Genomic DNA, 144179 nt, shown 5'->3' on the forward strand with positions numbered 1-144179 from the left:
TCACACATGCATGAACCTTAGCACATTTTTTCATCCAGATTGCGCAATTTTGGGCCTCCCTGGTGGTGCAGGTGGTTGAGTGCCCCTCTGTGAAGCTGTCCACAGCCTCTGCAGCACAAGTTCAATCCCAGCCAGCAGGGGAGAAATCCACATGGCGCAGAAGACCTCTCCTGTGTCTCCTGCTGCTCCCCTCAACAGTGTATTTCGTCAGTCTGCCTATTCTGTTCCCCACTCTCTCTCTGGTGAATCCTCACAGTCCTGTGCCCTGATTCTTGAATAAATAAATAAATGTTAAAAAAAAAAAAAAAAGATTGTGCAATTGTGGACAGCACATGTGGTGCAGACACCATAACAGCTAAGTTGAGTTCATTGTTCCCTGAGTAGTACCATATCCTCAAACATGTTATTTTTATAAGGCTTGTAGGATTTAGGCTTTTACAGTTTCCTTCAAGGTTGCTGTACCTAGATAAGTATTAATGGATGGAAACATCAAGCAATTTCATATGAGATTTTTCTAATGATATGCTACAAATCATCCTTTAAAAGAAAAGCATTTAGCTTTATGAGAAACCATCCCATTTCAAGTCTCTGCCCTTTATGTTCTGGTTTTCAAAATTAATGATTCAGAATAAAATGTATGACTTAAAATAGCTGAAATATATGTGGTTGGCATTATTCATATCAGTTAACAATGATTCTTTCACTGTGTCTATTTAAATACAAATTGCTTTTTAATTAACCATCTAAATGGAGTCACACAACAATTCTCTGGAATAGGGAGATTAGTCCTTACTATTCCCATTATGCACTTAATACAATTTGAGCAAATGTCCAATGATCATCTGGTCATTAAATGGTGGAATTAAGCCTTCAAATTGGATGTCACTTTCAAAGCCATTATCTAAAGATTTAATTTCAATTTCATAGTTCACTGTATAAGGGAATATTGCTGCTTTGGGGTTTTCTTATTCAATGCAACAATAGCAAATAAATAAAACAGAGAATAATAAAAGTAGGGAGAGTGAGAGATAACAACGGTAGGAAAAGAAATCCCATTTTTTAATAAAAATTACAAACTTGAATAATATTTTAATTCCCAAATAGAGTTAGCAAATAATGTTAGAGGATCTGAAATGATGACAGTTAAAGTAGATAAAGTTAACTACAAAAATGCCTTCTTTTTTTGGATGTATTAATTAATGTTTTGACTATTCTAGGAGGCAAAAATTGGAGACATTTTAAAATGAGAACTAATTCTGGAGAAGCAAAAACATAAGAAATAAAAAATAATGAAATAATAATCACCTCTATTCCATGGGGAAAATTAGTTGTACATAAAAGTTTACATAACTTTATTGGTAAAAGATAAGAAAATTGGATTCCAAAAAATCCACATGATATGAATTTTAGTAATGCAAGCTGAGGAGACTGATTTCAGAATTTTTGAATATAAAGTATCTCTTAAGCATTTCTAAGCATGGACTAGAAGATCTGATAACTGAGCAGAGGCTGGGGCAAGCTGAGCAGGGCAGATTAAGTTGGTATACGAAGTGCTGAGCTGCCCAGAGCTGATAACAAAAACCAAATACAACAGCCGTCCAAACTCCACCCACCCTTGTAAACTTGAATGCAAGACTTTTCTGCAGGAAGCTGCCTGTGAGAAATACTGGCTTCCTTTGTAGCCTCTCGGTGATCATGCCTAGAGAATACAGCACACAATTTCACAGATCGTACATGATGTACACCTCCACCATATCCATCAGGCTTCCTTTACCTGATTCTCCTGTATCAGGGTCTCTGTGTGATCAGGTTTGGAAAACTACAGAAGTATTTAGAAGGTCAGAGGTCTGAAGTCACTAAAATGTTCTCTCATACCCTTTCTTCATCCTAATACAGGTAAACAATTTGAGTGACTATGGAAACAATGTCAACCAAAAGAGACAAAAATGAGAGTGTGGGGCTGACTTTAAATTCAGCAGCTGCAGAGTAAAGACCAGAGAGCTGGCAGAGAAACTGCTTCAGGAATCTTACCTGGCTTCATGGTTGGAAATGCCATGAACCTCTTCCTTGCCCGTGTCCCGCACACTTCACCTTACTGTCTGCTCTAGGGACTGCTGATCTTACCTGCTTTTACTTTACTTCATAACAACAGTCTTCTTTGACTCTCTCTAAACATTTACAAATGCAGTAATCTCGGGATGACATTACTTCTCAGAAACTTTATTCATATAAAAATGGTGATGATAATACCTGTTTTACCAAATGTCCTGAAGAATAGAAATTAATGTAAATTGTTCATTTCAAAACATAAATTAAGACATAGCGGATTCTAATATATGGTGGGTCTTATCTTGTGGACAAAGACTTTAAAATATGCCCTCCCACTCCAACTCCAGACAGGCTCTTTGTTGGCTTTGATATAAGGCATTCCTAGGGTGTATGTTCCTGACTTTACAACCCAAATTTGTTTTAAATGTAAGAAGTCTATATGGAAAGGCAATACTAGACTTTCGAACACATAATTTAAAGGTCTCTCTGCGACTTTGGATTAAAAGATCCAAGAACAAGAGAAATCAGAAATGCAGAAACTTGACCTATTCTAATAGAGCATGAAAGCTAGATTATTCAAATTGAATTTACTGAATGAAGTTTAGCCTAGATGTCCTTCGCACTATTTTCTTTTTATTTGTTTCATTTTTGGAAAGTTGCCTAAAAGAATTATGCCTTTAGGGCCTCCCTGGTGGCACAGGCAGTTGAGCACCACACTGTGAAGCTGTCCACAGCCTCTGCAGCACGGCTTTGATCCCGGCTGGCCAGCAAGAATCCCACATAGTGAAGCAGACCTCTCCTATCTTGCCCACTGCTCCCCTCAGCAGTGTATTTCATCAGTCTGCCTGTTCTGCTCCCTACTCTGTCTATGGTGAATCCTCTCACCCTCCTGCGCATCTGGCCTGTACCCCGGTTTTTGTATAAATAAATTAATCTTAAAAAAAAAAGAATTATGCCTTTAAAAAGAATTTGTTTCTTTTCTCTCCATTACAAAGAATACATAAAATAAGATCACATCTATTCCACATTTTAGAAGTCTGTCCTATTTTCATGTTTTCTGGAGGTTGTTAAAAATATGCAGTTGAATTTTGAAGAAACTGTTGAGTTGTCTTTTCTAGACATAGTTTGTATTCTGTAGTCAGAAGGTTGGATAACCCACAATTCCTTCTTGATGTATGATTCTCAGAATAAAATCTAAAACTTATCAAAGAAACAGATCAAAGAGACAGAACAGAACCTTTACAGAATGTCTTTATCATTCATCTGTGACTGTTTTTTTCCTAACTTTTCATTTAAAAAAAAAAAACTTGCTTTCATTTTTTTGTGTGAAGGCCTATTGACAAAACTTTGAGAGCCATGTTCTCCCAATCCGCTGAGTCATCAGGCAGCTGTGAGTTAGTAGCTGCCTCAGCGAAATCTGTCTCCTAAAGATAATGTAGTTTGTAGTTGGCGGGATTCTGGGTCCAAAGAGGAGGCAATTTTGTGTAGGTTTTTTTTTTTTTTTTTTTGGTCTTGTCTCTGCAACACATGTAACACTTCTCTTCTCTCTGAATTAGAGGAGACAATTCATGTGAATGTTCCCTCTCTTTGTCTCTGATACATTTTACCTTGCAGGTTAAATTCTAGAAGGAGAACTCTTTTCAAAGGAAACCGTGAGTACAGAATTCTTTGCTGTACAATTTGTCATCAATACAATCAGGAAAACTGTGTCCTTTGAATTCTCTGTATTATCTTGACAGAACCATTGAGAATGATTTCTTGGCTTTTGAGAAGTTGAGAAGTTTTTTTTTTTTAAAGTAGAGAAATTTAACTATTTTTGTGACTATTTCTCCTTTTTTACATTTTAAAAGGATGGGTTTATTAGGAAAAGGAAAAAGAAAAGGGAGTACCTGCATATTCACAGGTGGGCAGGAGCGCTGCCATGACTATCTCCCTTCAAAAAAGACCTTGAACTTGTGGCTATATAGTGACCCATCTATGTGGGTTCACACAGGGAACAACCAGACAACTTGGAGCAAACAAATGCACAATAAAGACTTGAGTCTCTGTGGAATGATTTAAGCCTAAAGTCAAATTAGTAATAGCCATCCACTATGTTGCAAAAATATTCAGGAGGGAGGAGGAAGAATATTGAATGTTCTTGCTAAAATTAACGGGGAAAACTATGTCCTCATGCACATGAGTGAAGGTGGGTCTAATGGAGACTGTGGAAATTGTCACAAATAGGTTGGATTCCTCTAGCGAGAAGGAGTATCTTAGATGGTTTGACAGTGGTTTACATTTGAAAGTCAGTTACTGACATGGTAATAATTTGAAAATTATGATAATTGGGTAGAAGATTTTTTTTATTTGTAACATTTGTGAATGACACAGATAAAAAAAAATGTAAGCAATATATGAGCTACATTTTTTGACCAAGTAGTTTTTTTACTTAATTTCAAGAGCTTTAGAAAATACTTTTCCCAAGTGAAAAAAAAAATTTGTCCTACATTTTCAAACAAGAAGAAACATTTCCAAACTTTTGTGTGTATTATTCATGATGTAAATAGCAAGCCATTTAAAATTATTCATTATATAAAGTTCAGAGTAATCAGTACTTGCCAATACCTTTTTAGCCATTGAAAACAATAAAATCAGGTTTCTTTTTTATTTGTCTGAAAATCTGAGATTTAGCTCATTTAAACTTGTCCTCCATCATTAGTGCACATTAGTTCTATTTATAAGAATTAATAAATGTTGGTACAGGCTTATGTGAAAAGTGTTTTGAATGGTCAGCCTAATAACTGTATGTGGTCAAATTATATGAACGCACTACAGCCCTTATAACAACAGGCTTTCAAAGACTTAAAGATGTCTTGCCTTAGGGCCAACATGAACAAATGCCCAGGATATATGAAATAGTCAGAATTTTAGAGATTTCAGAACTAGCAATATAGAGAGAAGCTTCTTATTTGCAGGTTATGGAGAGTGGTGGCTCAAAGGTGCTGGAGACAGCAGAAGAAATCCAGGAGAGGCGTCAGGAGGTGTTGGCTCGGTATCAGAGGTTCAAGGAGCTGGTTGCTGAGAGGGGGCAGAAGCTAGAAGAGTCCTATCACTACCAGGTGTTTAGACGGGATGCAGATGACCTGGAGAAATGGATCTTGGAGAAACTCAAGATTGCAGGCGACAAGAGCTATGAAGATCCAACAAACATACAGGTCTCTCAGCTCCACTGATGTCCCCACTTGCCCAGAGATCTGTAGGGAGGGGAGCAGTGTTGTAAGAGTATGACTGTTAACTCTATGGGGATGATGTAATTAAAAGATTAGACTATCTTTAAAGGACAGTAATTCTACCTCTAAACAGCCCATGTCTTTAACATTTTAAGCCTCAGTATCTTGGTTACAAAGGAAACTCACTCTGGAGAGCATTCTTTTTTTTTTTTTTTTTTTACAATTTATTTATTTATACAAGAGCTGGGATACAGGCCAGAGGTGCGGGAGGGTGAGAGAATTCACCAGAGACACAGCAGAGAGCAGAACAGGCAGACAGACTGAAGACACAGCAGAGGGGAGCAGCGGGAGAGTCAGGAGAGGTCTGCGCACCATGTGGGTATCTCCCTGGCAGGCCAGGAATTGAACCAGTGCTGCAGAGGCTGCAGACAGCTTCACAGTGTGGCTCTTAACCTGCTGTGCCACCAGGGAGGCCCTGGAGAGCATTCTGTGAAAGTAACATTCTCAGGAAGTTAATCTTAACTTGATGTTGATCTATTGTGACATTTAGGGTCTAAAGAGACATCCATACTCTAAACAACACTCTCCATAGAAAGACATGAGTTAAACCTGGGATTTTCCTGTTTTGTTTTGTTTTGTTTTGTTTTGTTTTGTTTTGTTTTGTTTTGTTTCCCAAATGGCTATTAATTTTCCTGGTTAAATCCAAATGAGAGGTTCCAAGAGGAGAGGTTTGGAGGACACTCCCTCCTGGAGCTATAGGATAGTATGTTGTCAGGATCAGAAGAAAGGGCTGCATGCCCAGACGGGCTCATGGATGTTGGAAAGGGAGGTCTGGAACCAGACCAAACTGACATCTGTTAAATGGATAAATTTATATAGGACAAGAGGAACATAGTCTGGCATGAAACAACCTCAATTAAAATAAACTTAATGATCATCTTCCTCATTCTGTTCTACGTTCAATAGCACTTAGTTACTTCTCTTTTTAAAACAGAGAACTCTATGTGTTTTACTCCTTCATTCTTACAGAAGATAATTGAACTTCAAAATAACAAAGGACTAACTGGAAATTCCCCCAAAGTGGCAGGAACATTGAAAAAAAAAAAAAAAAGCTACCTCTTTGCTCCCTGACTTTAAACCTGGGACTGTTTCAAACTCTAAGTAGTCACTTGACCCAGAGGGACCATTTATTTCAGCATGTCATAGCTTATCACTTAATCTAAGTTGGAAATGAGTCATTCTGCCTAAAAGTAGGAAGAGAAACAAATGGGCCTCTTTAAGCTCCAGAGCACTTAAAACCTTAAACTTCGATTTCCAATCTGCAGGGAAAATATCAGAAGCATGAATCCTTTGAAGCAGAGGTGCAAGCAAAATCAAGGGTCATTCCTGAGCTGGAAGAAATCAGGGAAGTTCGATTTGCTGAGGGTCATTTTGCCCATGAGGATACCAAGGTAAATGTATGGTCAGGGTCTCCAAGAGAAGCTTCTAGTTATTGATTATGCTTTCATTGATTTTGCCATGTATAAATTTCAATGTCTCTGGCTTGAAACTAGGGCTCCTGCCACTAAATTTTTACTGCACTGTGCTTCTTGTGGGAGAAGAGCTGGTATTTCATTCCACCTTGTCCATAGCAGGATAATTTGGCATAAGACCAAGCCCATGCCAACTCGGCTCCACATTTCCTGACCAATAAATTTTCCCAAATGTCATTTCTCATCATTTCTTCTAATCTCAAGATTCGTTGTCCTTTAACTTCTTCAAACAGGGCTGTTGTCCCACCCAGTTCTTCTCTGAAGTGTCTCTTCCTTTGTCTACACTGCTCCTTTCTCTTCACCATCCATTGCTGGGACCACTCTTGCTGTTCTCCAAATGCTGCTGTTTATATTTCTCCTACAACCCACGACTTCGGAAAAATCTTCCCTGAGCACTGAGAGTCACTACAACTTTGGAACCCCTTATTAATGCATCAGCTCTATTCTGACTCAGTCCGTGTGCTCTGCCAACATGTTTGGGCTGATATAGTTGATTCAGGATCTCTTTTGCATAAGGGATTTTTTACCTTTATGTTTGTAATGGTGAAAAAACAAATCTGTATTACAGATTTAAAAATCAGGATCTTTTCATGTTAACCTAGATAAAATCTACCCCATTTTATTGTCAGCAAGTGGGACTGATCAGAGAACACAGATTTGAACCAGAGTAGAACCTTATTAGAAAGAAGAAAAGTCTCAAAACTTATTCATTGATATAAAGTAGAAATCATTTTTGAATTATTCACAGGGGTTGTGTGTGTGTGTGTGTGTGTGTGTGTGTGCCAACAATGTCCTTCCTTCATTCAAATATTTGAGCAATGCCTGAAACAACAGAGTCCCTGGGGTTATCACAGGCAGGTGCTCTGTGTGCTATGTGCAGTGGGGTGACCAAAAAATGCAAAATTCTTGAAGACATGACATAGATGATACCCTCAATTTTTCAAGATATATAAGACATGGTCTTCTAAGCTAAACTGAGTATCCATACTCTCAACTATATACCCTAAAATCCTTTTGCTGTTGTCTGATTTCCTTTGTAGGTGAGCAAAACTGTAGCTTTATCCTTTCCAGCAAACAGTTCATGTTATTTCTGCCATGTCTTTGCCAGGCCTTGGAACACTCTCTTGCCATCATCTAAAATTCTTTCTGCTTCTCAAGGTGCAGTGCAAACAAGTACTCTTCTTTGAATCCTTATTCCACCCTGTCATATTTTTTGTAACCACTTCATCTTTTAAAACCCCAAAGCATTTTTAAAGCATTTCTGTAATGGAAGATCATGTTTGGTTTGGTTTAATGGTCATTCCCTACATAGCCCATTTCCTCTTTTAGATTTGTGTTGAACTAGTGCTAGTGCAGAGGAGGCATTTTTATCCAGGTCTTTTTCTGTACAAGTCTCCACCTACCCCACAGCATCTGTGCCTGAATGGCTTTGCTCCCTTCCCAAAGGTCCACCTGGAAGAGTTGCGACGCCTATGGGACCTGCTGCTGGAGCTGACTCAGGAGAAGGGCACCCTGCTACTGCGTGCCCTGAGGCTCCAGCAGTACCTGCAGGAGTGTGCAGACATCCTGGAGTGGATCGCAGACAAGGTACAGCACTTCTCATCCTGCTGCCCTATATCCCATAGCAACCTAGCGAAGGCTATTCATTAAGAAATCAAAATGTCTGTACCTGGACTTGCTCCCTTGTAAGGATGAATTTTGGTAAATATTTGGGATGTCTTGGAGGTTATTACTACTGTAGGAGAGTAGGTCTGAAGGGATGGAATTGAACATGGAAAACACAGGACTATACAAAAATCATTGGCGGATGGTCTGTGCATTGAAAATGAGTGAAACCTGTCTCCTCCCAACTTCTGTGATGCCTGACTCCTTCTAGATGTTTGCTTTTTTCTGGGTGTAGGCTGAGAGTCTTGGCAGCTCATTCCCTGACCCCTGTCTCTCAGTCCCAGTCATTATGGAAGTTTCTATTTTTCTAAATACTTAAAAAAATAATACTGTAATTAGGACTGAAAATTTGCATAAGTAAGTGCTTGACACAATGCTTTTATCGATACCAAGTATGTCAAATTAAGTAGAACCAGGATGAATTTATTATGTTTCAAATATACATTTTAACTTTTAACACATAAAAGGGTGCTTCCCCCATTTGAGAAACAGGAGGGAGGGGCTTAGGGCATTTTACTTGCAGGAATTCCTCAATGATTTCTGGTGACTTGTCTGTCTGCAGGAGGCAATAGTGACATCGGTGGAGCTGGGTGATGACTGGGAGCGCACAGAGGTTCTGCACAAGAAGTTTGAAGAGTTCCAGGTGGACCTGGCAGCTCGAAAGGGCAGAGTGGATGGAGTAAACCAATATGCCAATGAGTGTGCTGAGGTGAGAGCCCACCTAGGGAAAGAATCTGGCCCTCAGGGAGAACTTCTAAGCATTAGTAAGTGGACCAGGGAGATATAGAACATCGAGGGGGAGCAGAAGGGCTCTGCAGTGACACTCCCAGATCAGTTTCCTCTCCAGACCCATCACTTTCCGGACCATGGAATCGGAGGTGTGAGTGTATGAGTGTGTGTGTGAGTGTGAGTGTATGAGATGTGGCTGGGTGTGTGTGCAGTGTAAATGTGACTATGAGTGTGTGCGTGTGAGTGTAAGTTTGTACAAAAGTATAGGGATGTGAGTGTGTGAGTGTGTGCATGTAAGACTGTGTATGTAAAGTGTGTGTGCAGTGTGTGGATGACTCTGTGAGTGTGTGTGTAAGCATGTGTGTGTAAAACTGTGTGCATGTATGTGTCCTCAAAGAGGCAACTCCTGCCTTGTGCTGCACTGATTACTACTGTTTGTGCCACACTCTGTCTTCATGAAGAACCATCATAAAGTAGCAAAGAATATAAAATAGAGGGGGGCTGGCATAGCATACATGACATCATTCCCATGATTCTTTTGTGGGGGAAGGATTGAGGGGCAGGTTGTCTTTCTACTTAAGGAAATATCTGAGAAGATACATGCAGGGTGTGGGAATAAATAACCCCCTTGTGTGTACGACAGCTGGCAAATCAATCTGATTTTACATGTTCATAAAAGAATAGAAATGGCAATAGCTGGCTATTGTGCTTTTCCATTGGTGTTTCATCCTTCCTGCAGCACTGTCATGGGAAGATCTTTCTGTATTAATTGAACCAGATTTCAGGGTGAATTGGAGTAGGGAAAATAGTCATTTTTTTTTTTTTTGCTGGATACATTTCAACATCCTTAAATTTTCTGCCTCTACTACCTCTCTCGTGGTGATTTTTCAGCTACCTATGACTGCCTTGCATTGGCCACAAAACTTAACATAGCAAACATCTTATTTCTTCATGAGTCATCAGTTCAGCTTGCAGTCCTGTGGCCACTTGGTGCTCTCGTGGCTGCAATGCTCTGGTGGGAGGAAGATCCAGAATAACTTTGCTTTTATGTCAGGGTCTCAGTGAGGACAATGAAGTTCTTCTCCACATGGTCTCTTGTGTTCCATGCCTTTTTATGTGTCAGTGCTCCACGAAGGTGCAGACAGACTGAGAGTCCTCTTGAGCCCAGTACTGGAGCTCAGAATGTCATTCCTGGCCTATTGGGAAGCAAGTCACAGGCCAACCCAGATCCAAAGGAGGAAACAGACTCCACCTCCTGCTAGGAGGGCCTTGCAGTACAGCATGCAGCCGGCTCTCTAGTCTACATGGGAAGGGTTTATTCCACCCGGTACAGTGTGTCCTTTGCTGCCTAGGGAGGGTCTACACAGCTGCAGAAAAGTCATACACTCTCGAAGGAGGATGGAAAAATTCTGCCAGGACAGATTTCAGAATGGGAATAGAAATGGGGAGACACAGGGACAGGTACAGTAGTGAGACTGGGGCACGTGGCAACTACTCAAAATTACCAAGCATCAAAACAGGATGATGCCACTTACTTAATCTGGTATTTGTAAATCTCATGCTCCAGATGTCATTTGCAAAATTTTTGGAAATTTTTTGCAAAGTTGGATGTGTATGCATGTAATTCTGGGAAATGGAAATAACTTTTACAGCATTCTCAAAGTTACCAGGAACCCCAAGGAGTTAAGAGCCACCACATTAAAGTTTAGAAAACGAAGTCATATTTATTATACAAAGGGAATTTTCTGTTTTTTGGGGGTTTTTTTTGTTTTTGTTTTTGTTTTTTTTTTTTCAGAATTTTCAGAGATTTGGCAAGACATCAATGAGATGGAGTTCTAAAAATTTTAACACCATGAATAACACCCTGTGTAGTAGTCAGTCCAGTGTTGTGGGCAAAAGATACAGTGTTTGATAAGTTGGTTTTGTAGATTCTGATGATGTGGATCAGTTCAGAGCTAGGGAGCACAGCTAGGTGAAGTTCAGTGTCTGGTTACGCAGTCACGGTCTACTGCTGCAAGGCATGAACCAGTGTGCAATGAGGGGTTTACATGGAGAACAGAATAATCTCACTTTGCTGACTCCAGCTTTGGTTTCCTCCCACAGGAGAACCACCCTGAGCTGCCCCTGATCAAGTCAAAGCAGGACGAGGTGAATGCTGCCTGGGGGCGTCTCCACGGCCTGGCCCTCCAGCGTCGGAAAACCCTATCCAATGCTGCAGACCTCCAGAGATTCAAAAGGCATGGACCTGGGCACCACATTATGGGAGTTCTGTCACAGCCCCAAGTTTGTCCTCTGTGTCTGCCTCTGTCTTCTATTAATAATTAGTGACCAATCCCTCAAACCATACAAAATCATGTGCCTGTCTTGAAGACAGCAAAGGAGAAGGTACTTAAGAAAACCATGACCCATGCCATGGCCAAGTGTGTGGAAACTGAAGCCCAACGCACTAAGATTAGCTCAGGAGAATTAGTGATGGAGCTCTGCAGAGGTGAGGAAAGCAGATTAAGATTTGGGTGAGGGTGGAGGTGGATTTAAGAAGTAAAAAGACATCCCTGAGGAGGTAACTCAGGCAGGGGAAGGGTCTCTGGAGGCTCAGTGGGCAGGATGTCCAGGTCCCTAACATCCAAATGGAAACCGCTAAAAGCCAGAGCTCTTCATGGGGCTGTTTGCAGTGGGGGTGAGAGGTGGGTAAGCTAGGCTTTGTAGTGTGCTCCGTTTGCCCTGGAATGTCTGCCACTCTATGGTTGGCACTCACCTGGCTGTCTGGCAGGGATGTGATGGAAGCCATCCAGTGGATCAAGGAGAAGGAGCCTGTACTCATGTCTGAGGACTATGGCAAGGACCTCGTGAGCTCCGAGGCTCTGTTCCACAGTCACAAGGGACTCGAGAGGAACCTTGCTGTCATGCACGACAAGGTAAGCCAGCTGGCTGAGTCTGGCTCTGAGCTGGAAGAGGCATCGGTGCTGCCCTGCCTCCAGAGCCAATTCATGATTTCCGTGAAGGAGCAAATCAGTGCTCCCTAAAGAGAACTCCTCACTCTAGTGAGGGCTTGTACAGGAATACTGGAAATCCTTTGTTTAAATTTGTTTTTATTTAAATACACATTAATGTTTTGTATACTCTCGTAGGTTTTTGGTAACATATTTTGTGACTAAAAAACAAGCCCCCTGCCCCCCCAAAAGCAACCCCAAGAATGGTCCCCTCATTTCGGTATTCTGTGGCCAGTCTTCCTTCCCATCTAGACACAGTGTCCTCTACTGCACCTGGGGATTCTTGTTCTTTTGTCCTTCGCTCAGTAGATCAGGGAAGCATTTTTCTCTTCCCCTTTTAAAATAAACTTGAGACTCTCACAGCCTCTTCCTAAATCTGTGTTTGGATTTTCTTCTGAAAGCTGGGAAGCCTGCTCTTGTACCGGGGGGCAGATTCAGACACTAGAACTCAGAGCTACCCCATGTTCTAAATGCTTCCATCTACGCTTCTTACCCATCCAACTCTCACCAAGACCTAAACTAGGGACTCCTCACAACACCAGCTGAGTCTGCAAGGGAAAGATAGCCCCTGCTGTGCAGCTCCAACCCCTGTCCAGTTTCTAAGGCTGCCTCACTATCCACCTCTCATTTTTCTTTAACCTTTGGCCTTTTTCCTAATAATGAATAAGAAAATACTATGGTCTGATGAATAATGACAAATTGAAACCCTAGGCAACACCTGATAATATTTAGTCTAAAGAGGAAAATAAAATGTGGGAGGTCACCTGAGTCTGAGCTCTTAGGAATTGTGGTCAAAATGCTTTGGCATGACTGAATTTTCTCAACAGAAATTTCCCTGGGTGGAAATGTCTTTCTGATTCCCACAATAATATCTGGGGAACAATATAGAAGGTATGAGGAATGGACTTGGGCCCAAATCTTCCTTTTGACTCTTACTAATGGAAAGATCTTGAACAAATAAAATATTTTACATCTTAGTTTTCACATAGGGGAAGAACAGCAATAACTTCACCTGTTATATTAGTAAGTGGTGAATATAAATTGAGAAAATGCATGTGAAGTACTTAGCACAATGCCACAGTGCTCAGTAAATGATTAATGTATTATTAATATACTACCTTCAGATGTTAATATAAATATTTGTATAAAGATGTATTTCTAAATTGTTATTTATATGATGGGTTTGTTGCATACCTTCCATAAATCTTTGCCAAGAGGAGTCAGAATGCTGGCATTTCCCATGAGATTTCTTCTTCATCCCAAAGGTAAAAGAGTTATGCGCCAAAGCAGACAAGCTGAAGATTTCCCATCCTTCAGATGCCCCTCAGATCCAGCAGATGAAAGAGGATCTCACCTCCAACTGGGAGCATGTTAGAGCCTTGGCCACCAGCAGATATGCAAAGCTGCAGGCCTCTTACTGGTGGGGAACCCCTCCTCTCTGTTGCTTTAGCTATCTCTCCTGTATCAAGTGGCCCATCAAAGGCAGAAATAAAAGAGTAAACATGATAAAATAACAGGGAATTCAGACCTCAGTGGAGGAAATAGAAGCTTTAATTTTCTGATCAAAGTGACATGCAGTCCAGCAAAATACTCAGCATGACCTCCCCCCGCCTACACGCCTTTTCTTTCTCTGATAGCTGCAGGATGTCACTGCACCCCTCTGTTTCCTCAGAATAGTGGTAGGCTGCTGTGATGTCACCCAGAAGCTGGAAAGCTTTGGAGGAACATCAAAACTGACCCTGGCTAAGAAACGGAATTTCCAAGCTGAAAAGAATAAAAAGAAATCCAGTTTTATCTCCTTAAAGTGGATTACAAAATACTGGACATTGTTTTCAGTAGTTAATTTTTATGATTAGTCTTTAAATCACCAAAAGAGAGCATTTATCTTATTGTTATGATTTCAAACCAAACAATGACATTTAAATGGGTAACTTTTTGTGGTTTCTCTTTTTGTGGTTAATAGGGTTAAGCTGAGTTGAGATATAGGAGGCGGGGATATTCGGGGGTCCCTAAGCGTAGCTCTACTTCCCTTTCCAGACAAGTTTCCTCTTGGCTATATCTTAGTGCTTATGTATTGGCCACTTCAAGTCCTCTGAGTGGGTACGACCTTGTGACCAGGAAGTGTAATATACAGATGTGCCTTGCACACAAGGACCCAGCTACCTAGAAATATACACCTGGAGCAAAGGAACTCCCTGTGCCCAAAGGAACAGACAGTACACCAAGGAACCCAGGGGTGCCATCAGGGCCTTGAGTGTGCTGCACATCTCAATTCAGCCCAGCTTCGCTCTTCCTCCAGTCCACTTGGTTGCTTCTCCTCCCTGCCCTTCCTTTCCCCACAGGTACCAGCGGTTCTTGTCTGACTATGAGGAGCTCTCAGGCTGGATGAAGGAGAAGACCGCACTGATCAACGCTGATGAGCTGCCCACGGACGTGGCTGGTGGGGAAGCCTTGCTGGACAGACATCAGCAGCACAAGGTGGGGGCCCAGCAGCAGGGTGAGGGAGGAGACTAGCTCATGTCAAAGATGCAGAAGGTTTTGGCTGTGTCCTAAGACATTTTGTCCTGTGGCCACAGCATGAGATTGACTCTTACGATGACCGTTTCCAATCTGCGGACGAGACTGGACAAGACCTGCTGGATGCCAATCACGAGGCCTCCGAGGAAGTTCGGGAAAAGGTACTGTAGTCTCACAGTCTGTGAAATTTTGATACATCTTTAGCCCTCACTTAATCTCATAATAATATGAGGCCCTCTGAGGGGTATGAGGGGGGACGTCACATAGACAAGTCAGCAACAGAACCTTCCGCTCACACCACTACCTTCACAAGTTGCTTTAGGGAAATGAAATTGAAGTCCTGAGGATAGGATGCTACCTCACCACCAAGACTTTGTTTCATCACCTTAGCTCATTTCTTCAGCTCACCTTCTAACTGATATAATAGCTCCATGCTATCACACCTTGTCACACCTGTCCTGTTCTATCACTTTTCCTTGCTCGCCTCTAGGTAAAAATACAGAAAAAATATTCATCTTTGGTTTCCTAAGATGCCAGGAGAATGCGTGGCTCCTGGCTGGAGTCTGTACCTTCCTTCTCTCCTCTACATAACCGCAAATCCAACTGATTTTCCTATATCATGTTTTTCAGGTTTACATTAAATAACAGGAACATTTGAAACTCTCAAAACTCCACTGAGTGGAGAACCAGGTTTGCATCATCCTAGCCTGGGTCATGAGGGCTGACCTCAGCCCTGACCCAGGAGATGCTAGGAAGGTGGTGGCAATCACCAAACTCTGTGGGACCACAGTTAAAATAAGATTGGTCAGTTTCTTTGCATCTCATTACCTTCCAAGCACAAGCTCCAGCACTGTGTGATAGATGAGGTTGGGGTAACCACATTTGGAACTCCCCCAAAACTCTATGGGAGCAATATAATGTGTATTTTACTATTAACAATTTTCTGCCACGGGATCAGCAGGACCCTAAGTTCTTGGACATTTACCTTTCATCCAGGGATTCTGAGAGTTTGTGCTGCCTTTTTTATGGACTTAATGCAGCAGCTAGATTAGTAGCTGGACTTTCTTTGATAGATGCTTGGGCAGAGGCAAAGGCTTTCATGGGTTTGAGAATGTACCTCCCTTTTCTCTTTCCTTACTAGTTCTTATTTGCCTTCAGAATAGAATGCAAAATTCTCTGTCTGATCATTGAAGTGTTCTATGAACTTGGACATCACTAAATATCTAGCCTGTTTAGTCTCTGCCCTTTTCTCTGGAGCACCTGCATGTTCTAACAATGACTTAAGTAACTACCTGCTCGTGGTATTCTGCCCTACAATACTGACTATCCCCTCTTCAAGACTTTAAATTTCTGTTTCATGCCTTATCTCCTATACTTCTATTCCCTAGTTCTTCTAATCAAAATGAATCTTCTCTTGTTTATTTGTACATATTAAATGTGGTGTACCTCTTTTATGGCAGGCATCCAATTTTTCCTATACCATGATTATTAAGAGAAAAGTCCACTTTCTGTTCATTTTTATGTTTTTCAAAATGCCTTGCCCTTAATATATGCTCAGTAAATATATGCTACTATAAATTAATCATGTTCCCGGCACATTATCACTTCCTTTCCAAAGATGGCCATACTTGCCAACAACTGGGCGGCTCTGCTGGGACTGTGGGACGAGCGCCAGCGTCAGTATGAACATTGCTTGGACTTGCACCTCTTCTACCGTGACAGCGAGCAAGTGGACAGCTGGATGAGCAGACAAGAGGTACTCGGGGGCTCAGCTTGTGTCTTGAAGCCATTTCTCCCATTCCTTGTTAACCACCTTGATGACTGCCAGCATCCTAACAACCACTTCTAGAGCCAGAGCTTGTTCTGGGAACTGAAATGTGACCCAAGAGGAGAACACACTGGTTCTGTATATAAGGCTCTTACAATATCCTTATGGCAGATGCATAGACAAGTACTAACTATGGCTCCTGATTAGTCCATACACTGCTCTACTGGTTCTCTCCATAGCAGAGAGGCTTTAACCTCCACTGAACATAAGGCAGAATGAATATCAAATTGCTAAGGGGTCAGGAAGAAAGAATTGTGGTAAGTCAGAGTTTACTAGAGATTTCTTGAAGGAGGTGCGTGGTCTTCTTGAGTCAGCTTTTTTTTTTTTTTTTTGATATATACACTTTTTTATTTTTGAGAATGATCTTTCGGATGATACAGCTGTAATTAGGCCTGTTAAGAATATTTTATATGCACTTTCTATCGGTACGTGGTTGAGTCCACATACCAATTTAAAATATGAATTCAATGTATTTAGAGAAAATTATTCTTGTGAAGGAATACTTCTAACAAGAAGTGATTTTTCATGCATACCAGTTTCATGTCAACCTGAATATAATTTTTATAAAGTAGCATTTTATTTTTTTATTTTTACTTTTTTTAATTTTATTTTTATATTCCCCATGCAATTGCAACCCCCTTATTTTGACCCTACTCCCTACTTACCCTGCCCCCCATAGTGTGTTTCTTTTTTTTTTTTTTTTTTTATAGAGGCATGCTTTTATTTATTTGTTTACTGGTTTGTTTGTTTGTTTTGTTTATACATGCACTGGGTACAGTCAGAAGTGCTGGAGGGAGGGTGAGAGAATTCACCAGAGCCAGAGCGGGGAGCAGAGCAGGCAGAAGGACCGAAGTACACTGCTGAGGGGAGCAGCGGGCGGCAGGAGAGGTCTGCACGCCATGTGGGACCCTCCTCCGGTGGCCGGGGAGCAGCCGGGGATCGAACCGGCGCCGCAGAGGCCGCGCGCAGTTTCGCAACCCAGCGCTCAACCGCTGCGCCACCGGGGAGGCCCATATAGTGTGTTTCTTGAGTCAGCTTTGAGGATTCAAACTAGTGCTTGGATTGGCGGGGGAGAGAATTCTAGATGGACAGATCTAGACAAATAAGTAATAAAGTTGTAAAAAGATGTGGGAAGGAAAACTGAAGCTCCTGCTGTTGGAGGTATGTTTACCTGCTATTCTGCTTTGTGCTGCTTCCCATCTTGCTTTCCAACTACCTTGTCATCTTCCCTAGTCCTTGTCTCAGAGATATTCCAAAGGGAATGTGTCTCACCAACAAAACATTGCTGCAGTACATCATTCTGTCTTCCACAGGCCTTCCTGGACAATGAGGACCTGGGAAACTCTCTGGGCAGTGTGGAAGCCCTTCTCCAGAAGCATGATGACTTTGAGGAAGCCTTCACTGCCCAGGAGGAGAAGATCACAGTAAGAAATGGGCCCGTGGACCTCCCTGGTGGCCTAGGGTTTAAGTCTCAGTGCTATCACTGCTATGGACTGTGTTCCATCCTCTGCCAGGGAGCTACCCCACATGGTGCAGCAGACCTCTCCCATCTCACCCGCTGCTCCCCTCAGCAGTGTATTTCAGTAGATCCTCCTGTTCTGCTCCTCACTTTGTCTCTGATCAATGCTATTCCCAAATATCTGGCCTACACTTTAGATCGTCTGTGAAAAAAGAAAAAGAAATGGGCACTGGTTGGGCCTCAGCTTTATGTTTGTTCATATCATCCTCTATAATATGTGTCCTTAGATGAATCACTCCCGTAACTGGCAGTTGTAATTCAGGATTATTCTTAAAATAGAAAACATCTAGAAATACATTCATACCTATTTTTACTAACATAGTTCTTATGCCACAAAGCATGTTTAGAAAGTTTTTTAAAGATTTCAGACTATTTATACTTTCTGATAAGGTGCATTATTGTTGGTTTTTTTCCTTAATATAAATAGAAACTGTTGGATCCATATCTATAGAATCATCACTTCAAAATTTGAAATGTATTAGTTATTTTTCAGTTGTTTACTCTTCAGAATATCTACATTTATTTTTCTTTAGCAATATCTAGATATCTAAGTAACCCATTCTTTAATAGTAGATCCTCCTCTATGTGTTTCCTATCTAATTCTATTACAATTTTCCAGTGAACCTTAAATTGCAATGTCTCAGACAACAGGTCATTATATAAACAGGATGGTGCTGGCTTAGAGTCACATCACACACACACTCACACATACACACACACCCCACCACCACCACCTTCACTGCCAGCAGCAGTAACAACAAAAATAATCAAATTCCAAGTCTTCCCTGCTAATCTTCAACCAATTAAGGGTTTAATATAATTCCTGATTAGTTCATATACTTGCTCTGCTGATTTTCCCTAGTAAGACTGCACAGTGGGTAAAATAATTCTATTGTTTCTAAAGTGCTATCCTTTATTTTAGATGATTTTTATATTCTTAATCAATTAATCCATTAATTAATCCATTCTGAGCTTTAGCAAGTGAAGGGGTTCATAATGAATGTGAGTAAAAATTCACCTCTACAGTTTCTGAGTCCTTTCTTCATGTGACTGGAGGATATATACATAAATGTGGATATAAATGTGATGCTAGGTACATGAATACATTGATAGCTGGACATGCTAAGTGCTTCCTCTTAAAGATTTAAGGATAGATCAAATATTAATCTTTCAGTGACATCAGAACTTATTTCCTACAATCTAGCTTAAAAAGTACTGTGGCATGGAAAGGATAGTGAATTTGTCCAAGGTAAACATTTTAAAAACAATTTATAACAAAATCAGAACTGGGACTTAGATCCTAAGGCCCTCAAACTTGTCCATTTCCCATGTTACCATGGTTCCTCCTTAATAGCTACCCAAACTGCAACCACATTCTAGGTGATCACTGAGGGAAAACCACTTGATTTTTTTTCTAGACCTTGGACAAGACAGCAACAAAACTGATTGACAATGACCATTATGATTCCGAGAACATCGCTGCTATCCGGGACGGGGTATGTCCAAAGGGCCATATGTCCACCTGCCCTCCTGCACACTGGGGTCAGGGAAGGTACTGGGGTCATGGTAGCCAAGATGGGCAGTGACTCCAGTGTGTCCATAATTGGTTCTGCTAAGTGAGTATGCTTGTGTTTTGCAGCTGTTGGCCCGGCGGGATGCCCTGCGGGAAAGGGCCGCCATTCGACGTAGAATGCTGGAGGATTCATTGCTTCTGCAGCAACTGTATCAAGACTCAGATGACCTGAAGAACTGGATCAATAAGAAGAAAAAGTTGGCAGATGATGAAGATTACAAGGTAGGTGGAGTTTTCCAGCCCTGGACATATTCATCCCAACTGTGCTTTATGGAATTAGTCTTGGAGTTGGCAGGACCATAGCATTCAGCCATGAACGTCATTTTTTTTTAATTTTTTAAATATTTACTTAGTTATGCATACAGAGCTGGGGCACAGGCCAGAGATGCGGGGGGTGAGAGGATTCACCAGAGACAGAGTGGGGAGCAGAACAGGCAGATCGACTGAAATACACTGCGGAGGGGAGCAGCGGGAGAGAAAGGAGAGGTCTGCCAAGCCATTTGGGAATCTCCCTGGCCGGCCAGGAATCGAACCCACACTGCAGAGGCTGCGGACAGCTTCACAGCGCTGCACTCAACCTGCTGCACCACAGGGAGGCCAACAGTATTTACTTTTTCAGATATAATTTACTCTTAAATGTGTACTTATGATCCTTTTATATTTTTATAGAAATATGAACAAGGACTGTACCTGCCTTTCTATAAAACTCAGGAATGTGTATTTGTGTTCTCTAGAATAGTCATAGGTCCAGTATATGAAGGATAAACATATCTTCTCTACATGGGGAAAATGGGTGGGTGTTTCATGTACTAGGGCAGGAATGATGCAAATTTCATCTTTCAAGACAGTTCTGACCAATTGTTAAGCTTGCATGGAGTGTTATATTTTGAATGATCTTCAGAGCATAACCAGTTTCAGTAGAAATATAGGCACACATGTATTAACCATGCCTGCCATGTGTACAGAGCAAGTTGTCACAGAGATTCCTAAGTGCTGTCTGGCTCAGTGCTTGGACAAGGACAGTTGTCCCAGGGATGCTGTTTAAATCTAATCAGTCAGATTTAGAGTGAGAAGTAATCCCAGGCCTCAAAACAACTGCCCCTCATTTCTTTTTTTTTTTTTTTTTTACGATTTATTTATTTATTCATTTATACAAGCACTGGGTACAGTCAGAAGCGCAGGAGGGTGAGAGAATTCACCAGAGCCAGAGCGGGGAACAGAACAGGCAGACTTGATGAAATACACCGCTGAGGGGTGCAGCGGGCACGGCAGGAGAGGTCTGTGCGCCACGTGGGACCCTCACCAGTGGTCAGGGATCAAACTGGCACTGCAGAGGCTTCGGGCAGCTCCGCAGCCCAGCACTCAACCGCTGCGCCACCAGGGGAGGCCCCACCTGCCCCTCATTTCTCAAATGATGATTCCCCTTTATCTTCTTTTGTCATCTCAGGATACACAGAACTTGAAGAGCCGGGTTCAAAAGCAGCAAGTCTTTGAAGAAGAATTGGCAGCGAATGAGAACCTGCTTAATAACTTAGAGAAAACTGGCCAGGAGATGATTGAAAGAGACCACTATGCCTCTGAAAATGTGGCAGCTCGTGTGAATGAGGTTGCCAGCCTCTGGAAGGAACTGCTGGAGACAACAGCTCAGAAAGGTCAGAAGCAGAGATTTGGTGAAAGGCTAATTTCTAAATCTAGAACCTCCCATTCTCGTCTTTGCCTGGTGACCTCTGTGAGAAGGTCACTTGCTTTGCTGTGTCATCCTGTACTGGCTAAGAAATTTTTAAATCCAACCTAAAATTACTATATTTCATGTTTTCTTCATATATCTGTAGGGTTTATTTGCACTGAAATGACTTCTGTTTTCTAAACTTTTTTCTTTTTCTAAAATTAATGACTTAAATCAAACCTACATATTTTAGTTCAATAGACAAGCCGTTATGAGACCCAAGTTATTAAATCAGACATTATAAGATTGTCAGGGTCACATGTGATGTTCCTACAATATTATTCATATAAATGGAATTTGTTGCTTTTTTTCTCCTATCTGAAAGCTCCTTAAAAATCCCCCATGACTGTCTGAATAGTCTGCGTTTAACTTCACCTTTCACTTTGGAAAACTAATTCATTGTTATAATTAAAGCAAATCATGAGATTCCTTTGCCAGTGTTCTTGTTATGAACATCATCAGTAGACATGGATGCCCAGTTTATAAAAGAGATATACTACACCGCTTGTCTTGGATGTCAACTTGATTTTGTTTTAGGAAAATGAAAACAACTTGCACATAGTAATAAGAAGTGCCCTTAAGGAAACACAGTAAATGCTTCACAGAAATAATGCAAATAATAATTATAAGGTCATAGAATTGAGAATTTAACAGAAAACAGTATGGGTAATCGAGGCATTTTCTGGAAAAGAAAATTGTGGAGGGTGGTTTGTATTGAAGGACAGGAACTAACAGGGGCTAGCTCTATTCTGGGAAAGACATTTGTAAACAGACACTTCAAGATTTGAAACTGAGAAAGCACCAAGTTTTGTACTTCTCTTGAAAAATATAGTGCTTGGGTTCACTTTCATTTGAAAAAGACATCTGAAGAGCAAGCAACAAATGACATGAAAATACCCAAGATGGTTCAGGTCAAGCATGATACCTCACTTGAGACTATAACTTATTATCTTTGTTTTAAGAATACAAACATATTCAAAAAACAAATAGCATCTAAATTCTACAACTTAAAGTGTTTTCTTATATAATCTCATTAGACAGTCATATTTTCCCCATTGCAATATCAAAATAACATATTGCTCCTTAAGTGGGTGGAGGGTACATTTTCATGCAATGAGGAACAGTCATTGCACAATGAGGAATATGTCTTATACCAATGTCTGCTCCTAGGGACCCAGCTGCACGAAGCGAACAAGCAACTGCAATTTGAAAATAATGCAGAAGACCTGAGGCGCTGGCTGGAGGAGGTGGAGGGGCAGGTCACCTCCGAGGATTATGGAAAAGGTCTGGCCGATGTGCAGAATTTACTCCGGAAACATGGCCTCCTGGAGTCAGCTGTAACAGCTCGCCAGGTTTGTTGCTAGCTCTCTAGCTAACTGGTAAATATGCTCTGAGTACACACATAATGAGAAATTATTGTCAAGAGAGAAAGAGAACAGAAAACCAAAGGTAACATTTGGAGAGTTTCAGTTGGTCTACTGCCTATCCCTATGTCCCCTCTACTCCACCGTCTCCCAGCTCATGTCTTCTGTCAGTCCCGAAACTGATAGGAGACTGTGCCCAGACAGTAGAACACTGTGCTGGGTTTTATTTGTAGCCTTGCCATTTACTAATTGTATGATCTTCAGTTTATCTGTTCACCTTTTTACACCTCTATCTCCATACCTGTAAAATAAGGTTGAATAAAATTCCCTCTCCTGTTCTGGCATTCTGTGAATCAAACCTTGGAAATACCTTTGATCCTGTCATTTTTATTGCTGTTAAGAGAGGTGAAGCCAATAGAAGTAAAGCAATTTCCCTGACACCACAGGACATATTAACAGGGTTAGGGCCATAATGCCGCTGTCTAGGATTTCAGTTCCAGAATGATCTTCCTAATATTTCACCAGACTCATTTTTCCAATAAGTTTCCAGAGTAAAATATGAAATATGAGTTTTAGAGCACTCAGTAGAAACTTACTTCCAGTTGACTCATCTTAAGAGACTACTATAAACATTTTACGACGACAAATTGGGCAACCTAGAAAAAATGCACAAATTCTTAGAAACACACAAAATACCAAGATTGAATCAGGAAGAAATAGAAAGTCTGATCAGCTTGAGCATAAGTAAGGAAGTTGAAACAGTAATCAAAAGTTTCTAAAAAAAAAACAAAAGCCCAGGATCAGATAGCTTCACCAGTAAAGTCAATCAAATGTTCAAAAAAGAACTATTACCTATCCTTCTCAAAATGCTCCCAAAAATCAAGGAAGGAAAGTTTCCAAAGTTTCCATTTTAAGATGCTAAAGTTACCCTGGTAAAGATGTGGCATATATGTGTGTGTGTGTTGTGTGTGTGTGTGTGTGTGTGTATATATATATATATATATATATATATATATATAGAGAGAGAGAGAGAGAGAGAGAGAGAGAGAGAGTGTGGAATACTACTCAGATTTTTTTTTTTTTAAAAAAGATGAAATCCTGGCATTTGCAACAATATAAATGAATCTTGAGGGGATGATGCTAAGGGAATTTCTTTTCCCATGGAGAAAGGCAATTTGTAATCTCACACATTTGTGAAAGATAAAACAAAGCAAAAAAACAAACCCTAGATTATAAGAACCACTACTTAGTGATTACGAGAAGGGAAGTGTGGGTAAATTGGGTTAAAAGGATCAATCATAAAGTGATGGATGGAAACTAGACTTTTGGATGTGGCTACAATGTACTAGATAGATGATAGCAAGTAGATGGATAGATAGATGCCAAATTATAATGCCATGTACCTAAAATGCTTTTAATTTAATAAATTATTTTTATACCTTTACTAATTTTATAAATAAATCTTACTATATTTACACTTTAAAAATTATCCCCAAATTTTCAGTTTTCCTTAGTCATTCTACAAAAATGTTATCCTTTGAGATGTGGTTTGAGAACTACTTTTCTTTAAATAGCTCATAGTTGATGAAGTTTTTCTAGATGTAGTCATTTCTCCTGATCAAGTTCACTGATTTGCTCAGAGATCCTAACAGTGCTATAGAAATTGATTGTCCCCATGGGCCCCTCACCCCAAACCCCAGCCCCTCCTAGTAATGATGGGATTTCCTGAACCCACTTTGTTTCTCTCTCAGGATCAGGTGGATACCCTCACAGACTTGGCTGCTTATTTTGAAGAAATAGGCCATCCAGATGCTGGGGACATACGGGCAAGGCAGGAATCCCTGGTTTCCCAGTTCAATGCTCTGAAAGAGCCACTGGCTGTCCGGAAAAAGAAGCTCATTGACCTCCTCCGCCTGCAACAGATCTGTAGAGACACAGAGGATGAGGAGGCCTGGATCCAGGAGACTGAGCCCTCAGCAACTTCCACCTACCTCGGTCAGTGCCATCTGGACAGACTGAGCTGCAAAGAGAAACCAAAATTTCAGCTCCTTTGAGAGAACTGCAATTGCAGCAGAGCTGGGGAGAAAAGTTTGCTCTCAGCTCCCTCCCCTCAGAGTCAGGGAAATTTGTCCAGTTCTTCATACAATTTGTTATAAATTCATATCAAAAAATTCCCCTCCTAAGTTCATATGTAGGTAGTACCATGAGTACAGGGCCCCTGGGAAGAGCTAGAGTCTTTTGTGCTACTTGCTTTTATACCTAAGCTATTACAAAGGTCTTGTACTGAGAGGCTTTGATTTGTGTTTGAGACACCAAGTGTTTTTGTATAGTTTGCTGGTTACTCCCTTTTATAATTAAGTAAGCATTATAAGGATGAAAAGGGTCAAGAGGCCAACAAAATCCAGATATTCCTGTCCTGTAGAAGTTGTCTGTTCACCAGAGTTGGTGCCGATAGACTTGCACCAAAGTACAGAAAAATGTGAACATAAACATAACACAGCATCGCATGCATGAAGTGAGAGCATTTCTGAGAGAAGGACAATGGTGGCAGGAGAGAGATTAGTCTGGAAAACTTGCTAGAAGAGTAAAGGCTGAGGATCACTGGAAGGATATAGAGCAGTCTATGGTATTTGGAATTGGAAGTACAGGGAAGGAAAGTTTGGGGGGAGAAGTGGAGCACAGAGAGAGACAGGGAGGATGAAACAGATAAGTGGAACTGTGTGATCTTAGAGATGGAGGCATTCATCATAGATGGCACTTGAGTGCCTGTTCACGTTAGGCCTCAGGGAGTAACTCTTTAAGTTATATCTATTTTTTATAGTGTATTCAGGAACCTTCTGAAGATCATGCTATTTCGCAAGTGGCAGTTCTTGCTTTTTCCATATTGCATGCTGAGAGAAAATCAGTTATATTATCCTATTGGAAATTTGAGCTACGATGTTAACATGCCCTTCTATCCACCTTCCAAAGAAAAATCGGGATTTCTCTGTTATTTTTTTATAAAGTAATGAATTGAATTTTCTCATTACAAAGAGCCAAGAGGCAGAACAACATTGAGTACAGTTAATTCAGACAGGCAGCACCAGTTTAAAAAATCCCACTCAATGATTAGAACTTCGAAGAGAAGAACATGTAGGCCCAAGAGTTCAAAAAAAGTGAAGTGCGTTACTTCTTTGAACCAAGATAATCCTAAAGCTCACATTTTTTTTCTGTAGGTAAGGACCTGGTTGCCTCCAAGAATCTTCTAAATAGGCACCAAGTCATCCTTGCTGACATTGCCAGTCATGAGCCACGCATCCGGGTGATAACCGAGAGAGGGAACAAAATGGTAGAGGAAGGTACGTACGATTCAGCTTAGGCTACTTGGTTGTCACCTCTGGGAAGACGTTTGCACCATCTTATGGCTTCACAGGAATATAAGGCTATCGGATCTATTTCCCACCCATTGTAGAAATTTCCTATCAGCATTCTGACACAGGTATACAGATTTTATTTGTATATTCTAGAAATAGGGGCCTCCCCACCTTGTGATGATCATCAATATGCTTCTCTGTAGACCTGACATAATTCAGAATCTAAGTTCCAAAGTTTTATAAAATAAACAAGGCTCCTTTGCTTATGGAAGTTTCCAGATCTGTGAAGACAGGTCTTGGGTTCCTAGTGCCTTATTATCGTCATGGTAAATAGTCCCATTTCTTTAAATTTCTCACTTTGTATAGTTTCAGTGCCTCGCCTCATTCTGATCTCTCATCTTTAGAAACTTCTTTTGCTTACATATGATGTTCAGAACATTTACTTTGAAAACCAGTTGACTTTGAAAGAGACTATGGAATGAGGAAAAAAAGCCTTTTATATTTAGTCCCATATTGATTGCTTCTAGTGTATTTCTTTTTTTTTAAATACTTTATTTTAAATAATTCTTACATCATTTTTCATTTTTGCACAATGTATGCATTTTCACTTTGGTTATATTCCCCATACAATTGCACCCCCCACCCCTGTATTTCATTCCTTTGTCTAGATTGATATTTCACCTACCTATATGAAACACTTCCTGTAACATTTCTGAGAGTACAGGTCTGTCGGCCTTAAATTCTCTAGACTTTCATTGATCTAGAAGACTTCATTTTGCTTTCATTTTGAAACATATCTCCACAGAGATAAATTCTGGGTTGAGTTTCTTTCCCTTAGTATTTTAAAGATACTACTGCATCATTATCTTCTAACTTGCAGAGCATCTACCCAGAACTTAGCTCTCATTATAATCTTTGCTCCTTTGTATGCAGTATCTTCTTTTTTTTTTTTTTTTTTTTTGGTCTCTGATTTATTTAAACCCTTTTTTCAGCAATTTGTGATGTAGTACTGTGTGGTTTATCCAGTTTCTTCAGCTTGACAGGCACTGAGCTTCTTACGTCTACTTTCTTATGTACATCCAGGGAAGCCTTTATTCTGGAACAGATTTAAAAATTAACTCACTACTAAGATCGACCCACCTAAGGACTCTACTTTGTGTGTTATAATGTGTTTTACTTTGGTGCTAATTTTAATTATTTGCAGCCCTCTGGGAGCCTGAGGAATTGTTTGGTTTGGTGCTCTCCAGTCATTCTCTCTTCACCCCCAGGGTTTCCTTTGTGCGCAAAGGAGCAAGCCATCCAGGGGCTTCTCCTGGGGCCTCTGAGGCTCCCTGTCTGTCAGGGGCTTCTCTTCAGTGCCCAGAAGCCCCAGCTGCCCTGTCTTCCCCAGCCCGGACCTGTCTGCCCCCTTAGACTGCTGGTTCTGTTTGGGCTAGCCTCCCCCAAGGCAGTCTAGAACCTACCCCAGGCATAAACGTAACAATCTCATTTCACTCCCTTCTCTCAGGGAATTCTCTGCCCAGTGTCTGAAAATCATTGTTTCTTAGTTTATGCTGTTTTCTAGTCATTTATTATATTCCTATAAATGTGATCCTTTATGAGCAGATAAGGAAATCTGCTGAATTTTCTGTTTGGTGTAGAGGGTACATGTTTTTGGAACCGGGAGTTGTATCCACACACAGGTGTTCTGTTTTCAGCTGTATGTATCATGGACAATACCAGCCACTCACACCTCACACACACTTGCCCCCATTAGTACCTGGTGCTGCTTGACATCACTTATGACATTCCAATTCCCTGGAACTTCAGTGTGATATTAACTACATGCGGTAGTATCCTCACACCCCCTTTTCCTCTCCCAGGTCATCCAAAGACTAAAGTATGGTCACACTAGGTAAGGTCACACCACCTTTTCTGTTTCTGCCCCATAGGACACTTTGCTGCAGAAGATGTAGCCTCTAGGGTCAAGAGTTTGAACAAGAACATGGAGTCTCTTCAGGCTCGGGCTGCAAGACGGCAGAAGGACCTTGAGGCCAATGTCCAGTTCCAGCAGTACCTGGCTGACCTACATGAGGCAGACGCGTGGATCAGAGAGAAGGAACCTATTGTAGACAACACTAACTATGGGGCTAATGAAGAAGCAGCTGGGGTAAGGGCGGCCTGAAGCTGGCGTTGTCCAGTCTCCATCAAACGGTACCAATTTATCAATTTAGGATTTGCTTAGATTATGGAACAGGCATAAGGGCTGTTAGAATATTTGGGGTCTCAAGAGGGATAACCTTTGGCCTTCATCCACTAGGATACCCTCAGAGTTGCTAGAGGTCCCAAAAGTTTCATGTGTTTCTCTAATCCCACAGAGATCATACCTTCCTTAGAGGTTATCTCAATCCAGAATGGCATGACTAGGGACCCACGCCTGTCTTGGTTCCTTCCTAAACTTCCCAGAGTAACCTTGGGATTTCACAAACTAACCATGGCTTTAAGGTTAAAGAACCTTGATCACTTTATTGAAATACAATCAGACAGATCTGTTAGGGCAAGACGAATATCAGAGGGTACAATTACTATGACATCTATTTCTTTGATTTGTGTATTTTCTTAGGGCAAGTCAGTATAGTATTTCACAAACCTTTGACACTAGAAGTAATTGAAATGACCATATAAAGTCAGGCTGATGTTTAATCTTACAAAATAACATTATCAGCAGCATCTACTTTCAGCTCTGACATGTATTAATAAATAATTGTGCGATTTTCACTTCATTTTGTTTGAAATAGATACTTGCAATTTTAGGGTTTAAAGCAAACTAGCAGATGGAAAGTGTCTCTTACCAGGAATTAGGATAATGGCATAATCCATGATAAAAGTTGAAACACCCCCAAGGAATTTAGTCCTCCTGGATGGCTTCTGATGACCTCCCACCCTCAATCTAGGCTCTTCTGAAGAAGCATGAGGCCTTCCTAGTGGACCTCAACGCATTCGGAAACAGCATGCAGGCGCTACGGGATCAGGCAGAGGCCTGCCAGGTATGGACCTTAGGGATGCCAAGAAGCACATCCCACCTCAGAGGAAAAGGAATTCTCTATGGAATTTACTTCCGTAACCCAGGAAACAATGGCAAAAAATATATATCAAGGTCTATGACCATTATGGGCAAGGAGGGTAGCATCTCTGTAGAAGCTACAGATATTTAGTTTATAAGAACTTCTCATGTGTTATCATGTGTTTAGGAGAATATTTTTTGCTTTCCTCTATTTTTCCTTTTACATCTCTCTCCTTTCTCACTTCCTTTGTTTCTATCTCTCCTTCTTATATCCTCCCTTAACTTCATTATGCACACACATTACATATGCATTTTGTATGTATGCATGTTATGAGGAAATAGTACCTGAATGATATAAAGTCAGAGGATCTGCTTGGGGGAGGTATATCTTCAATTCCATTCTGAAGATGGGACAAGTATTTGTTATGAAGACAGCTTCTATTTTGTTTGTCTGTCTCAAGACATGATATTTATAGAAAGTCAAAATCAGAGGGGAATGTACCTTGGAAAGCAGGTTGCTTAATAAAGAGAAATACAAGGTCCTCCCTGGTGGCACAAGGGGTTAAGCACAGAGCACTATGACGCTATCTGCAGCCTCTGCAGCACGAGTTTGATCCCTGGCCCTCCAAGGAGCTACCCTCATGGTGCAGCAGAATTCTCCTGTCCCCCCTTAGCCCGCTGCTCCACTTAGCAGTGTATTTCAGTCAGTCTGCCTGTTCTGTTCTCCACTCCCTCTGGTGAACCCTCTCACCCCTCACACCTCTGGCCTGTACCCCAGTTCTTGTATACACAAATAAATAAATCTTTTAAAAAAGAGAGAGAGAGATACAAAATGTTTGTTCTCAGTTTATGCTCCAGTTTTTTGGTTTTTTTTTTTTTCAATCAGCAGCCTTTCCAGAGCTGTAGGTCAGCCATGCCTAAAAAAAGACAGAGAAAGCTGATTTTCTAGACGTAATAATGTAAAAACCTAGGTGCTGGAAGAATTGTCAGTGGAGGCCCGGGGAACGGAGACTATGGGAGACAGTGGGCCTTTCATGATCTCGAATGATTTTCTGGAACTTTGATATGTATAATGTTTACACCTGATTTAAGAACTTGAGAACATTTGTAAGTTCCCAGCAAACTCAACAATCACTTTGCTCAGTCTGTGCTCATACTGCCCCACCTGCCTGCCCCCTGAGAAGTGCTGGGGGTGGGGGTTGGGGGTGCAAAATGATAATGCAAAATCTAATCAGGGCTGCCCTCACCGGTCCCACCCAGACACCCACTAGTTGTAGAGGGAGGTGTTTCCTGCAGTAACTGACATGCTCTCCTCCAACTTGTTCAGCAACAACAGGCAGCGCCAGTGGAGGGAGCAGCTCGAGAGGAGAGGGTGGTGGCTTTATATGACTTCCAGGCTCGGAGCCCCCGAGAAGTCACCATGAAGAAAGATGACGTCTTAACTCTGCTCAGCTCCATCAACAAGGTGACCTCCCCTGTGGCTCCTCCATAGTCTCTGTCCAACCCTGCCAGATACCCATCTTTTGGCTCATCAACATTCATGATTGGCTGTCTCTCTTATACAAACTGCTCCATCTAGCCAGGAGCCTGTACTTGTGGGGTGATAATTGCAAATGAAAACTCAGAGAACTGAAGTAATTGCCCAAGGGCACATGTAAGTGGAGTGGCAGCGCTATAAACCCTTCCTGCCTGCGTCTTTGCTTGTTCCTCTTCCTGCAGGAACAGGCAGCAATGATTGGGGTCAGGTGGAGCCTGCTCAGAAGTCTTTTGTCGACTTGATTTTTTTTAGACCTCATGCCTGTGAGAACAGTGACAAAATATTGGCTTTAGTCATTTTTTTATATTCAAAATTATTGGGAAGAGAGGTGCAATATTGTCATTCTGAGAGCTAGTGGAATTTTTAGAGAAGCAAGATGTTTCATTCGTGAAGAAGCTGTACCAATGCCCTTCCCTTTGCCCAGGCTTCTCCTTTTCACCACATTATTCTTTAAGGACATTAACTCCAGAGTGGTTCATCCAGGAATACCCCAAAATACTCAGAGGGGATCAGGGTGACAGTTAAGTATAAAGCACACACTTGAGTGAAATTCAGAGCAACACACAATTTTTAGGAGCTCTGGGAAACTAGGGTAGATTATGTAATCCTTTGTGAAACTGTTTACACAGATGCTCTGCCTGCAGGGAACCCAGTTCAATTCTGGTTCCATTGTTTCTTGAGAATTCTAGCGGACAAGTATCCCACCATCAGAACTGTCTTTGGTTTTTGAAAACCTCATCAAAGTTAAGGCTCTAACATCAAATGGTGGGTTCCTTGATTCCAGAGGCTTATCACTGCAGTTCCTTACTTACCCTCTTTGCAATGGTGAATATTACATGCCACCCACAAGCTGTGGTTTGTTTCTCTCAGCCACCAGCTGTGTCTGTGCTGTTATGCTAGAAACTTGTTACGAAAGCTGGAGCTTCTTGCATGTGTGGCTTCCCCAGAACTGAGGAAGGACAGGCCTCTGCTCTCCCTCCAGGACTGGTGGAAGGTGGAAGCAGACGATCACCAGGGCTTCGTGCCAGCTGTTTATGTCAGGAAACTGGCCCATGATGAGTTCCCTACACTCCCCCAGCGGCGACGAGAAGAGTCAGGCACTATCACCCAGTGCCAGGAACAGATCGAGAACCAGTGAGTTCTAGCAGCTGGAGAACTAGACGGTGTTTGACCGAACACATTCTCTTGGCCAAAGACACTTCTCCCCTGACTACATCTATTAGCTCTTTTTAAGGTGGCCAAAGGTCTGGTTTTCATATGAGTTTTGTTTACTCTGCCAGGCTTTTTTAGTCGCCCTATCCTGTTCTATAGAAAATTCCACTTTTTTATTCTATAAAAAATGTCACTGCTGTAGAATGGTGAAGGTTGCCATTCATGCTATGAGGACATCGGCTTGTTTTCTATTTTTTTTTTTTAAATGGAAAACTGCCTCTGGGTCTCTGCTCTCAAAGCCATTTTCCTTCCATCTGTCTTCTTTCCTGCTCCTTATTTTAGCTCTCTCACCCTTTTTATTCTCTCCCTTCCTCACTCTGTCAATGCTTTTCTTTGTTTTCTCCAGCATCTGTTCCTTCTTTCCATTCTCTTCATCAGGTACCACTCCCTCCTCGACCGGGCAGAGGCACGTAGGCGGCGTCTACTGCAACGTTACAATGAGTTCTTGCTGGCTTATGAGGCGGGAGACATGCTGGACTGGATCCGAGAGAAAAAGGCAGAAAACACTGGGGTGGAACTCGACGATGTTTGGGAACTGCAGAAAAAGTTTGATGAGTTCCAGACGGTGAGAAGCACAGAATGTCTCTTCTCCTCCAGTTTTTTTAGGGTGTCATTGATTCCTTTGATCTCCTGTCTCCTGCCCTGATTCATTCTCCTCCTGATTCATTCATTCCACATTGGTTAAATATCCTCCGGAGAGCTACCGAGATGTCCACATGTCAGAGCTTCCTCTAGGGTGTGTAGGTGAAAGGAAAATGGAGAGGAAACCAATCACCCCAATTTGGAGCCTGCAATCCCTTCACCCCCAAATTCTCCTGGGTGTGCTATGATAAAGATGACATGTATGATAAAGATATAGATGGATGTGGACACAGGCAGAGATATATGGATATGGATATAACTTAGGAGAGGTAGAAAAGGAAGGTATGAAACAAGATAAAATTATATAAGAATGCCAAAAAGAAACTTCCATAAGAAAACTCACTGAAAGGTCATTGTATAATGTCATGAACAAAATCCCTAAAAAAGAGCTCCGTAGAGTTGTCTCTTAATATAAAGAGACATTGCTTAATATAAAGAGATTGCAACTTAGCCAATGAAATCCTATAGAAGGTAGGGGAATTCCTACTGGTAAAAAAGAATATGATATGATCAGATGAAAATCCTTTTGATGGTGTAATCTAATCCAGGGAGAGATGCCTAAGAAATCTAAGAAAATGGGCTTGTGCCGTAGTCCAGACAAAAAACAGCTGTTTTGGCAGTTTTTGATAGTCATTGGGTATCAGGGAGTTTAAAGGTGATCTTCTTAGATGCAGAGTGGAGGGGGATAGTCTGGTGTGTATTGCAAATGAAGTTAGCAATATTTTTTAATATTTAGGCCAGTGGGGGCATAGTGAACAGGAAATATGACACATGCTTGGACAAATTTTCCCACCCAGGATTTGAAGACCAACGAGCCTCGATTGAGGGATATCAACAAGGTAGCTGATGATCTTCTATTTGAAGGGCTTCTAACACCAGAAGGAACTCAGATCCAGCAGGTAACTAAGGCCCTTCCATTTCCCCTCACGACCAGGTTTGGGAGTCTTCACTTACACGTCCTCAGCTTCACAATCTCAGATCAACTACAACATGCAGGAGGTAATGGATGCATGGAGCTGATTGTGTATACCAGAAATGTCAAAAATGATAGTTCAAATCATCCAGCCATGTGTGCATTTGAACTGATCTGAAATTCTTAACTTATAGCACATACTCACCTCACCCCATCACAGACAGGAAAATGGCAACTACATGAAAACAAAGGAAATGAAGCAAAAGGAACTGTGATAAGGAGGATGAGTTCATCAAGAAAATGTAGCAGAAGAGACAGGTTCCCATTTATTTGATGAAAGGAGGTGTCAGTAGAGTTAGGGAGGGATTTTCTAGACCTGCTTCAGATTTGGGTCTGTGGTCTTGTAAAAAATCTAGTGAGCATTGATGGATGTGTGTCCAGCTCTTTGGGGTTTTCTAAACCAGGGAGGCTGAGTTCTCTGTCACTTTCTGAGATGGTGCTTGTTGTGGGGTGAGTGGGGGAATGAACTTGCACAGGAGCATCCACTAACTGTCTACACACAAAATAGGGCTCTAAGAGGCAAATGGGTTACTCAGTTCAGAGGCAGAACTGTATTATAATTCTAGAGAAACATAATAATATCTAACCACCACGGCAACATTTTCTACCCATTTTTTGGAAGCTATAAAGTAGTCTCTGTGCCAGCAAACATGGACTGCTGCTCCAGGGTGTTCAGGTCTGTCCTTGAGCATCAATTTTGAAAGAAAGTGATACCTTTCATAACTGTGCTGGCATAAATGAGGCCCAAGGTCCAGTTATGCAAGAAAGGAAGAAACCAATATAATTCCGAAGGAAATAATGTGAAAGCAACCTTGATTAAACCTTCTAGCCTCCAGACACACTGAGCTATTTGTAGTAGCGTCCTAGCTGAAGTCTGTTCTGTCTGCCTCTTTAGGAATTGAATTCCCGCTGGGGCTCGCTGCAGAGGCTCGCAGAGGAACAGCGCCAGCTGCTGGGCAGTGCCCACGCTGTCCAGATGTTTCACAGGTGATAACCTTAACTCTGAAAATAGCACAGCTCCAGCACCAGCTCATAACTCCCAGGTCTAAGTACTCTAGTTGAACCTCACTATTACTGTAGCCCTTCTTCCTGGGATAGAGACCAATAGATGGTGTTTAGTAGTTGGTTCCTTATGCAGCACATTCGGCCCTGGGAACAATCAGGAGTCTAGACAGTGACTTAAACACGAAGCAGAGACAAGAGGTGTAAGTAATTATGTTTCTGAACTAGAAGCACCAATGGGGAGAATAACAGACATCACATTCACTCTTAGCTGTTGACTCAACAAATGATAGATAGGTCTGATTTCCAAAACCTGAATCTACACTCAGAAACACATACACAGGTAAGTAAGTGAGCAGATAAACACAATAGAAATCAAACACCTTTGCTCTCTATAAATATACTTTTGAATATTCAGAGAATAGAAAACTGGGGTGCAGATAAATTGGGTGGTTTAGGATGGAAAGCCATGAAGGATAGTAGGTAAGCTCGTGGCTTGGCAGCCAGGCTGCCTGGTTCCAATGAAGCCCCACCACTTAGCAGTGCTACAGCCTTGTGAGAATACTTATTCTCCATGAGCTTCCGTTTTCTTTTATGAAAAATGGAAATGGCACTGGGTCTCCCTGGTGGCACAAGGGGTTAAGACGCAGCACTATGAAGTGATCTGCAGCCACTGCAGCATGAGTTCAATCCCCGGCCAGGGAGATACCCACATGGTGCAGCAGACCTCTCCTGTCTCACCTGCTGCACCCCTCAGCAGTGTATTTCAGTCACTCTGCCTGTTCGGCTCCCCACTGTGTCTCTGGTGAATCCTCTCACCCCCCCCCCCACATCTTTGGCCTGCACCCCAGCTCTTATATGCATAAATAAATAAATCTTTTAAAAAATGGGAATGGGAATAGTAACGATGCCTCAAGTAGTGGCTGTGGGGAGTAAATGAGCTTAAGGTCTTACACATTAAAAAGAATGAGGATGGTGATGGTAATGATGAAGGTGATGGTGTGATGATGATGGTGGGTGTGAGGACATCTTCGTGAGCCTGCTAGTCTGCATCTGCTACACGTTATTCCCCTAAACTCTTTACTTTTGTGTACAGAGAAGCAGACGACACGAAGGAGCAGATTGAGAAGAAGTGCCAGGCCCTCAGTGTTGCTGACCCCGGCTCAGACCTGTTCAGTGTCCAGGCCCTTCAGCGCCAGCATGAAAGCTTTGAGAGAGACCTCATACCCTTGGGGGAAAAAGTGAGACATGAGCGTCCACATATTTCTAATACTTTGCTCTTTGTACTGGTGCCTATCCATACTTTCTCCTTTGGTTTTATTTCCCAGTCCCTTACTCTCACATTTGTCTTTATCTTACTCCATACTTGCTCTTGCACCCTGTGCTAAGGCAAGGCTGCTAAAAGGACAGGTCCCGGGACCTGCTGCCTAATTAGCACAGAGGAAAAGCATGTTGGAAATGATCCTGCTATGGCCCAAGTGCTTCTGCAGTGGGTTCCATGGGAGCAGAATTTACAAAAGCTGGTTGGGAGTAACCAGTCTAAAGCAAATGGGAAAAGGTCACCTCCAGCAGGGCCAGGGCTGTGTGGGCACATGCTTGGAAAATGAAGCATCTTAATCCTACTCTGACTGAAAATGAAGTCTGGAGCTTTCCAGATAAGTCAGGGCATCATACAGCTTGGAATTATCGTGCAGAGGAAAAAGAAGCATAAAATTATCTGTATTGGATAGCTCTTCCCATTTAAAATGAGAACTATTGGATTCCTAATTGATATAGCTACTAAGCAGAGCGACTTAACCACCCTGCCTGACAACCTCACCTCAAACAAGTATGGTGTTTAATGCCAACTTTCATTACTTCAGGGGTTGCCATGTGTACCACGAGGGTTGACATTATTTTGTAAAGTGACAAGAGTTCTCATCCCTCACTGATGTCAATTTGAGGGATGAGCACCCCAGAGCTCTTCTTTTACTCAGAACCACACGGGACCCTAGGATGATTGTCAGAGCTTTTGCACCTCCTCAGGTGACTGTATTGGGGGAGACAGCAGTGCGGCTCATGGAGTCCCACCCAGATGCCACAGCAGACCTGCAGAGACAGCGTGTGGAGCTGAATGAGGCCTGGGATGACCTGCTGGGGCGTACAGAAGACCGCAAGGAGAGCTTAAGTGAGGCCCAGAAGTTCTACCTCTTCCTCAGCAAGGCCAGGTAAAGCTCAACCGACCAGCTGCTGCCACCTGGTGGGGTGGGTGATATCCACGTGTGGCTTCTGGGAGCAGTGTGAGCACAGGTAATTTCATTGTTGGGTTTGGAGGGCACCTTTTTTCCATCTGGTAAGAAAAAAAAATATCAGGTTCAGAACATATTTCAAGTCATAAAATGCTGAAGTGTGCAGGAGAGTGAGGGCATTCAGGCCAACCAGAAAAGCCTCGCTACAGTGCTGACCATATGTATAAGGTGACTTGTGAGGGGCTAGAAGATACAGGCCTTTTCATACTATGGGAAGGCAGAGAAGAGAACAGATGGCCCTGGGAGAACATCAACACTGACACCCTACATGGCCCTAGCACATCATGAACTAGAGATATAAATGCTCAGGGAAGGAGGTACAACTTGCTCACGTAGCAGAGCAACTAAGCACAGGTTCTGTATGTCATAGGGGTAAAGAGAACCAGAAAGAGATCAACTGAGAAATGTCGAGATCAAATCCCAGAGGATTTTCAATATTTTGCTAAAGAGTCTGACTGTGTCCCAGTTTAGCAAATAGGCACTTTCTCTGTGGACCAGTTTCCCCACTTTGCCCCATGAGATCAGTAGGGTGGTAAAATTGAGGGTCCAGCAAGTAGACACTCACACTGTAATCCTCTCATGGAAAAAGGAGACAAGTTTTGGCAAATGATTATATTTGCTCTTGGCAAACAACCCCCTCACACACACTCCCACCCCCAAGTCAACATCTGTGGCGAGCTACAGTTTTTTTAGGTAGTACAAACACATTGCACCCAGACCTCTTCTTGTATGTGTGCATGGATCTCTGTACAGAGAGCTTCAACCTGGACTTCAGATTCCAAGTCAGTGGCTGCCTCCTTCCCTTTATGAACTTTCACTTATCAATATTACAGAAGTCACCTTTCTAGCCTCTGAGTAACTCTATACCTTATTTTACCTCTTTATGACTTTTGATTTACAGTTTTTTCTAGTAAATTATTAGGGGCCATGTTTTCTTTGTCTTTTTTTTCTTTCAATTTAAAGTGATCTCCTGGAAAGCATGTATATATCTTCTTCACTATAGTAGTAAACATCTGATAAACTCAATTGTTGAATAACAACTTAGTTGTCTGAGTTTACAGAAGAGAATTTTCTTCCTAGAGCTAGTGATTCCTATTTAGCAAAGAAGGCACCCTTTATGAGATGCTGCATTTGACTATTATATGCAATTTTAGGTTAATGCATAGTTATTTGGCATTTCCCTCTAAGGAAAATGGCCCTTAGCCTGCCTTGTTTAATGTCTTTAGTGCACAAAAAAAAAAAAAAAAAAAAAAAAAGTGGGAAATAGGTCCTGATTCCATCAACAGCATGGTGATTGGAGGCACATATGAGATTCTTCTGGGAATAAAAGTAAGAAAGCCAGCTCTGAGTCTGCATAATAAGATAGAGCTTCCAACCCAAGAATCCACTTTAATGGAACAGGAATCATAACAAATAATAGAACATGTATGAATCCAGGCTTTCAGTGTCTGGATTCTAGTCCCATGTCTATTTTTAGTTATGTCACATGGATAAATCACCTACATACTCTAGGCTGGCTTTCTCATCAACACAGAAAGAAAAGAATTTCCAGAATTCTATTCAGGATTGTTGCAAGAATTGGAAGAGATTACATGTGTGAAGAGATTTTCAAATGCAAGGGATGGCTATTAAGTGACAGAATGAAAACAGCAAACCTAACACCTATGAAGCCTATAGAGCAGATAGAAGGTGTTAATCTGGAATCATTCTCTAGAAGGAAAATACATACACAAAGACAGATATCCCCCTAGTAAGTTGCAAGGTTTCCTTGTCATGCCAATGGGTCTATTTCTCTAGGGACCTAGAAAATTGGATCAGTGGCATTGGTGCCATGGTGTCATCACCGGAGATGGCTGAGGACCTAATTGGCACAGAGATCTTGATGGAGCGTCACCAGGTACATCTACCTTCAAAAGCTAAGACTGCTGATCATATGACCTCACCATGCACCCTCATTTCACAACTGTGGCAAAATGTCACCGGCCTCACTGGTCTCTCTTTCTCCCACAGGAACATCGTGCTAACATGGAGGCAGAGGATCCCACCTTCCAGGCCTTAGAAGACTTCGGGACAGAGCTTATAGGCAGTGGGCACCGAGCCAGTCCTGAAATTGAGGAAAAGCTTCAAGCTGTCAGACTAGAGAGAGACGGTTTGGAAAAGGCTTGGGAACAACGCAAGAAGATGCTAGATCAGTGTCTGGAGCTACAGGTACACCGGGTTCCCAACCACTCAGCAGGGATGGCCTCAGTCTGCTTCGTCTGTGCAAGTGCGCATGGTTAGTGCAGACCCCCTACTATCAGGAGGCCCCTGATTCTCTGAAACCACATTCTCTGCATTGTACACTGATCATTGTGCTCTTTTCTGCCTTTTTTCCTGTTGGACCAAATGAGATGGGGGTTAGTCCTGGACATAAAATGACTATGATTGATTGGATGAGGGTTTGATGGATTGATTTTTATTAAGAACCTACTGCGTGCAGGGCCCAGGAGATACACAGACTGGTAAGATTGTGTCCCTTTTCTTAAGCAGTGAAATTGGCAAGTAACCAGATCATTCTAATATAGTAAGATGACTTTCATAGAAAAAAATGGACTGTAACTTACATAATAGCACATGGTCTAGGGAAGAGGCAAAAATGAAGCATTGCTGAGTCCGTAATATGAATGCTCCTTGGAAGATTGCTAGCAATGCTTGAGGGCCCCTTAGATCAGCATCATAGGGGAAAATCATGTCCTCTGTCCCCTGCAATGCCTCTAAAGACACATGCCTCTAACGACATTCCCCATAGCTGTTCCACGGGAACTGCGATCAGGCTGAGAGCTGGATGGTGGCCCGGGAGAACATCCTGCGGTCAGATGATAAGGGCTCCCTGGACAGTCTGGAGGCATTGATGAAGAAGCGGGATGACTTGGACAAAGCCCTTGCTGCCCAGGTAAGAGAGACTGCATGAGAGTTCCAACAATATCTATTAACAATAAAGCAGTACCTGCAGAAACACAACATGGGTATGGTTTTATGAGTTCTACATATTTAAATTCCCATGTGCTTCTCACAGAAAACTTGAGGTAGGCAAGGCTTGCCACTCTGACTTAGTCACCCCCAAATCACAGGTGTCATTGTTCTTTAGTAATTTAAGTCCAACTTTTAGAATTGGATGCGACTTTACATACTGCCTTCCAGTTCCACCCACGGCAGGAACAACCCTTTACAATGGCCATGGAAAACCTCTGATCTTTAGAGAATTTAGCACCACACAAGTAGCCCATTGCAGTATTACGGTTAATGTTTCTCCTCTTGTTGATTGAAATCCGCCTCCCTGTTGGGCTTTCCCCATTCGGTTCTGGTTTTCTACCCTTTGTGAAGTCAAAAGGGCATCTCTGTGCTTTTCTAGGAGGGAGTCTGGGGTTGCAGTCAGGACCTAACCTCTGGGCATCTGGGCTCTTTCTTTCCCTTATCCAGGAAAAGAAGATCTCTGAGCTAGAGCTGTGCGCTGAGCGGCTCATCGCAGACGACCACTATGCCAAGGGGGAGATCGCTGCTCGGCTCCAGCGGGTGCTGGACAGGTCAGGCCTGAGAGGTGGTTTGTGAGCTACAAGAAGAGAGAGCACAGTGACTTCTGTGCCAGAGCTTAGGATGGGGGACTCTGCATGCTGCTCATTTTTAGATGCCTAATACCATCTTGGCACTCTGGGAAACTCTGATCATATGAAAAATACGGAAGTCACCTTAGAAATTACCTGGCTAACCACAGTACTTTATATCTCAAAATGATGAGACTAAGTTATATAGGATAAGTAAACCTCTAAGTGATGTATAATATACATAATAATTTATCATAAGATGACATACCAATAGTAAGAAGAGAAAAGATGGGTTGGCAAAGGGAAGATTCTGGGTGCAGCATCCTGCTCAGGGCAGGTGGAGGGCAAAGAGTGATCTGGCCCCTCCCACAGATGGAAGGCTCTCAAAGCCCAGCTGCTTGCTGAGAGGACAAAACTAGGAGACTACGCTGACCTGAAACAATTCTACCATGACCTTGAGGAGCTAGAAGAGTGGATCAGTGAGATGCTGCCCACAGCCTGTGAGGAATCCTACAAAGACCCCACCAACATTCAGGCAAGTCCACGACAGGAGTCCCAGCCACTCAGCACAGGAAGTTGCCGCATGGAAGTCGGCCCCTGGGCTCAGCTCCCTTGAGACCGCTGTCCTGAATTGACATCATCTTCCTTCCCTGAGTATGAGGCTAATTCTATTTCTGCGTCCCCCTCAGAGGAAATACCTGAAGCACCAGACCTTTGAAAATGAGGTCTATGGCCGAGCTGAGCAGGTGGAAGGCGTCCTCAACCTGGGGAACTCCCTGATCGAGCGGAGGGCATGTGATGGCAACGAAGAGACTGTGAAGGTAGGTTCCGCTCAAGGTGGGCTTGGGGCTACAAAGGCACACAAAGAGTGTTGACTCCTGCACATGTCCATGTACAGGGATGTGGGGTATGCTAATCCCCTCTTATAGAAGGATAGAGGAAAACACTGATGCTGACACCTCCTCACTCTTGCTTCATGTAGACTGAATTCCTACAAAATCATGCTTGTTTTACATTTACTATCCCTGCTGCCATTTGCACACTTCACTAGCCCCTACCCCCAGAGCCTCCCTATATTATCCTTTTAGATTGTCATAAAACCCAGCATCTTAAAGACCATAGTGACTCCCCAGTTTCTTTGGTTTAGGTTCAACTGGAAGAGCTGGAGAAACACTGGGATTACCTGCTTGAAAGAACAATTGACAAAGGGCAGAAGCTCAACGAGGCTAGTCGTCAACAGAGATTCAACACAGGCATCCGGGACTTTGAGTTCTGGCTCTCAGAGGTAATCACACCTGGAAGTGGGGGGGAGAGGGGTGTGAGAGCTTCATACAGGCATACATGGCACTGCAACGGGGATACATTCCAAGAAATAGTCTTTAGCTGATTTTGTCGCGGTACAAGCATTACAGTGTCATTATTCAAGCCCAGATGGCACATGTGGTCTGCCATCAACAGAGACATCGTGATGCATGACTGTAAATATTTATCAGATAATTAGATTATGCATAAACATTTTTCTTGGCTATTCTTCAGAAAATTTGGGGGACATAGTTGCTAATCATGTTCTTCTTAAAACAGCCTTCATCTGGCAACTTTATTGCTCATTCCTCTTTTCACAGGCAGAGACTCTGCTGGCCATGAAAGATCAGGCCAGGGACTTGGCTTCAGCAGGAAACCTGCTCAAGAAGCACCAGCTGTTGGAGACAGAGATGTCAGCCCGAGAGGTAAGTAGCAATAGAATCTCACTCCCCTGGACAGAGTGGAAATGTTCCTGATTTTCTTCTCTTCAGTCTTAGGAGATCATTTAAAAATACAGCCTTGCAAAACTGACCTTTGTGTTCTCACCCAACAGTCACTATAACCAGGCTTAATCTATGGGCTACAGAGATATTTTAACAGTTATTAATCAATCATCATTAAATTACAGATTCTGAGACTTGAGGGAAGTAGGTACTAAAAGCTCTCTTGTTTAGTTTTGTACTGATGCATGCAGACAAATGCACTCTATTCCAAAACTGCATATTATTTATTCTGGTCTTTGAAAGAAAATGGTAGTTTATTTTGCAGAATTAGAGCAAAAATCAGATGAGGACACATACAGTGAAGATGAACTACATACACACTTGGAGAAATTCTGCATCCCCTGATCTCAAGAACTATGTCTTGAGAGCAGTAAAAATGTGATGGAAGGTGTTTATTTCATGTTGAGGAATTTTATATTGTCAGTTTATTTGGTGACACAGATACCCACAGAAAAGACAAGCAGTAAGATTTTCTAAGTTCAGTGTCAGGACTTGATGATTTTCCTGTGAGATCACTAGAGGGCAGGGTTAGAATGAGAAGAGACCCAGAGAGGATTGATGTGTTCTGGATGTGGCAATTTAAAAATGTCCAAAATAGTTCAATCAATCAATATGTGTCAAACTCAGACAAGTGAAGAAGGCAGTCCTGTTTGGAGACACAGATCTTGCTCACCAAGGTCTTACTTTCTACTTGGAGAGAAGAAGAACTTTTAAGGGAAAACATCAGATGACATAGAAAGACTCTTAAGGCCAGTGTACATTCCATCAGGATAGCCATGGGACAACATTGCCCTCTGTTCTTGCCCTTATCCAGTCTGAGTGAAAAGGCCATGACATCAAATTCATTATCTTTTTTTAAAAGAAAGATTTATTTATTTATGCATACAAGAGCAAGGGTACAGGTCAGAGATGTGGGGGGTAAGAGAGAGGATTCACCAGAGACAGAGTGGGGAGCAGAACAGGCAGATCCACTGAAATACACTGCTGAGGGGAGTAGCGGTCGAGACAGGAGAGGTCTTCTATGCCATGTGGGTCACCTCCCTGGCTGGGGATCGAACTCATATTACAGTGGCTCTAGATAGCTTCATAGTGCTGTGTCTTAACCCCTTGCGCCACCAGGGAGGCCCACCAAATTCATTATCTTTGAGAACAGTCTGACTCAGCCTTAGACTGAAGCAGTAGTGGCTAAAGTCAGGTCTAATTATTTTGCACTGCCCCGCTCACTGAGCACACTGGGTTTTCTAGGATGCTCTCAAGGACCTGAATGAGCTGGCCACTGAACTGCTGTCCAGTGGAACTTTCAATGCTGAGCAGATTGTGGAGAAAAGGGATAACGTCAACGAGCGCTTCCTCCAAGTCCAGCATTTGGCAGCCACACACCATGAGAAACTGAAGGAGGCCCACGCCTTGTTCCAGTTCTTCCAGGACCTGGATGACGAGGAGTCGTGGATGGAGTGCGTACCACCCACTGTGCAGATAGTCCACAACCGGCAGCCCACCAAACATGCTCCAACTTGATGTGCAATGAAAAATGTCATTGTCTATTGCTATAGATGTTACTTCTTAATCATTTTGACCAAACATCAAGTGAACATTGGTTTTATTTTTCCCAAATGCCTACACTGGTTTTAGAGAGAGGAGATGGATATAGTGGGAGTGAAAATTCTGCACATATGCTGGAAACCAAATATAGAAACAATATGCATTTACTCTAAATTGTTCACAGAGCATGTAATGCTCATGGAGACAGCTAGGCATTTTCAGCTTACTAGGCAGATGCAATCATTTTCCTCCTTTCTTCACCTTGTGCTTCTTACATGACATTGATCTGGACACTGGACAGAGAATTTATGCAGTGCTTGCTGGGGTTTCATTACTAATGCTACTTTTGTCATCAAAAATATGTACATTTGGGAAAATCTTAGGAATCAAACTTTCTTCCCTGCTTTCCATGTAATCAGCCTCATCATGTTCCTCCTCTACAACCTGCTGGTTCTTACTAGTAATCAATGAATTAGAGGGAAGCACTGTGTACAAGGCGACAAATAGGATATTTTTGAAAACTTTTTAGAAACTACAAAACAACAGTTTGTCTACAGAGTCTTTACTGTCCTTTATGGTGATGTTAAAACATGTAACACTTGCAGCCAATCCAACTGTCACACTCCTATGTCAGCTATTTATACCCATCTACCTAAATTATTCATTATTGACATTAATGGATGGTAGCAGTGAAGGCCATGAAAGTCACATGCATTCATGTGTGTGTGTTTATGTTTTTTCTGGAAGGAGAAACATTAGTGTATGCTCTTGAGTAAAGAGGAAAAGATGCATAAGTAGGCAAAGGAGCTAATGGGAATCCCTGTCAATACTGCATGTGGTGGAGATTGGTGTGTGATTTTAATTTGTATTTTATACAACACAGGTTTTGCTAAAACCTCTGCCACTAATTATCTTTGTGGTTACTGACTCCAGAATGTTCCAGAATTTACCACTTCTCCCACCTCCAACCAGATAGACACTTTTAGAAAGTCATTTTTCTAAGATGGCCTCTAAACTCTAAAATTTCTGTTTCCTTCCTTGATCCAGAGAGAAGCTGGTCCGCGTGAGCTCCCAGGACTATGGGAGGGACCTACAGGGGGTGCAGAACTTACTGAAGAAGCACAGACGCCTAGAAGGAGAGCTAGTAGCACACGAGCCAGCCATCCAGGTAGGAATAGCTGAATGTGAGACCCACAAAGGCAGAGAAAATCCACCAATGGGCCTCATGTTGGGGGTAAATAGGATGACACTGCAAAAGGTGGGGGAGGCAGGCGCAGATCACAGTTAATCCCAGCAGTCACCACTGTTGACTCCTCCAAGTTCTGTCTATTTTGAAGAGAAGAAACATGCAGGGCACCCACACACTTCCCCGGAGACCCTAGGGCTCACCTGTTAGCTGTTAGGATGCAGCTAGAAACATCTAGAAAAGTCCTACTTGAGATATATGGGACAAAGGCCACTCTGGATCTGCACCAGCAGCAGCAGGGTCACCTGTAACCATAAATAATCCACAAAGCAGACCATGGGGAGTAGCCTTGTGTGGGCACCAAGATATTTGCCAGCATCCTTGGGACTATTTAGCAGGGTGCATCTTCCTACGGCTCTTTTCATTCTCACAGGATTTTTAGGAGTATCCCAAGTACATGGAGTTTATGAAGGATTGGGAAGGGAGGAAGGGCCGGACACTTGCAAGAAAATGGGGTACAGGGGAAAGGGTAACATGGAGAGTATGTTCTTCAGAATGTGCTGGACATGGCAGAGAAACTGGGGGACAAGGTCACAGCGGGCAGAGAGGAGATCCACGAACGCCTGGCTCTGTTCGTTCGACACTGGGAGGAGCTCAATGAGTTGGCCCAGGCTCGGTGAGTTGGGGATTGGAGGAACAACTTTCTTCTCCCTCACCACCAGGGCAAAGGGATCCCTCCTATGTGTTCTGAGGTCACTTGCTCCTTAGTCTCTGGCTTGTTGGTCTTTTAATATCACCACCCGACATGTCCAGTCTCCATTCCAGGCTGTTGGCCCCATCCTTGTTCTTCTTGGAATATCACCCCAGTTAGTTTTATTTTTAACTGAGTTAACATTGGCTTACACTGTGATTTTTGAATATCCCTAAGTTTTATACAGCACTTAGCAATGAAAGAAGAAGGGATTTTTTTCTCCTTTATGGCCACAAAGCCATGAGGCTGAATAGGATTATTTCTGCTCAGAACTCCATGCCTGTTGGCAGTAGGAAGAAATTTCTTTCCAGGGAATGAAAGCACCTGTAGACCTTCGTGGTCCTTCATGTATAAAGAAAATGGTGGTGCCTGGAGCAGACATGCTGCTTCACTGCTGTATTCCCCAACTTTTGAGTCTTTTAAAAAAAAATAATAAAAGATTTATTTATTTATACAAGAACCGGGATACAGGTCAGATGCACAGGAGGGTGAGAGGATTCACCAGAAACAGAGTGGGGAACAGAACAGGCAGACTGACAAAGTACACTGCTGAGGGGAGCAGTGGGCGAGACAGGAGAGGTCTGCTGGGCCATGTGGGATTTTCGCCGGCCAGCCAGGTCCAAACCCGCGCTGCAGAGGCTGCACGGACAGCTTCACAACACTGTACTCAACCGCCTGCACCACCAGGGAGGCCCCCAACTTTTGAGTCTTGACACTTTGGATTGGACAAGATTTTCTTGCCCCCACAAAGTTGCCAGAGAGTAAATGACACCAAAACTGACCTTCTGGGGACAGGGTCTCCTCCTTGCCCAGTGCCCAGCACTGCTGACCAGCTGGCATGTGAACCCTAGCTGCCTTGTGTGACGTGTCACTTCTGCTACTTATGAGTGTTCCTGTCATGATGGAGTGTCACCGCTTTCTAGAGGACTGCGGCTGGAGGAGTCCCTTGAATACTTGCAGTTCATGGCGAATGCGGAGGAAGAGGAGGCTTGGCTCAGTGAGAAGGAGGCCCTGGTTGCCCGCGGAGATTCTGGAGACACCTTGGCTGCTACCCAGGTGAGAGGCCGGCCAGCTAAGTGCGCCCAGATGGTTCTCTCTAATTGGAGTCTTGTCTTAAGGAGTCAGTGGTCTCACTTGTGAAATTAGAATCTTTCATCTGGTAGAACAAGAAGGTTATGAAAATGTGGATAACTGTGTCCATTTTAAATATAAAAAAATCAAGAGCTAAAGATATTCAATGATTTGCACAACCCAAGGGTTGTTTCCACTTTTTGGTTATTATGAATAAAGCTGCTGGAAATACTTATCCACGCATTTCCATGTAAACATAAATCTTCATTTCACCAGAATTAGTGTCCAGGAATGCCAGGGCCGTGTGGGAACTGCACATTCGGTTTTGTTAAAATAGCAAAGTCAGCTTTTCCAAGTGGTTGTACCAGTCCACACTCCAGCCCATGTAACTGATCTGGTTTCTTCACCTCCTTGCCAATGTTTGCCGGAGTCATTGTTTTTATTTTTGGCAGGCTGAGAGACGTGGAAGGCTAACTCATGACTTTAATGTGTGTCTGTGCTTGGCAAATGAAGTTTAACAGACATTCTTGTTTGCCACCTGTATTTTTTTTTTTCAGTGAAATAACGTTTTGTGTGTTTTGCCATTTTCTTATTGGACCGTTGGGTGTTTTAATCATTGACCTTTAAGAGGTCTTCCTTTCACCTGGGTTGTCGTGTGATGTAGACGCAAAAGAACACCACCCTGTGACCAGAGGAGGCAAGGGCAGCAGCAGTCGTTGTGGATGGTGGGGCAGAAGGGAATCTCTAGGGAACACCAAGGAAAACACAACCAAAGATGAAGAAATACTGCTCCTCCCTCCATCCCACCACCACAGACACCATGGCCCCAGAGAGCGTTAGAAGTAGAGATGATCAGGCCTCCCTGGCGGTGCAGCCGGTTGAGCGCAGCGCTGTAAAGCTGTTCACAGGCTCTGCAGTGCCAATTCGATCCTCGCCAGTGGCAGAGCAACCCACATGGCACTGCAGACCTCTCCTGTCTCACCCGCTGCTCCCCTCAGCAGTGTATTTCAGTCCATCTGCCTGTTCTGTTCCCCACTCTGTCTCTGGTGGATCCTCTCACCCTCCTGCACATCTGGCCTGTACCCCGATTCTTGTTTAAATAAAATAAATCTTTAAAAAAAAAGTAGAGACAATTATGAGTGACATTCACACACAGCTATGTAGTTTCCTTCCCTCCTTTTAGGGTCAATTCTTAGCATAGGATGTTCTCAATAGTGACTATTTTTCTGCTGTCTATGCAACCTTGTAGAATGAGTTAAATTTCAATATATAAGCATCCTTCTATATTACCTTGATCACACCCTCATGGCAAAATCCAGAAATGTTTAAGGTCATGTGCTAAGTTTTAAATAGCATCACTTGCACCTTTAACTTTTTTTTATCCGAGAAGTATTACACTTTGGGGCAAACAAGAGTTTTGGGAGAGGAGCTGAGTAAAGTTGTGCAGGACACAGGGTGTTCCCCTAGCTGCCAGGTTAGCTGAATCATCCCTGGTGAAGGGCATGAAAAGGAGGCAGAACGTGACTGGGGACAGATTATCTAGTTGTGGGTGTTTTGATTTTCACTGACTCTTTTATTCAGAGCTTGTTAAAGAAACACGAAGGATTGGATAACGACTTTGCTGTGCACGAGACCCGAGTGCAAAATGTGTGTGCTCAGGGAGGAGACATCCTAAGCAAGGTGAGCCTCTCCAGGGTTCCAGCCCAAAGTTTCTTTTTCAAAAAGGGGTTGCCCCAAACCCAACACCATGAGTAATGCAAAAACCGCTTGAATAATCTCTTCTAAACTGTCCTTTGTTGTTGTTGTCAACAAATAATGATCGATTCGATGGCTGTTTTCTGGAAATTTTTTCCTATAGATTTTCCTTAAATATTTGTTGATATTCTCACTGTTATCCTGTGTAGAATATCACATGTATAAAATCTTATCATTGCCTTTGGCTGTAGCGTACTGTAAGAATCGAAAAACATTTCCTTCCGTCTCTAGGAAGGAGGATCACAGACACCTCTTTATAATTTGAGAATCATTCTTTGTTTAAAGGCTTGTTTTCACAAAGCCATGTTGATCTACATCACTTCTCAGCCTTTGGGCTAAGATCAAGTGTAGATCTATAAACCAAAAAAAATGATTCCATACCTTCTAGTAGCTCACATCACCTGAGAAGACCATACTTACATAAATAGACATGAAAAGATTGCCCATATGCTGGAGTGAAAAAGGTCATCTGGTAAACTCATGCAATTTGCAGCAACATGGATGGAGCTGGAAGGGATCATGCTCAGTGAAAGAAGCCAGAAAGAAAAAAAAAAAATTCGGATGGGCTCACTCATAGCAGGAATTTAGAAAACCTAAATAAGGGACCAGGAAAAAAGACTAATTATAATAAAGTAAAAATCAAAATCAACAAGCAACTATAAACCAGAGACACACTACAGGGTGGGGGGGGGATTAGAGTCAAAATAAGGGGGGGTGGAAATTGTATGGGGACTATAACCAAGATGAAAATGCATACATTGTGCAAAAATGAAAAATGATGTAAAAAATATATAAAATAAATAAAGAAAAAAAGGGTCATCTGGGACATGGATAGATAATAGAATAATTACACTAGGCCTAGAGGAGAGAGTTTGTGTGTTTAGAATGAGAGAGGTGGGAGCTTTTTAATGGTAATAAAAAATTCACATGTCCAGCCCTAAACACTCATTGGTATATATCGCTCTTCTTCTTCCCTCATCCTGGTGTTCAGGGGGACAGCCAGCACCAGGAGAAGATTTCTGCCAAGATAGAGGCTCTGAAGGCAAAGACCCCTTCTCTGTCTAAAGCAATTGCTGTCTGGAAGTTGCAACTGGAAGATGATTATGCTTTTCAGCAGTTCAACTGGAAGGCTGACGTGGTAGAGGCTTGGATCGGTATGATGTGTGAGGCCAGGTCCTTGGGTCAGAGACATGCTAAGGAATTCCACCTAAAGAATGGTTCCTGGGGTGTCTCACTCACTGGGGAAAAAGTTCCCTTCAGCCCCCACTCCTGCCCCATCTGGACACAATTGCACACACACCTGCACAAACACACAGCCCCCACACATGCACACATGCACTTGTGTGCACACACAGAGGAACATGCTGATGAGGTGACCAGGTACCTTAATTCCAGGGAAAACCCTTTTGGGGAACTGATGATTTCACATGTGATATTCAGGAAGATAGGGTCAGGGCAAAACATTGTAGGAAATAGGCTGTGTTTGGTTTATTATAATTCCTATCTGATCTTCAGTTTCTCCAGTTCTTTGCACCCACACTCAAAGGCTCATCCACCTGAGATTCAGGAGGCTCCGTGGCCTGTAGTGAATATTCCTTTTCCCTTTAGTGAGGTTGATTCTAACAGCTTCCTCTCTTATTCATTGTCTTTACTCCTTAGTGGAGAAGGAAACTAGCCTGAAGACTGATGGCAATGGCGGGGACCTGGGTGCCTTTCTCACCCTCCTAGCAAAGCAGGTGAGAGCAAGGCCAACTGGTGGAGAGATGCCAGTGCAGCCAGACCCATGTCACCCCCTTCCCCCCATGCTCTCTCCCTCCCCCTTTCTCCCTTCTCTGTCATCCTTGCTGTTAGGGGTTCATCATTGTTGTTATGGAACCAGCTTTTGGGGTTTTTTATATTACATTCAATTCACACATTTGTGTGTCTATCATTTTCACTTATTTTCTTTGGCATTGATCTAAAAATTTATTGAGATGATATTTAAGTCACCATATATTGAGTCATTCTTCTTTTCTAATATATTGATTTATGGAATATAAATTCCTCTGTTAGTAAAGCTCTAGCTGCATCTCACAAATTTCATGTTATAGTTGCTATTATTTAGTTAAAATTTCTCTGTCATTTCTAATGTAATTTCTTACTTAACCCATTGGTTATTTTGTAGTATACTGTTTAATTTCCAAATATTTAGTACCTGTATTATTGTGTCTTTTGACATTTATTTCTAGTTTAATTCCACTTAATTTTATTATTTCATTTTTGTATTTTTTTAATTGAGGTAATACTGGGATACCCCCATCGGGTATTACCACCATAGTGCCCCCACCACCCACTCACCCACATCCCACCCCCACAGACCATTGTGCCTCCTTCCCTCTTTGCTCTCACCTCTGCCCCCACCCCAGCTTGGTGCTTCAGTTCTGTAGTCAGCTATCAAGGGCCAGGTTTTATATTATTTAAGTATATGCTAGAGCATCATAAGCTGTGATTAACATGCTTTACCAGAGTCCTCAGGACCTCGTAATGTTAAAAGAGGAAGGACGTGCCCTTTGACCAAACTCAGCTATTTCCCTCACCCCCACCTCCTGGTAACTCAGTTATTTCTCTAAATTCAGATTATTTACTTTCCACATATCAGTGATATCACACAGTATTTGTCTTTTTTTTTTGAAATCTGAATAATTTTAATGATTATATCAAATGACAAAGTAACAATGCAGATATCTTGATTGGAAATTCTTCCGATCTCTAAATGGTTTGTTGTAATTCTGTATTTTTCTTTAGCTCCATTGAAATCTCTGCTGATGAATTTTATTTATTTTTTTAACTTTCAAAATTCTTTTTTTTAATTTTTTTTAATGTTTAAACAATATTTGCTTCCCCCCACCCCCTCAGGTGTAGTCCCCATAGAGTTTCCTTCCCCAATGCACGCGTGCACCATCACCTCAGTCCCCTGTGCTCATCCCTCCCTCCCTCCCTCTGATCCCTCTCCCTCCTCCTCCCCTGCAGTGTGTCTTTGATTTATAATTGTCCATTTTTGCTTTGTTGTGTTTTGTACTGTTGTTATTTTTTTTTACACTGATCTCTTATTTGGTTCCCCTATATTCCTGTTATAAATGAAACCGTTTGATATTTTTCTTTTTCCTTCTGGCTTATTTCACTGAGCATAATTCCTTCTAGCTCCATCCACGTTGCTGCGAGTGTCTTTTTTTTTTTAATAACTTTTTGATTCACAGCTTCTCTGTGGGTCTTTCCCAGGACACACTGGACGCCAGCCTGCAGAGCTTCCAGCAGGAGAGGCTGTCTGAGATAACTGACATGAAGGACCAGCTGGTGGCTGCCCAGCACAGCCAGACCAGGGCCATCGAGGAACGCCATGCCGCCCTGCTGCGGCACTGGGAGCAGCTGCTGGAGGCCTCCGCCGCTCACAGGCAGAAGCTGCTGGAGAAACGGCTGCCCCTGCAGAAGGTAAAAACAACATGAGCCGTCGTCAGGCCTGACGCTCTGTGTGCCGGCCATGGTCCAATGCAGATACTGGAAGCCATGTTTCCATCATCTACAGACTCCCAAGTGAGTGCACTGGAAACAACCTGGAAGCCTTCTTACTATGCAAGAAGTAACTCAGTGTTTAGATTGGTAGGACTAAGCACTGATGTAGCTGTCATTCCACAAACACAAGATGGAAGCCTGGCACCTGGTAGGTGAGACAGAGGGAGGAGGTTTTAGTGTATGGAAGAAGGAAGAGTTAAGACTGGCAGTCAGGAGCCAAGGTCACTCTTAAGCTTTTCCCTAATTCACATAGAAGGAGCCCTATTCAAGTAAAACTTGTGTCCTATTCTCCCTTGTGGGGAGACCTTATAAGTCATTTAACTTCTCTGAACCCTGATTCCTCTGTTTGTGAAATAAGATAATGTCACAACCATCCCTGCTGCCTTATGTTTTTACTATTTAAAAAGGTGATGAATTGGAAAATGCAATATAAACCACTAAGTCCTATGTATTTCATGATTAAAATGGTCTTTGGAATGGTGGTTGCTAACTGGATGTTGACCACAAAAAATACTACTAATAAAAGCAAATCAGAATGGTCAGTGAAATTACTAGACCATTAGAAAGATGATACCTGGCAACATGTTAAGGCAGGAATTTCGGGGATCAGAAAACAAAGACACAAAACCATTTATCTGGACCCACAGTTAATATTTCATTTTCGTATTTGCAAATATAAATCTCTTCAGAAGTACAATCTGCTGACCTAAAGTCTATGATACTTTTTAAATCTAAAACTTTTTTAATAGATTTATATAGATTGATAGAAAAATCTATACTTTCTTGGTGAGAAATTCAGATCATTCAGAGCCATTCAGAATGTATGGATAACTTAAGAGAGTATTGCAGAGATAAGGACACAGGTTAAAAGGTAGGAAATGGATGCACCGTGAGCAAGGTGTAGAAGGAACACAGGAAAAAGAATTTAGTGTGAATAATGAGACACCAGGAGGCAAGGCCTGCAGATCAGAAGAAAGAGGATGGGTAGGTTGTCCCATCCCATAAATGGTTTGTTCATTCAATCACTTGCCCATCCATTCTTTCAACACCTATCTTTGCACTTTCACTATGTGCCAGATTGAACTGGCGCACAGACTTAAAATAAGAAAGCATGAAATCTATTGAAAATGATCTTTGCTACTCTTGGAATCTTAGACTTAGAACAACCCCAGAGTCACTCAGCCTCCTTTATTGGAAGACAGAGCCAACTCCACACAGTGGGAAAATGCCCAGATAGGGGCTTGTACTTAACTCACATCTCTGCCATCTGGTCACATGATCTCTGGTGTTCGTTCTGTCCTTAGAGCACTAGCCAGGAAAATATTTGAAGTCACTTTTTATCCTCAGCCTTCTCTTCTGCCAAGGTACTCTGAAGGGCAAAGCAAGGGTATCTTTTCCCTCTGTAGGCAGAGGAGCTGTTCATGGAGTTCGCAAACAAGGCTTCAGCTTTCAACAACTGGTGTGAGAACGCCGAGGAGGACCTGTCCGAGCCTGTGCACTGTGTCTCCCTGAACGAGATCCGGCAGCTACAGAAGGACCACGAGGCTTTCCTGGCCTCTTTGGCGGGAGCCCAGGCTGATTTCAAACACTTGCTGGAGCTAGACCAGCAGATTAAGGCCTTGAATGTGCCCTCCAGCCCTTACACCTGGTTAACTGTGGAGGTGCTTGAAAGGATTTGGAAGCACCTGCCTGACATCATCAAGGTAACCTGGGCACATCTGAGACTTCCCTTGGCTATTATTATCCAAGTTGGGGGACTTTTGAGAAAGAAAGGAACAGCATTTATAACTGTACTGGAACAGCAGTCACAAATGGGAACTAAGAAGAATTTGGAACTCTGTTCACATAGGTACAGCTTTATGCGCCAGAGTCTAGAGGGTGTTAAGCAGGGATTTGGGGAAGTAAACACAAACTCCAGGAAAGGCTCTAGAAATGGGATTGAAAAAATTGTATACAGGGATTATGCTCAGCAAAATAAGCCAGAAAGAAAAAGAAAAATACCGGATGGTTTCACTCACAGCAGAAATTTAGAAAACCTAAATAAGGGACCAGGAAAAAGACTAATTACAATAAAGTAAAAATCAAAATCAACAAGCAACTATAAACCAGAGACACACTACAGGTGGAGAGGAGGGAGCAGAATGAAAACAAGGAGGGTGAGAATTGTATGGAGACTATGACCATGATGAATATGCATACATTGTGCAAAAATGAAAAATGATTTTAAAAATATATAAAATAAAAATAAATATATCAATTTAAAAAAATAAAAACCCAAAAGAAGGGGAAAAAATTGTATACATAGTCACAGTTCATATACTCTCCCCAGCCAGGCGATTCCTTATTTTATACACACCTCTAAAATTGCCCTCTTTGTATGTATGTATTTAATATGTATTATCTATAATATGTTCATCATAAAAACCACAATATTAAAAAATTTAACAAAGAAAAATTTCACCACATCACCAATTTTAAAAGACAACTCTTATTACTACCTTTCCCTTTAACTTCATTTCAATGAAATTTCACTTAGAAAAAAAATTGAGAGGAGGGAAGGTTTGCTTTATTACTAGCTTATTTGTTACTAGAATTGGTCTTAAAGACACATGTAGGTGCTGTGGGAAATGCCTCCCCTGGAGATGAAACAAGATGGGTTGTAAGAAGTGTGAGCCCTAGGCACAAGCCCCTGGGACCAGATTGGGTTTGGGAATAGCAGCTGGTTTGGGTGTGCAGCTGAGCCAGGGAACCATTTGTTTTACTACAAACCAAAATTGTCAGTGTGCACCCATTGTCTATGCTTTGGGGTTTTAGGAACGGGAGCAGGAGCTGCAAAAGGAAGAGGCAAGACAGGTCAAGAACTTTGAGATGTGCCAGGAGTTTGAACAGAATGCCAGCGCCTTCCTTCAGTGGATCTTGGAGACCAGGTGGGTACCTCAAAGTCACCATACATCACCATGGAGATGAAATCGTTACCTGTGGGGAAGAAGAGGGAGGGACCCCTACAGCATTTATGCTGCCCTAAACTCACCACATCCTGTCTGTACTTCATACTTGCAATTGCCTGCTTTCTGAATCAGTCCTTGCAAAATCAAGAAATAGGGATTTCACCCTCTGGCAATGGATCACCCTTCTGCAGTTTCTCCTTTTCCCATTGCCTATAATTACAGTCCAAAAATAGTAACAGTCCCTTCCTTGGCAAGTCACTTTGCTCTTCATAAAGAACTTGCGGAGCAACCTTGGGAAGTGTAGAGAGAAAGCAGATCCTATTACCTCTGTTTCCAAGTGTAAAGAAATTCAGTAGCTAAATCGACTCCCTCAAGGTCGCAGGTGTGTTTATTGACACAAGCAGAAGTAGAGCCTAATGCGAACACCTAACCTGATGTGACTATGCTCCTGTTTGCTGAAACTGATGCGAGCCAAGCGAGATAACATACGCCAGTTGTTTTTATTACATGTGAAATGCTCTATGTGTGAAAATAACATTTGTCACATCTGGGACAAATTGACTGGAAAAGTGGAAACTTAGAGGGTGTGATATATTAGAATAAATGGTCCCAGTGGGTTGATTGTATCCAGTGGGTGGGTTAGAATTGTGGAGTTTGAAAAGTTTATGGGTGGTTTGGACAATCTATGCTATATACTACAAACCCGCTAATGAGGGTAAATCAGACAACAAATAAAAAGAAATCCTGTATCATGGTTGAGACACGTCTGGATGTGTTTAGAAGCAGAGGAAATTCAGCCCCTCCTCTGACCTCGTCTCTGTCCCTGCCCCCTGGCAGGAGTGTCCCCCACTGTGTCTGACCCCTGTGCTCTCTATCCTAAGGCACAAACTACAGAAGGCTCTGACGTCATAGTATGGGGGAGGCTGGGAGAGCAGTGGTTGGGACAGGAATATTTTCTGGCTCCAAAGGGTTTAGACTATTCCTAAATCTGGAGAAAGATCATTGAAATAATCCATATTAATGTATGATTTTCCTTTTCTCTCTTTTGACTCCTGTTCCGGACCTCCATGTCCAGGGCTTATTTTCTGGATGGGTTAGTATTTTATGTTATCATGTCTGTTGTGTTATGTTATCATGGAAGAATTAGTATAGGAGACCTTAGTACTGACATATCTTATATCCCCTCAATCTAATGGTGCCTAAATAAAAATGTGGGATGAAAAGGAGAAGCAGGTATATATCATTCTGGCCTTCACCCCAATAAGCAGGGCCTTGCCTATATTAGGTTAAGAGTGTATTTAAGACTGAAAACTAGGAGAGAGGGATGGAGGCCTTCTCATCAGCAGAAAGGAATCAAGGCATTACTTCCATTCACATCTTTCTGGCAGGATTGCTAAAATACCAAAGCATTTGATTTCATGAAAATATGAGGGGAAACTTTATTTCAAGGAAGGCTTCTGGCTGGAGAAATAGGGTAGAGAAGTACAGGGCTTTGAGTTGATCTGTCTGTCTAAAATATTGACCTCTGATATTATAAGTAATATGTTCGTTTGCTTCTTAATTAGATCTTTGCTGAAGGAAACAGGAACTTTGGAATCCCAGTTGGAAGCAAATAAAGTAAGTAAGGTTTTTTCATTAGCTGAGGATATTGTCAGGATCATAAGGAATGCACAAGAAGACACAAAATGGTACCCTCATGATACTTTCAGGAAAACTCCCTGGCCTGACATTCAAGGTCCCAATCCTGCCAGTAATTCGCATTTAACCACTGGCCATCACTGCATGGATATGGACATCAGCTTACTTAATCTCTGAATTTCAGTTTTTCTCTCTATACTGGGGAGTTTATAATACCTACATTATAATTACTATAATGATTGAATAAGGCAACGAATGCCAGAGCTCCTCGCCTATAGCCTAGAACATCGAAAAATTATGATGTGGTGAGAGAACACAATTGCATATAGATGGTCGCTTAACAACTGAATGAAACAGTGGGTGAGCACAGAGTTTCTTAACCTTATTTTCATTATTACCCAGGAGGAACATTTAACTAATTCAATGTAGTTTTCTCCTGTGAGAACTTAAATACTAAAAAATAAGATGCTGTCACATAGGAGGACCACAAGCCATTGGAATATCTAACAATTTTTCACCCCCATCCCCTCAGCAGAACCAGTCCACTCCTCCCCTCTTGGTGAAAACTATTCCCCTGTTGAAGAAGCATGGCCTAGGTGCAGAAATTTGTCATAAAATCAGATTACAGTGGTTTGGGTCATTCCTTTCTCACAGAGGATAAGATTCTTGCAAAGAACTGAGAAGGGACAATTAGGGAAAACTCAGGCTCCTCGGTGTCTCTTTGTCTTTCCATCCCTGTGTTTAGAGCTGGTGCACTGAGTGAGTCTTTCTTCTCCATCTTTTTCCAGAGGAAGCAGAAGGAGATCCAGGCAATGAAGCGCCAGCTGACCAAGATCGAGGACCTGGGGGACAACTTAGAAGAGGCTCTGATCCTGGATATCAAGTACAGCACCATTGGGCTGGCCCAGCAGTGGGACCAGCTCTATCAGCTCGGGATGCGGATGCAGCACAATCTGGAGCAGCAGATCCAAGCCAAGTACTGCAGACCCTCTCCAGGCTGAATGAGGCCACGGGGCAGGGTTTGGGTTCGGGCCTCTACTCTGGGGGCAAGAGCTTGAGATACTGGATAAAAGAGCTGAGGAACAAATTCTTTTTTTTTTCCCAAAATGAGATCAAAGCAGCATTAGGTTACCAAAGCATTTTGGCAGCATTACTATCTAGATAAGGGACTTGCAAAGCATTCTTTTAAAAAAAAATAATAAAGCCTAATAATAAATATTTTAGACTGTGAGCCGCAGAGCTTCTGTTGCAACTACTCAACTCTGCTGTTATAGAACGAGAGCAACTATTGGGAATTCATAAATAAGTGAGCATGGCTGTGCTCCAGTAAAATTTTATCTGTGGACACTGAATTTATATTTCATATAATTCTTATGTTTAATGAGATAGTCTTCTTTCGATTATTTTCAGCCCTGATAAATGCAAAAAAAAACATTCTTAGCTTATTGAATATACAAGAGCACATGTTTATAGATTTGGCCGATGGGCCATAATTTGCCAACCCCTGAACCAGATGACCCAGATGGCATGGTAGTCACTAAAATTCCCCTCTGTTCCATGTGGCCTGTTATCTGCTGGGTTTTGTTTTGTTTTGTTGCTTTATGTCATGGGTTCACTCGTGTTTTTCTTTCCAGAGACACCATTGGTGTGAGTGAGGAGACACTCAAGGAGTTTAGCACCACCTATAAGTGAGTATAATTTCATGCTTGATTGGCCCTTTGTTTTCCAGTTAACTCCATGTAATGAAATATAGAAATAACTACTTTTTAGTTAATTTCCAAATAGCTAATATCTTTTCCATAATGTGACTTGGTAAAGTTTTTTTTTTTTAAGATTTATTTATTTATGCATGTAAGAGCTGGGGTACAGGCCAGAGATGTGGGGGGGGGGGTAAGAGGATTCACCAGAGACAGAGTGGGGAGCAGAACAGACAGACCTATTGAAATACACTGCTGAGGGGAGCAGCGGGAGAGTTAGGAGAGGTCTGCTGTGTCATGTGTGTTAGCTCCCTGGCTGGCCGGGGATTGAACTCGTGCTGCAGTGGCTGCAGATAGCTTCATGGTGCTGCATTTAACCCCTTGCGCCACCCGGGAAGCCCCTAAAATCTTAAATGAAGCTGGAGATATGTCACTTAGTTTCCATCATGACTTTTAATACATTTATGAGATTCCTGGATGTACATTTCTTTCATGTTCAACATTTTATGCTTTTCCTTCCATCCATTAGGTCTAAAATAGTTCAGGAACACAGGAGTGCTCCATTCAGTTCTCTGACAGTTTTATAACATGTTAATAGAGCCAAAGCTGATGCAACTTATTCTTTTCTATTCTAATCCAGTTCTGTATTACGCTTGAGAAAATGTTTTTGTTCTTTAGACACTTCGATGAAAATTTGACGGGGCGTTTGACACACAAAGATTTCCGGTCCTGCCTGAGAGGACTCAATTACTACTTGCCCATGGTGGAGGAGGGTGAACCTGAGCCCAAGTTTGAAAAGTTCCTTGATGCCGTTGACCCAGGGAGGTAAGAGAACCAAGGACCAGATCCTAGCAGGGAATGGGTCTGGGAGGGACAGAGTAAAATGATCCCTAGAACATACACTTAGCTAATCTTAAGAATAGGAGCACACAGGCTATGTAAATGTATCCGGCAGTTGTTGCTGCTGTAGCAGATTCTCCCAGAAGCTTGAGGCAGTACCTGGAACTAAGGAACCCCCTCTGTAATTTGCTTAATTCTCAGCTCATGTTTGATCTATGAACTTCAGCTGGTTTATAACTTGAGATAAGAAACCCTTCATTTGTGTGCGATCCCAAGGGGTCATAAATGATCCAGAGGTCTTCTCATGGGGGTTGGGTGGTTGTTGCTATGAGAGTGGGGAAATATAGTAGATGCATCCGATCACTACTAGGGCCTAACTCTTTGTAATACCAAGGGCCTAAGAAGACCAGAAACCGAGATCTTCAGCTCAGCTTGAAGATCTTGAGGTACCTGGGATTGGTGCTAATGAGAATTTCCCAAACTCCATAGAAAGTGTCAAGCTGAGCATGTGAATTGAGAGGTTGGGATTTAGGAAATACCGTATATTTGGCTATAAAGATTCAAGGAAATTCTAGTTGAATTGGAAGAGGTCCTTGGTGATCCAAGTTCCCACCAGCTCTGAAACACCTACCAGGAAGAGGAAGGGGCTTATCTTCTTCTCTCATCTTGAGAGCAGCTCCTGATCCACTTCTCCCACAGGAAGGGCTACATCTCACTAGAGGACTACACCTCATTCCTGATCGACAAGGAGTCAGAGAATATCAAGTCCAGCGATGAAATAGAGAATGCGTTCCAGTCCCTGGCAGAGGGCAAAGCCTACATCACCAAAGAAGATATGAAACAGGTCCGGGTCCAGCTGAGTCCACTCTTCCTATACTCTTCACTATCTGAGTTTGCTCATCTCGGGTCTGGTTGCCTCCACCCCTTTGTCCCCTCTTTTTGTGTATTATTTATTTATTTTTTGCTTAGACACGGCCTTGCACACAACACTAATGTGTTCTAATGATCTTAAGCTCAATCCCAAACCTACAAGTCTGTTTTTAAAGCGATTTCTCATCTTATTTATTTACTAAGCCAAAATTAGGAATTAAGATAAAAAGTGTAGTCAAAGTAAGATGGAAGTCTTCAGGTCTGAGCTGGGTGAAGAAATGAGTTGGTCTTATTTCTTAGAAATTATAAATTTATGAGGAAAGTATATGATAGGAACGGGGCTAGCTTCTTCTGAAGTTTCTCCACCCTTGAGTTTAGGGAGTAATGGAAGCCACGGGAGCGAACTACTTTCAGTCTCTACAACTCTCTCTCTCTCTCTCTCTCTTTGTTCTCAGGCCCTAACCCCGGAACAAGTGTCATTCTGCGCCTCACACATGCAGCAGTATGTGGACCCTCGGGGTCGAGGCCACCAGGCCGGCTACGACTATGTTGGCTTCACCAACTCCTTCTTTGGCAACTGATAAGATTTATAGAAAACCTTTGTGTAGGGGGAACAGACAAGCATCGAGGGTGGGAAGAGGGTCGTGTGTGTGTATGTGTGTGTATTATGTTTACTACAAGACCCAGATAAAATCCAACTTTGGGTGATACAAGTGTTAACGGAATTGGAAGAGAGGATACTATGTACTTATTTTTTGCAATTAGCCACTACTGAAGAGCACCAAATACTCTATTTTTTATTTGCTGGGTACTGCATATTTTTATTATCGTGCTTTGTCCTAACTACAGAACAGAGTATTTTTTAAAAATATTTTCAAGTATTTCCTTTTCATGGAAAAATGTGAAATAAAATGTTATTGACTCATGGGGCTGCTGCATCTCTGCAAATTGTTGTCCAATATGGACAACTCACTGCAAACAAGTGCCATCATGGAGGAGAGAAATAAAACCCAAGCTGATTCCCTGTGTTTCTTGAGTTTTGGAATGTGTTTAAATTCTTACAATTGAAAATAAAAATATTGGATATTCTGAGGAACATCAATATTTTATTCTGTAAAATGGAATCACCCTGAGAAAATCAGCATAGCAACCATCTCCTTCTTAATCGGGCCCTTTTTCTAACTTCCCATTACACTGGATGTTGTTACTCTCAAAGTGGCAAAGTTGCAGCAGAGCATCTTTTAGTTCTCTAGTTTCCTCTTAACTTTTAAGGTGATGAAAAGAATATTTGTTTTTATTTATTTCCAATTCTTCTAAGTGTAATGAGTCAATAGGATATTGTTTATAAAACTAAGAATTAAGGGGCCTCCTTGGTGGCACAAGGGTTTAAGACGCAACCTATGAAGCTGTCCACAGCCTCTGCAGCATGAGTTTGATCCCCAGCTGGCCAGGGATCTAGCCACTTGGTGCAGCAGACCTCTCCTGCCTCACCCGCTGCTCCCCGCAGCAATGTGTTTCAGTAGATCTGCCTGTTCTGCTCCCCACTCTGTCTCTGGTGAATCCTCTCACCCCCCAACACCTCTGGCCTGTACCCCAGCTCTTGTATGCATAAATAAATCTTAAAAAAAAAAACTAAGAATTAAGGGATAAGAAGAGGTGATGCTATCTCTGAACAATTTTCAGGCCCAGATTGGTCTGAACAGTTTCAAATATCTGATAAAAGTTGATGGTGTCATTTGCTGGTGAGAATTTAGGTCATTTCTTTGCTCATGTCAAAGTGCTGCACCGCCACAGCCTCCACCCCAACCTCGTCTTTTCCGGTATTTAATCTTCTCAGGTCTCTCCATCTAGACCCATCATCTAACTTCCCCTATTAGGACTGTACAGGTAACAGCGCATCTTCCCCTGTCTGGTGATGCCAAGAGTTGTAGATACTACACACTGCTGGTTCCTGCTCCCCCAACATCAGCTCAGCCACAGCTAGGGCAGTCTAAAGTGACACTGTCCAGGAACCCCAGATAATAACAGATGACTACATCAAGGACTTCTGAATGTCAGACCCTGTTCTAAAGACTGTGTATTAAACTTCACTAATCTTGCCCTAGGAAACACAAGACGAGGCTTCAAAACTGAAGTCTAACTCCAGAACCTCCAGTCTTAATTGGTCCTTAAAGAACTATGAGTTGGGTGTATGGTATATATTCACACCAGAGAGACTCTGTGTGTATCTATGCATGTGTGTGTGAATGCCCATGTGTATCTCTGTGTGTTTTGTGCATGTGTTTGTGTGTGTGTTCATGTGTGTGCACACATGTGCATGTGCCCGGAAAGAGGGTTTGTCCTTTTAAAGTACAAGGTCACATTCTTAATCAAGGGAAAGAATGTGACTCACTTTTGGAGATTTTGTAGGTGATTTCTGCCTGTCCACCCTAGAACCCTTGTGTCAAAGTCTATGGAAATAGTTCTTGGAAACATCTATTCTGAAAAAGTCCCACCAAGTAATTGCATTACCCTATCATAGTTAAGACCACTACATTTCGGAGATAGGCAGCTCTTTCAGTATTACTCGGCAATTTTTGGAACACCTTTACCCACCACTATTCAGTGCACATTTAGGGAATGTCATAGGGATAGAATATTATCAGGATAGATTCTGGAAATAAATTTGCTTTGATCAGCCTCAAACAGCTCATGGGGGTTACTTCCAGCCTGCAGTGAAAAGGATCCCATGGTTTTTCTCCCCTGACCCAGGCCCTTCTACCCTCTAAACAACCCTTCTACTTTTTGTCAACCTGTCCTTACTTCCTTCTGACTTTGTTTATCACTAAATTCTAAGTAGAGAATATGTTTCTCCCCTAAGAGGATGGAAAAAGAAAGATTCCTATCTGAAAACACAACCCCACAATATAAGTTCTTCCCACTTCTAACTCAGGCTGAATGATGTGAGTCCTGTCCTTTCAAAATCTCTTATGTGCAAATTTTCTTCAGGCTCCAGAACCTCTATTCATGTTCAGGTCTCTTGGCCTTTCTATGGGATGATGGCAATGGATTTCTTATTGCTCCCCTCGCCCTGGTCTCTCCTGCTAAGACCTTCCATCCTCTCTGCTGCTGGATTGGTCTCAGCACATGACTTCCCAGATGCCAACACTCTCTGTCCTAACTCCTACTGCTGAAAAAATCAGTTCTGAACTGCCACTGGCAAAGAAGTCTTAACCCAAGCTACCTTCTCAACATCATTTGCCAGACATTTCCAGACTGCTGCTGTCTAACATGGACTAGCATTGTTTTACCACTGAGATTTTAGTTATTCTGCTCTCTCTTCTTAAAATATCCTTACTTGCATTCAAAACTCATCCATCCTTCAGGATCAAGTCCAAGTGCTACCTTAGTCATAAAGCCTTCTCTCATCCTCCCCACAGGTTAATCTCTCATTAACAAATATCACTTTGCTTAGCACGTTGTCAACAGTGGAGGCTGGCATTTATTTGGAGATCATTACGATCCAAGTATTATGATAAATTGTTTACATGCATGATCAGGTCAATCAGCAATGTGGAACTGTGCAGTCATGGCCACTTCACAGATGAAAATGTTGGAAATCAGAAAAGGGGAGCAAACCCAGGGTCACAGAGTAACTGCAGAGCCTGTACTTCAACTCCTACCTGACAGCTGTGTGAGTTGATGACACCTTTATTCATCCCCAGAAATGTCCAGCACCACACATGATACACTGGTGGTGGGAAGTGAATAGGCAAGATAGTTCTGCGCAGACTGTCAAGGACGCACCCATGCTAGGGAGCACCCCAAGAGAGGAAACCTGAAACCTGAGATGATGAGACCATTAGAAGCAACAGCAATGATCAAGGAAAATAGCAAATGAATGTATTTTCTGAAATAGAATTTATCAAACTAGGCAACCAAACTTAGAAGGAAGAGGGCAAAGTAATAATTAACAATGAGGCAGAGACAGAGAGGACAATAGAATAAAAAGAGGAAAGACACCAGGGAGGACAGAGGCAACAACCTACCTTTTCAATTAGCAAGGCATTCAAAATGATTTCTTAAACTGAATTTCAGTCCAATTATGTCATGAATTAAGAAATTTCAACAGCATCCCTGATGTGGGCCCCAACTGACTCTACTTGAACTTGAACACACCAAACTTTCCTCATCCTATTTACCTCGGTCAGAGAATTCTTACTGAGTTGGGTTTCAGTCACCAGGGGTGACATCTACAAAGCAGAAGGTGAAAATTCAGGTTCTGAGCTCAATAGAGAGTGGGAAGTCATGCCCCTGCACCCCCAGGAGCCTTGAGGGTCATGCAGAAGGCAGGATAGGGCTTCCCCACAGGCTGGGTTGGTTGTCTGCTCATTGGCACAGGGCCCTGGACTGTGTTCAGCCTATGTGGAGGAGTATCAACCTGGGTAGCTTCATCCTTTACCCAGAAACCTCCCGTGGAAAGCATTTCTCAGGGCTGTCTGCACAGCACGATTTCTTAGACTATAAACAATGGGATTGAGGAGGGGGGTCACCACAGTGTAAGTAACAGCAATGAGCTGATCCCGCTTGAGAGAGTAGCTGGCTTTGGGCCTCAAGTACATGAAGGAGGCACAGCCATAGTGGACAATGACCACTGTGAGGTGCGAGGCACAGGTGGAGAAGGCCTTCTTCCGCCCCTCAGCAGAGGGAATCCTCAGGATGGCTGCCAGGATGTAGGCATAGGAGATGGTGATCAAGGAGAAGGAGACCAGCAACACCAGCAGGCTGAGGATGAGGATCCCCAGTTCACTCAGGCCCGTATCTCCACAGGCCAGGCTCAGCACTGGTGGCGTGTCACAGAAGAAGTGTTGGATCTTGTGGGAGCTGCAGAAAGGGAGGTGGAAAATGACCAGTGTCATTCCCAATCCAAAGAGGTACCCACTCAAAAAGGAGGCGCCAACCAGCTGGGCGCAGAGGGTGGGATGCATGCGGCTGGCATAGTGCAGTGGAGCACAAATGGCCACATATCTGTCAAAACCCATGACAGCCAGGAGGAAGCAGTTGGTACAGGCCCATGAGGCTGAGAAGAACATCTGGGCAGCACAGCCCACAAAGGAGATGGCCTGGTCCCCCATGACCAGGCCAGAGAGCATCCTGGGAATGATGCCCAAGGTGTAGCAGGTTTCAGAGAAAGACAGAAAGGAAAGGAAAAGGTACATGGGAGTGTGCAGGTTGCTGTCGAGCCTAATAACAATAATGATGAAGACATTGCTGGTCAGGGTGATGAGGTATAGAGAGAGGAACAATGCAAAGAGCAGAAGTTGCAGCTCCCCAAAACTGGAGAAACCCAGGAAGATGAAACCCCTCCAGGAGGTTGCATTGGTTGAACCCATTCTGAATGACATCCTTGATAGATCTGCTGGTTCCTTGCACCTTGCCAGTGGATGACAAACTCCTTCAGAAGGCAGGATGAGGAGGGTTCTTGTTTCTTTATGCCTAGTGTAACTTGAAAAGGAACTCTGATGTAAACAGTTATCAAACGTCAGTAAGGTATTTGTTACATTGCGTCCAGAGCTGGACATGTCCATTCTCACACGCATGCTTGTTGGATGCACAATATACACATTTATACAATGCACACATGGCCACAGAGATGCAGACACCTGTATACATGCCATATATGGACATACATGTCATATACAAAGCACTCATGTAATTTTGCACATTTTATACATACAAAACCATGCACTGCACATTAGTGATGATACCCACAAATATATCAGGTATGCACATATATTATTAATGTATATTTACACTCAGATAATACATAAATGTGTACATATATCACCATACATATATTCATGCCAGCATCACATATTCACTGCCACATAAGCTTGCATATGGGCATACAAACACATACTCACTGTTAAAACTTAAGGTGGATGACTTGATGGATATTATTTAATATGCTGTATCAGGCAACAAAGCCAAGAGGAAAGTGACTTACTTGAAGTCACATAGAGCCAAGCCTAGAGATCAAGTGTCTTGAGTCCTGACCTTAATTTTTCTTCCCAAATAATCCTGACTCTTCTTAGACACCACAGGACACTCACAAACATGAATACAGAAGAAGAAACAACTTGCTCAACAGTAATCCCTAGTGTGTATACAACCCTAATGACGCCTTTTTACACACAAGTCTACAATAAGCACTGAAGAAAGAATTTGAGCTCAGGGCAACTTGTGTATCCTCCTGCCCAAAGAATCAGTCACTGGCCTCCATTACCTGCAAAGAATCTGCTGTGAATCAAGCTCAAGGAGAGATTCATGAAGGTGGGTTTCCCCACTCACCTGAAGAGGCTTACCATGAGACCAGCATCCATGGACCAGAGACCAGATTGTCTCCACTGACCTGCCTACAGGATAAAGAACCTGAAGATCCACCTCAGAAACTTCTATTCTGAGCAAAGGTGATGTTCAAATGACACCAAGAAACCCCTTCCATACCCTAGCCCCATGAGGTGAATCTTATCTGCTTTTGTCAAAACAGCTTCTCTCCCTGAGGATTCCCCATTCCCAGGGGATGTCCTTGCAAGAAGTATATCTAATCATGCTTATCATTAACTCAGAATATCCTTTTGGGGAAAGCAGGAAAGGAAATGTGAACAAAGAGATGTTAGGATCATGATTCAAACAATAATTTGTACATCTGTTATGTGTCAAATATATTAATTATTTTCACCTGTTAAATCTCTTTTAAAGCAATGACCTAGTGAGAAGGTACAATTGACATTTTACAGAAGAGGAGACAGCCTCGTAGAGTTTAAGTGAACCAGTTTAAGATCCCAGGACTCAAGACTTGTGCTTTTAAATTCATACTATAAGATATACTGTAATAAAGTAGGGATTCACCCTACAACAATCTCACAAGCTTGAGGTGATTATCCATTTCAAGTCAAACACATATACTCATACTCACATATTGAGAACATCCTGTATCCCTTTGTTTCAACTTCTTAATGCATCCTCCTCTGTTTATCTAGTCCACTTTTTTCACATAGGTTTTTATTTTACTTTTTTTTAGGAGTAAGAGAATTTATTTAATTTTTTAATTTTTTTTTATTTTTATATTCCCCATACAATTGCACCCCCCCTACTTTGACCCCAATACCTCCTTTCCCTGCCCCCCATAGTGTGTCTCTGATTTATAGTTGTTTGTTGATTTTGATTTTTTCTTTCTTATAGTTATTCTTTTTCCTTGTCCCTTATTTGGGTTTTCTAGATTCCTGCTATGAGTGAGACCATCTGGTATTTTTCTTTTTCTTTCTGGCTTATTTCGTTGAGCATGATCCCTTCCAGCTCCATCCATGTTGCTGCAAATTGCATGAGTTTATCTTTTTTGATTGCTGAGTAATATGCCATTGTGTATATGTGCCACATCTTCTTGATCCAGTCATCTATTTTTGGGCATTTGGGTTGTTTCCAAAGCTTAGCTATTGTAAATAGTGCTGCCATAAACATAGGGGTGCAGGTGCTCTTTGGAATTGATGTTTCTGTGTCCTTTGGGCAAATACCTAGGAGTGGAATTGCTGGATCATATGGAAGCTCTATCTTTAGTAGGTCAAGAAATCTCCACACAGCTCTCTACAGTGGTTGGACCAATTTGCTCTCCCACCAACAGTACAGGAGAGTTCCTTTTTCTCCACATCCTTGCCAACATTTGTTGTTGCTAGTTTTTTTTCAAAATGGATTAAAGAACTAGACATAAGACCTGAAACCATAAAATATATAGAAGGAAATATAGGCGAAACACTACATGATATGCACATCAAAGACATCTTTACAGACACATCACCCAAAGCAGTGATAGAGAAGGCAAAGATAAACAGCTGAGACTACATCAAATTAAAGAGCTTCTGCACAGCAAAAGAGACAATAACCAAAACAAAGAGAAACCCCACCAACTGGGAGAACATTTTTGCACACAACACTAATGATAAAAGACTGATCACAAAAATCTGCAAAGAGCTGATGAGACTCAGCAAAAACAAAGAAAATAATCCAGTCAAAAAATGGGCAGAAAAGCTAAAAAGAAACTTCTCCAAAGAGGAAATGCAAATAGCCAATAGACATATGAAAAAATGTTCAACATCACTTGTAATCAGGGAAATGCAAATCAAAACTACAATGAGATACCATCTCACACCAGTGAGAATGGCACATATTAAAAAAACTAGCAACAACAAATGTTGGCAAGGATGTGGAGAAAAAGGAACTCTCCTGCACTGCTGGTGGGAGTACAAACTGGTCCACCTACTATGGAGAGCTGTGTGGAGATTCCTCAACCTACTATCCAGCAATTCCACTCCTAGGTATTTACCCAAAGGACACAGAAACATTAATTCCAAAGGGCACCTGCACACTTATGTTTGTAGCAGCACTATTTACAATAGCTAAGCTTCAGAAACAACCCAAATGCCCAAAAACAGATGACTGGATCAAGAAGATGTGGCACATATACACAATGGCATATTACTCAGCAATCAAAAAAGATAAACTCATGCAATTTGCAGCAACATGGATGGAGCTGGAAGGGATCATGCTCAGTGAAATAAGCCAGAAAGATAAAGAAAAATACCGGATGGTCTCACTCATAGCAGGAATCTAGAAAACCTAAATAAGGGACCAGGAAAAAGAATAACTATAAGAAAGAAAAATCAAAATCAACACACAACTATAAACCAGAGACACACTACGGGGGGGTGGAGGAGGGATTGGGGTCAAAATAAGGGGGTGCAATTGTATGGGGAATATAAAAATCAAATAAATAAATAGATAGATAGATAGATCAATAAAATAAATAAATAAATAAATAAATAAATAGACCAAAACTAAAGCCACTGCTCCGCCTACTGGGGGAAAATAGAAGACAAAATACATGTGAAGGAACATTCAAACTAGGGTGCATAGCATGGAGATGTTGAGAGAGAAAAGTAACATTCCAGACCAAGTTTTATGACACTGGATTAGAGGAGCAAATGGACCAGGGTTTAAAAGAACAATCATGAAGAAACTCAATGAATTCTAGATTTTCAATTAATTGCAGAAAGGTAAGTTCAGGATATCAGAAAAGATATCCAGGAGCAGACAGAATTTTTATCAAATTATTTGAAGATAAAAGATTTGAACATCAAACCTGAAAGCATGAAATATGTAAATATATAGAAGAAAACATAGCCGATACGTTCTTGGAGAAAGACCTTAGAGGAGCTGCTTTTATGCTTTTCACTATGGATGCAGATAACAATATGCAACTGCATTTACTGACTGCTTACTCTGTACTAGACATTTTGCTAAGAATTTTATAAATAGATTATTTAATTATCTTAATAGATCATTTAATTATCTTAAATAGATTATTTAATTATCTTTATAAATAGATTATTTAATTATCTATATAAATAGATTATTTATAAATAGATCAGTCCTACACCTCAATTACCAATGCTCCAAAATTAAAGTGGCTTAAATGAAATCAAACTTTCTCTCTTACACAACAATGCAGTGATAACAAACTTTGCTAAAGTAACTGAAGGCTTGCCTTGGGAGTATGTGAAGTTAATCCACAGCATCATCAACACTAGTTAATCCAGCTTTTATCCTTTTAAGTAGATGTGTTATGATATCTAATTGGGTTTTTTTTTTAAGAATTATTTATTTATGCATACAAGAACTGGGGTACAGGCCAGAGGTATGGGGGGTGAGAGGATTTACCAGAGACAGAATGGGAAACAGAACAGGCAGATTGACTGAAATACACTGCTGAGGGGAACAGCAGGCGAGTCAGGAGAGTTCTGCCGCATCATGTGTGTAAGCACCCTGACCTGGGATCGAACTTGTGCTGCAGTGGCTGTGGATAGCTGCATAGATTGCATCTTAAACTCTTGTGCCACCAGGGAGGCCCCTAATTGGGGACTTTAATGTCCGTTTTATTGTGTTTACTGAAAGTGAGCTGTGGATTAACTTTGCATGCTCCTAAGGTGAGCCTTCAATTACTATAGAAAACAGTTTGTTATCACTGCATTGTTGTGTAAGAGAGAAATAAAATTTTATTTCATTTAAGCCACTTTAATTTTGGAGCATTGGTAATTGAGGTGTAGGACTGATCTATTTATAAATAATCTATTTTCTCTTATGAAAGATCTATTCCTATCTCGTGGACATTTTTGCTACTGATTGGATTATCTATTTTTTGGGGGTAGGGACTTTATATCTCAAATAAAGTGTCTTTTCCAAAAATTGTTGTGTATGTTTTCTCTCATGCTATGGATTTATTTCAATATCTATATTATAAAATAAAGCATAGATACAGATGGTCATCCAAATAGCTTAGTGAGGCAAACATCTTTGTAATCACTATTTTATTTATTCTAAATGTTTTGGTATTGTTGAAGTATCTATATATGATACAGTTTTTTAAACCATATTCTAATTTATATAAATACAATTTATGTACCATCCCAGCAATATTTTGATTATTAATTATAGCAATTTATCTGCAGGTCATTTTAGATTTTTTAACATACAAATGATATTACTCATGAGAAATGATCATTTACCTTTTTTTATAACCCTTGTATATTTTATTACTTTTGTTTTCTTACTGCACTAAATGTTTAAAATAATGTGGAACAGAAATGATGATAGAATGCTTTTACATCTTGCTCTTGCTGTAACCTGGAAAGACTTAAATGATTCAAATTGAGAAATTTGATATAGATTTTTCTGCAGAAAACCATTAAATTATAAAAATCCTAGTTATTTATTTATTCATTTATTTTTAATGACATATACTTGGTGTATAACATTGAGCAAGTTTAAGGTGCATACCATTCATTTATTAAATTTATAACGCAATGTGATTGCCATTGTAACGTTAGCTAACACCTCTATCCTGTCACCAACTATCATTTCTTCCAGTATTGGAAACAATTAAGATCTAGTCTCCTAACCAGTTTAATATTTATAATTCAGCTTTGTCATCTTTAATCATTGTATCATTAGATCTCCATGAGGTCAACACTAGTATCCCGAGGCATCCCAAGGCATCCCAAGGCATCCCAGGCATGGTCTAAAGATATGGAGATTGAGCCCAACAGACCCCAAAGGTAAAGATATGGAGATTGGTCCCTTTCAAATTCTACATAGTTATCCAAAATTAACAACCAAATGACAGCTCACAAGGAATGAGCCCCTCCCAAAAAGAAGACTATATCAGTGCAGTCTCTGCAATGGCTGGGGCAGCACTCCCACTGCCCACCTGTGACTATGCAGGTGCCTCTTTTCTCAGGTTCTCTCCCTCTGCAGGGCAGCAGCCTACTGCCTGCCCGTGACCTGTCAAGGCCGCCAGCCTGCAACCATGCAGGTCTCTCTTGGCAAACCTGTCCCTTCTGGGAAAGCTCTTCCTGCCCGCTTGTGTCTTTAACTGTTTTATCCCTTAACTGTTTTATCCCTTTAACTGTTTTATCCCGCAAGCGTCTTTAACTGTTTTATCCCTTCCCTAATAAACCTGCCCTTTAAATATAACTAATGTCTCTGTCTCGTGGAGAAACTCGCCAGGAAACTCGCCGCATGTCGCTGAAAGGGAGCTCTGATGAAACCTTTCCCAGAGTGAACCCAAGGGCTCCACACTCCAAACCCACAGACTCCAAAAACCACAACAGGTAGCTCCCTGACTGGTGGGTTGGGGATCAAACTCATGCTGCAGAGGCTGCAGACAGCTTCATAGTGCTGTGCTTAACTCCTTGTGCCACTAGGGAGACCCTAGTATCTATTTCTAAGATTTTCCAGCTCCCCTAGATTGTACCATCAATTCTCAGGGTGGAATTGAATGAGAAAGTGGAAAAAACACATCACAAGGCAGTGACCACAGATTGAAGAGTGTAATTATTCTTCTTGCACATGTGCTACCAAAATGGTTCCAGGGAAGAAACCAGAGTTATGACAAGAAGTAACCTTAATCAATTTATGCATGATTTTCATTATTATCTTTTTACCTCCATAACATTTCTGCAGATGATGGAGTTCAGAAATTACTCAGCACTTCTCATAATATCTTATATAAGCCAAATGTTGGTACAAAAATTATATAGTTCGTGAGAGGGCACAGATTGGGTTAGCAGCAGAATTGAGAAACACATTCAGAAAATTCCCTAGGCGAGTATATCTGAATTTTCAGTAGAATCACCACTATTTTCTGTATTAAAACCTCCAAATTGCTTCCAATTTTCTTCTGGGTGGTATAAAATCTTGATCCTGTGTTTGTCTGGTTTCCTTCATTATGCATTGGAAGACTGTCAAAATTATTCCCAAATGTCTTCCTTTGTCAAAAACCTCAATATCATAATGTGTTTTTTTAATTTGCTTTTGAATACATTAATCTTTTTAAAAATGGAGTTATTTCCAACTGTCATCCATGGACTCCCCCAATCACAGAACTCGTGTGCTCCACTGTACAGATTGCTGGTTTGACTGATGTTCCAAGTCATTCTCCATATTCAGAAGTTAGCAGCTGGGAATCACTGAGAGACAGTGTCATGAACTGTGTTACTAAGAACACTCTCGGTAATCAGTATGATGTGGGCACTTCACAAAGGTAGATACCAAGCCAGATATGCACAGCCAGCTGGCCACCTCCACATAGTACATCTCTTGCTAGAAATGGTTCCTCTCTTGGAAAACACAACTCAGGGCTTCACAACATTGCCTAGAAAAACTCATGTGTTATATCTTCAGATATTTTAATCACCACAGGCATTGCTCTTCCTTCCACAGTCTTTCTTTTCCCACTCCATTCCTGATGCAGGACAACTGGAGGTTGACAAGCGGAGAGCAGTCTATTCTCTGTAGGAACAGATAGTAGAAGTAGCTGGACAGCTGGTAGCTAATAGTCAAGTAGGTAGAATTGGACAGCATTAAGAGTTGGAAATTTTCTCAATGAATTAATAAACACTTGTGATAGCTTAGGTCCCAGTCTCAGTTGCTTGATGCCAGCTTCTGCAAAAGGCAAATGACACAAGCTTCTCCAGAGGTCACAGGTCACATACCTCACTGACCTCTGCAGACATTCAATTTGCCACATCAATCCAAGACTATTCATGGAGTTTGATTTTTCTAAGCACCTTTCTAAAAGCATTTTCTATGTCTTATTCCCGAGGCTAAATATGAAGGGGCTGAGGACAGGAGTAATGAACACATAAGGGATGGCAATGACAGTGTCACACCCCCTGAGGCTTCTGGCTTCAGATAAACAACAAATGCAAAACCAAAGTGAATGATGACCACTGTGAGGTAGGAGGCACAGACAGAATATGCCTTCTGCTTGCCCTCAGCTAAGGGATGCTTTGAACAATGGAAGGAATGAAAACATAAATGAGGATGATCAGCAAAATGTGCCCAGCAGGCCTGACACCGACATTGGCATTACACAAACTCTGTGAGGTTGAGTCTAGACAAGACAGCCTCACAACTGCCCGCATATGGCAGAAGTGTTTGACAAGGTTAGGCCTGCAGAAAAAGCTCCATAATATCAGTGCAGTTTCTATGAGAGAAATAAAGAAGCCTCCAACCCAAGTAGAGACCACAGGTTGTGTACATAGCGTGTTGGTCATAAATAGTGGATACCTGAATGGGTTGCAGATGGCCAGAAAGTGCTCATATTCCATCAAAGTGAGGGTGATACAACCAGTACCACTGAGTCCCAAGGAAAAACACATCTGTAAGCTACAACGTATGGTCGAAATGCTTCTGCGCTTGGCTAGTAAATCTGCCCGTATATTGGGGATGATGGTCAATGGATAGCAGGTCTCAGAGAGTGTGCACTGAGGAAAAGGTATATAGGGGGGTGGAGATATCTGCCCCCCCATGTCAGACCCATGATAGCCAGGTTACCTGTGAAGGGTAAGAAGGTGGAGCAAAAGAACATGACTAAAAGGAATGTCTGCACACGTGTGTAAACTGAAAACCCACAAGAATGAATTCTGCCAGGACTGTCTGATGGATCTTCATAGCTGGGCTATCTGAAATCTGCAACAACAAACACTCAACTCTCCATTTTTCTCTGAAAATCATAGTGTGAATAAGACAAATGATCAGAGTTGTGATTTACAACTGATCTTTCACTGAGTTTAGCAAAACACCATCTGTATGTAGGTGATGTGTTTTCCTAATTTTTCACTTTTTCATTTCGTCTTTATTTAGCAACATATTGATTTCTTATTATGTGATGAGCAAACTTTTCACGTATACATTTTAAAGGACTTTATTGGCTGGTGATACAATGAGTGAAAAATCTAATTGATGTCCTGATGAAGGAGATTCTGGTGCATTAGATTGTAACAGGGTGGTCCCCAGGAAAGGGGGAGGTTCCAGGTTTCCTGCCCCACCCAAAGGAGGGTGGAGCTGAGCATGGAGAGAAGAAGCTGCAGAGGAGACTGAGGAAGGAAGGAAGCAGGATGGAGCCAGAAGGAGACCTGGAGGAGGCACATGGAGCCAAGAGACACGTAAAGAAACTGCACTTGCCTTTTGGTTGTGGACTGGGTGACACAGATGGGGGTGAGAGAGCCATGCGGAGGTGACAATGGCGTTTTTTGTCTTGATTTTGATTTTGCTCTTTTCCTTCTGGGATTGTCTGGTTGTTTCTGATCCTTTTCTGTGGGTCCCCACTAGAAGATGCTTTAGGCTTGTGTTCTGGGCCATTCCTGCTTTGGTGGACTTTTACCCACGAGGGAACAGGTAACTTTGGGTACTTAATTTAGAAACTACATTCTTTGCCTTTCCTGTATTGTTTCCTAATTGTATTAAAGTTCCTAACCATTAAAGTCTCGTATGTTTTGTGTTGATATGGCAGATGGCAGAACCTGTTTAGAGCAGGCAGGTTTGCGGGGTCTGGGGTGCCCCTCTCCCTGCCCTGTAACAAGGTGATCCAGTTTAGGATCATATTCTGAAGACTGAACTTATACTGATTTTTTCATATTATTCCCCCTTCTCTGTTTTCTAAGAATTATCATCTCCTCACTACTTCAACCTAAAATCTCATATAAATGCAAATTTCCCCACTCCTTAAAACATCAAGTCACTTTTTGCAAAACACTATTGCTTGTAACCCTATTTTCTGCTGTTAACAACAAACTTCCATTATTCCAGAAAAAAGTGGACAGTCAACTCTATTTCACATGCTCGCTTTCCAATATTTCATCCTAAGCTATGTTCATTTGGTGTCTGCTTGAACACTTCTAGTGACAGGGAGTTCAGCACATACCCTAAGTTGTAGCCTATTCAATTTGTGAGAGCATCAGAAGAAAGAGAAGTGGATGAGCTACCAGGACAAGAGCAACAGCGAGAGAACCAGAACTGCGAGAGAAAGAAAACACTACATTTCCAGAAGCATAATCACACTTGACCCAGGAATCAGGAATCATCAATATTTCCTCTGCCCAGCCTCACTCCACCAATACTGAGGTCTTCCCTGGTACCCCCTTATCCCACTTCTAGTCACAAAGGGATATAACAGTGTGAGCAGGAAAAGACACTCTCCTCCTTGGGGCTTGTAGACTGTAGGTGGGAGAAGATTCCCCCTCCCAAATACAATGTAACAATTTAACAAATAATGTTTTCTCAAAATATTTAAGAGTCTAAAGAGTGTCAAAATTCTGTACCCAGTGCTTGTATAAATAAATAAATAAATCTTTTAAAAAGTGTCAAAATTAATTCTCTACTTTACTGTCTTATTTCCTCAATAAAGTTTTATATTTGAGTGATCATTATGTCCATTCACTGATGCAGGGAAATAGCCTCTTTGGCACCTCTGAAAATAAGATGTGCAAAAGCACGTCGTGATGGCTCTCAGACAGTGAACTCAAGGACATTATTCTACTTCCCTCCAGGGCTATGTCCCTTTGGACTTGGTGCTCTCATAGTTTTTTGTATGCCCTGATAGGAAGAATCCCTAAGGTGACTTGGACACGGTCTTGTTGGGGAGAGGTAGGTCACCATGACAATGAGTCCTTCGAGGCTGTGTCCCTGATGAGTGGCTACTACCGCTGCCTAGTGTGCTTAAGGGCCCTGCCTGCCCAACCTCTGTCCTGCCACAAATGATGCAGAGACCAGCATGAAGTGTCAGCTTTATTGAAGAGGGGCTGAGTCTGACCACCCCTGGCCAGATAAGGTAAGGTATGTTAGCAGAGCCAGAAGACAGGCAAGCAAAGGACTAAGCCAACCTGTGTGACAGATGGTTCCCTAATCAGATTAGATGCCCTCAGACCCTCATCCACTCATGCCCTTGACTCTCGGGACCCTCATATTCCTGAAAATCTCTTGAATTTCTCCAGAAGTTCAGTTGTCTTAACACCTAAGAAAGTTTAGTCATCCAACCATCTCATACTGACTACTCTGACATATTATTCAAAGGTTTATGTTTATGGAGTCGATGCCTCAGAAATACATTTGATATGTTTACAAGTAAAAGGGGTGATTTGAAGTTTCACTGTGGTGAGGTGCTGCAAACACACTGCACTGGATATAAGATCATATGTAGGAGTGGGGAATCAAGAGAGGACAGGTCAGTGGTAGGAGAGATGACTACCAGTCTTGGTACGTTCACAGAGCAGTATTCTCTTTGCCCCAAGACAGACCTAATGTCATACCTATTCAGTCCAAGTCCACACAATCTAATTCAAGTGAGATTTGTTAAACTATACATTACCATACACAGATGAGCCAAACACACACACACACACACATACACACTTGTTTTTATATGAATGACTCCACATAACTCTACCCATGGACATCTTCCTGCTTCCACGGAGGGCACATAGGATCATGATTAAGTTTGTTATTACTATCTGGATTTATCCCAGTTCCACAATTTCCTCAATGTATGATTTTGAAAAATAAGTTCTCTGTATCATTTGTAAGTAGAGGTAAAGTTCCCTAAATTCAGTGAAGCGTTATGAAGACTAAATTAGCATAGGAGAGGGACTCAGTGACTGGTACATAGCAATCAATTTTATCATTTTGTCTTCTTTACCATGTGGACACGGGTTAAGATAGTAACATAATTCCAACCTGTTCTCAGTTTTTGATTCACCAAGTTCTTCGCTAAGTGAGTTACAATTATCCAACTTCTGATGAACAAATGAAGAATTCAAGAAAAACTTTTATTTTCTCTGAACATGTTATATGCCTGGGTACAGGTCCTGTCCTGTGTGTTGCTGGATGCAGGTTTGCGTGGTTCCCTCCTGGGAACCATTGGAGGCCAGGGAATGGGCTATTCAGGCTTCATTTAGGAGACACCCAGGAGGTAGTTAGACAGGAACCCAGGCAGCCATGCTACTCTAAATAGCAAACTGGGGGATCCATGTGACATTTGCATGGCTTCAGGCCCTTTGACCAATGGAATCACCAATGTGTTTTAAAATAACTGTGCTTCACACTGTGGGTAAAGCATCCTCCCTAAATTGTCTCTTTGATCTTCGCTTAGTCTAATGAAGCAGGAATGACAGATATTCCCAGCAGCAGTGGATGGCCCTATTGGATAGGTCAGGAAGTAGATTCAGCCTTCTGCCTCAGCTAGAGAAGGAACATGAATGTCCCACGTTCTTATATTATTACTTTGTTAAACACTTGTTCACTCATTTTCCCCACCACCATCCCATGGGTCCCCTTGTCCCTCCCCACACCCCCCTCTTAATCTCACTGGGCAAATAACTGGCCAATATTTCTTTTTGCAAGTCAGTGGTTTCCAATATGTTTCTTTCAACAGAACTTAATTGGAAGCTAATTGAGTTGTCAGCTAATAAATCAATAAAAATCATTTGGGTGATAGATCACTGTGTAATTTATGGCATATAACTAATAGCAAATTCAAGTAATTTAATGTTATTGCTATAACAATATGACTTTCATTCTCTGAGCTATGGTATATCAATGTCATTCATTTAATAAACTACTTTCCTCAAAATGAAAAATTTTATATCTCCAAAATGAAAAATAAGAATGGAATTGATGCTGAGACTTTTTCATACTTTCTCACTGTGGCTAAAGTCATCTTTGTGGGTGCACACAAGAATTGGGGGAGGGGGGAATGGCAAATCTATATTATTATAAAGTGATAGTCCAAGAAACTTTAAGATTTTTAACCAATGGTTTAAAAGTTTACAAACTTTTCCCTTGAGGGGCCAGATGAAATAGCAATGTGAAATAAGCAAAGTGATGTAATAATAATTGATAATATACTATTGCACATCTTCAGAAAGTCTTAACCTGTGAGGGAATAGTCACTTCACGGTTTGATCCACCGGTCTTTCAACATCTTGTTCTTCTTCCTTTTATTTTAGGCAGTCAAGTGGACAGAGATCATGAGAAATTTGAGTGGAGGTCACGTAACAGAGTTTGTTCTGGTGGGTTTCCCTACCTCTCTGCCCCTCCAGCTGCTCCTCTTTGCCCTCTTCCTTGCAATCTACCTGTTGACAGTGCTGGAGAATGCGCTCATTGTTTCTACAATATGGCTCACACCCAGCCTCCATCGTCCAATGTACTTTTTCCTTAGCCATCTCTCCTTCCTGGAGCTATGGTACATTAATGTCACAGTTCCCCGACTCCTGGGAGCCTTTCTTACGCAGGACCGTAAGATCTCCTATATAGGCTGTATGACCCAACTCTACTTCTTCATTGCTCTAGCTTGCACTGAATGTGTCCTGTTGGCCGTCATGGCATATGACCGCTACCTGGCCATTTGTGAACCCCTCCGTTACCCTACTCTCATGCCTTCCAGCCTGGCCACTCGTCTTGCTGTGTCTTCTTGGGGCAGTGGTTTCTTCAGCTCTATGATGAAGCTTCTTTTCATTTCCAGACTGTCCTACTGTGGCCCCAACATCATCAACCACTTTTTCTGTGATATCTCCCCACTACTTAACCTCACCTGCTCTGACAAAGAACAAGCAGAATTAGTAGACTTCCTCTTGGCCCTGGTGATGATTCTGCTCCCTCTGCTGGGGGTAGTCTCATCCTATGCTGCCATTATTGTAACCATCCTGCGAATTCCCACCGCTCAAGGGCGCCGCAAAGCCTTCTCCACATGTGGCTCTCACCTGGCCGTGGTCGTCATATACTACTCCTCCACCCTCTTTACTTACGCAAGGCCCCGGGCTATGTATACCTTCAACTACAACAAGATCATCTCTGTGCTCTACACCGTCATTGTGCCCTTCCTCAATCCAGCCATCTACTGCCTGAGGAACAAGGAGGTGAAAGATGCCCTCAGGAAGGCGGTGCTGGGAAGATGCCTCTATCCCAGGGATGTCCCAGACTGACGCACAACAGACCCTGTCAGGACAGAAGGAGCAGAGTTTTATTGTTGGCACCTCAAGGAATCATAAAATAGGATTAAAGGAAACAAAATACCAATTAGTGAACAGTTCATCCAAATAGTATCTGTTAACCTCCTAAAACAAAAGTAAGATCTCCTATATAGGGTACATGACCCAACTCTACTTCTTCATTGTTCTAGCTTGCACTGAATGTGTCCTGTTGGCCATCGTGGCATATGACCACTACCTGGCCATTTGTGAACCCCTCCATTACCCAACTCTCATGCCTTCTAGCCTGGCCACTCATCATTGATGAGTCATTGATCTTATCCTTGTATTTCCAAACTAAAGTTGAACTGCTAGATAAGAATCACTGGGGGAATGAGGTGGGGGAAGGAGGGGTTGCTGAAATGCAGATTCCCAGAAGTATTTGTGAGATTCTGATAGAATGTAGAATCTAGGTTGTAACCCTACCATGCATAACTTCCAACTTCTTAGGACATTTTGTTTCATACCCAATTTGAGATTGCCTATGCTAGGTGAAGTCTAATTATTTTATAATTGAGGAAATGTAAGAAAAGGGATTTGCTGGTGAATATATCAAGACAAAATGATGCAGGTTTTACTATGGCAGTTTCAAAATCCAAATTCCCAAATCCCACGTCTAAGAGAAATCATAAAAGTATAACTAAACAACTAAAATGCATGTACCTAATCAGTACTCTACCTCCTTACGTCTGGTTACTCATGTGAGTCACAGGAGGAGGAAATGCTGTGCTGACATTCAACCCATGTGTACGCCAGTAAATATGGTGACTCTTCATCTACCTTTCCCTTCTTTGACTCTTAGTAAGGGATGAGGCTCGTTGACTCTGATGTGGTCTTTGGCAGTATATGGATTGGGAAAAATGCATTACAAAACTTTTAAGTCAGCCTCAGAATCTTCTCCAGTGCTACAACCAGCTTCTGATTCAACTAGTTGGTACCTAAGTCATACCAGTTGTCAAATATTTTAAATTTTGCCCCTTGGGAAAATAACCACAAGAACAGAAATTGTCTTAAAACAAAATGAGAGATTGAGAACGGAGATGCAGATACCTCTGCAGTAAATGGAGTATCTTAGGTTCAAAGTCTGAGAAAAGACATTCTTCCCAGTTCCCGTGAATCATTTAGACAGTTTCACACCCTGACTCTAGACTGATTTACCCAAATTTCTGAACATTAGAAACAAAATCAATGTTTCTTTAGAAGTAGAACAAGTAAAAGAATGAAAAACATGCTGCTGAACAAAAGTTCATAAACACGCTTTGTCCATCAGTGTACTTTAGTCCATTCTGGACTAGACTTTGGGGAAAAAAGATAAATGTCCATTAAGGAAAACTACTTGATCAATAGTCAGGTAAGGTTTTCCAGTATCTGAAATAAAATAACCAAAATATGCTACTTAAAAATATTTTAAGTTTCTTTATTTTCATGAAATTTCTAAACAGCCTTTTAAAGAAATGTCTCTGACATTAGCTTAGTTTACTCTGTTTATTAATTCTCTTTTCCTTTCATGGAGTCATGGAAGACATGGGATTTTATGGTTTAAAATTCTGCCTCAAGCGCAGGAAATTTCAATTTGATCTTGGTTTTGCTACTGTCAAGTTCCTATTATAGTAAAATAAAAAATAATATTATTCATCTCATGCTTATTGTGGATATTAAATTAAAAATGTATGTAAAAGTAAAGAGTTAAAATATTTTCTTAGTAAATAAAATTTACCCTGGATTAAATTTTTGCCAGCTTTATAGGAGTATTGTTAACAAATAAGATTGTAAGATATTTAAAGTATATAATATGATGATTTGATATATGTATATATTTGCATTAACTTTCTAGTTCTGATCTGGAAACCTGATAAATGTTACTAAGCAACATTGTTTATGCTACAAATGACTCCTAATTAATAAAAGTCATCTTGACTGGAAGAATAATGAAAGTATTATAAATACCTGGTGGTAAGAATAGCTTCAGGCTACTTTTCCAACTTGGCAAGTCTTTCACACTTAAGCTGGAAACTGTGTACGCCCATGAAGGTGTTAAAAGCTTTATTGACTAAAATGTGGCTTGAGGGTTCTAGGTCAAGATGCACCATGCACTCTCATGTGCAAATCCATGTCCTCACCCCTGAAATTGACTTTATTTTTTTTATTTTAAAATATTTTATTTTATATAATTCTTACATCATTTTTCATCTTTGCACAATGTATGCATTTTCATTATGGTTATATTCCCCATACAATTGCACACACCCCCCCTTATTTTGACTCTAGTCCTTCCTTTCCCCACTCCCCCCCCATAGTGTGTCTCTGATTTATAGTTGCTTGTTGATTTTGATTTTTACTTTGTATTGATTAGTCTTTTTCCTGTTCTCTTATTTAGGTTTTCTAAATTCCTGCTAGAATGAGACCATCTGGCATTTTTCAGTTTCTTTCTGACTTATTTCGCTGACTTATTTCCTTCTAGCTCCATTCATGAACAGACACACAGACCAATGGAATCGAATAGAAAATCCAGAAATAAACCCACAGATTTATGGGTCAACTAATAATTGACAAAGGAGCAAAGATTATGCACTGGAGCAAAGAAAGTTTGTTCAATAAATGGTGCTGGGAAAACTGGGTTGCTACATGCAAAAGAATGAAGCTTGACCACTACCTCACACCATACACAAAAACCAACTCAAAATGAAATTTACTTTATATTGCAGAGACTTGTCCTCTTGCTCCTGGCAGCATTCCTTCCACGTAGGAGAAACTCCTGATGCTTCCTTACTGGCTTTTGTTTCCATCCTGTATTTCTCTAGCTGAATTTGATGCCAAGCATGGCATTGGGTTGTATGTGAGTTGGATGGTTTGGTGAAGCATAAGAAGACCTGGCATACTATCAATTTAGTTCACAGCAAGCTAAGCCCCACTGTTACTATCATTTTGTCATTGTCAATATGGTCATTTTCATTCTAACAGATGCGCTGGTTCTATTAACCAAACTCACTCAAGCTGAGAGTGAAGCATGGACTAGGCTCTCTAGGGCCTAAGTGGAAAGCAAAGCTCCAAGTATCCTTGTGTGACTATGTAGAGAAGATAATGCTCACCAGGAAGTTTAGCATCTCTAGTTACCTAATCTAAAATTATGCCTGGGTGTTCCTGGGTTGAGTCAGTAAGGTCCATACTCCTTTTAAAAATGACTAGGACATAGGGCCTCCCCGGTGACACAGCGCATTGAGCACAGCTCTGTGAAGCTGTCCACAGCCTCTGCAGCGTGGATTCAATTCCCAGATGGCCAGGGAGATACCCACATGATGCAGCAGACCTCTCCTGTCTCTCCCACTGCTCCCCTCAGCAGTGTCTTCGGTGTCTGCCTGTTCTGCTCCCCGATCTATCTCTGGTGAATTCTCTCACCCTCCCATGCCTCTGACCTATAACCTAGTTTTTGTATATAAATTAATTAATTAATTAATTAATCTTTTAAAAAAATGACCAGGACATGTAACTCTTTGTTAGAATATTACACATAGAGCGTGATTCTTCTCTCCTTCAGATTCTGTGCTTGACTCTCATCATTTTGGTATTTGCCTACATATTAAATGAGTAGGAGCTGGAGAACACAACCTGAAAAGATGCTATTTGCCTGACTTCATAACATCACATTCCTTCCTGGGGCAAATAAAACCCCTCTAGATTGGTGTTCCTCTAACCGAGACAGGTTCCCACACTGTGTTAATAGCTTTCTTGAAATTTATTTTAGAGATTTCTCTAAATATCCCATTTCACTTTACCAAAAGCTTTTTTTTAGTAAAATGTTCTTTACAAATGCTTCTAATATACTTCTCTGTGCCAATTAAGAAAAAGAATGGGCACTTTTTAGTAGCCTGGCCCATAAGGTACTTATTTTTCTTTCCTAGGATAATCCAATATTTTCCCAAATGAAAATCATCTCCAAACTAGGCAATAAATATACATCTCCTTGCCATGTCTTTTATTTATCAACTTTTCTTGTAGTTAAGAGTAGTTATATAGCTCATTTCTTGTCCAATAAATGTAAGTGGTCTTTTACTGGAGAGACTTTCATTTTAAGGGGAAGATGTAGCTGGTGCTGGCGCTTCCTCTTTCCTCTCATTGAACTTGAATATGAGGCCTGGAACTGCAGCAACTATCTATGAGATATCAGATGTAGGAAGAATGGTCAGCATACTGAGGTTGTAGATGCATAAATAAATGAAATTTAGAGGTCTGATCATATGGTTGAAAAATTGAACCAGCACCAGTAAATACCTATATCCATGCTTTTTAATTAAATGATTTTTAAAAACTCCCGTTTGTAGAAGTCATTGCAATTTGCACCTTCTTTTATTTTTAGCCTATTATTTTCAGTCTATTATTATACTGATCTAATTCCTGCCTTGCATCCTTTTAGATATTTTTCAAACAATTTTTAGTTTTAGGATTTCTGAATTTTGTCAAATGAAACTATTTTGTGTCCAGTACATATTTCCAAAATAAATTTTGCTTGTTTCTTTGTTCCCCCCCATATTTTTTTTTATTTTTTTAGTTATTCAGAGGTGATATTCATATCACAAGTATTTGGAGCATGTATGTGTGTGTGCGCACACTCATATTATACTTGACTGTCTGAGGATGGGTAAATACCATTCTTATTTTCTGCTAAATGACTTGGGTGATAGCCCTTTTCCCCCTGAGGATTTATTGTTTGTGGGACTTGTTCCCCAGAAAGAGAGGACGACACACACACACACTTTCCTCACCACCCTCATCCCCAGAGTCTGGTGCAGGAGGAAGGCAATGGCTTCAAGTCACTTCACAGACTCTCCTGTGCCTCGAGATTCCACTTAGCTTGCCAGCTCTTCCCTTAGTATTCTCCCAGGACCTCCTTGAGCCCTAGAAAGGACAGATACTTTCCTAAGGGCTGAGTCTGTCATATGCAGGTCCCCTGGGGGTGGGAAGTTGGCTCCTGCTTCTCCAGTAGCTTGAAAGCAAACAAAAGCACAAATAGCCTCATTCTGTGTCCTCTCCATGCTGAGCTGAGACACAGACCAGACTTGACCAGTGATTCTCTGGTTTAGGGATCTCACCTTTCTCCTCCTGGTCTACATGATTTCTTCTCTTTTCTCAGTGCAAGTTGGCAATGCCTGACAAGTCTGGGAAAAGAATTATAATTTATACCACTGAGAAAATGGTGAGTTGGAAAAAGACTGTGCTATTTCTAAAAGGGGAGTTTGATCAGTCTTTAAATATTTATTATTGTGAAGGTAAGAAGAGAGTAATTGAGACCCATTTTTATTTAAGTTATTGATTTAATAATTTATTTAAAATGAAAATTATTTCATTGTATTGATTTTTTAAAGGTGTGTCACTTTGAGCCTACAATGAGGAGTGCAACATCAGTACACAGTTGGGGAGTGAACTTAATTTTAAGCCCATCAAGATTTCTTTAGCATGTATGTATATTAAGCCATATGGAAAATATTTGGAATTCAGAGATTGCACAGTACAGGTTGTTATGACATTTAAGACTCTATTATAGGAACCCACTCTAGATGAAATGGGCCCAAGTCTCCAAAAGTGCCCAGCAGTTTGCTCTCCTGAAGACACATCAATTTGATGTATCAACTCAATTCTATGCCTTGCAAAGTACAGAGTCTGGGTGTACTCTGACTTAGGGGACAGAAAGAAAGTACAGAGAAATAGAATCAATGAATCAGTGTCTATGAAGAGTAGTGGGTAGAATAAAAATGTATGAATGTGCATGCATGTATATCCATTACATAAGGGAAGGAACAGGATAATGTGGCAGTTTTGATGCCATATCTCCGTAGAGGACAAAAGAAAATCATGTTTCTGCATAGCATAAGAAGAGGAAGGTAAGATTCTCTTTCCCCTGTACTAATTATTTTTAAAAAATAGATCATGTGGTCACATTTATACTCAATTTGAGATCCTGAAATAAACTGCAAAGATTAATCACATTTAAAAATGAGACCCATAGAAATAAAGCCACTTTCCTAAAACTCCCTGGGTGGAAAGAAAAATATTGAATAACATAAGCCATGGTTTTGGGGTGTTTAGTGTGTTAAGTGACCAAGTCTTCAAAATACAGAAGAAACTGAGATAAACAAAGGGGTTAGTATATGTAGGGTAAAGAAAATGTCAGGCTTTTCTGCCCTTCCGCCATCAGGATAGATGATGGATCCTTGTCCTGAATGCATGCCTGATGGCGGGCACCTGGAATAGGGTGTGGGCATAGGTAGATGGGATTCAGCTGAGCTGAGACTGTGCTTTTTAAGGGCGGCGTCACGGGGGGACGCTAGCAGCAGCAGTAGCAGCACCAGCAGCAGCAGAAGCAGCAGCAGAATCTGAAGGAGAAGCCAAAGCCGAGAAGCAGCAGAACTAACTCCAGAGAGCCCAGAAAGAGTGAAGACTTGCTGGGGGCTGGGAGGCTAGCAGGCCTCCCAGCCCCCCAGCCAGCACCCCTGCCTGCCATATGCCTGGTGAACCCCAAATAAAAGACCTGCAAAACTACTGAGGACTCTGACTCCTCCTTTACCCGGTCTGCATGGGATCAGAAAACCTGCACTGTGCCCATGTCCTGTCCTTACAGTATAGGACAGCTAATTGTCTGTCCTGCTACAAACTTAGAAATGGCAAAACACATGGCCCTGAAGCTTATGTGTTTCTAAGAGGACTGGGGAAGGAAGAGGGGCTAGAATGATAGCCTTTAAAACTGATTTTAAGGAGAAATTGTTTTTCCATTAAGATAAAGATTTGCCATTGAGGCTCCAATGCTGATAGGTCTGCCTCTGACCAAACTACACCTTTTCCTCATCTTCTGGCAAGATTATGAAGTTTGAGCTCAAATGATGTTTCTGACATATTTCTCACCACTGTGCCTCACTACTTTGATCATTTCTGGGACCCTCAGATCAATATCCACAGCACTGACAGTTTTTAAATGCTTCCAGTGCCTAGAATGCCTTCACCACATCAGTTTTCTTCCTTGGCCTCTGACTCCACAAATAACAGGGCAGATCCTTCCCCAAACCCAAATTCAGTACTGGAGTCATCTCCCATAACTCCCACCCATTCATTCCCTGAGAAACCAGAGCCAGAGTTCTCTCCCCTGCTCCTCCTCACTAGAAAGCTCAAAGGGCTGAAGCTCTTTCTATTGACTATTTCAGAAGGAAATCAAGTTCTAAATCCCAGGTAAATTCTCACAGCCTTCTGACATTATTCCCATTAAATGTCTCAGTTAACCTGGGCTTAGCTGAGGAGCATGCCTCAGACTTCAGCGTGTGAGTGACCTAAGTGGAAATGTTGGACACTGAATAGACTTGACAGCCATTGCAGAGTGAATGGCTGTCCTTTCAGAAAGTGATGAGATTTAATCTTTGAAGCTCCAGAAAACAGAACTGGGTTGATGATCAAACGAGCATCAAATGTGATTACACTGTGCTTTGCTTTCCTTTTTTATTTGGCTACTAGGAAGCTCAAAGTTAAGCCCCATGCTTAAATGATGAAACTCCTCAGTCAGGCATTCTTGGTAGAATTCTGCATATTACTTTCTTTTCTCTTTATTTCTTTGTATTTTTATTTTGTGCTAATTTATCTAGCAGTGCTAGATCAGAACTTTTATATTTCTGTTGGAAGTAAAGGAAAAATGAAGAAATGCAAAGTTCCTGTGAAACTACCCCCACTTTATTCAGCAATTCTTCGATTTACAATTAAATGGCCTGTTTTTATTTCCAGCTTCAAGTCTAAGACGCTCCTCTGAGAATGGCAATATTTCCTGCTAAAATCCTGAGCACTGCCTTCTCTTATTTTCTGGATTCATTCTTAGAATCATTTCACTCAGTAGGATTTGTTCATGGGCCTCTGGGAAGGGGCCTGGAAGGACTTGGCACTGTAGCACTCCCTTGCACATTTCTGGACTATAAAGGTATATCCAGGAACAGAGGCCAGGACACAGCCTAGAGACTGGGGTCCTCCTACTGTGAATCAAGGCAGTGCCCCCTTCCACACAGTTACCTCTTGGTAACTAGAAACAAGTTCATCTCATCTGCCCGCTGGAGATGTGATGGGAGAGCCAGAATGGAGAATGGGTCCAAACTGCTCATAAATAGGTTTCATATTGGTTTGGATTCTTAAAACAGAGGTTTAAAGAAAGTAATCTGAGGGGATTCTAGTGAATTCCAGACTATGGCACTCAAGGTCAAGATTTGTGGTGTGTGTGGAGTGGGGGTGGGGTATTAAAAGACCATATTCCAAGAGAAAATAGAATTGCTTGTTGCATTGGTGCTATTATAATTTGTTTGACTTTTTGAGTTATCTGTGTCTGTTTACCTCTCTAAACATGGATAAATAAGAATTTACTATGATGCTTCTCTTTAGGATCCTAAAACTGAGATCTAAGTAGAAATAGGAAAACAGGGTAAGCAGTTGTTTCCTAGTTTTTACTCCAGGACTTTTCCTCCAGAAAAAACAACCTTTTTCCAATTGCCCCACACATTTATGCCACAAAAGCAAGGTTGCTGAGAATTGGAGAATAATTCTGGAGAATGACTCTGGAGAAGAGCAGAAGAGAGGAATCACGTAGCAGGACACAGAGGAAGGCTAGACATGGGAATGCATTTGGTGTCCATAGATTCCATATTTATTCTCAGACCAACCAAAAACAGGCCATAAACTCTGCTGAGTGTCTGGGCAGGATGCAGGGGTGTGTTGCCAGCAGAAGGCATCCTGGACCCATATTGCTTTGATGTTACTCTCAAGGAACTTCTGGTCTCTTTAATTTAATACCCTTGTGGAGGTCCCATAGTGCCACCTCCTTTCTCCTTAGTAACGATTGTTTCCACCACTTTGGATATTTGCTGTTGTTGGGGAGGTGGGGTTGATTGTATATCCTGGAAAGATAATGACAAATACCTACAGGAAATTGGATATTTAAACTCCAAAACTCATTAGATGTTCACAAAATGTGACATCATTGTATCCACCTTAGAAATAAAATAACCAGGGCCTCCCTGGTGGTGCAGTGGGTTGAGAGCAGCTCTGTAAAGCTGTCTGCAGCCTCTGCAGCATGGGCTCAGTTCCTGGCTGGCAAGGGATATAACCACATGGCGCGGCAGACCTCTCCTGTCTCGCCTGCTGCAGCCCTCAGCAGTGTATTTCAGTCAATCTGCCAGTTCTGCTCCCCATTCTGTCTCTGGTGAATCCTCTCACCCTCCCATGTCTCTGGCCTGTACCCCAGTTCTTATATGAATAAATAAATCTTTTTTTTAAAAAAAGAAAGAAAATAATCAATAATTCTGAAGGTTTATGTAATATGTTCATATAGCTAACGTGGGACAAAAGTGGAATTTATAGTGCTTTTTTCAAAGTCCTAATCAAGCATTCTATATAATAGATTAAAAAATATATTACCATTTAAGTAATCCATTCAATTTTGTTCTTTGAGAAGCTGGTAAATATTCATTTCAAATTTGCTATGAATATGTATGCCCATAGTCATTCATCCAAGTTTTTAGAAACTTGTTAAATAGATTAAAAAAAAAACCAGAAGGATTCTCTCTGATTTACAGATAAGTGGGGCCATATGACTTATCCAGAGTCATACAAATTGTACCTGGAGAATGTGCAACTGAGCCACCTGCCCTCTGTGGTAGGTCAGGGTACTTGCCTGCAGTGAAGGGTGGTCTGAAGGCCACTCCCTGCTCAACAGTATTGGGAAAGCACAGAACTGGGAGTCGGGGGAATTCTGGCTTCACTTCCCTGTGCCCTTGAATGAGATACCCTTCTTGGCTTAATTTGAAAACATAAGATATTAGTTCCAAAATAAAAAGTTCATTCTTGGTCATCAGTTTTGGTTCCAATCACCATTTAAGAGGAAATAACAATTGAAAGGCAGGGAGCCTCCATGTGGCAGGTGTGCTGGTGGTGGGCTCCACCAAGGTCAAAACCACAGGTAATGTTCTGGGCAGGGGAGGAACTGACCTTTCTGTGTTCTCAGCCAGTCATGATCTCCAAGGTTCTGAAGGGGGATAACTATACAGCAACGACTCATTTCATTCTTCTGGGATTTCCGTCACGGCCAGCTATCCAGCTGCTCCTCTTCTCTGTTTTCCTGACAAGCTACCTGCTGACACTGCTCGAGAATTTTCTCATCATCCTGGCCATCCGCAGTGATGGACAGCTGCATAAGCCCATGTACTTCTTCCTGAGTCACCTCTCTTTCCTGGAGATGTGGTATGTCACAGTCATCAGCCCCAAGATGCTGGCAGACTTCCTCAGCCACGACAAGAGCATTTCCTTCAATGGCTGTATGACTCAGCTTTACTTCTTTGTGACCTTTGTCTGCACTGAGTACATCCTGCTCGCTGTCATGGCCTTTGACCGCTACGTAGCCATTTGTAATCCACTACGCTACCCAGTCATCATGACCAACAAGCTTTGTGGTGTACTGGCAGGGGGCTGCTGGGTCTGTGGCCTCCTGACAGCCATGATTAAGATGGTCTTTATTGCTAGACTCCGCTACTGTGGCACGCCCCATATCAACCACTACTTCTGCGACATCTCTCCGCTCCTCAATGTCTCCTGTGAGGACTCCTCACAGGCCGAGCTGGTTGACTTCTTCTTGGCCCTCATGGTCATTGCTGTTCCTCTTTGTGTGGTGGTGGCATCTTATATCACGATTCTCACCACTATCCTTAAGATCCCTTCTGCTCAGGGGCGCAAAAAGGCCTTCTCCACTTGTGCCTCTCATCTGACAGTTGTGACTCTCTTCTACTCTACCACCCTTTTCACCTATGCCCGCCCCAAGCTTATGTACGCCTACAACTCCAACAAGGTGGTGTCTGTTCTCTACACTGTTATTGTCCCACTGCTCAACCCCATCATTTACTGCCTGAGGAACCGGGAAGTAAAGGCAGCGCTCAAGAAGACCATTCTTTGCAAAGGAAGTGGACCCAGGGAAGATGTAGCTTTGAGTAATTAAAAAAATTACAGACTCACTCAGGCTTGAGCCCAGGAGATGGTTATTACACACTTCCACCCACACTCTCATCTTTGGTTATATCACCCTCCAGGACTTTAACACAGTTCTCTGATGTGAGTGTGTGTAAGTATGTGTGTGAGTGTATGTGTGATTGGAAGTATGTGTTGAGTATGTGTGTGAATGCATGTATGTCTCTGTGTGTATGTACATTTGTGCATGTACAAACTGTCATGACAAACATGGCTAGAGAACCTTATCCATGTTCCCAGGAAATAACCTCTACTGCTAAGTCAATAGACAATTTTTAAATATTTTACAAAAATTATTTGAAATAAGGAAGGGAAAAAAGGAGAAAGATATTCTCTTCATAAAACTTACCAAAATAATTCCAGACAAGATAAAGAGTTTTTAATCTAAAGGGTAAAATTCTGACCTCATGTTAGGTAAAGGATTTTGGAACATTCTACTTATCCTGGAAAAGTAAAAGAAAAAGATGAAAAGAATTAATAAATATTTATAAGGGTTTTTTTTAAAACAATGGATTGAATTTACAACAAGCTAGAAAATATTTACTGTTATATAATAATAATGATATCCTTAAATATGAAAATTATTTTTAATTACAGGTATATTTCATTTTATTGTATTTCACTTTATTGTGGTTCACAGCTAATGCATTTTTTGCAAATGGAAGGTTTGTGGCAACCCTGCATTGAGCAAATATATTGGTGCCATTTATCCAACACCATGTGCTCATTTTGCATCTCTGTGTCATGTTTGATTTTAAGGTACGTGCATTTTTTGACATAATGCTATTGCAAATTTAATATAAACATAACTTTCATAAGCAGTGGGAAATCAAAAAATTGTGTGACTCATTGCAATATTTGCTTTATTATGGTGATCTGGAACAAAACCCACATATCTTTGAATTGTGTCTGTAAAGTTTTAAAATTCTTTTAATAGAAAAGTAGGTTAAAAATATAAACACAATAAAAAATAAAGTAGTTGTTATGGGTTGAGTTGTGTCCTCCCCCAACAAAAGGTATGTTGAAGTCCTAATCCCCAGTAACTCAGAAGGTGACCCTTTTTGGAAATAGGGTTTTTACAGAAACTATCAGGGTAAAAAGGAGGTCATTACGATGGTCCCTATTCCAACATGACTGGTGTCATCAGGAAAAAGAGAAATTTTGCTAAGTGACCAAAGACATAAGATAATATGAACATGGGCAAGAGAGAAGTCAGCTGTGTTATTGGAAGAATGCATCTACTTTGGATTGAAGCCAAGGGATGCCAAGAATTACTGGGAAACTCCAGAAATTAGAAAAGGCAAAAAAGGAGCTGTCAGAGAGAGCATGGCTCTTGATTTTGGACTTCTAGATCCAGAACTTTGAAACAGTATATTTCTGTTATTTTAAGTCACCCAGGTATTAATGCTTTAATATGGAAGTCCCAGGAAACTAATATGTTAGCCAATAAGTCTCAATCATATTTTCAAAATTAATGCTAAAATTTAAAATTTCAATACCATTGAGGTGCCCAAACTTTTAAAAGATGTTCTTTATATGAAAGATATTATTTATTATCAATAGCAATGATACAAAATAGACAAAATTTTATTATACTGCTTGGGATTATGTAAGTTATTTCAAAATCTGTAAGTGAATTTGAAAATATTTAGTGTCTTTGCCCTGTAATGTCAAATCTAGGAGTCTGTATTTGGGAGATAATTCACGGACTTTGTATAAACACAAATAATAATTTAGCATTTTTAATAAAATAGTAAACATAGCCTAATTAGCCCACACCAGAGAAATATGTTGGTAAAATATGATCCATTTGAGGCAGAATATCAGGTAGATATTAAAAGTCATGTTTTCAAGGAAGAAGTGATAGTAATTATAACATTAAAATAAATAGTAGAATATAAAATTATATGATGATCTTGAATTTACTAAAAAGATATGGTTGTTCGTAGGTTGATAGATAAATATGCATGTAAGTATATAGAAAACCTTGAAGAGATTTTAAATGATGGTTTAAAATTATTTACTCTGGCCTCCCTGGTGGCACAGGGGTTACAGACAGCACTATCAAGCTATCACCAGCCATTGCAGCATGAGTTCGATCCCCGGCCAGGGAACTGACCCACATGGCACAGCAGACCTCTCCTGACTCGCCCGCTGCTCTCCTCAGCAGTGTATTTCAGTAGATCTGCTCTGTCTCTGGTGAATCCTCTCACCCCCAACACCTCTGGCTTACACAACAGTTCTTGTATGCATAAGTAAATAAATCTTTTAAAAAAATTATTTACTCCAAGGCTATGACTTATTTTATACATTTTTGTTTTCTGAAAGTTATGACCATATATTAGTTTTATAGTTACTATATTTCATAAAATATTACCTACATCAAAAAAATCTGGGTATTGTTTTCCTTGTATACACTTCTATTACTTAAATTACATTAATAATAAAGACACAGTGGATTTTAACACTGTTCATTATTGATACTGCCTTGTGGATTTTGGGTGTCAAATAGCATTACTCTTCTACTTGACAAAATCCTTACACAAGTAGAGAAATATGACAAAATTCACAAATGTAGATCAAACGAAATCTTTATCCCTGGTTAGGCTGGAGGAAGTGACACAGGAGTGCAGAAACATTACCAGCCTGTAACTGAAGTCCCAAGTGAGACAGACTTCTGAACCCACTCAACCAACATCATCAAACACTTTCAAGTCTCCCCTTAGTGTTTGACTTCCTATGACTTGGGCCCCAGAGAGACCAGGATAATGGGGATGATGTGTGTAGGACTCTTTTCTCACATGAGATGAGGGGGCAGAAGTGTCAGGGGTAATCCTACTTCATGTAAACCAGAGAAGTTAGATAACTTTCCCTGCACATGTTTCACAATAACTTTTACAGTGTTTTTCATATATGTATATATTTTCCAATCACTTTCTAAAGTAAGATTTCTTGGCGTATGCACTTAATGGTTGAGAAGAGCACTTAGATAATAATTAATAATATAATATAGTTAGTTTCTAGTGAAAGAGCCAAAACTCTTTTATTATGGATGGCCAGGTTTGCAGCATATCCTGTGCCTGAGGACATTAAGGGGCTGGTACACAGTAACCCACTCAGTAACTAAACTTTGCTGTGCACTTGTAGTAGGCCAGCCACTCTACTAGGATTAAAAAGAACAACAAAAAACATATTTGGATGCATGGTTCCTGATCACCAGGAAATCACAGTCATGCTTGCAGTAGACTTCAAGGAATCCAGACAGCATCCAATGTTAATATCACATTAACACATTAATGTGTTAATACCACATTAATGTGTTAATATCACATTAATGACCCAGTCAAATTTCCAAGAGAAAAAGGACACACAGGAAAGTAAAATGATATGAATGGAAAGTGCCTCGTAAACTTTATAATCTTGTTTAAAATCATTATCTTCCAGAGTCTCCTGGCTTTCTGGGGGGGTCTCTACCACATCCCTCTGCTTCAGTAACAGGGGCCATGATTGACTCTATGAAGAGCATCCTGGTGACAATCATTCAGACAGTAATCTCTAGTATAATCTTCTGGATTCTCCCAGTCACTTTTCTGAATTGAGTAAAAGAAATAACAATTATGTGTTTGAATAGTGCTAGTGATCTAAGCCACTACTACTGGAATGATGGAGTAAGTACCTCCAAAAAATAATTCTTCTATTAAAGCAATGTAAACTAGAAAATCACAATCACACTCACCTCGCTTGGAATTCTATAAGTCAACCAAAGCCTACAAAGATCCCAGGAGCATTAGTTGGGGGGAAAAGGTGACCAAACCTTTGTACAAACAATGAGCATTATAGAATTTTAAGCATTTTACTCCCAACTCTATTCTCCAGTTTTTCAATAGTCTTGAACACCCACAGCCTCACAATCAAGAAAGCTAGAATACCAGCATCGGGTCAGTCGTGGATGTGACAGGATGTTGAGAGTTCCACAAAAGTCAGCCCCCAGAAAATTGTCACTGTTTTCCTGTACACAGTACCCTGCTGCCCCTACTTTCTGGGCATGCCTGTATTAAGCCTGGCCCAGAGCCTGCTCACATGAAGAGTGTTCTCTGCAGCAACTGTTGAAAACAAAATATCAGTAGCAACCATTTAATATCAGTGATGCCTGAATTTGCAATAATAACCGAAGCAAACAAAAGAGAACCCAAAAACTTAAAAGTGAAATATTCAGAATGGGATATTCACTGGGAGAACAGGAATCTGAAAACATGTGCCAAGTTATGTGTGTGCCCAGGACAGATTTGGGGAGACAGACTCTGGCTTCTGGCAAGAGCGAGATTCTGTCAGAGCTCTGCTTAAGCAAGAGTAGATCTAAGACAGAGTGGTGTGCTGCCTCCTGTGTGTGGAAGGAACATCACGCATCCTCTGGGAGTTCTTTGCCACGGGCTGGGAGATTTATTGGTTCAAGACAATTCAGACATACAAATAGGTTAATCATGAGGCCCATAAAGCAGAGAATTCAGTGACCATACCAAAAATAAAGACTTTACAGAATTGGTGCAGGAAAGCTACTGGAAAATAAACAACAAAAATAGAAAAAACAAAGGGTGGAGACTGGAGTATACGAATTCCAGAGTTATCACATTTAGAATTTCCAGTCTTTGGAGGCAGAGGGATGACAAGGTGGGATAGCTGGCGAAAGGCAAGTCTCTGGCTCACATACAAGCAGTAAACAGCGGTCACCCACTCGTGGGTCTCACAGCATTGCCGGCATTGTTGGACCGACCCATCTATTTTTCCCTTTGGTGCTTTTTCACTCAGGAGAGTGGAGGGGATCTTTAGCCACAGCAGCAGCCATGCCTGGCACAGCAGCAAAATGGGGGAGGGCGTAGGCTTGTTGCACCCAGACGAACACGGGTAAAACTCACAGTGAGTGTTAAATATTGTGCTGCTTGCTGAGACAGTGTCAACCCACGAGTATGGGTCAGAGTGTGAGCAGAGGCTGAGCCCCATCCCTTCACCCTGGGGGAGTGAGATTTTCTGAAGCTGGGGAGAAATTCACTTTGAACCACAGGTATCCATAATTCCAAAAGGGGAACCTGAGGTGCAAGCTCCAGAGTGGAGCTGGGTCTCAAGGCTGAGAAATGTCAGCGTGGGTTTCCTCTCCTTTGCATGCCGTCCCCCACCCCCAGGATGGACGGTGTGAGCAAGCTTCTGAGACTTCACTTTGCCACTCTCTTCCCTTACACATCCTTGATAAACAAGGAGGCTCCCAAACCAGAGCCACAGCGCCACCTGCTGGCAGGGATGGGGAAGTGAGAAGGTAACCCACGTGAAAGAAGGGTCAACCCAGGGAACATTAACTGGAGATACTGAAAGAAGAAAGGCGCTAAGTCCAAGCATTATGACAGAAAGTCTGCTGGGCTGACAGACGAGAGTTCAAAAGAGCAATCATAAAGAAATGCAATGAAGTTTGAGATGCTCAACCACAAACAAAGATAGGATCAGACTATCCAAAAAGATATCCAGGAGCAGAAGACATTCTTCATCAAAGAAATTGAAGTTATTTTGAAGTAAGTAAATAAGACAAAATTTGCAAGCTGACCAGAGACGTGTGGCATACAGCAGGGGAGGAGCAGGGAAAAGGGTGGAAAAGGGGGAGAGAAGAGCACGAGGGACTACGGTGATGGATCATGGGCGCTGTGGTGGTAGGAGAACTTCCAGGACTACCCCTGAGGGGAGAAATCAACTGCTGTCCAAAAATTAGCAACAATTTAATAAAATAAATAAATTTAATAAATAAAAAAAGTAAAAGATGCTGGATGAGGGATACAATAAAAGAACTGAAAACAATCATGGAAACCACAGTCATTAGATTGAATCTTACAGGAGAACAAGTGGACTAGAAGATAAAAGTGTACTAATAGCTTATGTAGAAATGGAGAGATAAATAAGATTTAAGCAAAATGAAGAATTTCTACATGAACTATTAGACTCGGTTAGAAGAGGAAACATGGGACTAATGGATATTCCAGGAGAAAGAGAGAGAGAAAGGAGCAGAGACACTGTTCAAAAAAGTACCTGAGGACTTCCCAAACCTAGGAAATGAAGTACTCAAAGATGTCCAGGGAGCAGACAGAAGTTCTAGATTTTTAAATGCAAGATGACCTACATGAAGATGCATCTTTTTTAACTTTTCAAAGATATCAATAAAGAAAAAATATTAAATGTTGCTGGGAAAAAAAAATATCATGTAGCATACAAAAGCTCCACCTTTTGTCAAATATCACAGCAGAAACTACACAGGTATAAAAAATAAAAACTTAAATATTTACCTGCAAGATTATCTTTCAAATATTATGGAGAAATAAACACTTTCCAAGACAAAAAAAAAAAAAAAACAATTTACTACCACCAGACCTTTGCTGCAAAAAATGTTGGAAGTTCTTCTACATGAAAAAAAAAAAAAAGATACACAAGACCTTGAGCAAGGTGATAAATGGTATCAAAGAGCTACAAACATAAACAATAATAACATGAGACAACAGCAAAATATTAGAGGAGAAGAAGAAAAGGAAGCGCCATATACTAAAATGACAAGTATTCAACACTAGGCATAAATCATTACAGTGAATATACAAATCTCTGCTGCATTCCCATATGCAAATAATGAACCAGAAGAGAAAGGAAACAATCTCATTTATAATTTCATTAAAATATTTTAGCTTGTTTTGTTTCATGGTCACAGAGTGACGTCTAATATTTCCATGAAATTATTTAGCTTCAACTGGATTATATACCAAAACACAGCTGTTAAAATAATACAAGTTTGACCACGAAAGTCAGTCAGACACTTTTTTTTTCTCTTCTGTTCCCTTAGCTCCCATCTTGCCTTGCAGATTTCTTTTAAGAACTCAAGTTAGGGCCTCCCCGGTGGCGCAGCGGTTGAGCGCTGGGTTGCGAAGCTGCCCGCGGCCTCTGCAGCGCCGGTTCGATCCCCGGCTGCTCCCCGGCCACCGGAGGGGGGTCCCGCATGGCGCGCAGACCTCTCCTGCCACCCGCTGCTCCCCTCAGCAGTGTACTTCGGCCCCTCTGCCTGCTCTGCTCCCCGCTCTGGCTCTGGTGAATTCTCTCACTCTCCCGCGCTTCTGACTGTACCCAGTGCTTGTATGTATGTATGTATCAATCAATCAATAAATAAATCTTTAAAAAAAAAAAAAAGAACTCAAGTTAGAGTCCTCTTAGTGTCTGTTATGCACTTTAGAAACTACTTCAAGTCACAAAGTAGAGAAATGTTTTCTTTCTATTTTTCAAAAAAAAATTGTTTTTATGCTGTCTTGGATCCAATATCTGAAAACTGCTGTTTGGTGCATTCTTTCCAGTGTTCAGTTGTTAAAGTGGGAATTAAACATCAGCTGATAGCTAACAAAAAAAACACAGCCAGGGTCTTCCTGGGAAATGCAATGTATTTACCTCTGTGGCTTATGCAGTAAATTATATATCTACAAAATGTTAGGTAAGTGAGGTCTAAACACAAAGGTAGACCTACAAAGAAAGACCTCTCAGCAAGACACTCACTTCTTCTACATCTTATTGCTCATTAGACTTTCGAATATATCTTTGTCATCAGAGAAGAGTGTCGTGATTTTCAAAATGGAAGTAAATATTAAAAACACATTCTTGGTAGGAAATTACAGGAGTCAGCCCTTTCTTTTTCAGTTTATCCAGGGAAGACTCCTTAAAGTAATCAATCTTTCACAAATAGCATTCCATGGCCTCTGCATATTTGCAAAAATAAAAAATGCATATTTATGGCATTTGTTTGAAGTCACCCCTTCATGAAGTCACATCTCAGTGGGTGAGTTCATATTTTATTTTTATCTCTCCCCAGACCTTAAAGTACCCACCTATTTTCAAGCTACCACTGAGCTCTCCTCAGTGTTCTTTTTCCACCATCACCAGCTAGCTACATATAATAAAGCTCATGGGATAATTAGATCATCTCTAAAATTCTCATTGATGACTAGCATTTTCTACTCACAGTTCTAAACAATATTTTCATTCAGTTTCCCACATAAACTAACTCAAATGGGCCTGTTTTCCTGTGTTCCTTAGTACATAGCTGCTAGAATCCAGTGAAACCCAGAAATTTCTAATCAAGTCAGACACACAAATTGATATTCTACAATTTCTAATCTGAAACAGTTCTATCCTATCCCTTTATACAACTGACATCTTAGTGGCCAAATTGCATATGACTACCACCTCGCCGAGAATTCTGAGAAGTACCCCCCAAAGCATCTTTGAAGAACATATCTTTTATTTCATGCTGGCTTACATTTGTTCTTTCCGAAACTCCAGGGAACCATTATCACAGTCACTTTTTTGGCACAGTTCCAATCCTTCTCTCAATGAGTAAAGAGAAAGCAGAAAACAAGATGGACCTTGAATCTCACAGGTCCAATTGGAGAAAAAAAGGAACAGGAAAAACACTGTCATTAAGAATTAATTGGCAATTAGTCCTGCATTGCTTAGTAGCTCACGAGAAGCTGAAATTTATTGCAAATTAAGAAGAGAGGTGAACGTAGAAAACTTACAATGCAGAGTTTCCTTGGGCTTCATTAGGACAAACACAGCCTTGCTCAAGCATTACCCCCCAAATAAGTTCTCCCTCTTAGTCTAAGTTCAAATGAACATTGAAAATTCAGTTTCTACACCAAAGAGAGGGTGGGGAAAAGAATTTTTTTTTTTTTATCTGGCAGCAAAGAGAAAATTTGAAGACGGAAGGAAACAGCAGCAAAGAGCCAATTAAGGATTAAATCTTGTGAGTAACATCTCAGAGAATTTGAGTAGTTCTCTCCTGTAATTCTTTGATAATCTGAACCAAGACAGATGAGGTGGGGTTGTAGAAAAATCTGTTCTACATTTGTGTACCATCTTTTTCCTAACCTGTGTTTGAAATGAGGTTAAAAGTCAAGCTCTCTAATGCTAGAATAATCCGCAAAGCATACTCCATGAGCAGACCACCAGCATCTCAGGTAGGTTACTGGCTGCTCACTCAGCTACCAGCATCCCCAGACATTTATTGAGACATGTAAGTTGGACAATCTAGGAGATTTACTGATACATAGTAGAAGACAGTTTGCTCACCAAAAAAGACCATCCAGAAGACCAACACATCCATGAAAAACTGTTCATCATTGAAATGCAACTTGAAAATGCAACGAGAAGTCAACGAGAAGTCATTGCACACCCACGAGAATTAAAAAAAAAAAAAAAAAACAAGCGCTGGAGAGAATGCAGAGAAAGAGGAAATCTATTGCAACATTAGTGGAAATAAACCAGTGCAACCATTTGGGATACCAATCTGGATTTACCTTAAAAAAGTGTAGTTGGAAATACCATATGATCCAGGAATCCCATGCCTGAATATCTATTGAAAGAATGTGAAACCATCAACCAAAAAACCTATGTGCTCTGCAATGCTAATTGCAGCACTGTTTGCAATAGCTAAGACATAGAAACAAGCTAACTGCCCATTCACCATAAGATAGATCAAAAAGATGTGCTATGTCCTCATCGTGGAATATTATTCACTATGTCAGGAAAGACAAAATGTTGCCATTTACATCAAAATGGAAGGAGTTCAAGGGAATTATGTGCAGTAAAGCAAATCAGAATGACAAAGACAAACATTGGACATTTACATAGCAGACAATTTGACACGGTAAAATACTTACAAGAATAGCAATCACTAAAAAAATTAAGTAAGGTTAAGAGGGAGGGGGAAGGGAAGACGTGTCAAAGGGATACAAGCCATGGTGGGGGGAGACAGTTTGGTATTCATGTAAATGTAGACAAACAGATCAAATTAGTCAATTAATTTTCTACAAACCTGTCAAGGCAATTCAATGGTGAAAGGATAATCTTTTCAACTATAGCGCATTTGGATAGAAAAAAATCTTGCCCTTTCTCACACCAGAAAAAAAAATTAACTGGAAATGGATAATATCTTATCTGTAATTGCTTATATTGCAAAACTTTTAACATAGCATTGAATAAAATTTTAGTGGATTTATGTTTTACAAAAATTTACTAAATAGGACATCAAACACATGAACTATGAAAATCAAAATCAATATATTAGACTTTACCAAAACTAAAGCAAACTTTTATCTTCAAGACACTGTAAAACATTAAAAGCACATCCCAACAGAGTGAAAATATTTGCATAAAATATCTGTGACAAAGAAATTCTGTCTAGAAAATATAAAGAACTCTACAATTCACTAAGAAGAGGAATGATGCAATCCCAAAATAAGAAATACAGATTCCAATTTGGAAATCAATAAAATATTTGAGAAGTCACCAAATGAAAACAAGAGATGGCCAACAGACACACAAAATGGTAGTCAACATCTTCAGTCTTCAAGAAAAATCTAGATTCCACCACAGCTGGATGCCATTATGGTCTACTAAAAGCATGAAATTAAGGCTGACAAGCATTGTGGAGTATGTCAAGCAAGTGGTCTCGCTTTACATTACTGTTGAGAGTGTAAATGACAAAAGTACTTTGCTGAATTGTTTGGCAATCTCTTGTAAACATAGGTTGACTAGATGATCCAGCAATTCCACTCCTAGATATTTGCTTAATAGAAAAAAAACTCTCCCATAAATATGTAAATATGTGTGTACGAATATGTGTGCAGTTCTTTTTTTTTTTGGTGGGACCCTTGCCGGCGGCTGGGGAACGAACCAGTGCTGCAGAGGCTGCGGGCAGCCGCTGCGCCACCAGGGGAGGCCCATGTGTGCAGTTCTATATACACTAGAACACTGGACAGCCACATGCAAAAGAATGAAACTAGACATCTCCCTCACATAACACACAAAAATCAACTCAAAATGAATAAAATGCCTGGATGTAAAACCTGAAACTGTAAAATACATAGACAAAAACATAGGCAAACCCTCCTCAGCATAGGCTTCAGGGATGTCTTTGTGGATTCACTTCCAACAGCAAAGGAAAACAAAAGAGAATGTAAACAATGGGATTGTATGAAGCTTAAAAGCTTCTGCAGAGAGAAAGTAACCATCACGAAAACAAAAGGACACTAATGGGGGAAATATTTGCACAGCATACATCTGACAAAAGGCTGATAGCCAAGCTCTACAAAAAACATATACAACTCAACAAAAAGAAAACAAATAGCCCAATCAAAAAAAATGGGCAGAAGAGCTAAATATACACTTCTCCGAAGAGGACATAAAGCTGGCCAAAAGGCAAATTTTAAAATGTTCATCATCACTTATTGTCAGTGAAATTCAAATCAAAACCACAATGTGAGATCACTACAGACCTGTGAGAATGGTCCATATCAAAGAGATCAAAAATAGCAAGTGTTGGCCAGGATGTGAAGAAAAGGGAATGCTCTTACACTGCTGGTAGGAATGCCAGCTGGTCCAGCCCCTATGGAAAATAATATGGAGGTTTCTCAGAAGGTTAGAAATGGATCTTCTATTTGACCCAGCAATTCCACTCAGCGACATCTAGCCAAAGAATACAAAAACACTTAATTTGAAGGGAAAGGTGTTCAATGTTGAACTACCACAATAGCCAAGATGTGCAAACAACCTAAGTGCCCAAATGTAGATGAGCGCATCAGGAAGATGTGGTATATATACATCTTGGAATACTCCTCAGCTATCAAAAAAATAGACTTGCTGTTTGTAACAACATCAACGGAGCTGGAGGGAATTATGTTAAGCAAAATAAGCAGAAGGAGAAAGACAAATACTGGTTGGTGTCAGTTATATGTGCAATACAGGGAAACCAAGCAGAGGATCAGATAAAGCCAAAATAACAACAACCCTAGGAAAGCTGATTATAAAACAGGCTTCCTTGGTGGGGGGGCGGGGAGGGGTGAAAACAAGTGTGATGGGAGCACAATGGACTGTAGTGGTGAACTGTGGATATTTTCAATGGTGAGTGTGGTGTGGTAATGGCACCTGAAAGGAGAAATCTTGTACTTCCAAAACACAAATACAGTGTACACAAATGTTACCTAAATAAAAAAAGAAACAAAGAAAAAGTCCTTTTCAGTGAAGTGTCTATTTAGGTCTGCTGCCCATTTATTTATTGGGTTTTTTTTTTCTATTTCTGATTGTGTGTTTTTATATGCCTGAGCTATTAACCCTTTGTCAGTTATAAAATTTAATTTCTCCCATTCAGTAATACGTGTTCTTAAATTACTTATATTTTCTTTCACTGTATAAAATGCTTTTCAGTTTGACGTAATCCCAAGGGTTTATTTTTGCTTTTATTTCCCTTGCCATAGGGGTTGAGTCTCCAAAAAACATCTTTTCATTAATATTATGGAACACATAGCTAGTATTTTTTTCTATATGTTTTATTTTTGCAAGTCTTATATCTAACTCTATAATTCACTTGAAATTTATTTTTGTGCATAGTGCAATTTATTCTTTTATATTTGCCTTTCCAATTTTCCCAGCACCATTTGTTAAAAACACTGTTTTCCCATTGTATGGTCATAGAGCCTTTATAAAAAATTAAGTATTTCGCTGAGCATGATCCCTTCCAGCGCCATCCATGTTGCTGCAAATTGCATGTGTTTATCTTTTTTGAATGCTGAGTAATATTCCATGGTGTATATGTACCACATCTTCTTAATCCAGTCATCTATTTTTGGGCATTTGGGCTGTTTCCAAAGCTTAGCTATTGTAAATAGTGCTGCTATAAACATAGGGGTGCAGGTGCTCTTTGGAATTGATGTTTCTGTGTCCTTTGGGTAAATACCTAGGAGTGGAATTGCTGGATCATATGGAAGCTCTATGTTTAGTAGGTCCAGAAATCTCCACACAGCTCTCCATAGTGGTTGGACCAGTTTGCACTCCCACCAACAGTGCAGAAGAGTTCCTTTTTCTCCACACCCTCGCCAACACTTGTTGTTGCTAGTTTTTTTAATATGTGCCATTCTCACTGGTGTAAGATGGTATCTCATGGTAGTTTTGATTTGCATTTCCCTGATTACAAGTGATGTTGAACATTTTTTCATATGCCTGTTGGCCATTTGCATTTCCTCTTCAGAGAAGTTTCTTTTTAGCTCTTCTGCCCATTTTTGACATGCTCAGCGAAATAAGCCAAAAAGAAAAAGAAAAATACCGGATGGTCTCACTCATAGCAGGAATCTAGAAAACTTAAATAAGGGACCAGAAAAATGAATAACTATAAGAAAGCGAAAATCAAAATCAACAAAAAACTATGAACCAGAGACACTTTTTGGGGGGTGAGGGGCGGGAGGGGAGGGATTGGGGTCAGAATGGGGGGGTTGCAATTGTATGGGGAATATAAAAATAAAATTTATTATTTAAAAAAATAAATAAATAAAAAGAAAAAAATAAAAAGAAGTAACAAAATAAAAAAAAAATTAAGTATTGATATGTATGTGGGCTTTCAATTCTATTTCACTGACTCATGCGTCTATTTTTATATCAATACCACATGTTTTTTCAGGGGCCACTTCGTATGCTGTCTGTTGTCCAATGCCTGGAGTTTCATAAATTTTTTTCAATGTTTTGTCTTGTGTTAGGTAGCCTTTGTGTTCAAATTCTATGAATTCACCTTGGTGAGAGAGAAAGTTATTCACCTAATCGATATTCACTAACTTAATAATTTATATAATTTTAACTTGCAAATGTGTAGAAAATGGAGCAAAGAGAAAGGGGCCATCATTTACAATCTAGATAAATGTAACTCAGCATCTTTTGCTTAATAAAAGAGTACCAATGCTCTTCGCTATGGGAGAAGTGTGGGGAAGGAACTAGCAGATTTAGTATTTTAAAAGCAGGAACAGTGTTTCTTTCACCTTTGCATTTCCATCACACACAAGTGCTCAGTAAATAGTTGATGAGAATAAATTATGATAGAATGTGAAGTTCAGTTTTATTAATTTATTAAATTGATATTAGTCACTTGATTCCTTTCCCCTTTGTTTTCTAATATCTATACTAAAGCTGCTTCTTCTTAGACAAAAAACAAAAGCAATCTCACAAATCAAAGAGAATTAAAAATATATTTCTCTAGCATCAATTGTATGAGTTGCTTTGTGTTGCTCCAGCTTTTCTTTAGATCCACGTAATGCATGTGCTTTGGTGTAGCCAGGCTGCAAGTGTCTTATCTGCAGAAATCTAAACACAACACATTCATCCTTTTTATGTGTTCACAGAATAGCAGATCCTCAATCCCTGAGGATTTTATGGAGGCACTAGGAACACTAATAAATTAAGAATAGATTAAATTCAGACAATATGAAGGGAGATGATATTTGAGAAAGCAAAGAGGACTACTTCTGGATCAGTTGAGAAAAAAAAGATAGTTGTGGTGCAAATACATTTGTAGATGCAACAACAAGCAAATGAAGGATTTTCCATCTGATACTTTTATTCCTCTGAAGTACGATGCAATGCCAACTGGTGGCATTGAGTTTGGAAGGCACAAGGAAATGGCTACGGAGAGTTCATTGCTGTCAGTGAAAATGAACAGGTGTGCAATAGCCTCTGCAGAGAAGAGAGTATACTTTTTTTAGAAAAAAATATAAAAAATGACTTACTTGTTTGGAGGCGCATTCGAAGTAGTTGATTACTAGCTTACTATAACAATGTGATTTGTTTTACAATTTCCACCAGCAGCATTTAACTGATAACGGGGAACAATAGATAATAAACTGGGCTTTTAAGGATTGAGTTTTGCAACATTCCTCTCCCCTTAAATTACAAAAATTATCTTAAAAGGACAGGTGTCTACACTGAAACTCTGAGGTTAAAAATCATGTGAGATGGCTTGAAGTCTGACTGTGAAATCAGGAAAAATAGTTTGTCTCCAGAGGAAGAGATTAAATGAGTGGTTTAGGGATAAGAGGGTCTTCAGAGATTTCTCTGCATCTGAGAAACACTACACTACTTTCTCCTGCTCACTAAATTCCATCGAAGTCATTTTTATGTTGAAATGGGGACAAAAGAGTCTTGACCAATGGAGCATAGAATATAAACATTAAAATTAGTTATAAATAGCATAATTATTATGGACCATAATTGCCACAAAAGTGACTTATAAGACATTTGTAGTGAGGTATGAGAGACTGGACTGAGAACAGGATTATAGCATTTCTCTGGGCTCTGCAACAATGGGTAACTTTTCAGGCACCTCAAAGGCTTTCTGATTCCAGTTCCTAAAGCCACATCCACTTTTCCCACAGGCTCCTACTCCCACCACCTGTTCACCACAGGCTTCCATCATCTGATTACTATAGAATTTCCTAGGACCTGCTGCAGTGGAGGGAATTCCTATAGCATCATAAATTAATCTGTTCTAGTTTACCCACCAAACTTTCATTCTGCTCAAGGATCTGCTTTGTAAAGGGGTGAACACTTTTCACAACACAGAGGAGATGTTGAATAGCATATATTCTATATTCCCAAGTTACAATGGAGGAGAAATCAAGTGTGGGAATATATACATACTGATTAAATGATTTCATTTTGTGTCATAGCTAAAACAAAAATAGAAAGCATCTGACCATATCACCATCACTCTCACACCGTCTTTGACAAGCATTGGTATTTACCCACATTATTCTTTTTCATTGAGCATAAAGATATATTGAAATCCATGCAGCCAATGCTAGTTTTTCATACTCTATAAATACTATTTAATATTCACACCTGGAAGAAGAGACAGAATGGAATTGAAAGAGAGACAGTTAGACATGAATATTTTACATGATACATGGAGAAATCTGGGTATTCTGGCAAAAAAGGAAATAAAAAGAAATAAAGGAATAAATTACAAATATGAAACTGCCGGGCCTCCCCAGTGGCACAGCGGTTGAGCGCTGGGTTGCGAAGCTGCCCATGGCCTCTGCAGCGCCGGTTCGATCCCTGGCTGCTGCTCCCCGGCGGCTGGGCGAGGGTCCCACATGGCGCGCAGACCTCTCCTGCCGCCCGCTGCTCCCCTCAGCAGTGTACTTTTTCAGTCTACCTGTTCTGTTTTCCGCTCTGGCTCTGGTGAATTCTCTCACCCTCCCGCGCTTCTGACTGTACCCAGTGCTTGTATAAATAAATAAATAAATAAATCTTTGGGGAAAAAAAACAAATATGAGACTGACTTAAAGAACAACGCAACTGAACTAAACTAATCAAAATGGCCTCCATAGTGATAGGGCTGTGGATATCAAACATAAATCTTTTAGTCTAAAAGACACAGGGACAGAGAGAGCACGCATATGGTAGAGCTGATGGGGGAGGAATGCAGGTTGTGTTAACATAAAATTGTTTTCCAAAACAAAGAAGATGATTATGCTAAGTCACTTGGAGTGTTGCATTCATTCTTGGTGACTTTTCTGAAGAATCTCATCAACAAAATGAAAAGTATCTTGAGAATAATCCAGAGAAAGGTGGTCAGGGTTGTGAGGGTCTGTGAACTCTGATACATTATGAAGGTCAAAGGAATTGGTAGCCAGGCTAAAGTTTTTAGGAAAACGAACATTATCCATCTTCAAGTATTGGAGGTGGGGATGCTGTGGGGGAACTCATGCACTAATAGAACAACTGGAAGTGATAGCCTAGGGTTTTTCCATCACTGGCAGCTCATAGATATATTAAAAATTCTCAGTAATTTATACCATTTTCTCCATGAGATGTTATAAGAAACCTGTTGAGTTTTTCCTTTAATATGGAGAATTTGTGATAGCTGAATCACCTGTAGTAAATTACTAATCACAAGTAAATTATTCCATAGTAAATTACTCATCCTTCACGGAAGAGACTAAAGTCATTCTTAAGTAAGTTCCCTGAAAACACAAAATGCTTATTTGTACAAGCTTAAGAGTATTTGAGACTTGGATCTGATTAACAATTAGCCCAGTTTAAGGCTGAGCTCTACAAAGTCTATCAAAATAATACCATGGAGAATCTGGCACTACTTTTACATATACAAAGTGCTATGTAAATGAAAGATAACAGTGTCATCAACATTACCGTTATTGCTATGTCCTCCGAAAGGATGTTTTCACACATGTGAAGTATTCTCATTTTAGAGCCTTAGGATAAAATCCTCCTCTGCCAATCACTTTCCGAATGGCCACCTGGACATCCTTGTTCCTGAGGCTATATACCATGGGGTTCAACAGTGGGGTCACCACTGTATAAGTCACTGTCACCAGTCTATCTTTGCTGAATGTGTACTTGGTTGAGGGTCGCAGGTAGACAAAGGAAGCACAGCCATAGTGGACAATGACCACAGTGAGGTGGGAGGCACAGGTGGAGAAGGCTTTTCTCTTACCTTCAGCTGATGGGATCTTCAGGATGGTGTGAACAATGAAGCCATAAGAAATGCAGATGAAAGTCAGGGGGACCATGAGTGCTACAACTCCACCAATGAAGATGACCAATTCATTGACATAGGTATCAGCACATGCGAGTCGAATGATAGGTGAGACATCACAGAAGTAGTGGTTGATCTTGTTGGGGCCACAGAAGGGGAGTTTAAAGACTAAGAGAGAGCCTGTCAGTGAGAATAAAAAACCAATGACAACGCAAGCGACTGCCAGCTGTCCACATACCTGCCAGTTCATTAGGACAGGGTAGCGAAGTGGATGACAAATGGCAGCATAACGGTCATAACCCATCACTGCCAGCAGCATGCAGTTAGTGATGGCAAAACCAAGGAAGAAGAACATCTGAGTGGCACAATTAACAAATGAGATTGTTCTGAGCAGAGACAACAGATTTATGAGCATCTTGGGCAGAATGGCAAAGGTATAGCATGTCTCAGAGATGGAGAGGATCCCAAGGAAGAAGTACATAGGTATGTGGAGGCTGCGATCCAGGTGGATGACAGTGACAATGGTGATATTCCCACTCAGGATAATCAGATATAGGCACAGAAAAAGAGCAAAGAGGATGAGTTGGATTTCTCCAAGGTTGGAGAATCCCAACAAAAGGAACTCTGTGACAGAGGAGAAATTAGCTTGGTTGGCTTGCTCCCAGAAATTCACCTACAGAGAAGAAGAAAGAAAGAACCGATTGTTTATCCTGAATGAAGTAGATAGAATCATCAAAGATTGATGAGCAATATACAGAAGGGGCAAGGACTGCTACTGGGAGGGAATGTTCCATTGATCAGGTCAACTAATGGAATTATTTTTAAAAACTCAGATTGCCTGTTTCCAGTGACATTTCTGCATCTCCTATAGTGTTTAAATTAATTATTTTTATATTGCCTGCTTTGTACAGCAAATTGGGAATGAGAATGTCTGAACACTTGATAAAAAACCACCCTAGCTCTGTCATTTATTATTTGCATTAACCTGTGTGTCTCAGGTTCCTTATCTGTAATGTAAAGATTTAATAGTACCTCTCTCTCCTGGGCTTCACATTAAAATTAAAGCACAAAACTATGCTTCAAAGCATAAGAAGATTTTCATCAGTATAACTTCTACGTGTGTGATTTAATTTTAAGAAAGTGGTTGCTAGTTTTTCTCTAGTTTTCTTTTGGATACACTTTAACCATATAGCTTCTTAAATTTTATTTTTTTATTTTAAATCCCATTATTTTATTTTACAAAACTGCTATACCAACATTCATACACACATGCTTTGTTGATGTTAATATTGTGTTGACTTTAGCTCAGACTTTCACCTCATCACACAACCTATTTTTACCCACTTGATAGCAGGGAGTCAGGTGGGGCCTCATGCATGTGGAGGTTGTTGGTATATTCAAGTAGCACTAGAGAAGTAACGTTCTCACAACCAGGTCGGTTATTGCTCTTACGATTCACCAATCTACCAAGAAGACACACCTGATCTAGAACTCTGCCATAATAAATGAAATCCACCAAGCCTCTCTTGAGTATTAACCATTATATCTCTTCATCCCATTTGCCCAACAGAACCAGATTTCCAACAGAGTTCAGTATCAGATTGACCACTCCATTTGGATTAGCCTCCGCTTCTCCACTTTTCCTTGATGGGGCTAACAAGGACGGTTAGGGGGAGAGAGGAAAAGGGGGAGAGGTAATCCTTTCCCCTTTAATTCAATTAAAGTGAAGTTTGAATTTAACAAATTAAAAACAAATAATTTAAAACCAAGTAATTAGAAAAGCACAAAAGTTGATTGTGAAATGAAAAGTCTTGAATTAATGTAGCTCAATTCAAGAGACCAACTGATGTGCTGATATCACACATTTGAGTTGTAATTCTTTCATCCTTGCCATCTCTAAGTATTTCGCTTTGGGTTCCTTCACTTTCAAGAAAAGGCTTGAAGCCAAATTATCAGTTTTGTTTTTATATCTAACTGGAGTATAACAACCACAGATTAATGGGTAGATTTAGTAGCCAAATCATCACTTCCATTAATTGATTTATTCATTAATATATTTATTGCTGATTTAAATTAGTAAATATGTATATTTGATAAATATTTATTCTCTATAGTACATAATTTTCTTAGGCTACCTAAGTAAAATACCATTCTCAGGAGGAGTGGCACTAAATCACCTTGCCTTCTTTACCAATTTTTCTCTCCTCTCCCCAAATGCTCCAATAAAAAAGGTAGTTTTTCCACGAGACTGTTTTCTCATTTTCCAGCATTTCATGTCTGTGCTTTTGCTCATCTTTTCCATTCATTTGGAAGACATTCATCCATTTTCCTTTCATTCTTGTCCACACAAATAGAAAGTATAACCTGGTCTCTCACGATGAGAGTGATATGAAATTTTTCTTCTCTTAAATTTTGTTTAGTGACTTTCTTTTTGTGTACTGGTATGTACCACAGATGATAACAGCTTCTAATTTCTCAAATCAGAGTGTAAACATTTTGGGTTACTATTTTCTCCCATATAACATGTAAAGACAAATTGCTACCTAAAAAACGAATAATGAAATGATTATTATATATTTGATTTTTCAATGGCATCAGTAAAAGACATTATTTAAATTAATTAAAAGGGTGGTAGAATTTTAAGCCTAGAAAGGGGATATTTGGAACAGAGGTCCAACTTGCAATGAACCAATAGTTGTAATTGTATTATAAGCATATCAATCTGTCACAGAACAAAGATATTGAAGGATCTAACCAGACCCCAGTTTTCACAATTGCCCTTACCATTAGTTAAAAAAAAATCATTACTCTCACTCTTTACAAAACTTTTTATATCAACTGCTAGCTAATAACACAAACAGGACCAGGATCTTCCGGGGAAATGCAATGTATTTACCTCAGTTCCCATCTCTGAGGCTTATGCAGGGGGTTATGTGTCCACAACATGGTAGGCTAGTGAGGTCTAAATAAGAAGAAGGCCTACAAAGAAAGACACCTCAGTTAAACACTCACTTCTTTTTCTTCATTGCTGCTCATTAGACTTTTCTGCTTTACCATTGTCGTCAGAAAATGACTTCATGTCATCTTCAGGAACAGTGAATGAAGTAAACATTAAAAAGTTCATTCTTGACAAGGAATTACAGGCAGATATTAGCCTCATCTTTTTTCAGTTGTCAGGGGAAACTTAAAGGAATCCATCTTTCAGAGACTGTTAATGGAAGAATCCATTCCATGGCCTCTGAATATTTGCAGAAATACCTGTTTATTGGTATTTGTTTGAAGTACTCCTGTGCTTATTACAGCCCAGTTGTTGAGGTCAAATTTTATTTTTTGTTTCTCCTATATTATCCTCCATTTTTCAAACTACCATATATTTGTGCCCTGCTCTCCTCAATGTTCTTTTTTCACTATCACTAATTGGATAGACATACTAAACCTTGTGGGGTGAATCAAACACTTCTAAAAGTATTATTAGTGGTGGCTAGCACCTAGCTCTCAGTAGTTCTGAACATGGGCTTCACTCCATTTCTCACATAAAACAATTCACTACATTCCTACATTCCTTGTACATTTTTTCCTACATTCCTTGGGTTATTTTCCTACATTCCTTGTACATAGTTATTAGAATCCAGAAACCCAGAACTCTTCTCATCAAAGATTCAAAAAATAATATTCTACTTAATTCCTTTTCTGGAGTGTCTTTCTTCTATTCCTTTCTAACACAGTTATCTTTGTGCCCAAACTGTGTGTTCTTACCTCCTCGGCTGAGAACTCTGAGAAGTATCCCCCAAAGCATCCCCCAAAGTATCCCCAAAAGAACTTTTCTTTTGTCTCTTATTAGTTGTGGCCCCAACATGCTGGTTGACACTCATTTTCCCCCAAACTCCAGGGAGCCATTATAGCAATGTTATTTTTGGCAAAGTTCCAATCCTTCATTCAATGAGTAAAAAGGATGCAGAAAACACCATGAATCCCAAATCTCACAGGTGCTATAGGAGGCAAAGTTTCAGGGAAAAAGCTGTCATTAACAATTAGATGACAAGATGACTATTAGTCCCATGTTGCTTGGTAGCTCACTGGGTGCTAAAGGCTACTGTGAATTAAGGAAAGAGAAGTAGATATAGGAAACTCGCACGTCAGCATTTCCTGAACTTCAACAGGACAAATAAAGCCTGCTCTATCATTGCAAAAGAAGAAACAAACTCTTTTAAAGATCATGTGAGCCCCATGAATTCAGTTTCTGCAGAAGGGTATAGAAGCTTAATGTCAGGGAAGGGGCAAAGAATAATGTCTTACCTGTCACAAAGAACAGATTTGAAAGCTGAAGTTGTAGAATGCTTAGGAGGTCACATAGTTGATGCTCTGCTTTTTCTTAAATTCATAAAGATGAAAAGCACTCCAGGCCAGTACTGCCTTGGGGTAAAGAAAAGCATTAAACCTTGAGGGCAGCAAACTGCAGAGCTTGGGTAGTTCCCAATTATCCTCATTGTTGCCTGCAATTCACTCCTCCCCAAGACAATGTGAGGGTCTGTGGGGTTGGAGCAGAACATGTTCTATGTGTGTGTGCCCCTTTGTGTTTAACCTATTTTTGAAAAGATACTAAAATTTCTGTTACTACATTACTACATAAAACCCAGCGCAAAAGTAGACCAATACACAATTTGGGTAGGTTACTGCCTGCTCACTCAGCCACCAATAGCCACCAAATATTTATTGAGCACATATTAGATGTACTAATCTTGGTTTCTGCCCTCAAGTTGCTCCTAAAAACTTCCAGGTAAAAATATAGGAGAAGCATTAATTTAAATTTTAAAAAAGCACACTCTGCACATAAATGTTAGAAATTGTAATGAGAAGAAAGCTTAAATGTATATTTTGAAAAGGACTCTGGTATGTGAGTCAGTACCTCTGGCTTTCAAGTGAAAGAAACACAATACAGACTGACATAAGGAAAGGGAATCTCTTTGCTTAAACAACTGCGTAGTTAAATGCAGATTTGACAAGATATGCTTAATTCAGTAATTTGTGTTGCAGCATTTGTGTTGCAGCATTATGCTGAGTAATTTGTGTTGCAGCATTATGCTGAGTCTTGACTCAAAAGTCAACCTCTGAAAAAATCTTTATAAGTTACTTCCTCTCTTTAACATGTATCACAATTTTATGTGCACTTATGATTTTTTTTCCTTTAGATAGCTCTGTTTTCTGTCTCCATGGGGAAATATTTTCCTGCTTATCTAAATGCTTTAGTCCCATCACTAGGATAATGCCTGATACACTTTAAAAGATAGTTTGGTATGAGTACAAATGTAGACAAATGGATCAATATTGGTCCTCAGAAATAGATCCAGATAGTATAACTAATTAATTTTTGACAAGGCTGCCAAGGTGAATTCAATGGAGAAAGGATCATCTTTTCAACAGTGGCACATTTAGAGAGAAAAGAAATCTTTGGGTTTTTGAACTTTTTTTATTGCGGTAATATTTGTTTACAATGTTATTTGTGTTTTAGAAATAAAGGATCTCCCCTTTTGTTTGTTACCACACTGTATTCACCACCAAAACACCAACAGTCCACCCCCAGAACCCACTGCCCTTCCTTCCTACTTTGTTCTAGCCCATCTTCCTCCCCACTGGTAGTCATGGTTGCACCGTCTTAATTCTAGGGTTTGTTATTAGCTTGGCTTTATCTGATCTGTGGCTTATTTTCTCTATATTCTTCCTGTAAGTGACATCATACATATTTGTCTTTCTCCCTTTGACTTATTTCACTTAGCAAATCCCCTTCAGCTCCATCCACATTGTCACAAATGGCAAGAGTTTATCTTTTTTGATAGCTAAGTTACTATCAGTATAAATACAGTCCACCATGTATTTATACCACATCTTCCTCATCTACTCATCTGTTTAGGGACATCTAGGTAGTTTTCATAGTTTAGTTATTATAAATAGTGCCACAAAGAACATAGAAGAGCATATATCCTTTCAAATTTGTGTTTTTGTATCTTCAGGTAGAACCTAGGAGTAGAATTTCTGGGTCATATGGAAGATCCATTTTTAATCTTTTGAGAAGCTACTACATTCCCACCCACAGTGTAAGAAGGTTTCTTTCTTGTTGTTTGTAGTCTTTTTGATATAGACCATTCTCACAGGTGTGAGGTGGTATTTCAAAACTGTGGTCTTTGACCTGCATTTCCCTGATGGTTCGTGATGATAAACATTTTTAATTTACCTTTTGACCATCTGTATGTTTTCTTTGGAGAAGTGCATGTTTAACTCTTCTGCCCATTTTTGATTGGGCTCTTTGTTTTCTTTCACTGAGTTTTATAAGTTCTTTGTAGAATTTGGATATCAGCCCCATGAGGTGAAGAAAATAAAAATCTTGCTGTTTCCTCACACACACACCCCAAATATTAACTGGAAATGGACTATATGTTGCCTACAATTGCTGATAATACAATTCTAACAAATAACATTGGATAAAATCTTAGTGAATTTAATTTTTGCAAAAATTTCATAAATAGGACACAAAACACATGAATTATAAAAGTCAAAATCACTATATTAGACTCTATTAAATTTAAAGAAAACTTTTTTTTCCAAAAGACACTGGTAGAAAATTAAAATCAAATTACAACATGGTGGAAATATTTCCACAAAATATATATGACCAAAAACTATACCAAGAAAATATAAAGAACTCTTACATTTCACTAAGAAGATGAAAGATCCAATTCAAAAATTAGAATTCCATTTAGGAAATACATAAAATATTTGAGAAGACATAAATTCAGAACAACGTAGAGATAATCAATAGACACTCAAAAGATATTCAGCATCTTTTGTCTTCAAGGAAATCTGAAGTCCATCAGAATTGGATGCTGTTGTGATCTACTTGAAGTTTAAATTAAGACTGACAAATTTTGAGAGTGTGTGGTAGCAAAAACAACTTTATCCAATTGTCAATCTCTTATAAAACAACATATATTGACTAGATGACTTAACATTTCCACATCTAGATATTTGCTTAATAGAAAGAAAAATATCCCACATAAATATGTAAATATATGTGCATAAATAATTGTGCAGCTCCATTTCTAAAAACTGAAAATTGGGGGGAACAGCTAAATGTCTGTTGTCAGGACCTTGGATAAACAAATTGTAGTATATTTATACAATGGAACAAAAAGAATGAGCTGCTAAGTAACACATAGCATGGATAAATTTCAAAAATATGCTGAGGGAAAGAAGTCAAAAGCAAAAGTGCATACTATGTGATTATATGCATATTAAATCTTTGTATTATCAAATGAAGCTTTAGTGACAGTACATATGCACCTAGTGGTGTTCTAAGGAATCTATATTAGGGTGTAACATGAGGGAAAATTTGTGAGTATGGAAATGTTTTACAGCTTGGTAATGGTAGTGGTTACATGAGTGTACATATTTGTGGAAGCACATTAATCTATGTACTTAGAATGAGTATCTTTTTTTGTATATGAATTATGTCTCAATATATTTGGCTAGGAGATGAAACAAAGAAACTTTATACCATGCATAAAAGCTAATTTTATAAAGTTTATGTAAGCAAATATAAAATCTTTAACTTTAATTTAGGAAAATGTTTCTTAAACAAGACATAAGAAAATACTTAAACAAGACACAAGAAGTACTTTCTTAAAAAAGAAAAAAAAAAAGACACAAGAAGTACTGAACATAAAAGAAAAAATAAATCAAAATTTAATCAAAATTAAAAAGGCATTATTGAGAAAATAGAAATTCAAGCTACAGAGAAGAGAAAATTTTACAATATACATACATAACAAACAGCACTAACCAGTATAAATGATGCCTACTAGAATTTCACTATTAAGAATAGTCATTAAACTGGGCAGAAAATTAGAATGACTTCCTAAAAAGGCATACAAATAGCCATAAGTAAATGAAAACCAATGTTCAATATAATTAGATATCAGGTTAATACAAAATAAAACTAAATGAGATGCCCACAAAAGGCTTTTATAAAATATGTTTGTGATAGGTTTATTCATAAAAATCAGTAATTGAAAACAAACCAAATGTCTAACAGGTAAATAATTTTTTTAATTTGCCTATTTACATGGGGAATTCTACACAATGTAAAGGATAAATTTCTTGGATGTGTGTGTGTGTCTGTGTGTTTATGAACATATTGGATTTTATTTGTGTAAATTATTCCTTACTCTTAAAATAACACAAAGTAAAAAATGAATGTATGAAGGAAATTGATGCCCACATGATCAAATTTTTTAAAATTGAATAAGCAGATACAGTCAAGGAACTCAAACTTACAATACTAAAAATTGAGAAAGAGAAAGCAGAGAAAGAACAACCTCTTCTGGGGATTCTAATATCAGGACAGCAACAAGGACAAACAAAAAAAACCTGCTAATGATTATTAATTTAAAATCACTTGGCCAGTGTGAGAACATCAGCCACAAAATGAAAGGTTTACAGGCACCAAGTAACAGTTAAAACTCTCTATTACAACACAAGAGGGAGCTCTAAAGTTACAAAACCAGGAACATTATGGTAGACCAGCTGCCCCTTCCAGGAATGGAAGAAATCCAGTTTCATATATATAAAACTCACCAAAAAATCAAGTTCAATCTGATGCAAAGTTATTCTAAGATATGAATAATTGGAAGAACAACACTTATGTCGGACATAATTGTGCCTGTGCAGTGAAATCCCAAAACAAGGATAAAATTAATTCTAAAGAATACATTATAATTCTATTACAAAGTTTGAAGCCACAAAAATACTAATGCATGATATTAGAAGCCACAAGAATTTTTTCTGGAAAAGAGAGAGTGAGTCATGAGCGGTACATAGTTTATAATATTCTGGCTTTGACCTACTTAAGTTCACTTTGTGACAATTTGTGGGTGTGTCAATAATGACTTTGCACACTTTTCTGTCAGTGTGTTTTGATTCCATAAAAGTGAAAATGATATGCTGATCTTCTTTCATAGATTAAATATATTCATTTGGAAATAGTAATTATAAGAGTTTTTATTCTGCATTTCTTCATTGAGAGTTTATTGCTCTGATGTACTGATCTGCATTTCATGTTCAAGACTTCTTCAATTGTCTGGCAACCCTTGAATGTCCAAATATATTCCAGACTGTGGCACCAAAAAGCTTCTTAGAAGTTCTCTGTATGTGGGCATACTTGTGGACTGAGAGCCTCAATGAGAAGAATCAAGAAGAGCAATGTGACTCGTTTTGCTGAGGTAACCCTAATTTCCAGTCACCTTGTCATAATGAAAACCTCCTGATCCCCAACAGAAGTGTTCAAGCTTCATGTTCAGTATTCTGGGGCTGGCATGGGACAGAGGCTGGTGATCCCCCAGTTGTAAGTGCTCACACCCAGTCCTCCACTGTTAGCACAGCTCTGCAAACTTGCATCAGTTTTGCCTGGGGTCTCCAGTCTAGTCAGTTCTCATGGATTTCTTAGAGAAGGAACTCCCCAGTCTTATCCTGAGATACAGAGCAATGCTACTCAGCTGAGCCTCTGCAGTCTCATGCCAATCCATGAGCTCTTGGATTTTGATGCGTGATCAGGGTAGATATAGAAATCATATGCAAGCATCAAGCAATTTTTACAGAATTTGACTTTACAGAGACATCCAATCAGTGGGCACATCTTTTGGAACAGAGACTAGAACCATTCAGATGTTTTCATTCGATTTTTCTAATAATTAATTTCCATGGCATTTCACTGCAGTATTGGTTTGTGATGAAGTGGAAAGAAAAAACTCATTGAGCCTTCATGGCCAATGATATGAGATTCACTAATGGAGAAACTGTGTCTCTATTGAGACATTGCACTAGTCTCGATCTTCTCAGCGGCATCTGAGCAGTTCAACTGCGAGGATAATGTCCAGAGACAGTGCTGTGCTCAAAGTGGCTTCGCTTTTGATTGCTTTCCCCACCTTGTGTGAATGTATTTTCAGTTTTCTCTCTTTGTACTTTGAACTTTCCTTTTTGCTTGCATCATTGTTTTGCTATCTTCTGTGTGCTTTTATGTTTTTATACCTATCCCTGCTTTCATTTTAGCTGGTTCCGGATTGAACACAGAATGTATGTGTTCAATCTCAAAAGGTTTACTTAGCACTTTAAGACTCCTTAACAAAATCCGAAGTCCATATTGCTGAAAACATAAAGAAAGGCTAGTAACACAAATGCAGTGATGCATTTTAATTCAGCACAAGAAACCATGCCAGCTCACGTAATAAAAAGATGTCACATACTAGAATAATGTTATTACAGCTCATTGAAGTGAACAGTTTTACTGTGTGTTATACTTTAGTAAAATTTAAATATGGTGTTTGAAAATATAAAAATAAATAAAAATAGCTTAATAGCAAAATGAATATTACACCTCTTAGATGCATACTAAAAATGTAATCTAAATCAAAGTACTTCACCAGAAATAATTTGGAAAAAAAAATAATAAAAATTCAATTAGTTCCAAATGAAAAGTATTCCAATTCTCTCACTAACACATTAAAAAACTCAAGTAAGTAATGTAAATCACTGAAATATCAGCAAGGAAATATCTGTAAAAAATAAATTCTCCATTCCTAAAAATATTTGTGAAATGAATAATTACAAACCTGTTTGACACAAAATAAAAAAACAAAACAAAATAATAGAGATGACCAATACTACCCAGAAACATATAGTACCTTAAATGCCTTATTTGACTAAAAAGAGTGAGAATAATGTAAAAAGAAACCAAAAGTTTTTAAATGAAAGGCAAAATTAGGAATAGAGGTATTACATGTAAAATCTAAGAGAGCATTATTTATGATTTTGTACACTCATTTAAAAACCTAAATAAAATTAAGGGCGAATGTAGTTCCATTTTACCCTGAAAGAGATCACACATAAAATGCAAACTACAGTTTTAAGCATTGTACTTTGAAAAGAACAGTGATCAGCAGCAGCTAGTGGAGATGAGAGGTCTGCACCCCATCACATGAGTCATGGAGAGGTTCACATTATTGTCATAACTGTGTCAAACATCTGTGACCTAAGATTAACTGACTGCGATAAGACACAGAAGAATGAAAATCACAAGCAAACATCAGCTGAAGTGAGAGGAAATAATGAGAGCTGAAAACACCAAAAATGCACATTTTGTGTAGCTTTGACACCCTGCCAGTGTAGCAGTCCAGCCGGATGACCCCAAAGGCTTTTTCCCTCTAATATTATGTAGTCTAACGACAAGTTTGAAATAGGGGAGTCCCCTCTCTTAATACACCCGGTGTGAAAGGCCATGTAGACATCATTTTCAGCTGAGGTGGGACTGGATGGTTGATTGTTCTTTTCCATTCATTTTTGTAGCATTCCTTCCATGTACATAAGGAATTGTTCAAATGAGTGAACAGAGAAAACATGCAAGCTCTTCTGCCCACCTGTGACTATGCAGGGGTCTCTTCTTCTGTCTCCTTTTCCTAATAAACGTGTCCTTTGAAAATGCAAAAAAAGAAAAAAGAAAAAAGAAAAGAAAAAGCAATCATAAATATCATTTTTGGAGAATCTGAAGGAAATAAAGATTCTTGCAGAGATGTTCAAAATCTTGATTATTGAGTCAGATTCTACAGTTTTACATTTTACAAGTGTTTTCTTTTATGTTCTCCATTATATATAACAAAACCTTGTGAAATACAAAGGGGAAATTATATTTATCATGTTTTCCATATTTTAAAATTTAAATTCCGAGAGCAACTGCAGCTTTCTTAAAGTCATAACTAAACCAGTGTCAAGCTTAAATCTGCTTATTACTGGCACACTATCCTTTTCCCATATGTTACCCTCCTAGATCTAAGACACTTTAAGATCCCAGCAGCTGAGCTAGACATAACCTTAAACAAAGAATGCAATCAGAGATTTTGGGTAAACAAGCCAAACACCAGATAAGAAAGAATGGTCATTTAGACACTTTTTGAGAGCTATAAATCAAGAAGAAGGGGAGGAAGGTTAACTTTTATTGACAGAGAATTTGCTATCTCCTTTATCTTGACAACATCAGATGAACACATTGCTGTTTGCCTGTTTTACATAAGAGAGCATCAAGTCCCTACAGAGTCAAACATCATCCAAGGTCACATGCAAGCTGAACAGACAAGTGGACAAGTAACTTTTATTACTTAAACGATCAGGGACATATTTGGCCCACGTGTGCAAACTGTTGGAAAATGTTTTGATTATAGAGTCTTAGAAGAAAACCCTGTCTTCCCAATCATTTTCCGAATGGCCACCTGAACATCTTTATTCCTGAGGCTGTACACCATGGGGTTCAACAGTGGGGTGATGACAGTGTAGGTCACTGTCACCAGCCTGTCTTTGCCTGATGAATATTTGGCTGAGGGTCTCAGGTAGACAAAGGAAGCACAGCCATAGTGGACAATAACCACAATGAGATGGGACGCGCAGGTGGAGAAGGCTTTACGCTTGCCTTCAGTTGATGGGATCTTCAGGATAGTCCGGACAATAAAACCATAAGAGATGCAAATGAAGATCCAGGGCACAACAAGCACTAAGACCCCACAGATGAAGATGATCAGTTCATTGATGTAGGTATCAGCACAGGCAAGACGGATGACTGGGGAGATGTCACAGAAGTAGTGGTTGACCTTGTTGGAGCCACAGAAAGGAAGGCTGAAGACCAAAGTCGTTCCCACAAGAGAAATTAGAAAGCCACTGACAATGCAACCTGCTGCCAGGAACCCACATACCCTCCAGTTCATGAGAATGGGGTAGTGCAAAGGCTGGCAGATAGCAGCATAGCGATCATAGCCCATCACTCCCAGGAGCAGGCAGTTGGTGACAGCAAAACCAAGGAAGAAGAACATCTGAGTGGCACAACAAATGAAGCAGACTGTCCTTAGGACAGAAAGTAGATTGATGAGCATCTTGGGCAGTATGACAATTGTGTAGAAGGTTTCAGAGGTAGAGAGGACACACAGAAAGAAGTACATGGGTGTGTGGAGGCTGCGATCTAAACAGATGACTGAGATGATAGTGACGTTTCCACTCAGGATGATCAAATAGAGGCAAAGAAAGATTGCAAAGAGGACAAGCTGCAATTCTCCAAGACTGGAGAAGCCCAGCAGTAGGAATTCAGTAATAGAAGAGGAATTGGCCATGGAGAGTTGATAGCACAGAATATAATCAATGTGATCAGATCCCAGGGCCTGTGGAATTGAGAAATCAGGGAGACTCACTCTTCAAAAAGTAGCTAGTCGAGTCTGGTTTGACTGAAGAACAGCAGGCGTGGAAGAGAAGAAAAAGGATCGCAAATTAACCAAAAGCTATCCTAAAATAATATATTTGAACAGTGTTGTTTTTCTGCCAATGATTCTAGCAGTGAATTGGAGGCCAATCATTCACATGAAGTATACAGACATTTGCTCAAGTAAAGTCTGTTTTCCAGAACCCTCCTTGCAAACTTATTTAAATTTTGTTTAATTTGGGGGTGGGCTAGATCTTAAAAAAAAAATCTTTAACTACATTGTGACTTTAAGTAGTCATAATTTTATCCACTTTATTGATACATATATTCAGTAAACAAAGGCACTGATTTCTGAGACTCCACCTCCCATCCTCATTTAATGTATTCCTCACTCAGGAAAGCATCCATCCATCCATCTGTATTTGCATCATTTGCCTTTAAGGAACACAGTTCCCTTTTGTTCCCACTCATACACCCCATTCCCACACAGTCATCAAAACTTATTTGGTTTACAACTGCTTCTACTGTCTTAGAAATAGTTTAATGATCCCCCAACAACTCTTATAGGATACAAGGCTTGATTTCCCTTCTAGAAAACTCACAGCTAGGACAGTTGTGCTCTGCTTCTGCATCCACTGGCTGCCCATGTAGTTATACATCTTACCCCAGGTACTATCCCTAAGGCCTCTACCACAGCCATTATCACTGGCACTAGATTATATGTATTTTCATCAAAAAATTCTTATCCCCTCTTATTTCCTGTCCAAAGCTGTTCTTATACCTGGGTTCTAAACCTCAATAAAAAGTTTTAAAATACTACTCATGCAAGCTATAAATTTCTGAAACATGTCTAAACACATGATTTTTCACATCCTCCACATCGAACCCACTTTTTGTTCTGCATTACTTCTAGGATCTGTTACCAGACCCCGGGACCCTGTCCCCTTTCCACTTTAGGTCATCCACACAATAGCAGCAAAACTGTCTTCCTATAGGACAAATCCTATCCTATTAGCAAGATGAAATGACCCTCAATTATGAAGTTAAAACAATTATGCTCTAAGTTGTTAGCACTTTCCCAAATGTACCTTTCCACTCATAACTGCCACTATATATACTTTAAAATGCATGTTAGCATTGAAACCTTTGGGGAAATCACATCATTTTTCATACTACCTCCTAAATCTGGGTAGTCCACGCTTTATGTTTGTTATTGTTTACATCATTTAGTTTATGACCTTCTTTAAATTCTCAGATAAAATAACATGTATTCATTGACTCTTTTGTACAACTTACAGGCTGTGCTTTTTCACTTTCTCTAGGTTTTCTTAACAGTCATTAGAACTCCTATTTGTTTTGCTACTACTATCACAAGTCTGCTTTTGACTCCACAAATTACAACTTAACAAGATGCAACAACTCATACATAAATGACCAGGCACCCCAATTTCTCTTATAAATTATTTTAAACTCCCAGGATATGGCATTTGATTCCAAGGGTTGTCCAAACTTGTTCCCTTAATATTAACTTAAAATATAAAATTAACCTGTGCTGCAATATTTGGGGAGGAAAAAATCTCTTAATATCATTGTTAAATACAGAGACAAAAGAAACTATTTCATCTTCTTTTGTGATTATCAAGTCATTTCCTCCATCACGTCTTTGCTGAACTATTTTGTTTTAATTTTAAAAGTACTTCACTGTATGTCTTGAAATCCTTTACAAATAAAAAAATCCATTATTATTTTCTCTTTGGCTTAGACAAAGGTTTAGCAAAATTTTGAAGTGGCACTAGAATCAGACTTTAACTCTGGTTTTGATACCTTTGAATTACCTTGTCTCTATGAATACATATGGATGTAAATATTTATAGGACGCATTATATATGTATGTAATAGATATTATAAAATACATTTTATATATATATACATACATATATATATATATATATATATATATATATATATCTCCTAGCATCCTTTCTGTCATTTGATCTTATTTACTCTTTTTCACTAATGGTAACTGGTTTTCCTTATAATAATTTCTTTTGTAACTAGTTTATATGTTTGTCATTGACTCAACAAATTACAACTTACCAAAGACCAGAATCCACATTACCAAGTATAAATGACCAATGATTCCAGTTTCTCTTTGAAATTATTTCAAAATACCAGGTAGATGGCATTTGATTCCAGGGCTTCTCCAAATTTTTTTCTAGGGTAAAAACAGATCACTAGCTCATGGAAAAATGCAACAATTTCTAAATTTAACCTACAATTTGACTGTATTTTCTGCTCTTCTCAATAAAGGCTGCTCTTCTCAATAAAGAATCAAAGTCCTGAATAAAAATAAAAATTTCACATTGCTTCAAATCAGAGTTCTAGTGGCCAGTGCCTTGCAGGTATCTTCATTCTCAGATACTTCCTAGAACCATCTATGAGAGTTTCTAGGTGAAATATGCCAAAATTATCTTTCCTGTAATAATGCCCCGTGCACATGTTCCATCTTCCACGAACTCTTTGGACCAGTGTAAGAAAACTGTCTACACAACTCCACAGCAGAACATCACCTGTTCTTGGCTATTGCCTCAACAAGTCTCACCCATGGTCTTTCCTTTACATATTAGTATGACCTCAATGCCTTGTTTGATAATTGAGATTCCCCACCTCCATGGGGAGCTAATTACAACATTGTGCCCAATATCAGTCCATAATTTCCCCAATTAATAAGTAGAACTACAGTAATACACTATGAGAATTCTTTGGTCAGAGAGAAGGCCCTTTCTAATAAACCCTTGGGTTAGTTTCCTCCAAGAATTTCTCTGGGGATTTATTAGAGAAGTGAAGGCTTTCTGGGTACCATTTGTTAAAACCAACATCAATGAAACTACTTACCTAGTTACTCTAAATTTCTATTGTCACATTCTCATTTCTTTTTTTTTTTTTTATTTTTTTTTTTAATAGAGGCATGTTTTATTTATTTATTTGTTTGTTTGTTTTGTTTATACATGCACTGGGTACAGTCAGAAGCACGGGAGGGTGAGAGAATTCACCAGAGCCAGAGCGGGGAGCAGAGCAGGCAGAAGGACCGAAGTACACTGCTGAGGGGAGCAGCGGGCGGCAGGAGAGGTCTGCGCGCCATGTGGGACCCTCCTCAGGTGGCCGGGGAGCAGCCGGGGATCGAACCAGCGCCACAGAGGCCGCCGGCAGCTTCGCAACCCAGTGCTCAACCGCTGCGCCACCGGGGAGGCCCACACATTCTCATTTCTAAAAGCTAGAAGAGGAGAAGAAAGGAGCAAAGGACAGAGGACAGAATGTTAGAATGGCAGGGGCAGCACAAGACTTGCATGGACAACATGTTTGCTCCTGGAATATAATGTGAGCATGATAAATATTTGCTCAATAAATAAAGAAAAAATTTGGGTTGTGTAGTAAAATGTGATAGTTCCCTGGTTTACATTTTAGCTCAGATTTCTCCTTTAGTAGAACTTCTACCTTATTTCTTCAGATTTCACCTTTATCCTCTCTCCTGGTGAGTGCAGATGCTTGGGGTAGAAGTAGGCAAATGCCATGGAGTCATGAAGGACTCAGGGGCTCATGTGAGCTGCTCTTGGATAAGTTATGTCAAGATGCCATAGAGATGTGGCAGTAGGAGAAAAATTCCAAATTATAGAGCGAGAACTTGCTGAATAAGACATGGTGGCTTCTCTCTCCTGTAGTGATGCCAGAGTTTGAGACCATGGCTACATCTTCAGGAAATGCTTTGTTGAGAAGATTTATACACATGTTTTATCATTCTTTAGACATGCAGAGGGTTAAATATAGGCACTTTTTTGGCAATTTTCACCTAGAGAAATGGTCTATTGCCTTAGCCCCCTGAATCTAAATAGACTAAGTGACTGCTAAGACAAACAGATTGTAGCAACAGCAATGCTGTATCATTTATAAAAACCTGGTCTTTAGAGACTGGAGCTTTCAAGCCCTGCTTCTTTACATATCCACATTTTTACCTGAGCCACCATATTTTGTGGTAGCCCAAGCAGTCCTTGGAGAATCTATGTGATGAGAATCCTAATCAATAACCCCAGTTAACATGGTATGACCAGCCACACAAGTGAGAAATTTTGGCAAGGGATCCATCAACCCTAGTGTGTTTTTCAAATTGATCTCACAAAGAGCTCAGGCAAACTATTCTCAAGGACTCCTGACAAAATTATAGATGTGTGTGCAAAATAAATAACTATTGTAACTTTAATAACTAATGTTCTGAGTGGTTTGTTATGGCAAAAATATATAATTAGAGCAGAATATATTATCTAAAGGCAAGGAACTGCACTTAAAATCCATGACACCGATTTTATTTTTTTAATATATTTTATTTTTTAATATATTTTTATTGAACTAGCATTATTTTATATCCATGTTCATTTTTTTCCACAATAAAGGATTTTTCCCTTCAGGTGGGGTCACCATAGTTCTTCACCACCAAATCACCCATAATTCTCCCTCAGAGTCTGTTGTAATCATCTCCTTCCTTTTTCTGGCTCCTCTTCCCTCCAACCCCCCACCCTGATGCTTCAGATCTATAGTCAACTTTCAAGCATTGGTTTTAAAGTTTGTCTTTGTCTGAGCTTTGTTTGGTTTCGTTATATTTTACATGTAAGTGAGATCAGCCAGTATTTATCTTTCTCTTTCTGGCTGATCTCACTTAGGATAATCCTTTCCAGTTCCATCCATGTTGCCACAGATGGAATGAGTTTCTCTTTTTTGGATCCCTGAGTAGTATTCCACTGGGTATAACCACATCTTTTTGATACACTCATTTGCCCTGACACTAATTTTAGAAATGACACTAACTTTAGAAAAGTTAGTGTCTGGACACTAATTTTAGAAATGGTGGTAAGAGAATGTGTAAAAACTTCAGATGTCTGTTACATAGTGCTGATAAGTATTTGAAAGATAAAGAAAAATGTTATAATTTGAGATAAAAATGGGGAAATTATGTTGTGTTGAGAATTTTGACATTTTCTGAAAAACAGAACACATATAATAAACTCATGAAACTTTCTGGGGACATTACTGGGAAAATTATAGAAAGTGCCAATAGAATCTATAAGACTTAATGACTGATTTCATGTGTATGGTACGGAAGTGGGGATGGTGGGATGGGGTGGTGGGAAGTGTGGGATGTGAATGATAAAGATAGCTTCCATGTGCATGACTTGGTTTCCTTGGTAGATGGAGTTAACATTCACAAAAATATGGCATGAAAACAGCCAGGCATGTTTGGGAGCAGGACATGGTGAATTTAGTTCATACTGTCTCAAAAATTCTAATAGTTATTACAACTGTCTTCTCAGACAAGTGGCCTGGATAACCAGAGTTGGCCTGGGAGGGATGGCAAGCTTGTTTAAAATAGAGGACATAGAATCAGATCTGTTCATGGTTTGCATCACAGTTCTTTTCCTTGTTTGTATAACTTGGACAAAAAAATTCTTCTGTTTCTAATTACTTACAGTTTCTACTTCTAGTTTCTAATGATTGAAAAATGGGACTGGTAAGCTATTACCAAAAATTGTTGTGAAGTTTAAAAAAGACATTTTACATGAGTGATATCTTCCAGTATTTGTCTTTCTCCTGACTTTTTCACTTAGCATAATCCCCTCCAGCTCCATCCATGTTGTTGCAAGTGGCAAGAGTTCGCCTATTTATAGCCAAGTACTATTCCATCATATATATAGACCACATCTTCATAATATACTCATCTGTCATCGGGCAGTTAGGTTGTTTCCATACCTTGGCTATTGTAAATAATGCTACAGTGGGGAGTGCATACGTCTCTCTGAATATAAACAAAACAAAGGAACTGGAAAAAACAAAAACAAAACAGGACCTAGAAATAAAACTACAAAATAGAAGCTACTACAGTGGGAGAAAAATTGGGTGTGGGAAAAAAAATCAGAGAAGGGGCCCAATGGTCTAGGCTAAAGGCGCTTTTGGTGGTAGATGTCAGATGGTATTATTTATCTGAGGAGGTGTGACCCTATTCCTCTGAATCATATACAGCATTGTAAACCAATGTTACCTCACCAAAATAAATAGGTAAAGAAAAAAATTTAAAGATTTATTTATTTATGCATACAAGAACTGGAGTGCAGGCCAGAGGTATGGGGATGAGAGGATTCACCAGAGACAGAGTGGGGAACAACACAAGCAGAATGACTGAAATACACTGCTGAAGGGAGCAGCGGACGAGACAGGAGAGGTCTGCTGTGCCACGTGGGTTAACTCCCTGGCCAGGGATCAAACTGCAGTGGCTGCAGATAGCTTCATAGCAATGAGGCTTAACCCCTTGCTCTACCAGGGAGGCCCAAGAAAAACATTTTTAAAACATATCATTATACTGTAATATGTAGGACAACATAAACATATGTTATTATTATAGATATGGAGAGTGAGGTTCAAGCAGGGTACAAGATTTGCCCAAATGAGTAAACAAATGTCATGAAAGGACAACAAATTAGATTTTCAGACTTTCAGTTCCACGTTGTCTAAAACAGAGATTCGTGGGAGTCTCTTCCTTTATGGCAATCCAATTTATGGTGTATTCTTTAAGTTATCTTACTAAGATTGGACTTGTGTAGGGGCTTTCATAATACCTCACCTCCTCCCTTTGCTAGCAAAAGCATTACTTGATTAAATAATTGAAAAGATTTAGTGGAGACTATAACTGTTGAACAGATGGAAAGTAAATTAATCCCAGGGGGTTACAACAAGAATTGGGGTTCTTGCTGGGTTTGTCTTTCCACCCTTCTCCTGGAGGAAAAGATCCTTTAACTCTCAGAACAGTTTCGGTAAAAAGGAGAGAAAATCAAAGCCCATTCTATAGATGAGAGTCTTAAGGACAACCCTCTAGTCATAAAGATGAAGTCTCCATGTCAGCCATTAATCCCTAGGATTGGCACTAGAATCACCTTACAAAATGTTATCTAGAACACCTCTTGCAATACTGCCTTTTTACCACATGTAAAGCAAGGCATTTCAAGTCAGATTGAGAACAAGGAAGACATCATACAAGGTGGAAGAGAACCAGCCTAAGAGTGTTAAGAGGCCTGAGTTAATTCCAACCATCGTGCTTAATGATGTTTTGAAGTTCTTGCAGCAATTTGAAGAAGAAGGATGAGAAATGGAAATAAAGAAGGGGCATAATTGAAAACTATATAAGCCCGTAGAGTCTATAGGACTTAGGGGTTGATTCAATACATGGTGGAAGAAAGAAAAAAGAGTGTGGTGTTCCCTTTCAGGTCTTCAGTGAGCTGACATTCACCACGTTGGGGCAAAAAAGGTGGCTGAGCAAGCCTGGAGGCAGAATAGACAAGGTTATTCTTACACAAACATCCCTTCCACTCCAAGCATTATACAAGGAACAGGGTCATTAAGGTTGTGTTTAATATAAAATCCACACCATCAGAAAATTCAACTTCATTGTACAGACCAAAAAAAATATTCTACTGACCTTGCTTGACCTTTCTTGCATCAGGGCATTTAAACTTGTTGCCCCTGTATTAAAAGGATCTCCACAAATAATCTTTACTTAGTGACACCATTCATCCATTCGTAATTAAACATAGGTCTGGATTCTATGAGAGCACCAAGAAAGCCTAAGTTAATGTTACAAAAAGTCCCTGAGTGGCTTTAGAGAGAGACTGAGTACCTTTAGAAAGAAAGTGAGAGGGTGACTAAGGTTGTCTTGAAATATAAGTGAGATTGCAAATTAAATAAAGGAGAGATGATGTTTCAAAAAGAAGATGCAACCCAAGAGAAAACAGGATACAGAACAATGTCACTTTTGTATCAACAAATAATAGTTCAAAGTGCACAACTGCACACATATGAGAAATTGATAGTAATAGTAGTAACTCTAGCAACAATCATTGAGGAAAGGTAGGCAGAGACTAGATGATAAGTTCTTGCTAATGGGAGAGACTTGACTTCCCCATGTGTGGCAGGGGAGTCATTTGAAGGGTTTTTCATAGATGGACTTTCTGATTATTAATCTCACCATATTGATTTATTATTTATTATTTAATACTATATATTATATAATATATACAATATACGCTAACCATATTGACATTATTTCTATCATTTTGTTCAGATTACTTGAGATACTTCAGCTAGTCTAAAATGTTATTAGCTACTTTGAGGAGAATAAATAGGTACGATGTTCAAATAATGAGTAGAGGAGCTAAGACAGCATGGGAAGGACATGCATATATCTAGATAAGCTAGATAGAGACATGAATATAGAAGTGGATATAGGCATATATATGAAAGAAAATCTATAATGTTTCCAGTCTCAAACAATGGACAAAAGAATCCCACAGGCCAAGGCATCTCAATATAAATAGGTTGAGGGAGGCTAATCAAGGACCAAAAAGAATCTCTAATATTTTCTACAGAACAGAGGATACCTAAACTTTGGTTTTCTTCAGGAAAGGGAGAACTCAGAGCAGGAAAAATAGGAAGAGTCAGATTTTCTTCTGCTATTCCTTGCAACTAGACAGCTAGGGTATATTTTTGCTTTCGCGAGTTGACTTATTTGCTTTTGAATACTCAATTTTTAGAACAGTGAAACATAATGAATTTTGCCCTAGAAATAATAATTCCTTTCCCACACCTGCGTAGCCTTCTTAACATATCACTAAGTGTAGAAAGCCAGAATATCTCAACTTCTTTGAGCCTCATTCTCATATGTAAAATGTCCTTATGTTACAGCATGTTAGATTCTTAAATGAGAAAAAGTGTGAAAGCACATATGTTACCTGACACATAAAAGCATATAATTAATTGAATAGTTTAAAATTGGCTCCTTAATGAGCAGGATATGAAATATGGCCCATTACTCTTCTAAAGGCTGATTTGAATTCCTTATTTCTCAGACTGTAAATCATTGGATTGAACAATGGAGTGAGGATGGTATAAGACACAGGTATTAGGCTGTCCAGACTTGAAGAATAATTAGATTTTGGCCTAAAGTAGATGAAAGAGGCACAACCATAATGAACAGTCACCACAATGAGATGGGAGCCACAGGTAGAGAAGGCCTTGTACCTTCCAACAGTGGATGAGATTTTCATGATGGCAGAAATGATGCGGATGTAGGATATGAGAATAAGTAGCAGTGGAATTACCAAGACAAACACACCCAGCATAAATATGACCAACTGACTAAAGTTGGGATTGTGGGATGCCAGCTTGAGGACAGGAGAGATGTCACAGAAGAAGTGATGGAGTCGGTTGGAGGAGTGGAAGGGCAGATGACATATCAGGGAGGTGATGATCTGTGCAACAGTAAAGCCACAGGCACAGGCAACAGCCACCAGGCCCCCACACACCCCAGGCCCCATGATCACAGTGTAGCGCAGAGGGTTACAGATGGCTAGGTAGCGGTCATAGCCATAGCTGCCAGCAGGAAAGAGTGAGAGCAGCCAAGGAAGAGAAAAGTAAACATCTGGATAGTGCAGCCCAGGAAGGAGATGGTCTCCTTCTGAGCCAGCAGATCCACCAGCATCTTGGGTACAATGACAAAGGTGTAGCATGTCTCAAAGCAAGAGAGAACAGCGAGGAAGAAGTACATGGGGGTATGAAGGCTCTGTCCAGCACAATGGTGGAAATGATAATGGCATTGGTGCCCAGAGTGAACAGGTAGACGAGCGGGAAAACAACGAAGAGTAGTTGCTGCAGCCCACCCAGAGAGGAGAAGCCGAGGAAGATGAACTCCCTCACTGAGGTCTCATTGACCTGCTCCATGGACACTGCTATGGAGGTGAGCCAGGGACAGAGACAAAGACCAGGATCCAGGGAGGAGAGTAGAAATTTATGGGAAACTCAGAAATTCTGCAGTGGCAGGCATTTCCAGAGGTGTGATGGAATCGCTTCTTCATTCCTTCTCAAGAGTGCCTGCTAAAATAAGAATTAAGGCTAACTAGGCAATAGAATAACTGATAACCAGTTAGAACATTTTTCCTAAGACTAGAACATTTATCTTTCTAGCCCAGGATTAAGGAAATGTTCAATAGTTTTCCCTTGCATCTTACTTAGGGATCACTGCTTTTCCTGCTCATTACAAGCCCAAGGAAACTAGGCTTCCAAAAGTGAAAAATATGGTTAACTCCAGCTAACTGAACCTCAACAGAACCTAAAATGAAAGAATGCGCTCAACACTGCGGGTTAAACTCAGTTAATTTTCTATCAGAAAATGGAAAGGAAAGGGAAGATTTGGATGATCTCTGAGCAAAAGCAGGAAAGGTTATGTGTCTACTTACTACTTATTAAATGCCAAGATATTTGATAATAATACCTTATGTCTTATTGTTGTGATTACTCATTACAGTTTTAACTAGATGCACAAACGAGCAAGGAGGATAAAATAAAATATAAGAAATAAGAAAGTAAAAAAAGTCAGTGTTAATTTGTGAAGACTAAGGAGAGGATCATCACAGATACTAGGAGAGTCCCGCTGCTCAGTTAGTACATACATTGCTCTTCTCCTTCAAATTCAGACAGAAGCAGTTATTTGGCATCTGGGATCCCTTAGAAAGTAGATTCTAAGTCAAATTCAGAACCAGAGGACACAACAGCAGGAGAGTGTGGTTTTGTTTGGGCCAGAAGCTTTCAGTCACATCAATAGAGGGAGCCTTCCTTATCCATTCAAACTCTCAGCTTCTCCAGCCAAAGTCACTATCTTTACAAGTCCTGGTGACCAGCACAAGATGTGATTATTAGAAGCACATATCATTGGACTCCTGAGGCTAGATCTACTCCCCTGAAGACATTGTCTTGGGGTTAATCAGAAGTCAAGTTTATTTTTTAAAAACATTGTTACCTGGTTCTCGAAGGTAGCCTTTGGTGAAGAAACTTGGTTATTGGAATTATAATTCACCGATGTCTGCAGTGGACGTTGAGTCCATCTGCATTGAATTCTAAAAGAGAAATCACCACAATTAAGACTGTAATGCACATTCAAAAAAGATAAACACATGCAATTTGCAGCAACATGGATGGAGCTGGAAGGGATCATGCTCAGCGAAATAAGCCAGAAAGAAAAAGAAAAACATCGGATGGTCTCACTCATAGCAGGAATCTAGAAAACCTAAATAAGGGACCAGGAAAAAGAATAACTATAAGAAAGAAAAAATCAAAATCAACAAACAACTATGAACCAGAGACACACTATGGGGGTGGGGGTGGGGAAAGGAGGGATTGGGGTCAAAATAAGGGGGTTGCAATTGCATGGGGAATATAAAAATAAAATTTAAAAAAAAAAGACTGTAATGCACAGACCAGGTGAAAATTTTTCACTAAATTTTAAGTCAGGAAACTGGTGTCTTTGTCCAGTGATTCTCAGTTTCAGATATTATAAGAGTCAAAAGAGGTCTTAATTATGGATTCATCTTCCCAGTTTTTGTCCATACAGTTCTAACTAGGAACACTGAGGTGTCCTGCAAGCATCCAAATTTTAAACAAGTATATTAAACCTTGTTGAGCTATATCATTGTTTATTATCTTATACAATTTTCACTAGAAAGACAAAATATAAGGTCACTTTTTATAAAAGTAAATTCATAAATAAAATTCTAATCCAAATCTCTACATAATTCCTTAAGATAAACTGACCATCGAATGTACATGAAAGAATAAGACAATTTTGATACAGAGCAAATAATACAGGGGCTCACTCTTCCCACTAGTAAGATGCATTAGTAATAAAAAGGAGCATGCTATGGGGAACAGGAAGAGGTCCATAGTATAAAGAAATAGAAAAGAGTGCTCAGAAATTGATCTCGGTATATTTGACAATTTGGTCTTTGACAGAAGTGATCTCACAAATCAATGAGAAAACTATAATTATTTATCAAATAATACTGGAAAATCTGATTCTTTCTATTAATCCATCACTTAGAAGGAAGTGACCTGGTAGAACAATGAAAGTGGGTTGCTGAAGGCTGTTATAGCACAACTATGTAATAGCACCTGACAAGTCCCATTTATCAACTCAAAGCAGTACATATTTCTGAACCAACAAATCATGTATTGTGTCCATTCTTCAACAACAATACATAAATCTAGGAATCAATTTGAGAGGTGATGGAAATAATTCCTTCCATACTGGCCATGTGGGGCTCTTTGTAATCCCATATGAATTTCAAGGTGGAGGGTCCTATTTCTGTAAAGAATGCCTATGGGATTTTGATAAGGGCTATATTAAATCTGTATATCACTGTGGATACTATGGACATTTTTAGCAATAATAATCTTCCAGTCTGTGAACACTGAATATCTTTCCACTTACATTTTTCTTCCTTAATTTCTTTTATCAATATTTTATAATTTTCAGTGTACAACTCTTTCACCTTTTTGGTTGATTTTATTCCTATTTTATTCACTTTGTTGTTAACTTGCTTTTTCTATATAGGAACATGATTTTTGTAAGTTGATTTTGTATCTTGCAGCTTTACTGGGTTTATTAGCTTTAACTGGTTGAATTAGTTAATTGTTGAATGGTTTTTCTAGTTGAATTTTTAGGCTTTTCCATATACATGCTTATGTCATCTGCAAATAGAAATCAATTTTACTTCTTCCTTTCCTATTTGGATGTTCTGGCTAGGACTTCTAGAACTGTAGTAATGAGGATAGTCAATCTTGCCTTGTATGAGATCTTAGAAATCCTTCAGTTTTTCCCTATTGATTATGATCTAGCAGTGGGTTTTTCACATATGGTTTTTATTGTGCTAATGAAACTTCTTTCTATAACCAAGTCATTCAGAGTTTTAATCATGAATGAATGATGAACTTTGTCAAATGTGTTTTCTGCATCTATTGTGTTGATTATGTTTTTTCTTTCATTTTGTTACTATGATGATCAGTGATTGATTTGTATATGTTAAACCATCCTTGTTTGTCAAGTTTCAGTCTCACTTGATAGCAATATGTAAGAATTGTAATGTGCTGTTGTATTTGGCTTCCTAGAATTTTGTTGAGGATTTTTGCAACTATATTCATCAGAGATATTGGCCTGTAGCTGTTATGTGATAACTTTGCCTGACTTTGGTGTCAGGGTTCTGTTAGCCTCATGCTATAAACTTGAAAATCTTCCCTCATCTCCCATTTTTTTTGGAAAAATTTAAGGGGGATTGATATTAATTCTTCCTTGCATTTTTGGCAAAATTCAACCATGAAATCATCTGATCCTGCATCTTTATTAGGAGATTTCTGATTACTAATTAATGTCCTTATTTGTTATTGGTCTATTCAAGCTTTATATTTTTATTTCATTCAGTTTTGGTATCTTCGCTATTTCTAGGAATTTATCCATTTCTGATATATTATCCAATTTGTACAATTGCTCTTATTAGTTCCTTAATACCCATTTTATTTCTGAGTCATGCATTGTCTCTTTTTTTATTTTTTATTTTATTAAGCCTTCTCTCTTTTTTCTCTAACAAAGTATGGCTTTGTCAATTTTTTTTTCAAAATAATTATCTTAAACTTGCTGGGTATTTTCTTCATAGAACATCATTTATGAATTATTTTTAATTGTATTATTTTACTTAAACAACAGAAATTCATTGTATCAATTTTGGAGGCAAGAAGTTCAAAATTAAGGAGTCAGTAGTCTTGCTCCTTCTGAGAGCTGTGCAGGACTCACTCTGGCTTATACCTGCCCATCTTCTCTATGTGTCTTCACAGTGTCTCATCTATGTCTGTCTTCAAATTTCCTTTTTCTTAATTGAATCATTTTTATTTAGCCAATGTTGGTTCACAACACTCCTTGTATATCCCCCTTCATTCAAAGGCATGTGCTTCCAAGTCATTGTCCCTCTCCCCTCCCCAGAGCCTCAAACTAAGTCAGCAGCCCTGCCATTTGGGTCCCCCAACCCAGATGCAGTTCAGATGCTTCTCTCTACCCACCTCCGGTCCAATGATATCTCCATCTTACAGAGCATACTCCTACTATTATCATAATGCAGTCTATTTCTCTTTCAGATCTGTTAATATTTTGCTTTATTTTGGGTGCACTAACCCTTTAATCATTATATAATGACCTTCTTTGTCTCTTGTGACAGTTTTTGATCTAACATTTATTTTTTTTCTAATATAAAGATATCCACCCTTTCCTATTGTTTAGTTAACTTTTGCATGAAATTTCTTTTTCTATCCCTTTGCTTTCAGCCTATGTGACCCTTAAAGCTAAAGTGAATCTCTTGTATTGTTGGATCTTACGTGTTTATTTAACCTGCCATTCCCTGGATCCTATTTTTTCTTAAAAATTAGAGTTGCTATTAAACTGCCCGGGCAAAAAAGAGTATGTCTAAAATCCAGAAGATATTGCAAGTCATCTCTCATTACTGCATATACAAAGGCAAATTTTTTCCATCAAAAATTTTTTTGATTTGCCATTCATTTACAAAAAATGTATGTTTGGGATTACAACTTTACACCTCACCCTGGGCACGTGCTTCATTTGTCTTCCATCAAAGCTCCAGTGTACAAAGGCAATTTTTAACAGACTATTAGAACAACCTAATTTAGGCAAAGTTACTAATGGTTCAGAGCCTTCAAAAAGGTTGAGATACTGGCTGACTTCAAAATAATATTGAATAGGCGGAAGAAAAACAATGTATAAATATTTATGACATCCTTGTGATTAGTTACAGAAATGAGGATTTCAGTGACTGTAATTCATTTCTTGCTTGCTATATATGCATATATTTGCATGTGTGAACATTGTTGGCATACAATGCATATTGATTAAATTACATGATGGATGCATACATGAATACCTGCATTGATTAATGCAGTCAAAGAAATGAATATAGTGGATAGAGAAGGTTAGAGTTTGTGCCCCCCTTGAATGCAGACAAAATTAAAGTGCATAAAGCAGGAGAGATGCAGAAAAAGTATCAGCCTTATTTAACTAGCAAACTTGAAGGAGAAGGAGGCAACTCTATGAATTTGTCATGGTGGAATTTATTTTATCCCTCAAAACAGCTAATATACATCTGGAATCTATATGGTTAATCACTAGGGAAATTACAGTTTATCACTTTATTCAGCAGATAAAACCTTAAATGAAAATGAATGACCTGTGGTACATATATACATATATACCATGGAATATTACTCAGCATTCAAAAAAGATAAACACATGCAATTTGCAGCAACATGGATGGCACTGGAAGGGATCATGCTCAGCGAAATAAGCCAAAAAGAAAAAGAAAAATACCGATGGTCTCACTCATAGCAGGAATCTAGAAAACTTAAATAAGGGACCAGGAAAACGAATAACTATAAGAAAGTGAAAATCAAAATCAACAAAAAACTACGAACCAGAGACACTTTTAGGGGGGCGGGGGTGGGAGGGGAGGGATTGGGGTCAGAATGGGGGGGCTGCAATTGTATGGGGAATATAAAAATAAAATTTATTATTAAAAAAAAAACAAATGACCTGTGAAAAAAATCATGGCATTTTTCCAGCATCTACACAGATCAAGTAAAATAGATAACTTATTTGATTCCCTTTTTTACTTTTGAATGCCTAGGATCTAAAGAAGTATATCTCTCTAAGGCCTCAATCCCCTGGAGCCCCTAAAGCTATAAAACCTAGTGATTTTATTAGAGCATCTGCACCAAGAACACAGAAATGTTAACATCGACACTCTTCAGTGCTGCTAGCTTCCAGTTCAGCTAGCAGAGTTTTCTTTCATTAGAATTTCCCCAATATTTCTGGAAGAAAAATACTATCTGATGTTCTTCCAATTTTGCCTGTTTCTCCCAACTCTTGACACTTTGATGGGCTATAGGAGAAAGTAACCTGGGATTGTGCTAGAACTCTGTCTCTAAATGTAAGTGTTTGCCTTGTGTTATATTTGTAGGAACACTGTGTCGATTCACTCTGCAAATGATCTGAGTACCAAAGAAAGTTTCTGAGGCAAAAGAAGTGGACAAAAAGCACAGGTGACGTAGTTCATAGCATCAGAATCCAGGGAAACACAGGGGCAGAGCCACATGGAGCAGGCAGAGAGAGCCTGCTTGACAAAGTCCTGCTACCTGAATATGGACAAAGAGTCAACGAAGGGAAGGATTCAGAGAGTATGATAGCAAAATACTCCCAAAAGAGACCTAAACAAGGAAATAGAAACTGACCCAGTATGTGAATGGATGTGTACTTAAGCAGAAGGGAAAATGCAGGTGATGCATTGAAGATGGAAAAGAAGAAAGAGGAGCAGATAGAAGAATGGGTCAGAGTGCCCACATATTAATCTATCTTCTAAGATATTTATTTACAAGCACCCAATACAAAGGAAATATTAAAAATGAAACCCAATTAAATCAGAAAAAGGGAAGCCTAGGTGGAGGAATCCATGATATTGGGGATCCATTTTCACCTCTGCTGTTAAACAGCTACGCAAATAGATGTGTATATTTTACTTTTCTGGGCCTCAGTATCTTCGTTTGTAACAGTTGGGGGATGAACTACATACCAGTAACTAACACTGAATATTTACTGAGACATTTACTTAGTTGTGGGCTTTTCATACTCAGAAACAATAGTATTGTTGCCATATCAGGTGAGAACCTGAGACACAAGGAAGGGGTTTCCACAGTCTCAAAGCTCATCACTTAGCTCTAGAGTCCACATCTCCTCAGCCTCACTGAGGTTTCTCTCCAACACGATCCCAGAACAGACAATGAATTACATTGACCAGTCTCAGAGTTACTCAGAGAAACCCTTCAGGAGATAAATAATAATCTGGGGTTTCGTCAGAGGCTTGAATCTTACTTCTGACAGGTAAGTGACAACAGGAAAGGCAATTTAATGTGTAGAAAAGAGACAGAATCGGAAATGTGTGACCAGCCAGCTGTGTTACAATTCAGGGTTGGGTATATGGTGTAAAACATTTGAGATGAAGATTAGGACAAAGAATTCCAGAAATAACACCATGAGAGACAATTAAGAGACCAAGAGTGTTCATTGGAAGGAAAATAAGACCCAGAAAATGAAATTATCATTGTATTCCAATACTAAGTGATGTTAATTTAAAAAATAAAATAAAAATTCTTGAAAGTATATGCAGATGAATCAAAAATAATGGGTGATATTTCAAGGAGGTATAAATTATCTCAAAATAAGGAATTAAGTCCTCCAGCAAGAGAGCAAGCCTTCTGAGGCCGTGGACTCCTCAGAACTTGACCGTGACTACAGTGATTAGACAATACTTTCCAGACTTATACCAAAAGATTTGCAAAATTGGGTCAAGTTCGTAGGAAGATCCTTGAGCTTTTTTCTAATACAAAAATTGTCTAAGCCTAAATGAAGGTTTAAGTATCATTTGATCTCTGAATCAACTGCAGAACTTCCTGAAGACAATGGTGAGACTTATTCTGAGAATATTATGGAGGCAATAAAGATAGAGACAGAGGCCAAAGGAGTAGAGAGTCCTCAACCCAAGAGTTATCATGCTCTGAGGGTAATTTTAACTTCATTAGCTTCTTAAACTCAAATTCCCACGCACTCATGACAAGGGAACTACCAATAGGTAGGATCATTCTAAGTCCATCCCAATTACAATTGCTAATGGGTAAATAATTCTCAACACTTTTGAATAAATGAAATTTCTTTATGAGTTCAAAACAAGCATCATTTGAGTCAAGTTTATGAGGTTCTGGAAAGACCACTTATCATTGGTTTTAGGATTTTTCTGAATCAGATGTTCATAAGATTACTTTGGCAACAGTATAAAGATTGTTGTGCTCATGTGTGTTAAGCAAATGGATTGATCTTTTTTAACCTCAGTTCTTTTTTCCATAAGTGGCAGGGTTAGATGAATGAATCCTAAATCACTTCTTGGTTTAATCACTTCTTGGTTTAACATACTAAGTCTGAGTTTTCTATGCAACTAAGAATACAAAAGATATCAACAAATTACAAAAACAAATATTAATTTCTTCAGATATCTTAGAATTGGCATATCACTTATGTTACTGTTCCCTGTGTCATCTGCTCCCCTCATCTTCAGATCAGTGTACTTCACTTGTTTGTTATTTTTTTCATACCAATATATCAACTTTGTATAGAAACACATGTCATATTTGTCAATTTTTTTTGTTCTCGATTTCAGGAAGTCTGGCTCTGATTCCCATTGAACAATGAAGAAACAGAACCAGAGCATGATCACCGAGTTCATCCTTATAGGCTTCTCAAACCTGGGGGATCTACAGATCCTCCTCTTCTTTATCTTTCTGCTGGTCTACCTGACCACTTTGATGGCCAATGTCACCATCATGACCGTCATTCGTCTTGACCAAGCTCTGCACACCCCCATGTACTTCTTTCTCTTTGTCCTCTCCTGCTCTGAAACCTGTTACACCTTGGTCATTATACCAAAAATGCTGGTCAACCTGCTTTCCACAAATCCAATAATTTCTTTTGCCGGGTGTGCTACCCAGCTCTATTTCTTTGTGGGCTTAGCTTGTACCAACTGTTTTCTAATTGCTGTGATGGGTTACGACCGCTATGTTGCCATCTGCAACCCTCTCAACTACACACTCATCGTCAGCCAAACCACCTGTATAGTACTGGTTCTGGCCTCTAGCTTCTGTGGTTTCCTGATCTCTGTTGTTGTCAATTTCCTGGTGTTCAATGTACCTTTCTGTGCCTCCAATCGGATCAACCACTTTTTCTGTGACATTTCCCCTGTCATAAAACTGGGCTGCACAAACACCAACTTGAAGGAGATGGTCATCTTTTTCCTCAGTATTCTGGTACTGCTGGTCCCCTTTGTGTTGATCTTCATCTCCTATGTCTTCATTGTTTCCACCATCCTCAAAATCTCCTCAGCAGAGGGACAGCGTAAGGCCTTCGCCACCTGCGCCTCCCACCTCACTGTGGTCATTGTCCACTATGGCTGTGCCTCCTTCATCTACTTGAGGCCCACATCCCTGTATGCCTCAGATAAGGACCTGCTTGTTGCAGTCACCTATACCGTGATCACCCCATTACTCAACCCCCTGGTCTATACTCTGAGAAATAAAGAAGTCAAGATGGCTCTGAGGAAGGTTCTCAGTAGGTACTCATTTCCCAAAACTGTATGAGTTAATTAAGTTAGGAAAGTTATATTCATGAAAGTGCCCTGGACAGAATTTCAGTTCTACAAGCAGATCTATCCTTTTTCCCCCCTAGGTTTCCTTGCCAAAAATAAAAATAAGAATTTCAAGTAGCCTTGATTCTTTTGTGGAAAGGTCTTTATGTTTAGCCTGTATCTACTGTAGAGGTTATACCTATTGGTCTCTAGAACGTTCTGTAAATATGGAAACCTTCCAGGAGTCAAGCCATACTATTGTTGTACATTGAAAATGTCAGCTTTCTCAATTCTACATTATCTTTCTGAAAATGTCCAGACTTTAATACGCTTCCTACACTGGAGGAGACCATGTGGAATGTAATTTTAAATCCCTGAATGCATCTATTCAAATTTTGAGACTTTTAAAGAAATTTTTATAATAAATGCATCATTTGTAGATCAGAAGAGTAATAATTCACTTATAAAAAATGAGATGAGGAGAGAATTCAAGTTCTCAAAGACTGATGACAAAGTAGAAAGCACCATCTCTAGAATCACAATAGCCTGAGTTTGAATCTTGATTTACAGAATTTTCCACCTAAATGCCATGGATCAGATTTGACCTTTTTGTGGTTATTTATTTCCTATGAACACAAGGCTCTTATATCTCCACAGTGGGGCATTGTAAAAACTAAATAAATGAACAGACATAAAGTAAATCTGTGCTTCTCTGACTGAAGACACTAAAAAGTATTAGTTTCCTCTCACCTGTCCTTCATTTTCTTTTCTTTCTCCCCTAAACTAAGACTGTATTGTCAGATATAGCATGAAAGGGAGTTGACCATTCAAGTTTTGTTTATGCATCTGATACTATGTGCAAAGCACAAAACTTGGCATTGTAAGTGATGAGTAAAATATAATCCCCTCTCTTTCATGTTTCACCATAAGAAATGACCACATTTTAGTCACCTTCATAGGAGCATCATACATTTTTGGCTGAGTTCACCACGGTAATTGTTAAAAGTGTGTTTCAATAAAACAACTGAATTTTATATGGTTCTAAATTCATCCATTTTCATTTTTTATCCTTTCACTTAACCACATATAGACACTCTTCTTGAGGCAAGGGAGTAATATAACCCAGATTTAAAAGTACATTTGTTCATATATTTTCTGTGTAACTCCAATAACTTAAACTCCGTAAACTGGAAGTGACTCAAACAGGGCTGTTATAAGGGTTAAATAAGGAAATGCCTTACAGTATATCTAGCACATTGCTTTGAAACATAATATGCATTTGATAAATTCTGACTTAACCTTTTGTGGTCGTTATGTATTCTTGAGGGGCAAAAGAAAAGATTAGACTGGAGAACATAGGGTAAAAGAGAAAGAAAGGCTAAGATTGAAAGAACAGAGAAAAGCCGGGGGGTGAGAGGGAAGGGTAATGACAGAGTGATAATGGGTTTATTATGATTTTGGGCAACCATGGCCTTCCTTTTTTTAATATCTAGAATGATTTGCCAGTGAGTGTGTCCCAGGGGTAAGGTTAGGTTGCTAATTTATCTCTAGCTCATCAGAATACAAAACATCCTCAGGGCACGCCTTTGATTGTGAGGGTTGAGTGAGAACATGAATACTTATTTTAGGCAAGTTTTTGATTCAGCAGTTTGGGCTCTATTTGTTGAGCTAAAGTTAATACCACCCATTGGTGAAAGGAATTTGTTGATTTCTGGAATCCCTTCTGCTACTGGAAAAACTGAGCTAAAGAGAATAAAAGGTTACTTTCATGTTCATTATCATGGGTACAGAATTTCCAGACCACCACTCTTTCCCTATCTTCTCAACACACACACACACACACATACACACACACACACACACCATCAGTAAAATGCATTGCCTGATATAAATATTTCCGTTTGCATTCACTACAGAGGTGAAAATATCCATAAATTTGCTTTAGGCCCTTAGATGCATCAGCACTCTTCAGAGATTAACATAGATTGATACTGAATTTACATTTTGGGGTGAACAAAATGGTGATGGTGATATCAAAGATAATATACATACCTGATACCTACTAGACTTTCAAAAATGCTTGTTTAATTAATAAGTGATAATAAAAATAAGTCATCAAGTTCTTCTAATTTCTCTGCAGAGATAAATGATGACAAAACTGAGTTAATTTTTTTTTCTGGATCTTCAGTGGTCCTTTTGATGTTAATTTAATTTTCAACATTCTCAACTCAGAATATGTTTTCTACTTTTTATTAACTTATCAAATAATTATTCAGCATCTATCACTCACTAGGCACACAATAGAGAGTGACTAATAAAGGAAAAAAAATCACTGCAGACAATAAAGAGAATGACAAAACAGGATAGTGAATAATTAGTTGGGATGTAATGACTGGATACATGTAAGTATCTAACTCAATTTTGAAAAAAATCAGAGGATACTTAGTGCAGTAAGTCCTATTTATATAGAAATCCGAAAAATAAATAAAAACTAAGGCAGTAAAGAGTAGTAAAGAATGACAGTATAAACATTGATTCAAAAATGTATGCTTGACTTGCGCAGAAAGCGACGCGCTGATCCGGATCGGATCACAGCTGCCCAGGTCCCCGCGCCTGCGACCTAGGCTTGCAGGGAGACCGCGGAGGCCCTCCCTGAGTGAGCAGGAACAAGGCGCCCAGGCAGGGAAGCGGGATTCAAAAGGCGCCATTCCCGCGCCACTGATCTGGGCTACAGCCCGCGTCCTGGAACTGAGGGCTTTGGAACTGAGACCCGGGGCACGAAATTAGGGGCGTGGGTTCCCCACGACGGTGGGGCACAAGGCAGACACAGCACCCCAAAGCCGTTGAGGTGTACCCTACCATCCCCGCTCTGCTCCCTGTCCCACGGGGTGGAAAATCAGCTCCCCAAGGGCTCTAGGAGAGATCTCTGGCGCCACCTAGCGACTTGAAGCCAGCAGAGGCTCCTGAAGGAGCTAGTGGCCAGCTGGGGAGTTAGCCCACACCGGGCCCCTTCCGAACAAGTAGTCTGAGCCCACAGGGAGAGCGAGCACCCACAGCCAGGGCAGACCAGGCGCGCAGAAGAGTGTGCCTGAGACCAGACGCGCAGGGAGTGTGTCCCACATCACCATTTTAGAACAGGGACATTTCTTCAGTAAAGACTACCTGCAGAAGGCTTCCTCAGGAGCCAGAGGTGAGCGGGGGAAGTTCGCCCACGCCAGACCCCCTCAGGCCTGCAGTCCAAGCCCAGAGGGGGAGCAGGAACCCACCGCCGGGGCAGACCAGGCGCACAGGGGAGTGTGTCCCCACATCGGCATTTTAGAACAGGGACCTTTCTCCAGTAAAGACTGCTTGAAACTGACAGATGACTCCTGGAGGAACCAGAGGGGAGCAGAGAAGCCCACCCAAGATGCCGGCCAGTCCCAACAACACAGTGTCCCAACGCATACGGCAAATTAGAAAACAGACAGTAGGGAGGAGAAGAACCACACGCAACCTAGCAACTCTCCAGAGAAAAAGCACACCACAAAAAGAAAACCAGCCCCCAGATTGCAACGACAATAACTTGGAAGAATTTCTGAGCCTTCCAGAAAGAGAATTTAAAATTGCCGTGATTAAAAAACTGACAGAAGTCATAAAGGAAAACAATGATAAGGGAAAAATAATCAACGATCAGAAGAATGCAATTGAGTCCCTAGAGAGGGAAAACAATGGTCAGAAGAAAGAAATTGAGTCCCTAAAGAGGGAAGTAAAAGAAATGCAGGAGATCAAAGAATTAATGGAAGAACTAAAGAATTCTGGGAAAAGCAATGAAAGCAGAATAGATGAAATGGAAGAACGAATAAGTAATCTTGAAGACACAGAAATAAAAAGAACCAAAACAGAAAAGGAAAGAGAAGTACGAAGGAAAAAGAACGAGGAAAGACTTCGGGAACTATCTGACTCCATGAGGAAAGG

General features: G+C 40.1%; 9 protein-coding genes across 9 annotated transcripts; 4 read left to right on the forward strand and 5 right to left on the reverse strand.

The window, feature by feature from the left end:
* Positions 1 to 5009: 5009 nt before the first annotated feature.
* SPTA1 (spectrin alpha, erythrocytic 1) lies at positions 5010 to 60568 on the forward strand (the record flags this gene model as incomplete). Its single annotated transcript, XM_084248461.1, has 51 exons — positions 5010 to 5246; positions 6587 to 6712; positions 8240 to 8380; positions 9021 to 9167; positions 11291 to 11424; positions 11958 to 12102; positions 13443 to 13597; positions 14520 to 14655; positions 14754 to 14855; positions 16313 to 16450; positions 17836 to 17946; positions 19460 to 19537; positions 19681 to 19836; positions 21062 to 21266; positions 22511 to 22692; positions 24456 to 24699; positions 25920 to 26042; positions 27989 to 28206; positions 28991 to 29083; positions 30428 to 30565; positions 31620 to 31771; positions 32228 to 32414; positions 33289 to 33390; positions 34360 to 34451; positions 35563 to 35707; positions 36492 to 36673; positions 38552 to 38651; positions 38765 to 38962; positions 39543 to 39686; positions 40214 to 40317; positions 40708 to 40870; positions 41025 to 41156; positions 41483 to 41620; positions 41958 to 42062; positions 43386 to 43594; positions 44730 to 44850; positions 45423 to 45544; positions 46543 to 46675; positions 48272 to 48370; positions 49437 to 49599; positions 50105 to 50181; positions 51704 to 51913; positions 53401 to 53697; positions 54809 to 54921; positions 56018 to 56035; positions 56508 to 56559; positions 57369 to 57556; positions 58215 to 58268; positions 58956 to 59102; positions 59817 to 59961; positions 60443 to 60568. The coding sequence occupies 51 exons, from the start codon at positions 5010 to 5012 to the stop codon at positions 60566 to 60568; spliced, it is 7227 nt and encodes a 2408-aa protein (XP_084104587.1).
* Positions 60569 to 64417: 3849 nt separating this feature from the next.
* On the reverse strand, positions 64418 to 65371 carry OR10Z1 (olfactory receptor family 10 subfamily Z member 1; the record flags this gene model as incomplete). Its single annotated transcript, XM_084248474.1, has 1 exon — positions 64418 to 65371. One exon carries the CDS (start codon positions 65369 to 65371, stop codon positions 64418 to 64420), a length of 954 nt encoding a protein of 317 aa, XP_084104600.1.
* Positions 65372 to 73117: 7746 nt separating this feature from the next.
* On the reverse strand, positions 73118 to 74266 carry OR10X1 (olfactory receptor family 10 subfamily X member 1; the record flags this gene model as incomplete). The annotated part of the gene is given in 9 exon segments (XM_084250120.1): positions 73118 to 73173; positions 73176 to 73247; positions 73250 to 73360; positions 73363 to 73413; positions 73416 to 73454; positions 73457 to 73468; positions 73471 to 73840; positions 73843 to 73994; positions 73997 to 74266. Coding segments are annotated over 9 exon segments (963 nt in total). The 5' UTR covers positions 74097 to 74266.
* Positions 74267 to 78385: 4119 nt separating this feature from the next.
* On the forward strand, positions 78386 to 79339 carry OR6P1 (olfactory receptor family 6 subfamily P member 1; the record flags this gene model as incomplete). The annotated part of the gene is made up of 1 exon (XM_084248468.1): positions 78386 to 79339. The coding sequence occupies one exon, from the start codon at positions 78386 to 78388 to the stop codon at positions 79337 to 79339; it is 954 nt and encodes a 317-aa protein (XP_084104594.1).
* Positions 79340 to 89319: 9980 nt separating this feature from the next.
* On the forward strand, positions 89320 to 90386 carry OR6Y1 (olfactory receptor family 6 subfamily Y member 1; the record flags this gene model as incomplete). Its single annotated transcript, XM_084248465.1, has 1 exon — positions 89320 to 90386. Exon 1 carries the CDS (start codon positions 89361 to 89363, stop codon positions 90384 to 90386), a length of 1026 nt encoding a protein of 341 aa, XP_084104591.1. The 5' UTR covers positions 89320 to 89360.
* A 17116-nt stretch (positions 90387 to 107502) lies between these two features.
* Positions 107503 to 110855, reverse strand: LOC311181679 (olfactory receptor 10R2-like; the record flags this gene model as incomplete). The annotated part of the gene is made up of 2 exons (XM_084250121.1): positions 107503 to 108471; positions 110811 to 110855. 2 exons carry the CDS (start codon positions 110853 to 110855, stop codon positions 107503 to 107505), a joined length of 1014 nt encoding a protein of 337 aa, XP_084106247.1.
* Positions 110856 to 120052: 9197 nt separating this feature from the next.
* On the reverse strand, positions 120053 to 120994 carry LOC311180552 (olfactory receptor 10R2-like; the record flags this gene model as incomplete). Its single annotated transcript, XM_084248481.1, has 1 exon — positions 120053 to 120994. The coding sequence occupies one exon, from the start codon at positions 120992 to 120994 to the stop codon at positions 120053 to 120055; it is 942 nt and encodes a 313-aa protein (XP_084104607.1).
* An 8959-nt stretch (positions 120995 to 129953) lies between these two features.
* OR10K1 (olfactory receptor family 10 subfamily K member 1) lies at positions 129954 to 130893 on the reverse strand (the record flags this gene model as incomplete). The annotated part of the gene is given in 3 exon segments (XM_084248482.1): positions 129954 to 130543; positions 130546 to 130740; positions 130743 to 130893. Coding segments are annotated over 3 exon segments (936 nt in total).
* Positions 130894 to 139293: 8400 nt separating this feature from the next.
* Positions 139294 to 140238, forward strand: LOC311180548 (olfactory receptor 10T2-like; the record flags this gene model as incomplete). Its single annotated transcript, XM_084248476.1, has 1 exon — positions 139294 to 140238. One exon carries the CDS (start codon positions 139294 to 139296, stop codon positions 140236 to 140238), a length of 945 nt encoding a protein of 314 aa, XP_084104602.1.
* Between the last annotated feature and the right edge of the window lie 3941 nt (positions 140239 to 144179).

The sequence above is a fragment of the Talpa europaea genome (genome assembly GCF_964194135.1).
Source record: "Talpa europaea genome assembly, chromosome: 12".
Classification (NCBI taxonomy): Eukaryota; Metazoa; Chordata; class Mammalia; order Eulipotyphla; family Talpidae; genus Talpa; species Talpa europaea.